This window comes from Carex rostrata, chromosome 2 (genome assembly GCF_964058835.1).
Source record: "Carex rostrata chromosome 2, lpCarRost1.2, whole genome shotgun sequence".
NCBI lineage: Eukaryota > Viridiplantae > Streptophyta > Magnoliopsida > Poales > Cyperaceae > Carex > Carex rostrata.
In genome coordinates this window covers 11628548-11772726 of record NC_135919.1, presented here as the reverse complement: position 1 = coordinate 11772726, position 144179 = coordinate 11628548, and the positions used below count along the sequence as shown (strand labels likewise).

At 33.3% G+C, this 144179-nt stretch overlaps 11 protein-coding genes and 4 long non-coding RNA genes across 26 annotated transcripts; 9 read left to right on the top strand and 6 right to left on the bottom strand.

Annotated features, from left to right (window-relative positions):
- Positions 1-16864: 16864 nt before the first annotated feature.
- On the bottom strand, positions 16865-17161 carry LOC144550583 (uncharacterized). Its single transcript, XR_013510507.1, has 2 exons — positions 17093-17161; positions 16865-16954 (listed from the first exon to the last, which is right to left on the bottom strand). It is a non-coding gene; the product is annotated as an uncharacterized LOC144550583 (long non-coding RNA).
- Positions 17162-29496: 12335 nt separating this feature from the next.
- On the top strand, positions 29497-32041 carry LOC144574995 (protein GRAVITROPIC IN THE LIGHT 1-like). Of its 2 annotated transcripts, XM_078325119.1 has the most exons (3): positions 29573-29779; positions 29876-29992; positions 30641-32041. In XM_078325119.1, the coding sequence occupies exon 3, from the start codon at positions 30670-30672 to the stop codon at positions 31879-31881; it is 1212 nt and encodes a 403-aa protein (XP_078181245.1). In that variant the 5' UTR covers positions 29573-29779; positions 29876-29992; positions 30641-30669; the 3' UTR covers positions 31882-32041. The 2 variants fall into 2 exon arrangements, with proteins under 2 accessions (XP_078181240.1, XP_078181245.1); XM_078325114.1 differs by having other exon boundaries at positions 29497-29992.
- A 289-nt stretch (positions 32042-32330) lies between these two features.
- Positions 32331-33729, bottom strand: LOC144575012 (potassium transporter). Its single transcript, XM_078325129.1, has 3 exons — positions 33374-33729; positions 32947-33010; positions 32331-32587 (listed from the first exon to the last, which is right to left on the bottom strand). Exons 1-3 carry the CDS (start codon positions 33650-33652, stop codon positions 32418-32420), a joined length of 513 nt encoding a protein of 170 aa, XP_078181255.1. The 5' UTR covers positions 33653-33729; the 3' UTR covers positions 32331-32417.
- A 4506-nt stretch (positions 33730-38235) lies between these two features.
- Positions 38236-39291, top strand: LOC144549976 (transcription repressor OFP1-like). The gene has a single exon (XM_078298510.1). The coding sequence runs from the start codon at positions 38258-38260 to the stop codon at positions 39224-39226; it is 969 nt and encodes a 322-aa protein (XP_078154636.1). The 5' UTR covers positions 38236-38257; the 3' UTR covers positions 39227-39291.
- A 1769-nt stretch (positions 39292-41060) lies between these two features.
- LOC144549960 (cyclin-U2-1-like) lies at positions 41061-42103 on the top strand. Its single transcript, XM_078298509.1, has 2 exons — positions 41061-41571; positions 41692-42103. Exons 1-2 carry the CDS (start codon positions 41174-41176, stop codon positions 41963-41965), a joined length of 672 nt encoding a protein of 223 aa, XP_078154635.1. The 5' UTR covers positions 41061-41173; the 3' UTR covers positions 41966-42103.
- Positions 42104-42775: 672 nt separating this feature from the next.
- LOC144574975 (uncharacterized) lies at positions 42776-49349 on the bottom strand. 3 transcript variants are annotated; one of them, XM_078325088.1, is made up of 11 exons: positions 49098-49349; positions 48349-48429; positions 48112-48261; positions 46198-46314; positions 44668-44967; positions 44442-44511; positions 44239-44294; positions 43628-43703; positions 43473-43509; positions 43275-43389; positions 42776-43189 (listed from the first exon to the last, which is right to left on the bottom strand). In XM_078325088.1, the coding sequence occupies exons 5-11, from the start codon at positions 44949-44951 to the stop codon at positions 43018-43020; spliced, it is 810 nt and encodes a 269-aa protein (XP_078181214.1). In that variant the 5' UTR covers positions 44952-44967; positions 46198-46314; positions 48112-48261; positions 48349-48429; positions 49098-49349; the 3' UTR covers positions 42776-43017. The 3 variants fall into 3 exon arrangements, with proteins under 3 accessions (XP_078181214.1, XP_078181228.1, XP_078181220.1); XM_078325102.1 differs by lacking the exons at positions 46198-46314; positions 48112-48261; positions 48349-48429; positions 49098-49349 and adding an exon at positions 46383-46469; XM_078325094.1 differs by lacking the exons at positions 46198-46314; positions 48112-48261; positions 48349-48429; positions 49098-49349 and adding an exon at positions 45129-45148.
- A 2370-nt stretch (positions 49350-51719) lies between these two features.
- Positions 51720-53320, top strand: LOC144547928 (uncharacterized). The gene has a single exon (XM_078296616.1). The coding sequence runs from the start codon at positions 51732-51734 to the stop codon at positions 53115-53117; it is 1386 nt and encodes a 461-aa protein (XP_078152742.1). The 5' UTR covers positions 51720-51731; the 3' UTR covers positions 53118-53320.
- Positions 53321-54612: 1292 nt separating this feature from the next.
- LOC144549938 (uncharacterized) lies at positions 54613-55183 on the bottom strand. Its single transcript, XR_013509997.1, has 2 exons — positions 54970-55183; positions 54613-54938 (listed from the first exon to the last, which is right to left on the bottom strand). It is a non-coding gene; the product is annotated as an uncharacterized LOC144549938 (long non-coding RNA).
- A 4567-nt stretch (positions 55184-59750) lies between these two features.
- LOC144574964 (uncharacterized) lies at positions 59751-61763 on the bottom strand. The gene is made up of 3 exons (XM_078325079.1): positions 61173-61763; positions 60756-61080; positions 59751-60399 (listed from the first exon to the last, which is right to left on the bottom strand). The coding sequence occupies exons 1-3, from the start codon at positions 61685-61687 to the stop codon at positions 60148-60150; spliced, it is 1092 nt and encodes a 363-aa protein (XP_078181205.1). The 5' UTR covers positions 61688-61763; the 3' UTR covers positions 59751-60147.
- Positions 61764-64344: 2581 nt separating this feature from the next.
- Positions 64345-66280, bottom strand: LOC144574957 (expansin-A2-like). The gene is made up of 3 exons (XM_078325068.1): positions 65929-66280; positions 65500-65812; positions 64345-65006 (listed from the first exon to the last, which is right to left on the bottom strand). Exons 1-3 carry the CDS (start codon positions 66071-66073, stop codon positions 64703-64705), a joined length of 762 nt encoding a protein of 253 aa, XP_078181194.1. The 5' UTR covers positions 66074-66280; the 3' UTR covers positions 64345-64702.
- A 35400-nt stretch (positions 66281-101680) lies between these two features.
- On the top strand, positions 101681-123923 carry LTP6 (lipid transfer protein 6). 2 transcript variants are annotated; one of them, XM_078325057.1, is made up of 2 exons: positions 101681-102069; positions 123763-123923. In XM_078325057.1, exons 1-2 carry the CDS (start codon positions 101732-101734, stop codon positions 123770-123772), a joined length of 348 nt encoding a protein of 115 aa, XP_078181183.1. In that variant the 5' UTR covers positions 101681-101731; the 3' UTR covers positions 123773-123923. The 2 variants fall into 2 exon arrangements, with proteins under 2 accessions (XP_078181183.1, XP_078181176.1); XM_078325050.1 differs by lacking the exon at positions 101681-102069 and adding an exon at positions 123219-123607.
- LOC144574932 (uncharacterized) lies at positions 106369-109050 on the top strand. Of its 2 annotated transcripts, none has more exons than XR_013518316.1 (3): positions 106369-106810; positions 107632-108186; positions 108813-109050. It is a non-coding gene; the product is annotated as an uncharacterized LOC144574932 (long non-coding RNA). The 2 variants fall into 2 exon arrangements; XR_013518317.1 differs by lacking the exon at positions 106369-106810 and having other exon boundaries at positions 107340-107979; positions 108080-108186; positions 108813-109024.
- On the top strand, positions 118250-119937 carry LOC144549936 (uncharacterized). Of its 3 annotated transcripts, XR_013509973.1 has the most exons (3): positions 118250-118619; positions 119082-119318; positions 119689-119937. It is a non-coding gene; the product is annotated as an uncharacterized LOC144549936 (long non-coding RNA). The 3 variants fall into 3 exon arrangements; XR_013509984.1 differs by lacking the exon at positions 119689-119937 and having other exon boundaries at positions 119106-119319; XR_013509962.1 differs by lacking the exon at positions 119689-119937 and having other exon boundaries at positions 119082-119319.
- Positions 123924-131317: 7394 nt separating the features above from the next.
- Positions 131318-138437, top strand: LOC144574904 (formin-like protein 11). Of its 3 annotated transcripts, none has more exons than XM_078325013.1 (7): positions 131318-131727; positions 133208-133384; positions 134056-134689; positions 134982-135564; positions 136356-136558; positions 136761-136996; positions 137281-138437. In XM_078325013.1, the coding sequence occupies exons 2-7, from the start codon at positions 133259-133261 to the stop codon at positions 138085-138087; spliced, it is 2589 nt and encodes an 862-aa protein (XP_078181139.1). In that variant the 5' UTR covers positions 131318-131727; positions 133208-133258; the 3' UTR covers positions 138088-138437. The 3 variants fall into 3 exon arrangements, with proteins under 3 accessions (XP_078181139.1, XP_078181147.1, XP_078181131.1); XM_078325021.1 differs by lacking the exon at positions 131318-131727 and adding an exon at positions 132558-132800; XM_078325005.1 differs by lacking the exon at positions 131318-131727 and having other exon boundaries at positions 132730-133384.
- Positions 138438-139947: 1510 nt separating this feature from the next.
- LOC144549919 (F-box protein At2g16300-like) lies at positions 139948-143266 on the top strand. Of its 3 annotated transcripts, none has more exons than XM_078298500.1 (2): positions 139948-141169; positions 143010-143266. In XM_078298500.1, exons 1-2 carry the CDS (start codon positions 140015-140017, stop codon positions 143034-143036), a joined length of 1182 nt encoding a protein of 393 aa, XP_078154626.1. In that variant the 5' UTR covers positions 139948-140014; the 3' UTR covers positions 143037-143266. The 3 variants fall into 3 exon arrangements, with proteins under 3 accessions (XP_078154626.1, XP_078154621.1, XP_078154612.1); XM_078298495.1 differs by lacking the exon at positions 143010-143266 and adding an exon at positions 141692-142028; XM_078298486.1 differs by lacking the exon at positions 143010-143266 and adding an exon at positions 141680-142028.
- Positions 143267-144179: the final 913 nt, after the last annotated feature.

The following is a 144179-nucleotide window of genomic DNA, read 5'->3' as shown; positions in this document are numbered from 1 at the left end:
AATAAATTTTGAAATTTGTGTTATATAACACTGATGTTATATATACTAGCCGGACTCGTTTATACAAGCAAAGTAGTTCATATATATATTTTTGTAACAATTACAGTGTTGCCATTCAAGTCTTCTCCTTTTTATTACTAACAAAATTTAGAAATAATAATTTGAACTCATTCAGTTTGCTTTGATCTTAGAAAAAATAAAGTTACATATATGATGCATGAACACTGAGTAAACAGATATAAAGAGAGGACCACTGTGCAGTTTGTACCAAAAGGTCTCTGGTACTTCCAGTGGTCCATGTTTAGTTTCTTAATTCTCACAATATCCAATCAAGGAAAAATTAAACTGATGCTATCAAAGTCCAAATAAACAAATGCGACTTTGGTCATGGAAATTTAATTTCAGCAGTAGTAGGCTTGGTAAAATTGTAAAGCTGTATATTCTGATGAGGTATCACAGTTTGATCAGTTAATTTATTTATTTTTACATTAGCCCACATACACTCTCTAAATCCTGCTAGTCAGGATCGAACCTAGAAACCCCCACATGGGGGCATATGCCTGAGCCACTGTGCTACACAGTTAATTGATCAGTTAATTGAGAGAGAACAGAGAGGCTGTTTTGGAGGACACATAGGTTAGTGGTGTGTGCAGTTGGTATCAGGCTTAATCCAAGATCGATTGTCGACCAGTACTTTTTTTACATTGAATTTTTTACTTCTTTATACCATGGCTGACTTACACTTTTTTTCTACAATTTTACCATGATTTTTATCTCTGACTAAATGTTGCTTTCAACGGAAAGTGAGGTTTACTAGTACTGGAGACCAATTGACCCCTCCTAGAAAAGAAAAGCCGTTGCTGGTACAGGTCACAATTTGACACATCAAGGGACATTTCATAGGACACACATTATCAAGTAATGATCGTTTGTGTAACTAACAAGTGGTGTCGTACTGGCGTGGCGATTGCTTAATTCAGGACTCACAAGCCTATAAATTTTGCATGGTAGATTTCTGGTAAAGTTTGTTTTATTTGGGCCCATTTAAATACCTATGGGCCATATGCTACACAAAAGATACGAACGTTGTTTGTCTATTGTGATTTTCAAAATTTGTGAAATTAATATTATTATTTTGAATTTTTTTTAATAGTACTATATTTATATTTTGAATACACGTGTTGTTAACTTGTTATTCTAGATTCATATATGAGGACGGATCCACTTACACTTTTTTTTTGTGACACCGAATTATAATCTATATTTTCAAAGTTCAAACAGTTGATCCAAACTGTTTAACATGATGAATATGTTAAAATGTGCTAAAAATTCAAAAAAAATATAAAGTTTGATCTACAATCACATTTTAATATATCTATTATGTTGAACAAGTTTGGATCGACTATTTGAACTTTAAAAACTTCGAAAATCGAAAGTGTAATTTGATGTCACAAAAAAAAAAAGTGTAATTGGATTCTCCTAAGCTCCTCTTCATATATTCAGGTTTTTAAAATATGAAGAAAAACATCTTTTTTTCAAGTACCGAAATAACTGACTGAATACATAAGTTCGGAAAGTTCTTTTTGGCATTTAAAATATTATTTTAGCATTTCCTAACTTTTTGAACACATAAATTCAAAATAACTTATAAATTCATATGTTTAAAAATAACATAGTGTTGTTAATTGTTTCAAAATAAAAAAAATTATTATTAGAGTGAGGATATGTTAATATGCATATTACGGATCAATCCATACTATGAATCCTTATTTCTATTTTTAATGTTCAAACAGTTCATCCAAATCATTAAACATTATCTCTGTATGAAAATATACTTGAAGATCAATTTTTTTATATTTTTATAATTTGTTTACTATTTTTTTAGATAGGTGGAAAATCACTTCTTTCAGATTGTCCATAATTTTTAAATAAAGTGATTTTCTATCTATCTATAAAATAGTACAAAAATCCTAAAATATGTGAAATTTAGTCTCCAATTACATTTTAATACAGGATCATATTTGATGGCTCAGATGAACTGTTTAAATTTTAAAAATAGAAATATAGATCAACGGTACGGATTGATCTGTAATATGCATATTGCCATAGACTTTTTCAAATCATGATAGACAAAATAAATCCAAAGATATGCGAGTGAACAGGCTACGGTAGACCTTACAAGTTGCAACAATAGACAAGCTTTTCCATAACATGATTATAGTTCTATTTATAGCTTACCAGCTATATAGGACAGGTACAAGTTAGCTGGAGGGACCTGTTCCATTTTTCTGTTACTGTAATTCTATTTAAAAGCACAGTATGCGTCATTGTTATTATTAACACAACAAATTCTCAACTCAAAAAAAAAAAAAAAAAAAACACAACAAATTCAAATATTTTACTTGTTTGGACAAATTTGTCCTTGCTTAACTATTCTCTAAAATGTCATATCTTTTTAAAGATTCATTTTCTTTATATATACGGCCATTGCTTATTTATTTTATTTTCATATATAACTAAAACGCCCTGATGAATTCTTCAAGAGAACTTATTCAAAATGCTTCATTTTTTTTTTTTCCAAATTTGAAAAGTACAGACACAGGAATATTATACTGAGAAAATTTTCTCGCAGAAAGAATATTATTTTTTAGTAACTTCACTCTAGCTTAGTTCGATTTGCAATATTGAATATGTTATTCCTTGCATCATATATCATTTTATTTTAATTTACAACTCTTACTTATTAATTATTATGCATTAGATGATTTGTAGAAATTTTATATTGTTGACTTTTGCAAAAAGAAGTACAAACTACAATCGAAATATACTATCATTGTTAAAAAAACCAATTTAAAACTCTATTCGTTGACAATAAACTCGTAGTGAAAAAAAATATTATAAACTAAAATAGTTGTTTGATAAAATGATTTTTTTTTTCCTTTATAAAGAGTAGGTCTTTTATTTTGTTATTTTATTCTTTGAAAAGGAAATGTATTAGATGAAAATTCCAGTTATGAAAATAAATTTTTTTTTTGAAAGAAGTGGCATAGCCACCAATTTTCATTAAAATAAAAATCACAAATTTACACATTATTACTGTTGATTCCTCCATTGGTACCACAAACTAAAACAAAAGGATAACACATTCCTACAAAAGAGATTACCTACCAAATCAACACAATATAACCTAGAGCTATGGCAAATCACAAAACAGCCAACACCGACAAATATAACCTGCAGCAAACAACAATAAAGTAAAATGCAATTACACCCCTACAATATCCAAATTCAACCACAGCACCATCTGCATATCTTCTTCACCATCCAAAGTTGTCCCTTCTCCATTCATAAGGATTGTAACCTGTGAATTTTCCATGGAAAGGGCCTGCGTGGTACCTAATAGGTCCTTCACATCACAAGGCATAATAAGCTTTAATTGATCAATTAAATCGATTTTATGTTGAGATGCCCAAAAGAAAGCAAGTGAAATAATCTTGGAACCTAAAGATTTAATATTCAAAATATTGCCATCATGAAAAACTATCATGTTTCTATCCAACCAAATAGTCCACAATACTGCCCCACTAATTATTTCCACTAGGTTTGCATTCTTTAAATTATTATACAAAGCAATCCAGCTCCAAATAGAATGGGCCACCGGACAAGACACAAAAAGATGGTCAACGGATTCCAACTCAGAACAATATACACATTTTTGGTCTCCTTGCCAACCTCGAATAGCCAAGTTCACCTTAGTGAGAATCCTATTTTGTTTGAGTAACCACAAGAAAATTTTAATTTTTAAGAGAATATTGGTTGTCCAAATGGAATCAAAATCTGTTATATGAACACCTCCAAATTCTAACCATTTGTACATAGAATTCACTGTATAGTTACCATGAGTTGTCCACCTCTAGACAATCTGATCCAAATCAGTACCTAAGCGAAAATTTAAAAAGTGTTCTACCAAAGAACACCATTCACTAAGTGTATTACCATTCAATTGTCGTACAAAACTAATATCTATAACATTATTTTGAAACACACCAGCAACTAATTTATCCTTGTCATAAGCTATAAGAAACAGATTAGGATAAACCTCCGATAAAGGTAACTCACCTGTTCATTTATCCAACCAAAAATGAACTAAAGTACCTGTCCCTATTTTCCAATCAGAACTAAACTTGATAATCGATTTAATGGAAAGAATATCTTTCCAAAGAGCTGATTGTACTCTATAATCACCTGTAAGATAATATTTATCAATTAGAATCTTATTTGTTGATAATCTGTATACAATTTGACTATTCTTAAATTGTGTTTCTTCTGACACTTCTTTCATTCATAATTATTTATCTTTATTTTCTCATTGATTTTGTTCATTAAAATTAACACGTATCTTATTTGATTTCTTATTTGGACTAAAAATAATTTTAACCATATGTATATGATATTAATTTATAATTTGTCTTGATTTTTAGAATAAGATTAAAATATATTATTATATTACAAAATAATATAATATATGACCTTATATATTAAAAAAATGGATAGTTTTTAAAAAAAATAATGTAAACATAAATCCTACAAGAGGTAATTTAAAATTACGTCAAATTAATATGCTAGAAATAATTAATCTTTTTTCTGAATATAAATTAATAAATAAAAGAGTCCATTCCACGACTTCTATCAACATTATTTAAAAAAAAATCATTGCAATAATAATCTTATGCTTTTATTACAGTTTTTTTTTTCAATTAGTATTATTTTGAATTTGTTAAACAAAATGGTAATATAGTAAAATGTATTTTTATACGTCTTACACTAACTAAATATATTCAAACAAAAGAAGACCAAAATACATATTTAACTAGAAATAAAATCGTTGATATATCTGTGTACGTACACGGTACATACAAAGATTAGATACATGGGTTATTTTTTCTTTTGTTGTTGTTCTTTTAAATTAAGTAAAGATTTAACAATGAGGAATATATAATAATAATAAGTAATAAATGTTCTTTGTGTCAGAAGATTCCATAATCTCTGGAACAAAAACGACAATTGACAGATATACATATAGAGACAAAAATGTCTATAAATTAAAAAATTCGAAGTTGTTGTGTCCAAAAAAAAAAATATTAATATCATCACCCATCATCAAGTTAATAAATTTTAATTTTTGCAGTTTGAGATGTCGGTGCCAATTCAGTAATACCGTTGCAGGTTTCCTGCCAAATATAAAAGTAGGAGAAATGAAACAATCAAATCTCAATGGGGAAAATACTTCGCATACCAATTTAAAACTCAGGTCCAAATTGAAAAAATATATAACAATTTTGGAGACCATATGACTTGGAATGTGTTCTGTGTACTAAATGAATTAAAAATTTGAAATTAAAGATAAAGATGTTGGAATACAATTGAAGCATGAAGTAATGAGACATTTGAACCCTCTTCTTTGAAATTATATATCACTTATTATATTTTATGTTTTTTTTTAGATCTGTAATGCATTCAAATTGATTAAATCAATAAAATCAACTCAAATTTTAATCTTTCAAGTGCTCTATCAATTTGATTACATGATATTACTTCAAGTATATGATCTTGACAGCTTCATTAGTGATTTCGTATTAAACTATGCCTTGAGAATATGCAGTCTTGAGGTGTGAGGACGTGAGGTTGAGCCACATGCAAAACTTGTACAGTAGAGAACCGAGAATTGAGAAAATAGTAAGAAATAAACCAGTTCAGTACTTTTGTTGGATAATCCAGCAAGATCGTGTTGCTTGACGAGTGAAGAAAAGGAGAAAATCTTGATATGAAAATTGTTTTGAACCGGTATTTTATTGGTCTGGTTCATTAATTTTTTTTAAATAAAACCTAATCAGTTAACTAGTTTTGACCGGTCTGAGAGCAAAAGTGATTTATTACAGGAACTGACTGAATCGTACAGATAACCGGGTTTGGTCTTTTCCGGTTGAACCACCGGTCCTATTCAGTTCTAATATATAACACTGGGAAGCACACAATAATATAGAAAGAGAAAAAGAACGAAAAAAAAATGAAATAAAAGAAAATAAGATAAATGTACCTTTGAGCAACCAAAAGTTTTTTGCTATCACTAAATAAAAGAAAATTACCAGCAGCTGATTATGGATTACATTTGTATATTAATTAAAACTGCAAAATAAGACACAAAAGTTATTTTTTTGTTAATTTAATAGACCTAAATATTACTATCACTCCCATTGTAGGTTTTAACTAATTCAACCAAATGGAACCAAATAATTTGACTACATTTGATGATGTTTGGATAATCAATATAACACGAGTAACTTTATTAAACAAATCACTAGCGAATAACAAAAGTTGTGCTCACCTACTTCGAGCCATTTGAAAATGCTTTAACCACATATATAGCTATTTTTGAAGCCTCATTGTAAGGAAAACCACAATATAGAAAATTAATGGACAATTTACATCCAGCACATGAATAGAAAGTACTGTAGTTAAAATGAGCCAGTGAAAAGATTCCAAATCTGAAAAGCCAGTACCAGTAAACACCACATGATATAGCTGGAAAAGCATCATACTGAACATTGTTCTCTTTAGCAACTTTCAGGCTATTCATGAAATGTGCCCAGTGTCACTATTCGATAATATTCAAAAAATTTACAAACAAAATCTGATGAGAATGAGACCATATCTTTACTTGTAAGCATTTCTCAAGGAAATATCAGGATACCGATGTCATAAGAAAAGAGGCCAATACCACATCTGTTGAGAAATAGGATCTCAGATTAATAATCATCATAGATCTAGAAATAGAAGGCTAGGATTAAATCAAGGAAGTAAAGGGGCCTCCTTGCATATATTCAACAAATAGGTATACTGTACATAGGTACAAGGTACAAACGGTAACAAAACAGTAGCTTAGATGTTTGTAATATATATAGCAATAGAAACAGTGTAAAGAATTAGAACTGAATGAAATATTTGTTTTCCCAAAATAATCTCTCCTCAAAAATTGCATAAATTCAACATGGTATCAGAGCATCAGTCTCTGTGACCGAAAAAAATATCTTCCAAATTCTTACTAGCAAAACTGGTATATACACAAGCAAAATCAAAACCCATAAATAGAAGTCTAGCACGTCAAAGAGATGGCTTCAGAGGGGCAGCATTCTAAAGAAGCCACCAATACCTCAAAACTCACAAACTCATTGCTCAATGGCCAAAACTACCTCTCATGGGCAAGTGCCGCAAGATTATCTCTTAGTGGAAGAGAGGTTTTATAATTCATCACAAGAGAGTCTAAAAAGCCGGTTCTAAAAAAGAAAGATGAAGAAACTGAGGCCGAAAAAAAGGCAAGAAAACAGTGGCAATCTAAGAATAACAGAGTCATGACATGGATCACGCAATCCATGGAGCCGAGTGTTTCAGAAATGTTCCTTGGCCATGAAACAACTTTCTCATTGTGGGAAGGCATAAAAACGATGTATGACCGACAAAACAACAATTCCCATATTTATCGATTAAAACTAGAAATCCAGCAAAAACAACAAGGGTCAAGGAGTAATATAGAGTACCTCGGTGCTCTTCAAAAAAAATGGCATGAACTTCAAGTTTATCCGCCACCCATACCAGATCCAATAGCCATTCAGAGAGAAGAAGAAGATAAAATCTTCCAATATCTCGCGGGTCTCAATCCAAGCTATGAAGCCGTGAAATCACAACTTCTTTTAACAAGTTCCCTTCCCTTTTTTGCTCAAATTACCACCATGGTGGAGCAAGAAGAAAGCCGACAGCTTGCTATGAGTGGTCCACAAGTCGGTGGCAGAGAGGGACACGAGACTCATAGCTTTGCCACAAAAAACCCCAATTTCGGAAAAAACCCTAACTTCCCAAATTACTCAAACCGATCAAGTATCAAGGGAGATAGGTGCTCTCACTGCAAAAAGGAGGGTCACCAAGCCAAAAAATGTTATTTTCTTCACCCACATCTCAGGCCGAAGTGGTGGGATTCAAAGAGGGGAGGGGGAGCCGTGCAAATGGCGGACTGGAATGAAGGGAAGAAAAGAAAGAAAGGGGCTGAGTCGCGTGGGGGCTATTCTGCTCAAACTGAACCCAACCGGCCAATAAAAATGATTGGTTCAAGTGAACCAGGGTCTAACCCAGATGGCGCTGGAGGGTCAAACGGGTCAGATCCGATGTACCAGCTTTTTGAGCAGTTCTCTGTGTGGTTCTCCAAGAAAAATTCAAACACCACTTGTGGTATTGTCTCTAACTCAAATTATTTAAATTTGTATAATCAAATAATTATAGATAGCGGTGCCACTGATCATATGTTTGGAAATAAAGACTTTCTTACAAATTTTGACATGACAAAAAATAATCAATTTGTATTAGTGGCCAACGGTATGAAAGCACAAATAAATGGTGTAGGAGAAATTGATATTTTTAACAAAAAAATTCATAATGTTCTATATCTTGATACATTCCCTATAAATCTAATTTCCGTAAAAAAACTAACATATGAGTTTAATTGTGACGTATTTTTCTCATATAAAAATGTTATATTTCAAGACCGGGAAACCGGGAGAAAGATTGGGGAAGGTTTTCTTGAAAATGGACACTATCTCTTAAATTTATAAGAATTAAATGTTTGTGCTTCCGCTAAATCTATTAGTCAAGACATTTGGCATAAGAGGCTTGGGCATCCTTCCAACAAGATTTTAAATAGTGCACTAGATTTTTCTTTTTCAAATTGTATCAATTGTGATATATGCAAGTTGGCAAAACAAACAAAGCTTCTTTTTTTCCAATCAAATAACAAAAGTGAAGCATTGTTTGATTTAGTTCACTCCGATGTACGGGGTCCGGCCCCAATTAACTCTTATAATGGATTCAAATATTTTGTTATATTTATTGATGATTTTTCTAGAACTACTTGATTGTATTTATTAAAATCAAAAGATGAGGTTTTCAATTGCTTTCAAGAATTTCTATGTCTCATAGAAAATCAATTTGATGCAAAACTTAAAATTTTTAAATCGGATAATGGAACGGAATTTGTAAACAAAAATTTTACAACTTTTTTTAAAGAAAAATGAATCATACATCAAACTACTTGCATAAACACTCCCGAGCAAAATGGAGTGTCGGAAAGAAAAAATAGACATCTATTGGAAATGACACGTGCATTATTATTTCAAAATAATGTTCCAAAAAAATTTTGGTCGGATGCCATCCTTTGCGCCACTCATTTAATAAATAGATTACCAAGTGTTACTTTACAAAATAAAAGTTCAATGGAAATCCTTTACCAACGAAAAATTAATTTTGATTATTTAAGAGTATTTGGTTGCATATGCTTTGTAAAAATTCAAAGAAAAGATAAATTTGACTATATGTCAACCAAAACCATTTTTTTGGGATATTCCTCATTCAAAAAGGGATATAAGTGTTATGATCCTATAACAAAAAAATTATTTACGTCTAGAGACGTTATATTTTGTGAAGATAAGCCATATTTCAAAACAATGGAAATGAGTGAGACACCACATGCAAGTGACCAATTAGTTACACAAGATAACAACCAAAAGGTTGAGACAAGTGATGTTGAAGAAACAATAGAAAATATTGAAATCAATGACAATGAGATAGAAGAAAATCAAGAAGTTAGACGGTCCTTAAGAACACCAATACCGTCCACTAGACTTAGAGACTATGAGACCTATAGGGTGCAATACCCTATACAAGAATTCATATCATATAAAAATATTTCTTCTTCTTATAATGCATTTCTCACCTCCATTGAGAGAACACTAGAACCAAATAACTACCAAGAAGCCATAATTGATCCGGTATGGTGTGGTGCCATGAAGGAAGAACTAAGAGCTCTTGAAAAAAATGGGACATGGAAAATTGTACAATTACCAAAAAACAAAAAACCCGTTGGTTGCAAATGGGTATACAAAACCAAATATAATAGTGATGGTACCATAGAACAGTACAAGGCTAGATTAGTTGCCAAATGATATACTCAAACATATGGGATAGATTACAATGAAACCTTTGCCCCGGTAGCTAAAATGAATACCGTTAGAATTTTATTTTCTATTGCAATGAATAACAATTGGAATTTGTACCAAATGGATGTAAAAAACGTCTTTCTTCAAGGAACACTTGAAGAAGAGGTATATATGAACCTACCACCCGACCATAAATTGGAAAACAATTCTAATTTAGTTTGTAGGTTAAATAAATTGATTTATGGATTGAAGCAATCTCCATGGACATGGTATGGAAAACTTAGCTCTTATTTAATTTCTTGCAAGTTTAAAATTTGTAGTGCCGATCATTCATTGTTTATTAAAAATGATGGAAAAAATATAACTCTTGTACTAGTATATGTAGATGATATTATAGTTACCGGAAATAACGTAGAAGAAATTAAAAGAGTTAAAAGCCAATTAAAGGAAAAATTTGACATCAAAGACCTTGGATATTTAAAATATTTTCTAGGAATAGAGGTAGCATATTCAAAATTGGGACTTTTCATCTCCCAAAGAAAGTATACTTTAGACCTCTTAAAGGAAACCGGTAAATTAGGATGCAAACCAATTTCTACCCCAATTGATAACCGCCATAAATTAAATAATGAGGATGGTGAACCAATCAAAGACATAAACCAATTTCAAAGGCTAGTTGGAAAGTTAATTTATCTAGCGGTCACCCGTCCGAATATTTCTTTTTCCGTAAGCCAAATTAATAGGTTCATGCACTCACCAAGAACTCCACATCTAGAGGCAATAAATAGAATTTTAAGGTATTTAAAGAAAAATCCCGGCAAGGAAATTTGGATGAAAAACAATAATTCTAATATCATATGTGGCTATTCCGATGCAGATTGAGCCGAAAGTTTTGATAGAAAATCCACTACTGACTTTTGCACATTTGTAGGCGAAAATTTAGTCACATGGAAAAGCAAGAAATAAAATGTTGTGGCACGATCTAGCGTGGAGGTGGAATATCGTGTCATGGCGTCAACCGCATGCAAATTAACTTGGATAAAACATCTACTCAAAGAAATAGGCATTGCTTGTGATCAACCAATGAAGATGTATTGTGATAATAACTCCGCAAGACATATCGCATCGAATCCGGTATTTCACGAGCGAACCAAACATATAGAAGTGGATTGTCACTTTATTAGAGAAAAAGTTCAAGCAAAGGAAATAGAAACACCATACGTTAAGAGTGAAGATCAACTAGCGGATATCCTCACCAAAGGCTTGGACCCGAGTCCATTTGAAAAAATTTCAAGCAAGCTAGGATTGTATGATATATACATTCCAAGCTTGAGGGGGAGTGTTGAGAAATAGGATCTAGGATCTCAGATTAATAATCATCATAGATCTAGAAATAGAAGGCTAGGATTAAATCAAGGAAGTAGAGGGGCCTCCTTGCATATATTCAACAAATAGGTATACTGTACATAGGTACAAGGTACAAACGGTAACAAAACAGTAGCTTAGATGTTTGTAATATATATAGCAATAGAAACAGTGTAAAGAATTAGAACTGAATGAAATATTTGTTTTCCCAAAATAATTTCTCCTCAAAAATTGCATAAATTCAACAACATCCAACCAAAAATCTTCCAGAATTTAGGTACCAATAATTCTAGACCAGAAAACATACTACATCATTATCTAGAGTTACGATTTGACACATAATTGGACTTTAGAAACTATTTAGAATTTCTAATAAACCTTCGAGAGGACAATGGAAAGCCATCCTGCAATGCAAAGCGAAATATTAATATTGCCTGAATTCGGAGACCAACGAATTTTAATTGATTTACAAAATTTACTCCAAAAATACTTATTCAGACAAAGATTAAGAGAAAATTGAACTTACATATCTTCGGCCAACTTTATGTGCAATGCTACCGCTTACAATGGTGCCTATCATTGCTCCAATTGTTAAAATTTAGCCAAATAGAGAGTACTGGCCAAAAAAAGGCTCAAAAAAAAAAATCAACGTGTATTAAAATCTTGATGCATTATATATTCACTTGGAACTCAGCATACTCTCAACATTGGCATATTACCTCAGGTAAAGAGAGGTCAAGACGAAGATCAATTCTAACTTCAGCCAGCGAAGAGTACCCCGCCTGGAAAAAAAAGAAGACAAGTTCATCAGAGGACGAGAAAAAATTTAAATACTAAAAAGAATCGAAGTGAAAATATGAATCCAGAGTCCTCTTAAAAAGAGAAAACACGAATCAAGAGTGGAAGTGCAATCTCTCATTCAAAGAAAAAACACGAATCCAAAATTATCCAATATTTTTTTAATATTCAGATTTTGAAAGGAAGTGCAATCTCTCATTCAAAGAGTATAGTAGTTTTTATCAATAGATCAAAACGAGTGGCCTCACTGGTTCCTACGAATGAAAAGACGGGTGGATTCAAAATTTTCATTCAAGGGACAACAAAAAATAACAAATTGGATTTAAATAGCTAATCATATTCAAACCCACTAACTAATCGAGTACTAGATAAAAAACAATGCTCTCATTTGTAATTTATGGTTTGACTTCAAATTCTATTTACCAATGAGGATTCAAGGAATTTATTCTAATTTTAACCCTAAATATAACTCTAATGACAAATCCCAATTTTTTTTTTTTTTTTTGATAAAAGTGGGTAACCCCCACCTGTTTCATATAGAAAGCAATAGTAGTTCATACAATAATCGATAGAACATAATTCTATCCTCCAAAAAGAAACAGCTTGATTACAGCAATAAAACCTACAACAAAGCAGAACAGAACAGTATTGCTTAATATTTTCAAATATTAAGCATAACATCTAAGAAGAGCAAGTGAAGCAACTAGCTTTCAGTGTGACTGTCAACTGAAAAGCATGAATAGGAACTAGGAGAAGAAGGATCAGAGACAGAGAAACCATCATGTTCAACCCTGTTTCTCAGATAAGTTGAGAGATCCTCGGACCCAAGTCCGCCCTCTGAAGCCTGGTTGCATCCCACGTCGTGGGTATCGGAATCTGACAGTATGATCAAACTGCCTCCCTCGGCCAAAGAAGAAACATCCATAGGCGTAATCAAAGTTAGTTTAAAAAAAGAATTATCTTGCCTAACCTTGCATCAATAAGAAGTAAGTGAGATAATAGAAGTTCCTATACTGGTAAGAGATGGAACAGAAACGTCATGGAAACATAGTCTGTTTCGTGCTAACCAGATAGTCCAGAGGGTAGCAGCACGAATCATTTCAACTAAAAGAGTGTCTTTTAAAGGTATGTAAGCGTCTAATAGCCATAAATCTTGTAAAGTAGTATAATCATAACGAAACCCATTGTGATGAGCTATCCATGACCATATGGCAATAATGAAAGGACACGTAACGAAAAGGTGATCTATAGATTCAAAAGAGCCACAGAAAGGGCAATCTAAGTTACCTTGCCATCCTCTTTTGACTAAATTAGATTTTGTAAGGATACCATCGTTTCTAAGTAACCATAAAAAGATTTTAATTTTGAGAGGTATTTTTTACTTCTAAATTAGATTTTGTAAGGATACCATCGTTTCTAAGTAACCATAAAAAGATTTTAATTTTGAGAGGTATTTTTTACTTCTAAATAGTAGTAAATTGTGTATTTGAGAAGCCTCCATATTCCAACCATAAATAAAGCGAGTGTATAGAATTTCAGAGTGAGAAAAACAAAATTGCAATAAGAACAAAGTTGATTCAAACCAATAAATCTCCATAAAAATTCAAAATCAATGGGAAAACAGTTGCCCCCTGATCCGGTTCTTATTGGGTCCGGTCCTGTGAAGAGTTTAAAGAGACGATGGCACAGAGATAGACCGTAGAAATCAAATAAATAATAGATAAGCTTTTCCCTAACATTATTATAGCTAGTTCCATTTAGAGCTTACCGTTGACGTATAACAGGTACAAACTAGCTAGAGGGAACTGTTTCATTTTGTCTATACTGTAAATCTATTTAAAAGCACAAATTAATCAATTTAACTTTTAGAAGTTTGAGTTGTCGATTTCAATTCTGTAATACTGTACCAGATTTTCCGATCAATAAATAATAGATATGAAACAGTCAAATCTGAAAGGGGAAACTTTTTTTTTTGGTAAACACGCCCGTAGGTTTCCATAGATTTAAATATAACAAACTTACGCAACGTACTGTATGAGAATTATGACATAACAGTATATATCGCCGAAATTTTTATTGATATTTAAAAAAAAATCAAAATTTCAAAATTTACACCCAAATTCAAATTATTTTCAGCCCGTGGGCCTAGAATGTAGCCCATTATACATAGCTCAATAAAGAGAGCTTTTGAAAAGATGACAATCAATCATTACCATGCCAAAAACAGCTCATGAGAGAATTATTAGAAGAAACAGAAGTGCTTGCTTCAAATGCTGGAAAAATCACGGATTTCCTTTCCTACCTACTATTGAAGTAAAGAGGCACGTTGGATATTTGAGCCCAATGATGTAAAGAGACACCCTTAATTGGTTCTATACAAATACCATTAATAAAACCTTAATTTGGAAGAGCCCATAAAAGAATTTAAGAAAAAAAAAAAAAACTCTAGCATGTTTAAGAACTGAAGCGACGACTGATCCGATAGAAATTCGGGTCATTGAGTCACTAGTTAAATCATTGGGCCGAATAGTTGAAACATAATCTATATGAGTAAAGCTAGCGTGTGACATGCTCACCAAGAAAGTTTGGTGAGCATAACTCCAAAAGTATATCGGATCGACGTCAAATGCCAAATTCAAACCGTTGAAATCCATGTACTTCATGAGTGATGCATATACATGCAAAATTTTGAAAGTTTCAAGTTTATTTGCTACACGGTCAAGTGGTCAAAGAAATGAACATTTTATTATAAGTTATTTTATATATTCAATTTTTATTATTTCTTTGACCACTTGACCGTGTAGCAAATAAACTTGAAACTTTCAAAATTTTGCATGTATATGCATCACTCATGAAGTACATGGATTTCAACGGTTTGGATTTGGCATTTGACGTCGATCCGATATACTTTTGGAGTTATGCTCACCAAACTTTCTTGGTGAGCATGTCACACGCTAGCTTTACTCTAATATATATATATATTTATAAGAAATTTAGATATTTGTTCATCATAATTCATAACTTCTTAATTTAGATATTTTCCTATCAAAAATATAAAATGAGTTATTTCTCCATCTAAACTCACTTAATTTATCAATATCCCCATCTCTTAATTAAGTGACTTAAAAATTAATATTAATATTAATAAAATATTCGAATGACATTTGTATCCTTTTTCTTTATCACATAATTTAATAAAACATTGAATGTCTTCTCTCTTGTAGTTCTCTTTGCTTTCAATTCATACAAGTGATGTGATCTCTAACCCGTTCTCTCCTCTCTTAATCCCAGACCTCCGCCTCAGGTGACTCCCTCCATCGTCGCTGCCTGTTCCTCGCACGTCAAGATTACGGATACATCATTGTTACTAATTTTAATAGGAATTTGGAAATGAACCTGCTTGGTATCGAAGCAGCATTCTATTTTATTTTTTATCCAGTCAAAAGGAATTAAATACTCACTCAACTTATATATTAAAAGCCCAAGGGAACAAATTTCATAAGGCCGACATTATCTAATAGGCCCAAAGTACTGCCTCTGCCTGTATATATATGATATTTCGAAAACATCACTAAAACAAGTCCGGATAAAATATATACATAATTATAATTGTACATAAATATCAAAAGGTTTAGATGAATTAAACAAAACAAATAGTGGCAATTTTTGTTTACCCGAACCTTGAGATTTAGTATTATCAGCAAAACAGAAAATATTATGGTGTAATCAGTAATTTCCATATTCCTTGATCTGATTATAGCATATATTTTGCTTTTGTTGATTGATTGCACTTTTGTTTATGTGGGTCTTAATTATATATAGGGTTCCGGTCAGGGGCGGATTAAGAATGTTCGTCTCAGGGAGGGAGATATCAAATCAGGTTTAAATAACTAATCGGGTTTAAACCCATTAATTAATTAGGTACTCGATAAAAAAAACAATGATTTAACTTGTACTTTTCAATACTCTCACTTGTAATTTCTAATTCTCTAAATTTAAAGGGAGGCAAAAGAAATTCAAAGGGAGGCAAAGTCGATTTGGACGTCCAGAGGAGGCAAAAGAAATTCAAAGGGAGGGGAGGCAAAGTCGATTTGGACGTCCCGATCTCCACTACAACTCAAAATTCAGAGGAGACAGCTGCCCTGCCTAGAACTACATGGATCCGCTCCTGGTTCCAATTAAAACTTATGTATAAATACCCCCAAGATCCTGTAGAACAATAGTCTCCAACAGTATCAAGATAAACCATAATTCTTTTCCATTAACTAGTAAGTGCCGGCCACGCGTTGCCGTGGAAACTAAAAAATTATTTTGATCACCTTCTTTAAATGAAAATTTGTGCCATAATGGATACTTCATTAAATTTAATTATCTTACTATGAAATTTTTACACATGAGTGCTTTTTTTTTTCAACAAAGTACGGACAAGAAAGAAAAAAAAATGTAAACTATATAACTTATAGCCCAAAAAAGTACTGAATCTTTCATATATTTCCTACATGAACATTCTCCACAAATGTACTATTTACTTCTTTACAATTTGCCACAGTTCTGATCCAGAATATCTAATATGATATCCAACACAACACATTTTTCCCTCAACAATCCTGATTGGAGCTTTCAGCTTTTCTTTTTCTTTCTTTAATTCCAAAAGAACACCATATAAAGATAATTTACAGAGAGATGAAAATTTTCTACACTATTTAAGAATCTAAAAAATTTCCTATAAAGTTCCTATGAAGCAGGGATATCTGCAAATCAAGGAAAAGACCGTTCTTTAAACTTTCACAATAATTTGAGAATTGTTATTATTATGCAATTTCCCCCTTTTTGTATATGACTAATGCATAGTAATTGAAAAGGAAGAAAAAAAAGACGAAAGGCAATACATCTTAAGGAACTCCATAGGAAAATCAAAACAGTTCTTCCTCTGTGATTGAGGTTATGGTTTATTTGCTACAGAGAAAATAAACAAGCAAAATCAATCAATTAGGTCAAATTAAGTGTATCAATAAAAACACAGAAATTAGCATGAGCTGCAGGATTAATTCTTTTATCTGCTCTTACGCGTGGCCAGACTCTTGAAAATTATCATAAACCCAAAATTGGAACTGAAGTTACTATCTAATAAAAATGGAAATGAAGTTACTTTCTAATGAAAAAATATCAATCCGGACTCCCAAAAACCCAAAATTGGAAATGAAGTCTTACATGTACCCATTTCATACCTGCCATTTTAATTACAAAATCCTAATTGTATCAGACAATTACCATTGATATAGCAATAGAAAGGTTGACAGAAATCAGCATTTCACATATGAATTAAAAGGTGAGCAAGATATTTCTGCCAGAGAAAAGTAAGAGCAGAGAGGGAAGTAAGAATGTCATTTTGAATTACCTCAGTAAATTTACCAGAGAGAATAGTAAGGTGTCGGCTGGAGAAGGTCGTTGACAATAGACCAGAGGTTCTTACAGGGCTCCCCCAAATGCTCACTTCCTCTGTCATTGATTCATACATACATCACACACTTTTGTTTAAAAAAATAAAATAAAAACAAAGATAATAAAATAGAACTAAAGAAAAGGCACTTGCAATGTACTTTTTACAAGCATGGTCTTCTCAATAAACCAAATTCTGATGTTCAGATATTGCAATTGAAGTTAACAAGACTGTTTACAAACTTTACGCTGACAAGATTGATTAAATACGGTGCCAAGTTCTCGAGTCAGTTCAATCACAGTTGCCATTTCAATTTCTTTTTGCACCCAATTAACATTGCATGATTATTTCTATATTAGCAACAATGTATAATTTTCTTTTATCAGCAAGATCAAAAGTACATAATACACAGGAAATGGAAAGAACCACTGTGAAGTTAAAAAAACTTAACCCTAGCCACACATCAACACTATACACATTCACATTCGCATTCATGTTAGATGGAACCAATAATGACATTCAACCCTAAAAATTAGGGCTTGACAATATATAGAACCATTCCGAAGCAGAAAAAGCTAAAAAAAGAGAGTACAAACCCTTCTTTCTCTTCTCAGTAGCCGAGATTTTAGCCTCTTCATGCTTTCTCCTTCACTGCGCGATTTCAGCCTCTTCATTTCTTAGCTCTTCGCGTCGCTCAATACAAGCGCTTCGAACTTTGTGAATAGCCGATGGCGGAGGAGGGAGGTCGAGACAAGAGACAGAGGAGAAAGAACAGGGAGTAGGTCTGATGTGGAGAGGATCGCCAAAATTTCGATCTAGGAGAGGAGAGTCAAAGACGGAGGACGGGAGGAGAAAGAAAACGAGAAGGTTAGGAAAAGGAAAGAAGAAAAAGTGAGTCAGTTAGGGGAAGGAAAGAAGAAAAGAAAAAAGGCGGAGCAGAAAAAACGCGTGGAAAAAGATACCATTTATGTACAGATTTGTATGTGGCGAGTTAGTTTATAACTAATTTTAGACTTGTACACATATAGATACATCAAAAAAATATAAAAAATCTCATATTTAGATCAACGGATAAGATTTGATGAATTTTCTAAATGAAAGGCTCAGATTGCCTCTGGACAGATACACCATTCAGTTCCCTTTATTTCAAGGTGCTATTATAGGAGCTCTGATTTCTTTTCACTCCTTGACTAACAGAACAACAAGAAATTTGAAAAGGAATAAAAATTGGGGTTTGGGGTTTAGAGAGGGAGAACGGTTCGGGATCATATATATATATATATATTTTTTTTTTTTGAAATTCTTGACAGTGGCAGCTAAGTATAATTTTCATTAAAGTTCGAGATTATATCCGAAAAGATCAAGGGAGAAGACCTTCAATGCTAATACTTTTTTTATTCTCTGTTAAAGAAGAATAACAAAGAAGAGTATAACTGTCCTTCTAATGTTTTTTTTAATATTAATATTTCTTTTAAGTGATTTAATTAAGATATGAGGATATTAATAAATTAAGGCCATATTTTCTGTTACGGGATTATACAGGATGTGATTTAACGGGAATGCGAACTCACTTTTGAAAAAGTGAGAACCCACGGATCGGATACGTATGGATTGATTATGGGAATGTGTTGAAATAAATATTCGGTAGTACCGTATAATTTGTTGTGAGAAATATTATTTTCTCACTTATTTAAAAAAAACATAATTATGTATTTTGTAAGTTTTTCATCTACTAGTAAAAAAATAAATTGTATTTAAAATTCACACATATATATGTAATATGTCATTATGAAATTTAAAATAATCATGTAATAGAATTTTCTCATCCATTTGTGTAACCTGTAAAAAATAAATAAATAAATAAAATAATACTATGTCTCGACTTGGGAACTACCGGTTAGACATCGCACAATTGTAAATGAGATAAGAATGGAGTGTTTATATAAGAGGGGTTCAAACAAATTTTTAAAAGGGAGAATTTTATGTATATTTCTCAAAAACTTATAAATTTCGTATTGATCCCTCTAAATTTTGCTCTTATAATGAGCAATAGTATATTTATTCTTTTAAATTTCAAAAACATACAAATTTACTCATTTTACTATACTTTCTATTAAAACTTATTTTAAATTTATAAAATATAGCACAACATCTGTGATTTTGGATGGGTAAGAGCCAAGATCAGTTCTATACATGGTCTAGTGTTAAAGGACATCATCAACTTTGCTCTCTCCATGCCTAAACACTCTCAAACTGCTTTCCTTATCATGTTCAGTGCCTTGTATTGGACCATATGAAAAATTCACAGTGAATATTATTTTCAAAATACTAAGAAAAAATCTTTTTGATCTATTGTGCTAATGGTGGTTTCTCTTATTGGACAGGGAATATTAAAAAGCATATTAGAGAGGTGGTGGTTGCTGATTGGTTGCCCTAGGAGAATGAGGTGGTGCCCCTGCAAATTTGGGATCCAACTGACGACTGTGATGGGAATGCGCTCCAAATGGTGGTGTATAAGCCTACTGGTGATGGAGATGATGCCCCAACCCCATTTGCTGCTTAAATGCTTTCAATAAATTTATAATCTATCTAAAATGTCTATATTAGTTAGCATTGCTAAGACATCTCTTTGCAGTTATTTTGTTGGTTAGCTACGTTTTTTTGCTTGTTTAAACACTAAGAACTGTGATGAACGTGTTGGTACTTTGTTTCTTTAATGAAACGGGTAAAGAAGCCTTTTATCAAAAAAAAAAAAATTTAAAATATGAATTTTATTCATTATTATAAAAAAATATCATGTTAAAGAAAAATATTAGTATCCTAATTGGTTGATGATGACAAATGATTTATATCTCTACTTCTGACGCTTACACAAACATATATTTAAATGTCATTGTGTATGTATCAGAAATAGAGAAATGAACCATTTGTTCTCGAAAACCAACCAATCTGAACTGAATTTTTCTTAAACATGCTACTTTTCTTTTTATTATTATAATAGAAGGTAAATTGAGTTTTAGTAGAAAAGGCAATAAAATGAGTAAATTTGTGAGTTTTGAAAATTTAGAAGGATAAATATGTTATTATGAATTTTAGAGAAAAAAAATACATAATGCTGAAGTTTTTGAGACAATTTTCTCCCAAAAATATTTAGTAAACACAGCATGGCATGGTAATCTTTATGATTTCGTGGAATGCCAAAAGATATGACATTATAATATATCTAAATTTTATGATTTTTCCAAACTTTTTTCTTACTTTTCCTGTTTTTGCGACTTTTCATATTTTCCCACAATCTTATGATCTGGAGTTATGGACCATAATATTTAAAATTAACGATCCAAATTAAGCACAATTCACTACAAAAACACAGATCCTTAAAGCTTGGGAATCCGGATTCCAAATTGTCACTCATTAAATATGTCAACTACAAACTAATAATAATAAAAAAAAATAAGAAAGTTTATTTTTTCTGAATATTCTAGAACCCTTCATATTTTTACACATCAGATGGACCATAAGTACAGTACAATCGCAATATAACATGTTTGTTGGGAATTTATGAAAATGGAAAGCTTGCTGGTGTTTTGGATTGTCTGTGAGTGCTCCATTCATGATAATCTTTTTTTTTAAGTTCAGTCATGATAATCGACTGTTCTTCCAACAAATAAGGAAGATTTCATCTATATCCCTCAGAAATCATGAAATCACAAATTTTCCCTTCAAATTCATAAATTTCATATTTATTCTTCTAAAATTTTGAAACACCATTTTAAGTTTATAAAGTAACTATTTATCTTTTATTAAAAAAATATAGAATATGTAGCATGAGTAAAAGACTTAATTGTTTAATTTGTGGGAGTAAACAGTCCATTTCTCTACTTCTCACGCATAAATAGTAACATTTACGTATACATTTGTAAATGCGTTACAAGTAGGAAAATGAATTATTTGTCCTCGCAATCATATTAATTAGAACACCGACCATTTTTTACACATATTATATATCTTTTATTTTTCTAAAAAAAATATAAAATAAGAACTTCATAAATTCAAAATGAGTTTAAATAGAAAAATACTAAAATGAGTACATATGTGAATTTTTTAAATTTAAAAGAGCAAATACGAAATTATGAACTTTAGAAAGAAAAATATATAATTTCGAAAATTTTGAGGGATATAAATGAAATTCCCACAACCAATAATACATTGGTAGTCACTTTAAAAGTTTAAATGGATTGTGAAAACGAAAGCTCCTATCAGTATTTTCAAAAAGAACAGAAAACGAAAGACACTAAAAAGAAGAATTCGTATCCTCTGCATTAACTCAAAAAGGAATCTTTTGAGTTAATGTATATGGACCGTCAGATTAGCTTTAAGATTCGTGCGGATTAAATCCGCGCTAATATTAAAGAACCCCTACATTATAGCGGAGGCCAGATGGAGTCCGTTTACAATCAGACGGACCAGATACAGTAACTCAAAATATGCTCTTTTGAGTTAATGCAGAGTATGCGGGCTCCTAAAAAGACACTAACCCCATGTGTGAGCCGCTTCCATGTGCTTGGTGAAGTGCACCGACACCAGTGGTCCATTTCGCATGTGTGAGCCGTGACTTTAAACCAAAGACCAGCAGCGATCTGCGCACAAGTGTTGTTAAAAGGGGCTAAAAGGCCAATTTAATAGACCGTTCAGAGTCAGTGGTGGTACTCAAATCGTTACAAATAAATTTGAATCTGACGAAGGCTTTGTAGATTTTTTTAATTAATTAGTTGATTATTTTCAATTATTTTTATTTATTATCAATTATTTTTGTTTGTTTTTTTATTACAGTTTAATGGGCCATTGATTTTTGATAAAATGTATCGTCTCCCCGAATCTAATTCTCGGAAAATCCCCGCTAACTTTTTTTACGCAGTTTTAACTGTATTTTATATTTTAGGCTCAACTAGAAGTGTGAAGTCCAAACAGAATTTGCAGGACACGTGGCAGTCAACTCTCCCATACCAGTAGCTTTTTCATATTTATAAATTTTTTACCCGTTCTATTTCTTTCTTTCGTTAGATTTCTACAAATCAAATCTCACTCTAGTTGTATTATTCAAATCAATATCAGTTTTGCAATTGAAAAAAAAAATAATAATTAATGTCTGGTGCACAAGATTTAGAGATGTTATGTAATAAGGTTTAAAAAATTCAAAATAATTGAAAGTAGCATCTAGATGTAGAATAAAAAAATTGTAAACAAAATTGAATTTTTTTCTAGTGATTTACATTATTCAATGAAACTATCTATAGATGTGATAAGGTTTATAAAATTCAAGAAAATTTATAGTTGATTTTTTTTTTACCGGTTTACAGTATTCAATGAAACTGTCTACAAAGTTATGTGATGAGGTTTATAGAATTCACAATAATTGAAAGTAGCGTCTAGATGCAAATGTAAACAAAAAAAAATTGAATTTTTTTTACCATTTACAGTATTAAATGAAATTGTCTACATAGTTATGTGATCATGTTTACAGAATTCAAAATAATTGAAAGTATCATTTAGATGTAAATTTCAAAAAAAATAAAATAAAATTTTGAAAAAAATTAAAATTTGAATTTTTTGTTTACCGGTTTACAGGATTAAATGAAACTATTTACAGAGTTATGTGATAAGGTTTATAGAATTCAAAATAATTAAAAGTAGTATCTAAAAGGAGATTTGAAAAAAAAATTGAAAAAAAATTCAATTTTTTTTTTACATTTTTAAAAAATTAAAATTTGAAAAAAATTAAAATTTGAATATTTTGTTTACTGGTTTACAGGATTCAATGAAACTATCTACAGAGTTATGTGATAAGGTTTATAGAATTTAAAATAATTGAAAGTAGCATCTAGAAGGATATTTGAAAAAAAAAGTTGAAAAAAAGTTTTGAAAAAAAAAAACTCGAATTTTTTTTTACATATTTATGTTTACAAAATTTTAAAGTAGTCATGGTTTAGTTTTTAGTTTTGAAAAATTGTTAGAGATTTTCTAGATGGTCCTGATCAAAGGTCTAAAAGTGGTTCCAGTCAAAACAATTAAAGTGATTAAAGTGGTGGTTAAAGTGAAAGTTAAAGTGGAAGTTATTGGGGACTACACAGAAATAAAAGTTTTATGTTGATAGAATTTGTTGAATTAGTTTACAGGATTTAGTATTGAAGTTTACAAAATTTAGTAGTGGAGTTTACAGAATTAGTTGAAAATATTCGAGAATTTTTTGAAGATTGGAGTTGAGAGACTGTTAACTGCTTCCTTCATTTTTATTTGGTTGTTTTCTCTTTTGCTAATCACAAGACCTGTATGTCTTTTAGTCGGTTATTTATTGAATCATTATCCTTTATATATTATACAGATTAGTTTGTCAAATTGGCTGGTTTGTCCAATTAATTTCTTACATGCTTTGTCTTTTTTATCTGGACTTTTTCTAATATTAATTTCATGAAACTTAATTGATTAAAACTAAGTTAAAATAAATTTATTTGATAAATCTGATGAGTTAAATTAATCATTTTTAATAAATTATAAATATATGTACGTAACTTTAATGAAAACACGAAAATTGTCCGTAAAATTTTAATTAATTTATCGTATACTGATTAATTACTTGGTAGTACTAAATCTGTTCGAGGAGCGCACAATGTTATTTAAAACACTACTATGCACATTCAGGTTGGGTTTTAAGTTGTAGTAGTTCTAGTTTGTAGTTTGTGTTTCTAGCGAAATAGAAATTTAGTGGTTCGGTGTTTCACTTAATAGGTATTTAAAACACTACTATTCAAAGTTTGTAGTTTGTGTTTCCTTTTGTATTTCAAAAAGTATACATAGTAAATGTATGCATGAACTTTTTATAAAATGTAATTTACAATGTGTTAATATGTGTCTGTTTATATATTTTTTTTTATCAATTTATGCTACATTTATTATCATAAAATCACCAAAACTATCAAACTCTTAAGTATTGTCTTTCAGATGCGCAAAAATCTATATTTGCTAAAACAAACATATACAACCAATGTTATTCATAAAATTCTTGTAAAATACATCTATCACATTCTTTTTTGGGTGTTTGTTCATGTTTTTAAGTAATTTTGGTAACATATATGATCATCAAAACTGACATATTAGCTCTTATTTTACGTCTATTTTCACATGCATTATAATTTATGTAAATAATATTTTTAATTAATTTAAAATGACACAAACATTAATGCTAGTATCAAATTAGTTGATATGTGATGCAATGAATAATTCTATTAGTTTTTACGTTATTTACATTGTATGACTACTACATTCTCCTTAATTTCGACGGAAAAAAAATGAAGCCATGGTGGATTAAAATGTTATTTTTCTTAATGGAGGTTAAATATATGACTGATATAGTACAAATCAGTATTGTAAAAAACGTCCGTTTAGACCGATTAGTCGTTGGCGGTGACTAAAACCGTTATAGATTTTTCAAACTATCGGCCAATTATTTTCTATTATTGCCAATTATTTCCAATTATTCTCGATAAATTGCTTGACAGTATCCTATCCTTCTGACGACCGCATACCGATATACTGTTATTTACATCAATGATACCAGGGGCAGACGCAGGATTTTTGTCAGGGCGGGGCAATAATCAGATGCAAATAGTTTATCGGGTTCAAATCCAATAGCTTATCGGGTACAATTCAACATAACAAAAAAAATACCAATTAATATAATAAAAATCCTAAATTACTTGAAAAAAAATCAACAATTCAACATTTATAGGGAATTTGAAATCAACATTTTGGTTCAAATTGGCAGCCTCTGCCTTTGAATTAAAAAAAAAATATTTTGGTTCAACTAATTTTCGTTATTTGGATTCAGCGCCTATTTGGGCTCCGCTAATTTGTTTCGCTCAGAGTTTATATGGACTCTGTTTCCTCTATTAGAATTCCAGAATGGGCTACAGAGGACAATTTGAATTCCAGGGAGGGGCAGAGGTCCGAAAAGCAGATTTTTAGCACTATTTTTGAAAATCCATCGGGGGTAGCTGACCCCCCTGTGCTACAGTGGATCCCCCCTGAATGATACAAACTAAAAGAATTGTGGACCAAAATAATATGGCAGATCATTGTAAAAACGATAAACGAGTAATACATTCAGAATCAAAATAATATATTTTAAAATTATAAGGATTAAAATGATTAAGAGACTGATAATTGAATTTATATAATCAGAATAAAAGATCTGTGAGGATTGGTTCTTACAACAAAAATAAAGGTTAATTGTAGAAAGCCCACATGCGTGAGGGGTCCAACCACGAGGGACCACGATGTTTGGTAATTGAAAGATTTTATTAGACAATATGTTAATATTTAGAAGCTTCATATTCGTTTGCTAGTATTTTTATTAGACTGTGTCAGTCTGAATATAGTCTCTGTGCTCGAAATAAACTATTAGACAAACCAAATGAATTACTTCATGTTAATATTTAAATTTTAAAGTAATTTGATATTGGTTGATACCATGTGAGGATAAACACAGATAAATGCGTTATTGTGTTTTAATTTTAAGATATTAGGCTTTTTTTTTTTTTTACTTTGTTTCGTAAAAAGAAAGAATATATTAAAATAATAATTTTAAAACATGACAAATTGACAATCGTTTGAATAAATGTAATATTTTATAAAAAAATTAACACGTATAAGGGAAAATTATTTTGTGCATAATAAAAAAATAACATACAAAAATTCTGTTTAGGTAAACATTAGGTAAAAAAATTATTATTTTACATGTTTAGGTAAGCATTAGGTAATTTTTTTATTATTATTTTACATGTTTAGGTAAACAGTCAGGAGATCAAATACACTTTCTTTAAATGAGGAAGAAGCAAAGAATACGAACCGTCCGATCATACTAATAAAAAGAAATATAATTTTACGCTTAAAACTTTGAATGATGTGATGCTATTAAAAGAATTTAAGACACTCAATTTCTTACATATTTATAATTTATATAATTTTGAAATTAAAATAAATTTCTTTTGTAATTATTGGTAGAGGGCTAGAGGCCCATTTATGGATTTTTTTTGATAAACCATAATTAAGAAAATGTTTTTTACTGATCCAGCATGATTGCTTTTTTTTTTTCAAAAACCAGAAGGATCGGAGCGCTCCTCCGGTCTCAAATTTTGCCTTTTCTCAAGACCGGAGGAGCCCTCCGGTCTTAACAATTTTTCATATTTTTCCCCTCTTTGGTTGATAGTGGTGCGGCGAATCGTGCAGCGACTCATTTTTTTTCTTTTTTTTCACCTTTTTTTTTCTCACCAAAAATCAGAACCAAAAACAAGAAGGACCGGAGCGCTCCTCCGGTCTCAAATTTTGCCTTTTCGCAAGACCGGAGGGCTCCTCCGGTCTTAACAATTTCTGACCAATTTTTATTTTTTGGGTGCGTCGGTGCGGCAACTATGCAGCAACTGTGCATTCACGTTTTATTGTCTTTTCTTTTTTGCTATAAATCATCTTCTCTCCCATCAGTCTAACATAAATTCAGAAAACTTAATCTTATAAATTTCTTCTTCTCCGTCATTTTAAGCTGATAATCAAGCTCCACTGAATTATTGTGTTGTTACAGATTGGCCTCTTCTGTGTTGGTAGCTTTCATCTAAATATTGTAGTAAGTTTGTTTTTTCAATTACAGTAGTTATAAGGTTGTAAAATTAAAAATTAGTTACTAAAATGGCTAAATTTAATCGCTTTGGATGGTATGGATTTGATATGTTAGGTTTTACAATGTCAATGAGTTTTGTTTATAATTTGTATGTAGTAGTGTTAAAGTATGGATTTGATCATTCTGTAAAATTGCGAAATAAAAAATTTTAGTATTTTTTGTATATGTTTAGGTTTTAAAGTATTATAGTGTCGAGAAGTCTGTTTTACAGTATGTATGTAGTAGTCTTAAAATTAAAAATGATATCGATGATTGATTGTTAATTTGATGAGTTCAAAAAAAAAATGGTGAAAGAACGGTGGGAGAAGAAGGAAGAAGAAGGAAGAAGAAGAAAATGAAAATGGGGGAGACAGAGACGGAAACAGAAAACACATGACATAAATGCTAAATAAAGTATTAAAAAAAAATTATTAAGACCGGACCAATTTGGACCATTCCTTTAACTTCGCACCAATCTCAAAGCACAAATAATATTGGGCCCCTGCAAAATCCCGAATAGGCATCGGCTGAGAGTAAATCTCAAACCATAAAGTGAAAGGAATCTTTTACGCAGAGTAAATCTCAAACCATAAAGTGGAAGGAATCTTTTACGCAAAACATTAAGACCGGACTGGCCCTCCGGTCTTGGTTAGGAATTTTTGGAGAGACCGGACCGGCCATCCGGTCTTGATTTGTTTATATTTTTTCGGATCTTCTGTAACACCTGCAATTGTAATGGATAAAACAGATTAAAATTTTTGGAGACCGGAGGAGCCCTCCGGTCTTGAGTAAAGAAAAATTTTAAGACCGGAGGAGCGCTCCGGTCCTTCTGATTTTTGGAAAAAAAAAAATAATCATACTGAATCAGTAAAAAATATTTTCTTAATTATAGTTTATCAAAATAATCTCCCATTTATTGTCAATTTCTCTCTCCTAAAAGAAGTGCTCATGCTTCTTTTCCCGCGCTTGCCTCCAATGGTGAGGATCTTTTATGACGTGGGCTCGTGGTGTTAACTATGTGGCTAACTCGGCTATTGTTATATATGGTTTTGAACCTTTTTATTTATAATTTTAGTAATATATATTGATCGGCGTAGTTTATTTTTATTTTAATTTATTCTATCTACGATTGTTTAATCCACATAAAAGTTGTTTATTATATCTAAAAATAATAGTAGCAATATATTATGAAAAATAAACAACTTCCTTAAACATTTGATAGTGTATTTAATCTTAAGTACACATACGTAAGAAAATGAAACGCTAATATGAGAACTAATTTTTGTTCTAGTGGCAAAGGCAATGCTCTCCGTATAGGAGATCGCAGATTCAAAATACAAATAAGAAAATTATTTATAAATATTAAATAGTTTGATGGCTTGACCTCCAACCTTTACTTAAAAAAGAATACATATTTAGTAAATAAGACTTGCTCTTCTCCACTTATGATTGAGGTGAAACATTAAATATATAAAGTTTTGTTGAATATTGTTTAACGAAAGTCTTACAAAATTATCACTATAAGATGATTTAAGATTTATTTAAATGGTATTCTTTAAAACATAGAATTTGTGTTCCCCAGTTACCTAAGAGGCTAAGATATAATAAGTAAATTCAGACAATTTATTTTTAATCTGGTATGAATTTCAAAACAGATCTTTTATATTTTTTATAGTACATTGAATTGAGTTTGATTTAGCTAAAATTAATCTAAATTGTCAATTTTTTATTGTACCCTCTAATAACAAATTCACATTCAGCGCAATACCTAAGATGCAATTAGTAGATTCAGACCGTTCTTTTAACTGACACAAATTTCAAAATAGACCCCTTATAGTTACAATAAATACTGAATTCTTTTGATCCGGCTGAAACTAAATCTAAATTATTCTTTTTTTTTTCTACAATAAATAAATAAGATATCTAAAGAAATAAAAACTCTCCCACAAAAAATAAGAGCATATCATGAACTCAGAACATATCCTACAAAAGAACCCAGAGGAGACATAAAAAAAAAATGTATACAAATAATCCGAGCTACGTTGGAAATAGCAGAAAAAAAAATGTATACAAATAATCCGAGCTACGTTGGAAATAGCAGAGATGGTCAGATTCAAACAATCAATCAAATCGGACCGAGTAATGTAATGTATCATATCAGATTCTGTTTCTCTGGAAACTGGAACTCTGGAACCCGTCGACCTCGAGTAACGCATCAAAATTATTACAAAAATTTATTATGCATTAATCTCCTCTCCCTTTTGTCTTTTTTCCATTAAAATATTATTAGAGAAACCCAAAACCATAACCTTCACTCTCCCATTCTCTCTTCGTTTTATATTCGGGGATCACAAATTAGGGCTTCGCAATTCATCGGTCGGTCGGTTTTGAAAAAGAGCAATAAATTATTGGACGCACGGATCCCACGTCTCTACCACTATCTCTTTTCTTATTAACTTGTTGCAATCCACATGGTTTTGTTTCTTCGCCTTCGCTAATTTTATACTACCTCTACTTGTACAGTTCTAGTACACTTTTGTTGTTCCTCTGCTCCGTTACTAGTCTCTGCTGAAGGTTCGTTGGATGGGGTTTTTGGCCAAGAAAGGCGGCATCTTGGTTCCTTCTGATTCTTCAATCAAGGTACTTCGATTTCAAAACTTATTATGGTATTGATTGAGCCATTGATTTTTCGAAGAAAAGGGTGTTGTTTTGTATATTTTTTTTCCTTTTTCATTTCTGTTTTGTTTACAAATAGGTAAAACTTAGAGCTATAAATATAAAGATCCTCTAGCGTATTATTTGTCAATAATTAGGCTAAAACCAAGAGTTTGATTCTTGGACCACTAGTTTGGAAAATAGTACTCCTAAAATACATGTTGGGATTTATTGAAATAGCGAAAACAAATATTGCCTCTAATTAACATGTACAAATTAGGATGTTATTTTTCTAAAATGGCAAACTATATATAAATGATACTATTTCTGCATAGTATGTTATTTTTAAAATCCCAGCTACTAACTTTGGGTGGTGCTATTTTGGAATATTATATGAAGTTACATCAGTACTTTTTTTCTTTTTCTTTTTCATTTTTTCTCCCTTTTTCTTTTTCCTGTTGCTCTTTGGCACAGCAGATTGCCTGTTTCAAATTAGACAATTGGATTATTCCAAAGGTAAGTTCCTCTTTTGTAAGGTATTAATATAAAACATGCATCTCCTTTGCCACTTTAACTCCTTAGCTGTAACTTTATGTATAGTTATTCTAACTAAAATTTGATTGATTAAAACAGAGAGCTTTCTGAACATTCTCGAAGTCTTAATGGAAACAACTGCACCAAGGGCATCAAAGAGCTCTTTCAATGCCATTTTTCGCATATCGGATCTCTGCAAGGTGATCTCAGTTGGAGCCCCACCAGTTTCTTTGAAACCAAAACCCAATAACCCAAAAGATCCGGCTTTCTCTGAAGAAGAAGCTATCCTTTTGAAATTACTTGATTCTATTTCCTCTCTTAAATTAGCCTATGTTCAACTCCAACAAGCACATATCCCATATGACCCAAAAAAGATAAAAAATTCAGATAAACTCATTACTTCCCAGCTTGAATCTTTGTCTAAATTGGAGAATTTGTACAATGAGAAACTAACCGACAAGCCCAAGAGTGAAACTTCAGTTAGCTTGAAAATTAAAGAGCACGAGAAATTATTGGTTGTTCTGCAAAGTATAGTTCATGATAAAGAATCAGAAAACGAAAGGTTGAGATTGGAGATTCACAAATTGGAAAGAGAAAATTCAGAATTAAATGAGAATATTGAAAAGAATCCTTCTTGCAAGAGGAGATTGAATCTAGTCAACAGGGAACTAACACCGAATTTATTTGCGGAGGCCGTTAGTTTTGCATCGAGATCATTGCATGATTTTACAAAGCCATTGATTAGCCTGATGCGGGTTTCGGGTTGGGACCTTGATTCGGCCGTGAGGTGCATGTACACAGAGACTGTATTTCACGAGAGGTCACACAAGAAATTTGCCTTTGACTCGTATCTCTCTAGAGTAATGCTGTCAGGTGCTCACGAGAAATTCATTTCAATGGATCATTTCGACCGTGTCATGGGTATTTTAGACCCCTTCGAGGTGCTCATAACCGACCCAAACTCTGAGTTCAGCATGTTTTGCCGGGAGAAGTATTTAGATGCAATCCCGAAGGAAATGGAGGATTCTTTTTTCGGCAACTTGGATCACAGGGCCTTTCTAATGAGCGGGGGTCATCCGAGGACCCCGTTTTACGAGGTGTTTGTAAAAATGGCGAGGTGGGTTTGGGCACTGAAGGTGATGTCACTCACTTTCATACCAAAAGCCGAGATATTTTACGTGAGAGAGATGGATCAGTTCAATAATGACTTTATGGAGAGTGTGGTGGACGAGTTGACGCCGAAGAGAGGTCAAACATCGAAAGTTGGGTTTACTGTCATGCCAGGGTTTAAGATAGGTGAAAATGTCATTAGGTGTAGAGTTTATTTGTCAAAGAGCTAAGAAAAGTTGGGGTTTTACTTAATATTAGGTGTTAGATTTAACTATATATTATAGCAGGTTGAACTAACATTATGTATGTATCTCTGTTTTGTTCTTGGATGGATCCAAATGTAGTGTTTACACATCTATAGAAACTCAACTAGTTGTAAATTTGCAACTCTCTCTATGCCTTTTTATTGAAAGCAGTTCTCAACCAATTGTTAGATTCATTTTTCTATAATTTTGTCGTCTGTTTTGAGAGTCCGTAACCTATGAGATAACTGAAGATTTCATTTTATCTAAAGTCGGGGTCATATTTAATTCAGTGTCTATTTGGAATGCACAGAACATTATTATTATTACTTTGAGATTCATGCTGAAAGGATTTTCATTGGTCCAGATTTTTCACGGATTAACTCAAAATTTGAGATATCTCAGGGCCCTGTTTTGATCTAAACTAACTCCAAATCAATCAGAAAATGAACATTTATAGCAACTTCTTTGATCATTCGGTACGAAATGGAAGGAATAACAAATGATTCACTGTGGAGTAGTATCTATCTGGCAAAGAGCTTGGAGAAGAAATTGGTCGATTTGGATTTCTCTACGCATGCCACATGGACATATCGGCCCAATTTATCGACTTGACGTGGCTCGCCTCGAGTGTCTTTTTTGCACACCTTGCATGTCTTGTCGACCCAACCTTCCTCTACGTATTCCCCCTCAACTGTATGGATTGAAATCATAGATTAAGACACTGACTCAAACAAGTTTAACACAAACAACTGAACAAGTTAAGGAAAAATGAAGAGATGAGGTGGAGCATATAGTCTTACTGTGAATTTATACATTATTGATCTAAATTTTGATAATTTTTACAATATTAATTGGGATTTTTGTAAAATTATTTTCTGGCACTAAACCGGCGCCTGAGTAGTGTGGTCAGAAACTTGTACTTGACAAAGGCATATTTACTATGTTAGCAATTCTTTGGTCTCTGTTGTGTAATCAAGGCATTTGAATTTTTATTGTGTTTTGCAGATACCTTGAAAAAATTTAAAAATTAAAATGAGAAGAAGAAGTTACCATCAACATATGACTTGAAGAAATCCTTGTAAGTGCCTCCTATTTTCCTCCGAAGTGCTCCATACTGCAAAACCATTAAGCAAAAATAAATAAATCAAATGAGAATCTGAAATACAAATTCAAGATGTTCATCATGAAAGTATGTGGTCAATATCAAGATGAGTCCGGATCCTCTAAAGTAACTCAAATTTGAGTTTAGATCCGGACCATCCAATTAGAATCCAGACCAATAATGCACGAGCGGGAGCAGAGCCAGACTTATGGGAGTCAATCATATACAATTTTTCTGTAGAGAATGAAGATCGATTTTACAGTATCATAATATTTTATTCTAAATTATATATAAATACAAAAAAATTGAAAACAAAAAATGGTGCTCAATTTAGATGGAGTTACTTTTGGTGATATGAGTTCATATCAAGATTACCTGATCTTTTGTCATCCTGCCTCCATCTTTTGTAGTCTCTCTTGCCTCATATAAAAGCTCGGCATCCTTCTCTGATCTTACCTGAGAGAAATCCAATGCATCTGTCAGAGTTGTGAAGAGTGATTGCTTGGTCTCTCCTTTTTCCGAGCTGTCTTCGCCTTCTTTGCTTGCATATACTTTAATCGAATTCGGTTTAAAGCATGAATTTCTGTTTTTACTTCCAAAACTTGGGGGAAGGTAATTCTGTGAGGAGGACAATGAAAGAACTCTCATTTCCATTCTTACTGTTTACTTTCTTTCTTTTTTTCTCTGAGAAAATGGTTTTGAAAAGGGGGTTAATTATTCCTCCCCTTATATACCCGTTGTTAAATTCGAAAACAATTTGGAGTAAATAAAATTGCGGAGGTATCAGTATGTGCTACGTGGTCAAGGTGGATTTGTGGTGCTTGGAATGTGACGTGGCTTAAGGGAAGCCGATTGAACCAATAGGAAACGCTGGTCCAAATTCCAGAAGGAGAAACGAAGACGAAATATCTTTTCTGGGTTTTCTCTGGCCCAGAAAATTTGGGTAAATATTTTAACAGAGCAGTTTAGCCCTTTACAGCGCATAGCTTATGGAATGAAAACTGCATATATAAGGTCGTCCACTGCATGAAGCTAAAATTACTCTTTTAAAATCTTTACCCGAAATTTTGGAAGCCGAGAGAAACTAGAGGCCTGAAAGAAAGCAATGGTTTCATTGGTAGTTCTCATGACAGGATCCAGTTACTGGTATTATGGGCTTTGGGCCCAATTAGTAATTATGGCTTATGAAATATAAAAGTTCGATAAAATAATCATCCCATCAACATACCATAAAACTTAAGCTAATTGATTATTTATTTGACGCTTATTTTATGATCTTTTTTTTTCTTAATTCTAATCGTGAGATAGTTAGTTGTTAATATGTAATTGATATTATAAAGCGCATAATCCGGTGGTCAGTTAGGTTGTTTGAAAGTACAACATCCATGAAATTGCTCCTTGAATGAGTTCTAATTGTATGAATCGTCAATCTGGCAATTTAATTAGTTGTCGTTGATCGAGCCGTAATGAAGGAATATGCTTTCGATATGTTTTTGCCGTTGAAATCTTGGTTTTCATCTTGAAGGCAGTAATTGGATCGATTTACTGTACTGATCATATTTACGACAGTAAACTGAAAACCAAATTTTTTTATAATAATAAATCTTTAAACTGTCATTATAATCTAGAAGATTAAATTATAAATATATCTTTCTAGGAAATATGAGATTGCCAGTTCTGTCATTCCGTGTATGGCTCTTTTTACCTAGAGCAAGGTAGGTTCGATAGATTTGATGGACTCTGAATCTGACAGATTTGCTTCACGATCCATACATATAATCGGACGGTCTGGATCCAAACCCAAAGTTTGAGTTATCTTAAAGGATCCGGATCCGATCCCAAGCTCCTACCAAGACCCATCAGCACCGACCATGGCAGGCAGCCCTTGGCGCTCAATATATACTTGTGGGACAATTAGTTTTATGCTTTATTTGTTGGACATTTTGTTCATGTTTGTTTTATGCTTAATTTTTTAATGACTCGTGTATGCTCAATTTGTGACATCGATTGGTCGTTTTTTTGTCTGCATTCCCTCAACGATTCAAACAAAACTTAATTCAATTGATTATGCAACGAAAAAGAGCGTAACAAATCATCTCAAGTAACTAGATAAGTATAAATAACATAAAAAAAAATCAAATATGAAACTAAAACGCACGACTAGCTACTAGCTAGGTAGGCCATAAAAAATGTCCAAAAAAGCAAAGACACAGAACTAGAAAGTCCAAACGTAATAAATTCCTCTGGATCCGAAATCTGCTTGCTTGTACCATTTTGATCACACCGCTTCATTTTTTAGTCAAGATGCTAACCAATTATCAAAAATTAATTATACATAAATCAATTATATAAAAATTAATTGACATATTATAATAACACAGTAGTCCAAACTTAACAATCTATTTTTTTTTCGGCTTTTAACAAACAAAATTAACTTTTTTTTAAAAAAAAAAGTTAGTGGTTTTAAATGTCAACTGACAATTTCATTGATAAAAAATATATTTACAATGAGTCAAATGACCGTAATTTCTAGATTGGTTATTTTATTCTCATAAAATTTTCTAAACTAATATAGTATTCTAATCCTCATTTCGTTTCACAATCGCATTTGTTTCATCGATCGCCGCCACACTCTGACGACAATCGGATCTACTTACCGTCATACTTCAATCGAGATGTTGATCACCGCAATACTTTAATTGCTATCTCGCACCACGATCGGATCTGCTTATTCAACCTTCACAACGGCCGAAATAAAAAACAAAGAAATTTTTGTCGTATGGAGGATTGCATGTTTCAAATCCGAAATAAAAATCTGCTGTGAATATTATACGGGTGGTTTCACTCTCAATTTTTTCTAAAAAGGATAAGCTAAATTTAGATTCCACATCAACTCAAAATTTGTTAAAATTATTTCAAACAACGACCTAAATAAAATTAATTCAACATTACACCATGGCACCATTAAAACATTTCTGACTTGACTTTCTAATTTTAATTAATTAACAAAAGCAAATACTTATTTAACAACAATAAGATTTCCGATACCATAATGAACCATTTCAAATTCAATATGACCAAAATTTTCACAACTAAATAATACTTTCTAACTAATTTACAACATTAAACAAATAGTTAACATCAACAATTAATGGAATAGGGTTGGAAAAAAAATTGGGGGGGGGGGGGGGGGTGGTGGTTATTTTATGATAGAATAGGGTGGGAAAAAAATTCAGGACAGAACACAATTATACAATTATTTTAAACACAAGCATATAATTATATAATTTTTTTAAAATAAACATATTTTGGAAAAAAAAAATTGAATTAGCCAATTAGGAATAGACAAGTGCCTTTTCCTATACCCTACTGGCTACGCCTGTACCGTTTTGCTTCATGAAAATAGTTCTTTCGCTACATTTGTAAGAATTTGCAAATTTCAGAAAAGGCTATAATACCAGTCCAAGAACCAAAAATATTTAAAAAAAATGTTGGTTATATATAGAAGTAGTTTCTCCATTTAATGTACATTTTGGAGAAGTGAATTAAACCATAAATCAGCGGCTCAGCGCACGAGGCCATGCATAGAAAATAACTTAGTCAAAGGAGTTCATGTGAAGCATCTACAAGGATTTAGTGTCGTTGAATTATATAGTCTGGCTTGTCTGTTTCACATTTTGTCCCTTTTGTCAGAAACAGAGTGCTTCCCTATCTGTCTCTCTTTATTTCTTGGCTACAGTTTTATATGGTGATTAAACCACACCTAATTTTGTCAATTTAAGAGGTTTGTTTCCTCAGTTGTAATAGGTTAGGAAAAAGAATGTTTTGGTACTTCTATTGTATTTCTTAGTACCTAATCTGTGATTTTTTGAATGTATAAATCAAATAATAATGACTAATTCAACAACATTAATATGTACTGCTGTTTTGTTTAAGATGAATCCCTCTAATCACTTGTACGCACATTATTGTAAAAATGAAACTTATATGGCCGATTACACCTAATGGTAATTAAAAGTAATCACTATAAACATTTTCAGTTTTGTCAAATATCCAGTAAGATACTGGTAAATTGAACTCTCATTGCAATTAAAATCGTTGTACCAGGTGAACATGTTTTCCATGTATCCAGTTTTTGTACTGTAATAAGAACTCACAATGAATACTTGATTAGAAGAAGCTAATAAGTAATAATGCCTAGTTGGCTATTAATTTTAGATGCTTACAGGTTGCATTTTACTGTTTTATATTACGGAGATCACAAAATTTGGAATTATAGATTGATTACACTCATCTGGAAGAACAACAGTGTTTTCTAGCATATTAATTCGTCCGATGCTTTTTAAGTAGAAATAAGGGGTAATGATATTGACTGAGCTATTTTAGCTTCACGCAGCGCACCAGTTATATACCTTCTCATTTTATATTTATTGATCATGCGCTGCGTAATGTAAAAATAGCTCTGTCAATATCTGTATCCGAAATAAGACTGAAAATGAATTTTGGTGACTGATCACCGCAAGTTACCATAGTAATGAGGTCTTCGTTTGCAACTAATTATTGCGCCAAGTCAAGAAAGGCGGTTTGAACTAATCAAGTAGGTGAAGATGCAACTTAAATATGCACCCGACAGGATATTAAAAAACAATTTTCATCTGATGCACGAGTTATCTGCATTTGTACCTAATCTCAATATTCGTCTTTACACGCAATATATATATATATATATTCGTCTTTTTTAGTTTTTTCCTTTTTATATAAACTTTGCGTTCCTTAATTGAAACATAATTGCACTTAATCACCGTAAAGGCAATAACTTGGTTGTTTGTTTGCATCTACGCCCTTGAAAATTTTATAATAATTCGTTGGTGACCATTTTTAGATATTTGACCAAATTAACCCTCTGTCTCTTTGCACTTGCATTCAATGTACTATAACTACTTGAACTTCTGCACCACCATCGGTTACAACTTACACCATTTATTCTAGAGGAGGGAGGGAGATTTGAATTTCTTTGTAATTAGTACTGAGAAGCAAATTTAAACTTCTGTTCCGTTTGTGAAATTAAGCCTTTTGTTGTGAGTTACAGCTTGAATTTGTTCCTTAGTGTAATTATCATTAAAGCTTCCATTTTAAAGCCCTCTCACTATATATATATGTTATAGTAGCTACCCCAATATAAATCCAACTTCCATTCCATTATAGAGAGAGAGAGAGAGAGAGAGAGAGAGAGAGAGAGAGAGATTGAGAAACAGAGAAATGGGGAAGTACAAATTCAGGTTCTCTGACATGGTACCAAATGCATGGTTTTACAAGCTGAGAGATATGGGTAGTCACACTAGAAGAAGAAACCAGAATTATTGGGGTACCAGCACTTCACAATTAGCAAAGAAATCCTTCACATCTCAATCTTCATCACCCAAAATATCCCTTGTTGCAAATAGGGCTTCTTACTACTACTCGACTGCTGTGCTCGAGGCGAAATTGAGCCTAAATTCTCCAGTTCACCTGACAAGGAGACAAGATGTCGATCTTCCCGTGGACCCACCGAGGAAATCTAAAAGAAGGCACCGCAAGGTATTGTTTAAATGCCACAGCCCAAAGCTTGTATCTACACCTTCCTCAATCAGGTGCAATTGCTCTGATGGTATAGATAAGCATGGAATAAACATTACGAAAAATTATGAAACGCATATATTTGATAGTGAAAAGCCGACCGGGTTCGCAGATTTCAGTTCTGATATTACAGATAGGAAAAGATCGACTTCTAAGAGATTGGAGAAGACCAAAAACTCGAGCAACTTGATAGAGCTTGCACTGTCTCCAATTCGAACAAGATCAAATCAGGCATTCAAGGTAAATGATAATTCCTTTTATACAGAAAAAAAGCCTGATTTGAAGACAAAACGATCATCTCCAGCAGTACACCGAATTCGCAAGCGGGTGGTGAGTCCGAGAATTGTGACAAAAAATGCAACTAAAGAAAAAAAATTGAACAATGACAGGAAAGAGAGTCTTGCTGTGATGAAGTACTCGTCTGATCCGCAAAGAGATTTCATGGAGTCGATGATCGAGATGATAATTGCTAACAATATGAGATCATCAAATGATCTAGAAAACCTCCTTGCATGTTACCTTTCTCTCAATTCTGTTAATTACCACAGTGTTATTGTGAAAGTGTTCAAACAAGTTTGGTTAGATCTTAATAGATTGAGAATCATAGAATAGAAATCAAGGTTTGATGTGTTGTAAGCGTTTATGGAAAATAATAAATCCTTGTGTAAGTTCAGTAGAAATTATTACCTTTTTGTTTTCAGAAGAATTACCTTTTCAACTTCTTCTTTTTTGTCTAGTTTTCATATTTTCTCATAAAGGAAACAGTATGTGCGTTAAATGTTCAGAAATGTGTGTATATATTAGGGCTGTTAAAAAAGCTAGTAGTTCGTGATTCACTTGACTTCGATTCAAAAAAATTTCACAATTAACTCGTTCGATTGAAGTTCTCTGAAACAAATCAAACCAATTCGGTTCGAATATTATTCAAACTCAAATTAGATATAGTTTGTTCGAAATTGGTTCGCGAACTATTTAGGTTTAAATCTTAAATTAACACGTACCGTTCAAATTAGAGCAATGCTAGTGGCTCAATGCAAAATCAAGGTTTCATTTCAAATATGTACAAATAGGTACCTGATATGATCAGATAAGATCCAATGTTATGCTTAGTTTAAGCTATCCAATTTTCAAAAAATAACTAAGGGCGATAGAGCTGCCAAAAAAAGGTTCGTAGTTCGTGATTCGATTAACTTCAATTCGAATTTTTTTTCGCAATTAACTCGTTCGATTGAAGTTCGTTCTGAAACAAATCAAGCCAATTCTGTTCGAATCTTCTTCAAACTCAAACTAAGGTAAGTTTGATTTGGTTTGATTCGTTTGCAGCACTACTAATCCTATATATAGGCCGGGCTTTTGTTCTCTGAATTTTGCTGAGTGCCTATCTTTTGTTTACTGGTATGCATATTTCATCGACGCCATATCATGCCTCATTTTTGGTTGAGAGCATTATATTTTTAGCCATCTGATGATGCTAAATCATAACTTAATTCGACTCCACTCGTTTACAACCTACTACAGTGAATAAGCAATCCCATAATACGTAGTTGGTGTTCTCAAATTTGCATATTTAAAATAATGTGTGACTGAGAAATAAATTAATTGCCAGTTCTGTCTCAGTGTCTGATAGCGATGGGTCATGACATTTTCTGTAGGCTCCTTTATACATCTGATTACAAATAATATTCTCTGTTTAAACTATTACTATATAAATCAATAAGCCTTGCTACATTTTTGGCACTTTAATAGTTGATAAAATATCTGTCCCATGTATAACTTAGTTTATGTGCATCAGTGCATGTGAACATAACCTTCGGATGTTCAACTTTGAACATTATTTATTGAATATTATGTGCTTGCATGGCCATTTAATTCGATGTCGGGTTTTTGCAACTTGCCAGATATATAATAATATTCCATATCAATTATAAAAAGTTTGAATTTTATTGCAGAGATGAAGGGTTGATATGAATGTACATGCTTCATGCATGGTATATTGCCTCGATCTGCTAGCAGGACCACAACAAGTACCTATCCTATGCACACAATATATGGACCATGTCTGTCATTCAATTCCTACACTACATGAAATACAATAATGACTTCTGAACTCCTTCAAAAAATTTAAATTATAAACCAAGCTTACAAAAGAGGTTTGTAAAGAGGGAAATAAATCTGGTACATGCTCGCACAAAACCATAATAATAATAATAATGAAGGAGGTACATGCTCGCACAAAACCAATAAATTACAATTAAACGATGAATCAATGAAATACCAAATGGAAGGCGTTGCGTGGGAAAACTTCCCATCAATTTGTCCGCTTTCCTTGATAAAATAATAAAATTAAATTAAATAAAAAATAAAGCTGATGTTTCTTTGCATCTTCTCTTCTTCCCTGTATGCTATGCTATTATGCTATGTCATTGTCACCTCTCATTCATTCATTCATTCTCAACAAACCCTACCCTTAATAGTAATCGACCCATCACTAACCAACCAACGCACTCCATTTTTAAGCCACAATTTCATTCTCCGTTCCTCCCTTCCTCTCTTACTACAATGTCTCCAAAAACACTAAAGTCTGATCTCTACAGCTTTACAAACCAAGAAGACAGAACCGCAACCGCACCACCACTTGTCATCTCAGTTCTCGCCTCTCTCCTGGAGAGAACAATCTCTAGAAATGAAAGAGGAGGAGGCATGGCTACCAATGGTGATTCCAAGGATGTAGTAGTTGCAGTGGCATTTCATAATTGCAGGGTTTTAGACATGAGCATCCAGTCGTTTCTCGAGAGGGTTTTTCGGTATGCACATGTGGCGCCACCAGTGTATGTTGTGGCATATGTCTACATGGATCGCCTTTGTCAATTCAATCAGGGTTTGCACATTGTCTCCACTAATGTGCACCGCCTTCTCACAATCTCTATCATGGTTGCTTCCAAATTTGTAGAGGACTTGTAAGTAATTTCTACTAATTAATTTAGTTTTCTATGCAATCAATGGAACAGTCCTTGATTACTTCTTCCTTCTGTACGAATTACAAATCTAATTTGATTTCTGTTTGAAAAAAATTTCAGGAACTACTGCAATTCATATTTCGCAAAAGCTGGGGGGTTAAGCACAGAAGAAGTGAACAGTTTGGAAATAAAATTTCTATTTTTGATGGGTTTTAGGCTAAATGTTAGCCCAAGTGTTTTTGAGAGTTACTGCTCTCATTTAGAAAGAGAGGTGAGTTTTGGGGGAGGTTACCAAATCGAGAGGTGCCTCAGAAATTACATGTACGGTGTAGAGATAGCATCGAAAGAAAGAGAAAGACCAGAATCCAAAAATCAATTAGCTAGAGTGCTTTAAATCTCTGCTATTGTTAGATTGAGATCCTTGATTAATGGCGAATACCAAGAGGAGGAAAGTGAGATATATCCATTAATGATTGATGATTGATCAGCCCCAATTAGTCCTTAATCAGTGACGGTTGATTTGGGGAAGGAAGATGGAAGATGTAAATGTACAATAATTTATTAACACCAAAGCCAAGCCTCCAATAGATTTTGATGTTCAAGTTCGGTCTGATATCTGCTCAAAGTCAATAGACTTGCTTTAAGATTTGCACGGCCCATTAAGATTTACGGGCGATCTTTAACGTAAATCTTTTGCACGAATTTTAAGTACGCCATTACAACCAAGTGGCACCAAAATAATTTAATCTCAATACTAAAATTTGCAGTTGTCTATTCAGATTGAGAAAAGTAAATAAAACCTTGGTGTTTTGGAGCAGGAATAACAGTCAACTGTTGCCTATTATATAGTGTATTGTCGTTACCAAGATTCAACCACAACTACTTGTCACCAATTTAATGTTCCAGCTGCAATATACTTTATCCACAAATTACATTTTAATTTAGATGGGTTTAGAATATATTTTTTTGAGAGCTTGACAGGGGCTGTCAAGGTTGGGTTGAGAATATATGCGGCAAACATTGAGAAGTTTCAACCGAAATACACTACATAAATAATTAAACAAACAAGCAAACATGATTAATTAGCAAACAATTGACACTGGGATTTGAATAAGCGATTAGAGTTAATTTTGATCATGTTGACCAACGTGTCCGCAAAGAAAAGGTATTCCCAGCAGAAAAAAAAAATACTTAATGAATAAACAAATTATCAAACGTGCCCCCCATGTACTGATACAAATGAGCTAACAACAAAATAAAGTATAAAACTATACACAACTTTCAAAGCATACAGTTCTCTAGTTTATATATATATTATATAACTACAACTGCAAAGACTCAGCCTCCGTATTAATCAAACTAATCCACAAAATACAGAGTTAAAAAATTACCAACAGCCAACTGAACTTGTAAAAAACTAAAAACACTTGAGACAATTTTCTTTATTCAGAGTTCATCGTTAACATTTGGTGCTGCAATACCTTGGTTCAGTGCTACATTTGAACCTGATTTTATAGCAGCTACAATTTTTCTCTGTAATGTCAATACACCAATTCTCTTTGAGACCACATAGAGCACCACCATTGCAAATATGAGAAACCCTAGTACAAGTATAATCCTGCATACACCAAATAAAAAAGTAAAGAAATAACAAAGAAAAAAAAATTTCCTTCTAAACATTAAGACTTGAAGAGAAACTTCACCTGTCAATAACATCCTGACGTTTCATAATAGAAAGCAAGCCACGTGTGCGAGACAGCAAAGATCGGTGGCCTTTGTACTCACTCTCAGCCTTTTTCAATACGTTGCCCGATTCGTCTGAGTTTTGCATAGGAAAACATTGTTAATCATGAAAACCTATCATAGGCAACAAAACACAACTGGCAGGTTTATAAACATACCAAAAGTCGCCAAGGTACTTGCAGTCCGTTCTACCTCCTGAATTAACCCAATGAAAAGAACATGTAGATTAGATAAAATGGAAACTTGAAATATTTTAATTATGATTTAGTGTCAAGATTAACTACTGGGGTAAATTCCTTATTGCTATAACTACCTGAACCATCATTTGACGGGTACGACGTAGGCTCTCAGTAATACTTTCAGCAGCAGATGTCATGCCAGCTTTTGTCCTACCAATAAATAAAGAGTATAAATTTGAGCATCAAGCCTTAACTACAGGTAGCAGATCCAAATAACAGGAATAGTAACTAATTTGGGGCAATTGGGTAATAATTTGATAAATTTGCTTAGCAAGAAACAGACATTTTCTCTGACCACATCACAATAAGCAATGTTGTTATTTGGTGGTACTGATATAGGGTTCAGTGGGTAAAGTTGCTACAGTGACAATTAATTATATCAAGGCGTGTTCTGCATTCAGAATGATCGTGTATCGGATCTGGTGCAATGTGGGGATCATTTGATAACCAATCAAATGCCAATTAAGGAAGACTGTTAATTTCAAAAATTGCTTGATGGATGAAAAATGAGGTTTAAAAGTGCACCAAGTTTGACAAACAGCCTACCTAAATCATAATTAACATGCCCACATATCAATTTTTTTTTTGGTAATGAGTGAGCCATTTGTCGTGGTTGTATAATAAGGTTGTTGTTAATATAAACTATCCTATTAGAAAAAAAAAATAGAGTAAGCAAATAACATACTGTAAATTACGCCTTCGAACAGTAGACTCTTCACCACCTCCCAAAAGAAGCTCTCTCTATACATGATATACAAAAAATAAAATAATTTCCAAGGACATCAAACCATTTAAATGACATCAGGATGTTTAGTACTGAGGCGTACAACTCAATTTAAGGTTGAAACTGTAAAAAGCCTCCTATATTTGAAAATAACAGTTGATTACCTCTTGTTGAGCTGCTTTCTTGATATTTGCCTTGGCCTGAAAATTAGCATTTTTCAACCCCATATGCAACCTACAGTCATTCAAAATTCGATATGTTTAACATATATATATATATATATACGTCAGGTTGGATTGGGCAGCACCAGGGCTAGTTAATTCAGGTCAACCAGCTTTTACCAGATGAAACTTTACGAAGAAAAAACAAGTAGCGAAATAAAGCACATACTTGTGGTACTGTTCCTTCCAAATTTCCACCAAAGCTTGACCAGACTGTACCTCCTCCATGGTCGGCAGCTGTTGCGCGAGCAAATCGAGTCTGAACTGCATTGATCGAAGTGAAGCGAGCCCATCCTGAGCCGCTCCATTCAGTCTAGGCAGTGCATTTGCCTCCTCTGTGCCTCTGCCAAATTTCCCACAATTTTCAATCACTCGGATTGTTTCTTGCAATTGAGAAACGGTTTCATCCCACTCTTTCTTCAGATTTTCTACAGCCACTGAGACCTCATCCATTTGTTGTGTTTATGCACTATTGGAAATAATTTAGAAAATAACTGTCAGTTATTTTCATAGGTAATTATCACATTAATTGATTCCATAGACGGTAATATCATAATTTTTAAGACATACCATCCCAAGCAAATCCAATTTTAAGACATAGCATAAACAATTAGCAATTCGAGACAGTACCAATAGACAGTAGACCTGCTAATGGGCTGCCCAGCTCACTGCAACAGTGAAGAAGGTGCTATGCGCAGTGGCGAAGCTAGGAATTCAATCAAGGGTAGGCAAGCATAACTATATAAATTGTTGTAAATTATTTTTTGCTTTAGACAGTAAGCAAATGGTAAATGATAACCAAGAGTCTAAGCAATTCTAATGCTAACCAAGAGTAGACAATAAAAACCCAATAACCCAATAAGTAGACAGTAACTCAATTCTAATGCTAATTCTAAAAACCCAATAACCCAATTCTAATGCTAATTCTAATGCTAACCAACTGAATTAGCAAAAACCCAATAACCCAATAAGTAGACCGAATCAGACTGAATTAACAAGGGGCTGACAATGGATGATGGGGGAAATATTTATGTTGCAGATGCCATGAACATGGCAATCAGAAAGATCAGTGATTCTGGTAAATGCTAGAATATTATGTGTTGTGTTAGAATTTGATTGTTGTTCTTTCTTCTTCTACTTTCTCATCGAACATTACAAACTTTACTAAGATTCCTGATAAATATCTCCTAGCAAATAGCTGCCAGTGGTATATTAGTAGAAAAGGCTACAATAGGATTATAGGATTCATAACAAAGAAAACACTGTATAGCTAACAAGTTAGCACAACCAATATTTCACACTGCAAATAGTATAGTAAATTATAAATAAGCTATGTAGCAATAGTACACAACACAAGAATGGTATAATATTTTTTTAAAAAGGTATAATAACTAGCATACAATATGCAATTATATAATAGCTGATGCCCAAAAAACTGTTTTGATAAATCCAAAATAGCCTAATGGTCCTTAAATATGGCCAAGTCAGGTCCTGCAATTGTTAACACTTGTCTAAAAGAAACAATATCAATTAAAATAAAAACCCAATAAGTAGACCGAATCAGACTGAATTAACAAGAAATTTCAGAACTGAATCAGATTAAAAATCAATTCTAATCATTTAATTGTGAAATTAACAAGAAATTCATGTCTAAGCAGAACTGAATCAGATTAACAAGAAATTTCGGAATTTGATTTACCGAACAGCAGTAGAGGTGGGCGGCTAGGGTTAGCGGCAGCGGCGGGCACAGGCTGACAGGCAGGCTGGGTGGCTGGCGGAACAGAGGCGCGGCTGGCGTTACACTCTACCTTCGCCACTGCATACCATCCCAAACAAATCCAATTTAAAGACATAGCATAAAAAATTAGCAATTCAAGACAGTACCAATAGATAGTAGACCTGCTAATGGGCTGGTATTAACTCCAACTCTGCCCCGCTCACGGCAACAGTGAAGGAGGTGCAATGCCTAAGGTAGATATTGTATAATTGTTCGGTTTTCCGCTATTTTTTCCATTCCTCTGTGTAAATAGCCCAATATGGGTTCACAATCAATAACATGCGGGAAGCGAAGACGGGCCGAGTCAGGACTGGAGAGAGGCAGCGCCCCAAATAGTGAATAGGCGCAACGAAGGGGAGACAAGGAGAGATGAAGAGATTGCGCGCAGAGCCTCAGAGGGGATGTACTTTAGTTTGTTTTAGATCTGGAAAAGAAAAGAGATGGACTAGGAACTAGGAAGGAGACGAGCTTATCATATTTAGGCTTTACTGGGCTCACTATGACATTTTGGGCTCTCTCCAAATTAAGCTCGGTCCAATTCAGCTTCCAAAAAAGTAAAGTACTCGGGTTACCAAATTTTAATATTTAATGGCCTGTTTTAATCTTCAATTCATGGGGGCCGAGGCGGACCGCTTTTAATTTGCTTCTCTTTGCCTCCTAATTTATAGCATGCAGTTGTACAATAGTTATAAGCAAGCATTATATATATACGAGAAAAGGTTAGGCGACAAAGAAGAATAGGAAGAGGCGGCATGAAGGCAGAGGTTTAAGAAAGGCAAACGGTTTACGGAGAGCATAAACGATACGTGAAGGTGGAGACGTAGGGTTGAAAGCCAAATGATTTTCCTATCCAGTATCAAAGCTCACACAACAATGCTTCGCACAATCAGAATAGAAGGAGAAAATGCATAAAACATGAAGTGGACCAACAGAAGCATAAGGTACAGTAAGATAATGAAAAGCAAGAAAACAGTAGAGGTTCATGAGAAGATACTAAGGAGACATCCTGATTTACATATGGAATTATAATATATCTATCTAACAAACTTCTGACAATCTGTTAACAAAACTAACAAAATGCAACTATCATGATTTCCAAAAAAAAAAAAAAAAAAAAATAATGTCATGACCCATACCATTCTTTTTTATTAAACTATGCAATAAACACAGAATTGAGAAGACATTGAAGGACATGATTGTAGAAGATATGAAATTAATACCATGGTTTCCAAAATGGGAAAAACTAATGTCATGACCCACACTATTATTCTAGTTAAAATGTGCAACAATCACAGAATTGAGAAGACAATGAAGAGCATGATTCTAGAAGATATGAAATTAATACAATGATGCATAACACTTCCATAAATGAGCAGGGAAAGAAAAGTTAAACTGAGAAGGCAACATATATGATTTCTGTATTTTATATGATATGCGAAAACATGAATGAGTTGTGCAGCGAAGGTGAGCTATTAATAGATTTCATAAATCGTACCAAGAGAGGAGAAGCAAGGAGAATTCAGATAGAACATGAAAAACTAATCTTGTAAATATCAACAATTGTTTTTCAGACAGCTTTTAGTGCAACAAAAGATGGCAAGGTGATAATACCAAAAACAGTATAGGAACAGTTTTGGCAAGAAAATAACATATTGTGCTTACCACTAATCTCATACTAATCAAAGTCGGAGTTGCATTTTATGCTAGTCACCACCAAGGGTATATCCAACCCTACTAAAAAATTCTAACAATTCAGAATATGAATCCCATGAATATCAATGTGTTCAACATCATATAACTATCCTAGACCACAAATCAATAGCAATTTGTACTCACCTTCAAATTTTAGCACTTCAAAATCTCACCAACTGCTAACATTTGTCTTGTTATGGCTGAAATATTCTCTCTCCCTTTTAGTAAGTAAATCACTACTAATTCTTCACTTGAGAGGGACCTCAGTTGTCTGTTGTCTAACCTCCTTTCTGCCTGTTTAAATAATAGATAACAATATGGAGAACTTAGAATATAATCACTTGGTTTCTTTTTCCTTTATATGGTTACAAATTATTTCACCTGCAACTGCAAAAGCTTATCAGCATATATTTGTCTGCCTTGCTCTTCATATATAGATTGAGAAATATTGACCTCTACTATCTAGAGAAAGAGGAAAAAAAAAAAAAAGTTAAGATTAATCAAGGATATACAACACCATCTATTAGAAACATGCTGCATGAAGACATGCCATATTGTTTTTTGATAAAATAAATAAAAAAAATATTGTCAATAAAGGTATAACATTTCATCAGACAAGTGGTTTGTGACTGAATTGGTAGCTAGAGGCAAGAACTATACAATAGCTCTAATTGTGCAATGAACAACAATTGACTCTTAATTAAATCTCAAGCCTAATGTCTTAGACTTAGATCGATCTTATAGATAGGATATGCAAGAAAGGTGAAATTGAGAAGGAATTGGATATTCCTGATGACATGATTTGCAAAGGACACATGAGCCTACAACACTCTTACAATTGAGTTGCGCTAGAAAGGTGAACCTTAGAAGGCATTCAATTTTCAACAAATAAGTGGTTCAGACTTCAACCCAATAACACATGGAGCCAATTTTCTCCCAAACCCAGAAATCTATTTTATGAATGAACGAACATATAAATCAAATTTCTGAGAAACGTACAAATCTAATTTTAGCTCAAACTTACAAATATGTTTGAAAGCATACAATCTACAAACCTAGAAAACTAATTACAATGCCAAACGCAGGAATCTAATTTCTGAAAAACCTAAAAATCTTGAAAATCTACCAACCTGATTTTGAGCGCACCGCTGAACTGCTTTCCTCCCTTCTAGCTGGAATATTAGCAAACAAAACGAAAAGAGAGGCCGTCGTAAGGTGGAGCAACTGGCGACGGGTCGGAGACGGGAGAGAAGAGAAGAGACAGAGGAGATGGCGGAAGAGAAGAGAAGAGACAGAGGAGAGGGCAGAAGGAAAAGTTTAGGTTAGGCAAAAGGCGGAGGCGCGGGTTTAGGTCTGGCGGAGGCGGAGGCGAAACGGAGGGTTGAAGGAATGAACGAAGAAGAGGGCTCAGCTAGACGAATTAACGAAAGAAGAAACTCTAACAGATCTGAATCTATCACAATACGTTGGATCGAATTTTAACGGCTGAGAAGATGACACCGAACAGTGCCCAACCCTTCCAACTTTATATATATAAAATAGATAGCAGTGGAATGGAAGTCATATGAAACCAAATTAAGATGAATTGGTGTTACAATTAAAATAGAGAAATTTAGATATATGCCCATCAAAACTTTTTTAATTAGATATTTCCCCATTCAAACTTAAAAATTAGTTATTTACCCATCTAAACTCATTGATTTTATTAATATGCCCATTTCTGATTATTTTCTACTAAAAATTACATATCAATAATAATGAAAAGTTAAATGACTATTTTACCCCCTTCTAAAATTTTATATTTGCCCTCTTCTCTCCGTTTCTCTTCGAGCGTGATGTCATCATGTCTGCAGTCTTTGACTGGGCCCGTCAGTGGGAGGATCAAAACAACAAACGCCATCAATTCTTGGCGTTTCTTTTTATTTCAAAGGGTATGCATTGCCAAAACGAACAAATTCCTCAAGAATTTGAATCTGTTACAATGCTCCCCATTTACTGGGAAGATCAACAAAGCTCATCAGCTAGAGATAAAGCACCATTTCACATTGTGCATAAAATGTTTTCATTCAAGCCTTGCAACAGTCTTCAGAAAAATTACATTTAACAAAAAAATTGAGATCCCAAGTATTTTTTTTTGTTCAGAAAACCTTACTGGTACTCCAATAATCTATGTTTTTGTTTGTCCGGTACACTACTGTTATAGTGCTGGTATCAGAACTGAGTAACTGACGGTTACAGAATTACAGTTATTTAAGAATTATTCCGGGGTTATTTTTTTTCTTGCAAGATACAAATAATTTTCAATGTATATATTTTTTGTACTTTTTTTAGGAGATGAATATTTTCCGGCCTCCCTGGCTCCAGTCATGAATATGTTCTGACCTCATTGAGCCAATTAACAAAAGAGAACAAAAAAATAACCCATCCTAAAAAGGTTGAAAATAAAGCAAATAATAATCACCAAATTAAGAAGACATTCATTCAGCATACATATGAAGGATAATCAAGAAAATATCCAACACTCAATAATGACTAAACATACTTTGATTTACCAGAAAATGAAACATCCATGTGAGAATGCACACAAAGCACTGGTACTAATCGGTACCAATGGCTAGAAAAATTTGTTACTCAATTCCAATCTCTTAGCAAAACTCAATCCCTTGTCAGTGATTATTGACAAACCCTCAATCCAGAACACATTCAATCCAAACTCGAGCTGTTACCAATTCTCTTACAAAAATCGTCATACTTAATATATTTCTATGGCAAATTTTTTATTTGCAGCTAAAAGGTCTTGGTCCATTAATTTTGGACAGAGAAGTTCAGATTACTATCATTTAGTTATGTTTGTGCAAAAGCCAAATCTTTAGAGGCAACACAGCCAATTATTGCCGAACCAAGGAAGCGTCTATTGCTATTTTTTCATCACTGAAACCAAAAAATAAACAAAGACAATATAAAAATTGACCAATACAAGCATCTATTGCATTGGTCAGGAAACATTTGTCACTCCCATGTTTTTGAAGAAGATAACAAGATGGACTTGGATAACCCGATTAAGGATTTCTCTTCTATACTAAATGCTATAAAGAATATTCAGCAAGGCAAGGTTTGTTGCTTGCTTGTCATTAATTAGGAGAGGAAAGGAGAGGAGAGAGAGGAGAGAAGAGAAACAGAGAGGAGAGACGGAGGACTTTTTTTTTAAGGGCAGGCGGAGGACTTGACGATACAAAATTTTAAAAGGGTAAAATCGTCAGTTTAACTTTTAATTATTATTAATCTGTAATTTAAGTACAAAAATTCAGAAATGGGCATATTAATAAATTCAATGGTTTTAGATGGGGAAATAACTAATTTTGAAGTTTGGATGGGGAAATATCTAATTTAAGAAGTTATGATGGGTATATATCTAAATTTCTCATTAAAATAAGTGAGGGAGTAATGGGCACAAAGCAGAGGATCCGGACTCTCAGGCCACTTTTGTCGCCATGTGCTCATTATTGGTCAACCATGCTAAAATTAAGCGTTTATTTGTAACAAAATTCTAACAAGTGCATGTACTACCGAGTACAATTCATCATCCCCAAATTAGTCTCGACTAATCACTACCACACAAACCGTTAACTCACCGTTTTTACACAACTGTCACTAATTGCCTCTACAAATTAATCTCTCCCAACCTTCACATGCTCTTTCATGCACCACTACCTCTCATTGCATTCCTCTCCTTTCTCTCTCTTTCTCCTAACAATTAACAATTAATGGATATAGCTATCAACCAATCCCAGCCTGATCATGACTATGCCTCCATAGATCCCCGACCCAACCCGCCTTCATTGAAGCTCCACATTTGCCGAGTTTGTGGCAAGGGCTTCGCAAGTGGGTGTGTACTCGGAGGCCACATGCGTATCCATGGCATCCAAAAGGATTTGGACATTGAAGAGGAGAAGGATACCTTTACAACGACCGACTCAGCTGACGGATCAGGCCTGTACTCATCTGATCCCGGTGCCGGACTTCCAAAGCTAAAGTATGCACTCCGCACCAATGGGGGTTGCTACAGAAATCACCATGCGATGTTTGGTTCATGGAATCCAATCCTGACTAGTGATCATGACCTCACTAACCAATCATCGAGTGACATCATCAATGATGGTTCCAGATGCCAGAGCAAGCAGTCTTGCATGGACCAGGCCCACTTCAAGCCTGGATACACTTTGACGGAAGATGAAGAAGTTGCACAGAGTTTGGTGATGCTTTCTCGCGAGGAACTAACATATCACAAGCCATGGACACTACCCCTGTTAAAAGAAGTACTGGAGCCATCGTGCCATGTTGAAGCAGCAATTGTGGAGCAAGCAAGGCTAAAGTTACCACTAATGGTACCTCCAATCAGGTTTCGATCCATGGAGCAGATGACGGCTGCTACACCTGTCAAAGACCCAAAACCAGGCTTGGGTTATAGAAAGTTGTTCGAGTGCAAGTCTTGCAACAAAGTTTTCACATCACACCAGGCACTCGGTGGCCACCGCGCCAGCCATAGAAAGGTGAAGGGTTGTTCCTTAGCAAATGGCCTTGCCGAAGATTCGAATAATGATCTATTGTACAGGACTGATGCAACAAATAATATTACTAATGAGATAGACAACTCAATGGCAATTGTATTGTCAAAACACGTACACACCACAACAACTGAGCCTGCAGGGAAGAAGAAAATGAAGATTCATGAGTGCACCATCTGCCACCGCTTGTTCCCCACCGGACAGGCACTTGGTGGCCACAAGCGCTGTCATTGGCTCGTGCAGAACAACAACCAGTCGGCTTACCAAAAACAGGTCACCACTCTTGGCCATGCAGGGATAGTTGCTCCTGTTTTCTCTGGCTCGACTGAGATGCTCAATCTCTTCAAAGACCAGCCAAAGGAACCGCTTACAGTCCAACCGACAATTAGCTCGGCGAACATGTTGGTGCTTGATTTAGGTCTAGTTAATGTGAGTCTGACGAATAATGTGGTCGTCATAGAAGACGAGGTTGATAGCAAGAAGGTGAAGAATGAGAGGAAGAGAAAGCCGAGTGATGATAGATTAGCTGACTTGGGGCCCAATGGTTGGCTTCGGGTTGGGATCGGATCGAATGTGCCAGCTTAGCTAGTGAATTACAATAAATTGATCCATTATACATGGAATTAATTAACGATATATAATTGATCCTTTGTATAATAATTTTATTTTCGTAGAATTTATGAAGGTGCCATATACTTGTAATCGGTATATAAATGAGCAATTTTTGCTTAAGTGTAAAGCCACAAGAAGTGGATACATATATAGCCACTGCGGGATCTCTTGTACCTTATATTTTATTTGAATATCTCATCCCTCTAATCTTTTATCAAACAATTCATTTTTGTGGGATGCATGTACGTACCACGAGGCATGAATGAAGTCATAAAAAATAGAACGCCTGAATTAAAGAACAGTTGGTAAACATTTACAAAGGATCAGGAAATTTTTTTTCTTTTTTTAAAAAAAGAAGAAGAAAAGAAAAAAACTACTCCTGGAGTAATTTACCATTATACAATTATGTACCTCCAATCTCACATGACAAGCTAATCAACAAATTTACCTTGCAGTTGTTTCGGGGAAAACATGGTTGCACATCGTCATTGATAGCTCTAAAAATAGAGTATGGAATGACAAGTACAAATATACCTCCCCTGACTACATTGAAATAAGGTAAAGCAATGTGACAACATAACAAATCTTTGGTTGCTTCTATTTTAAAGTCAGCACTAAAAAGGATCAACCAACTGGCCTGACATGCCAGGAACAAAATAAAATATACAACAGACAAGTCCGGTATAAGGTTCTTGTATTTTGCTCTCAAGATCATACTAATTTTAGATGTTTTGTTTTCCCTCAATGTCAAGACTCACACAAGGAGATGAAGGGACTTGCCACTATCTGGTCTAGATGTTGGTTTAACAGTCAAGTTGATTCCACTAGTACCAGTATAAATTTAGCAAATGTCTTGTCATAAAGCGGCTACAAGACAACAACTATTGATGTTTCGTTATCAAAGAAGATAGTACGCTCATGCAAAAGTTGAAATGAAAACCAGAGAAAACAGCACGCATCGGCACAGGAACAGTAGGTGTCTACTAACAACACTTGAGCTATACATCCTTTGTTTGGCCTGAATCATGGACCAAATATTTGACAAGCACTCAGATGTTATCATTTACAACTCTTGGTTACATCTAATACTGAAACTTTAATATGCATAAACCCTATTCCATGTTTAACATTGCATGTATAAGAAAAAATTGCCTCACTTGTACATACTTTGGGTTGAGTTAAATATTTACTAAATGACACTGATACATAGATTCAGAACAATTGACAATTAAATACAATGAAACTGATGCATATTTTATATATTTTTGGTAAATACAAAAAAAATAGTAGTTTTGTTCTTTCATCGGTACATAGGAACTGGTGATACTACTCAAATTTGTTAGTAGTTGCTAAAAGGGTAGAAAAAATTACAAAATTATCGAAATTCCTTGATGAATACTTTTTGCATGAAATTATCTTATTCTTGTGATCTTCACACTCAAAAAAAGCTCTAAACCTAGATCAAATAATGAAACCATCTTATTCTTGCAATCTCTGCCACATTTGCTTCTGAAATTCTCGTCACCAACCAATTTGATCTCTCACAAGTAGTTCCAATACTCGATGCACTAAACTAATCAGCTAACAGTGCCAGCATGAAACCTAGAAGAGCCTGCTATTTGCTTCGTGAGAACTGCAAAAGGGGCTCAATAATCAACTATGAGCTTGTCCATGTAGAATAAGATGCCGAGGATTGAAATTCGAATTAATAATATCATGCTTTAAGGACTCAAAGAAAGAAAAGTAGAAGAACAAAGATGACTCTTTAGTTAAAATTCTGAACCAATACATAAACTTTTGGGAAAACTGGTTATTTGCCCTAAACTTTTTATGCCAGTCCCTTTTCAAACACTATCTTTTAGTTATTGTTACTATCGCACTTCTCTATTTATCTTTGGTTTAGAAAGCTCGTGAGGACCAGCATATGTAAGTGTAAGAATTTAACCAAATTTTTCATTTTCTAAGCTTTGGTACTTAAGTTCCTAGAACTTCAATTTAGATCAACTCTTTCTACAGTTTCTACAAAGAAAGACCAATGGTTTGTTTTCGAGATGGTTAATTGATACAGTTCACTAGGGTCATCTTGGATTGTGCAATCATACAGTGATTATTGTATAAATTAAATGATATTTAGTATGTCAAAGTCTATACAAGAAGGATGATGTCATTTGTACATAGAAGTAAAAATAGATAAGTGTAAAAGAAAGTGTAATAGAAAATTTTAAGATAAAATAGTTGGATAATATTCCTTAATTTAGTTTTTAGTTTTTAGTGTGATCAATAGTACGCTTCTTGTATGAAAATTGAAATTTACTTTGATTATTTTGGTTTGGTGACAATTTAATTTAATTACTTTCGTTTTATTTTTTAAAATCAAATATATATGTTTGAATAGTTAAAAATTAAAAATGTTGTTAGATTACAAAATTAATTTTGTATCATTATCGTAACTAGGTAAAAAAAAATGAAATATTTTGTTAGATTTTTGTACATTATTTGTAGATAGGGAAAATAATTTACTGACCTAAAAGATAATGGACTATTTAAACGCAATGTTTTTTTTTCTAATTTGAGAAAATATTAAAAAATAAAATCTGAAACAGTAGATGAAACATTTTAAGTTTTAAACTATTTAAATATACTTTTGATGAGGGGCTGAGATCTACTGAGTGGATGACTGAGATTTTATCTGGATAAATAGAGCTTTGGATTCGAAAAATTTCAACGTAGTATTATAGTAGTCCTAATAAGGATTACTACAATGGAATTCACATTCTCCTGATAAGGGAATTCACATCCTCCCGAATTCCATTCCTTACCCCCTCTGGTACCGGACTCACTACAATACTGTCACCCGTCCCGGGGCGGTTACTTTTACACATAATGATCTACTTTAGATTCGTTTCAGATTAAAACTGACGACTCAAATCTCATTCTACTCGGTCATGTATTACACAACCCCAAAACATCCCATTAACAGATTCTAATTAATTACTGCTTTTTTATTCTTCGGCTTTATAAATTTTCTATGAAATTAGCTTTATTGTTCAACTTAAATTCCTAATCTTAACAAAATAATTAAAAAGTTTTAAATTTAATTTTTTTAATATTATATATTTAATCTAATTGTGTTACCGTCTTCCTCTTCAATCATCAATCATTAATGGGTATCTCTCACTTTCCTCCTCTTGGTATTCGCCATTAATCAAGGATCTCAATCTAACAATAGCAGAGATTTAAAGCACTCTGGCTAATTGATTTTTGGATTCTGGTCTTTCTCGTTCTTTCGATGCTATCTCTACACCGCAGTACCGCACATGTAATTTCTGAGGTACCTCTCGATTTGGTAACCTCTCCCAAAACTCACCTCTTTCTAAATGAGAGCAGTAACTCTCAAAAACACTTGGGTTAACAATTAGCCTAAAACCCATTAAAAATAGAAATTTTATTTCCAAACTGTTCAATTCTTCTGTGCTTAACCCCCCAACTTTTGCGAAATATGAATTGCAGTAGTTCCTAAATTTTTTTTCAAACAAGCCTGTTTTGCTAAAGAAGAGGGTTCCGGACTACAATTTTTTTGTTTCATAATTTTCCACTATTTCTCTATATGCTAATACTTGAAATTCTAAAAGTTCAAACATTGAATCAGAATTCTGATTTTGGTCTTCTTCACGAGCAATTCGTCCACATAAAATTTTACAAATATTTAGTTTGTTTTGCTCTGAGTTGAGATGCGTAGAGATCAATGCAGCATAATTTATGCATTCCAATCTTTGGTACATTCATTTTCAGCGATATGATTTGTGCAAAACCAACTAAAAATTTATAAAATTTTACATGGATGCATCACTTGTGAAGAGGAACGAAATCAATACCTTTAGATATGTCATTGGATTTCTTGGACTTGAAATAGTTTTGTAAATGAGTGGTTGTGGCAACTGGTGGCACTGACAATTTAGTCTTGTTTGTTGATTCTTTTTTTTGGGGGGTTTCTGAACTGTGTTTGCTCTGGCAATATACATATCCAACAATTAGTAGTAGAATTTTTTGGTATCTTTTGTCTACTTGTTTCTGTTATACTGTGCATCTTGGAGGAAATTGAATTTAACTCTCAATGACATATAACCGCACATTGTGGGCTAAACTTATAGTTGGATTAGATTATTAGTTTGAGTCATATTGCACACTAAAATTGGGAGCTAATTTATTAAAAGGTGGTGGTGTTGCAGAGGTGAGTTTTATGAAAATATGATATTGGCATAATGGCTGAATTTGAAGCTGTGCGAAAAGCTCTACTATAATAAAAAGGATCCAATGCCTTCAAATTTGATCTCTACTATGCCACAGACATCAGCACAGCAAATTGTTCTCAAAAGTAAATGGTGGAAATTTTTTGTGCACTGATTTGTTAGCCTTCTTCTTGATGCCTGCCAAAACTTGTCCAAATCTTTTGATATACTATGGCCACGTGGAAAGTAATCGAAATCAGATTTGGGCATTTGGATTTAGGATTCTTATGATTTATTTGTTTATTTATTTTTAATAGCGGCGTGATGAGTCATGAGAGGCAATGGATCTTTCCTTTATTCAAACTCAAACTGGATATAGTTCGTAAAAAATTGGTTCGCGAACTATTTATGTTCAAATCTCAAATTAACATAAACCGTTCAAATTAGAGCAATGCCAGTGGCTCAGTTTTTCAAAAAATAACTAAGGGCGATAGAGCTGCCAAAAAAAGGTTCGTAGTTCGTGACTCGATTGACTTCGATTCAAATTTTTTTTGCAATTAACTCATTCGATTGAAGTTCGTTCTGAAACAAATCAAACTAGTTCAGTTCGAATCTTATTCAAACTCAAACTAAGGTAAGTTTGATTTGGTTTGATTCGTTTGCAGCACTACTAATCCTATATATAGGCCGGGCTTTTGTTCTCTGAATTTTGCTGAGTGCCTATCTTTTGTTTACTGGTATGCATATTTCATCGACGCCATATCATGCCTCATTTTTGGTTGAGAGCATTATATTTTTAGCCATCTGATAATGCTAAATCATAACTTAATTCGATTCCACTCGTTTACAACCTACTACAGTGAATAAGCAATCCCATAATACGTAGTTGGTGTTCTCAAATTTGCATATTTAAAATAATGTGACTGAGAAATAAATTAATTGCCAGTTCTGTCTCAGTGTCTGATAGCGATGGGTCATGACATTTTCTGTAGGCTCCTTTATACATCTGATTACAAATAATATTCTCTGTTTAAACTATTACTATATAAATCAATAAGCCTTGCTACATTTTTGGCACTTTAATAGTTGATAAAATATCTGTCCCATGTATAACTTAGTTTATGTGCATCAGTGCATGTGAACATAACCTTCGGATGTTCAACTTTGAACATTATTTATTGAATATTATGTGCTTGCATGGCCATTTAATTCGATGTCGGGTTTTTGCAACTTGCCAGATATATAATAATATTCCATATCAATTATAAAAAGTTTGAAATTTTTTTATTTTGAAATAATTTTTTGCAACTTGAATTTTTAATTATCCTTTTGTTTCTTTGCCAACTCAAGAAAAGACATTCAAACGAGTCAATTTTTAAGGGCTGATCTGCAACTTTTATTTTGGAAAAACGGTCTTAAATAATGTTTGTTTTCTTCTATTTTTTATGACGCCATATTTTTTTAAAATTTATAAAGCGAAAACGCACGGACAATGAAGCGACATATGAATCTTAAAACGGATTGAGCGGTAGAGAAATCCATCATACTTAAATTTGAGTTCGATAGACGTCGGACGCAACCCGTTTTCCTCCGTGTTAAGCTCTAATTAGGAATATACAAATAATTCAATTTCTAATAATCCGTCTAATCCGATTGATTTGTCTACTCCGTTCAACCCGACTTGAATTATAATGAATTAAATTGATTAGGTAGGATTGGAAATTAGCCAACCCCTTAAATATATAATAATTACAATATTTTGAAAAGTAAAATATACCGATTAGAATTCAAGCTAACTCAAATAACATTAAATCTATATGTATTTTAAGGTTAGAACTTTGCCGAAACTTTATTTGTTAGCATTTCAAAAAAATAAAAATTCAAAGTTAGCATAACATTAAAAAAATCTCAGAACTTAGCAGGAACAGGAATAGAGACCTAGTCTATGCATTGCTGAAACTTGGCACACAAAATAGATCTGCGCATCTTTCATCCAAAAAAACAAAGAAAAAAGCGATGAATTCATAATCATTTGAAAAGATGAATTTAGAATCATATCAGACCATACAATCAAACTCTGAAGCACAAGCCCTATGTTACATAGGCTATGTACACTCAATCCTCCTCACATCAAGACTTCTCAAGCTAAATCACGAGTACTCCTTTTCGCAAGACTCGTTCTAAAATAAAATAAAAATCAAACCATACTCCCGCATCCCTTCTCTAATTAAAATAGATTATTTCTTCACATGTTAAATTTATGTTCTAAATAGATAAGTCCTCTCATCAAAACTAATACTAATACGAAATCTACATGTAAAAACATGAGTTCTCTTTGCACACATATGAAAGCCACACAAATCAAAACAAAGAAAAAAGAGATGAATTCATAATCATTTGAAAAAGAGGTGAATTCACAATCATATGAAAGCCATACATACAATCAAACTCTCTTCTCAAGCACAAGCCCTATGTACACTCAATCATCCTTACATCAATACTTCGCAATCAAAATCAAAAGAATCACAAGCACTCCTTTCAAAAGGCTCGTTCTAAAGTAAAAACAAATCAAACCATATTCCTGCATCCCTTCTCTTTTGTCTATGTCAAAATATCCATATATATACACTTAATCAATCAAATCAATATTTTCAAAACAAAACTCCTATACAAAAAGCCCATTCCCAAATGATCTATTCGACATTGTATACTGTGTTACTCTTTCCTTTTTAATTTTGTTTATCACTATGCCTTCTATTTTTCTGAGATAGAGACTAAGAAAACTTGGAACCAATCCAAAACCAAAGGAACTTAAAGAAATATATAGCACCAGCTAAAATCAAAACCTGATGCTTTATAAAGATTGTATTTTGTTGCAGAGTTTTATCTCTGAAACTTGTACCAGTTTTGTCAATTGTATCTTCAGTCATGTAAAAGAACTCCATAGAATAGAACGAGTTTGGATCTTCGCTCAGCTCATACAACACCTCTGCTACTGCGCTCTTATACTCTCCACTGGACCAATTCTGAATAAAGTAAAGAGAATAAGTAAATTGGAGTTACTCGAGCAACAATATAGTATGTATTTAGTAAGATACAGTATAAGCACAGAGTTGATTTTTCAGAGCTTTTAGAAATGAATAAAGCAATATAAAAAGCACCTAATGCCAAGGGAATGAAAAATACATCAATCTTAACTGGTAGGAACCATCTGAACCAGCACTTCCCAATTCATACCATACCAGTGCCAATATATGACAGTTATATTAGAGGCTCTTACACTATTAATACTGGTAAAAAGAATGGTACAAACATGTAGATACTTATACTGTGCTAGAGCAGTACAAAATCAAATTCCAATACTAATTGTTACTGCAATTACCTGGAGTTGTTTTCCAACAGTAACAAGTGCAGATCCAGCAGGTGTCTTACAAAAGTTTGACCCATCTCGGGTGCAGAGACGAAACTCTTGGTCATGGGGAGCGGCATGAAGACAAATAGCATATGACATAGGCTGCTCAGCATCTCCCAGCTCATCCCATGTCAGGTATGACTGGTTCACATTGAATTTCGTTAAACAAAGCACAGAGGGGGGTTTATTTAAAATCAATGCAGAAATCCTCGCCTTCTTGGCATTGCTACAGAGAACTTCAGTAACCATGGCTGCTATCTTCTCCATTTCACTTGCAATTCTCTCCATTTTCTCTCTGTAGAGATTTATTCAACAAACACATAATAATATACATAACTTGAACTTTGTACATGATCGGAAAACGTGACAAGTGAAAAGAAAAGGTACCTAAACATCTGATAAGATTGCGGATCTGGAAAGGCTGATGAAAGAACCCGGTCCATCTCAGGGCTTACCGGATGATACCAATAGAACTCCTCTTCAACCACATCTCTTCTACGAAACCACTTCGAGAGGATATCCCTCTTCATATCCTCTGACAAGCAGAACACCTTCGTCGCTACCTCAATCGTGGATCTCACCTCTTGCAAAGACATCGACGTGGATCCGACCCGAAAGGCGCCTGAGTCTCTAACAGCGGCCACGACCCTTCCTGCGGCCACAATGTCTCCTTCTCTGAGCGAGCTGAAGCTGATATCATCAGAAATCGGTGAGGGTTCACGAGGAGAGGAGAAGTGGGATCGTGGGAGCGTCAGATCGGGTACCCTAAGCGAGACCTCCAAGAAATCGGTGAGGACCCGATCATCAATTGCGGCGGAGCGGTTACCCTTGCCCGTCTTGATTGGCGTCGGCGGGGGCGCACGGAATCGCGACCTCCGGTGTCGCGGAGTCGTCGCTGGCATCTCTCGTAACGGTCTTCGATCCGCTCCTCTCCGATTTTAATGGGACGGAGAGTGAAGTGGAAGGAGGCCGTTGGAAATCTTTTGGCTGTTTGCGTAATTGCGTGGGTAAAGGGAAGAATAATAGGAATCCTTATCCCCTGAAGTAACGCAATATTCGGGCTTCGAGTTTTCACCGTCTGATTACATGTTCGGTCCAGATTTAATTTAATCCTGCTTGAATGTGTAATCAGACGGTGGAAACTACACTCAAATATTGCGTTACTTCTGAGGATATGGATATGGAAACTAAACTCAAATATTGCGTTACTTCTGAGGATATGGATTCAGAATAATAGTACGTGAATGTGGAATGTTGGGTTGGAGCGATCTTGATCATTGGATTAGGATTCAAAGGGTATTTGAACGGTTAGGATGTACATTGAGTAATTAAGAATTGGGAAAGTGGAGAGAAAGGCGGCGACACGATGGGAACACGACGCGCTGTGGTTTGTTGAATCTTAAACTCCGGATAATGTTAGTTGGTCGGATATTATGCGGCACATGTGATGTTTGCAAACAAGTATTTTTGGGCTGTTATTGGATGTTATCGAAGCCCATTTTTATGCTTCGTCAATAATTATATAATGGGCTGGGCTAACAAGCATAGTTGGGCCGTCATTGGAGAAAATTCATGAAGACAAGTGCTGGATTTTATTTTTATAATTCGGCATAACATTTTCATTTTCATAATGTTATAAAGTTATTTCTTGTATAAATTATAGTAAGAACCATCGCTACCTACAATGGTTCCTTTGAAAAATACGAGAACTATAAAATTGGAAGCTACGATTCCTTCTCTTTATTGTTTTCATCCCGTTCAACAATGTCCAAATAAATAGAAATTAGATGAGAAAAACGTGAGAATTAGAAAAGTAAATTTCACCAGATGGAAGAGTAAAACGCAAAACTGAAGTGTGGAATTCCCACTGAACAATATTGGCCGATCCTGGTTATTGTGAACAAACTTGGTATTCTTCAATTTAGATAACTAAAACAATGCGCCAGGTGCAATTGAGGCAATTCAAGAAGCAAGAAAGACCTTGACAGCCCCTGTCAAGCTCTCAAAAAAAAAAAAAAAGAAGCAAGAAAGATTTTTTTCCACCCATTTGGTTTGGAAATTGAGGAACTTTATATTTGGTCTTTTTTTTTCTAACAAATGTTAAAATAACTTGTATTTCCTTTGAAATTTTAAATAAAATGTTCTTTTGGGTCATATTTTTACTCTCCTCTTTCATTTACTTTATTTTTCTTTGAAACCGTAATCACATTCCTTCATAATTATTGGAAGAGAAAAAAAAGGAAAATTAATCTCTTGCACCTCTTATTTATATATATATATATATATATATATATATTTTGATAAAAGGCGTTTGCCCGTTTCATTAAAAAAACATCAGGTTCCTTACAAAATTACACACATGCTCAACATACGCAATAAGAAATGCAAAACGAAAACTGGCATCATGGTCCCAAATATCTATATATCTTCCTGCCAAATACACCAAAACAGATAACCAAAGAGTAAACTAGCAAGCTAAATATATATGTAATTAGTCAGTCCATAGCACTGGTCTCCGCAGAAGCAGCATCCTCCGTGTGAGACTGGTACAACACCATCTGTGTGTCTTCCGGATCCCAAATCCTGAGTGGTATTTCTTCAATCTCAGTAGGCAGCCATGCTGGTATCAACTTAGTTATATTAGGTCCATTTTTTCCAATTTTATTTAATAATTCAAATTCCGAATCAAATATTTAGAAATAAATGTAATAGCTTTGAAAAAGTGAGTAACGCAGAAATTTTTTTGCTTGTCCGGCACCTCATTGACGGATTTTTTTTTTCTTTTTTTCTTTTTCCATGATTTCATATTTCTTTTACTAAGAAGACTGATAATATCACAATTTTTACAAAAATCTGTTAAAAAAAATAAATTAATTTTACCAATTCCCCAAAAGAATGTGTCCTGAAAATAAAAAAAAATCTAAAACAATTTGCTGGAGTTAGGGGTCCACGTGGAATGGGTATTATTATTGATATTGACATTCATATTTTGTAACTATTCACGAAGTATTATTTATTTTGGTACTAGATAAAAACAAATTATGCAAATACATATATAGATAACGGATAATCTCTTATAAAGATGCAAATATTGAATTATCCGAATTTTATAAATCTATCTCAAATCCTTGTTTTTTTAGTTGAATTAATTTCATTATTTTTATACTTATTATCATTGTGAATATCATTTATTATAGGAATAATTTTTAATCCATTGATAATTTTAAAAATTATATCATTATTCTGTAATATTTATTTTTATTATAATTTACATATTTTTGTAATAACATTTGTCAATCATTTAATCTATCTTAATATTTAAATTTATATTTGTAAATTATTTGCTTTCTATCCGTATATTTTATATATATATTTTTTAATTTTAACATTTAACAAATATTCACAAAAATTTATATGCATACATGTATTCGTTCAATTAAAAGTAGACATGTATATGATTTTAGCACTTTCAGGTACACACCCCTAGTTGGAAGCATATCAATAGTAAAATGAAAATTAGATGATAAATCTTCAAATCTTCAAATCTTCAAACCAAATACAATACAAACCTCTCAAACATATAGCATTACAGCAAAACAATGCAAATTTAAGCCCCACAAAAGTTACCTCATCAATTTTGATGAGAACTGGGGGTTACGTACCAAACCAAATAAATACTACCATGACTCAAGAGTTTCTCAGCCATGGCAATTTACCTACAAAGACTCCGTACCAAGCAAAGTCTAAGCCTATCCTTACATTGCCATCTCAATTATAAATACGAGATGGGCTTTAGCGGGTGCTCTTTAACAAAGCAACCTCAGCATAGCCTTCATATCTCTTCCCACTATAAATATTTACTAAAAATATACTAAAACATTTAATTGGACTGAAAATTGTCCAATTTGTGACACAATCTAAAATTGGCCTCCTGTGAAGGTCTGCCCGAACTGCCACCCGGCCGGTACGGCATTGTTGCTTGTGACGGTACGGCCATCGCTGGCGGTGACCTGGAATGAGAGGCTCTGGCTGTCAAGGTACGAGTTGCTCTGCCAGTTTTGCCCCCAGTTCCTAGACATTGCTTGCCAGGAAGTGCTCGATCCCTTGATCGAAGCAGCCTTTACGTCTCCGGCACCGGCCACGTTGGTGATCAGAACTAGGTTGAAGTAAGAGTGCCCATTGATGGTGAACCTGATCCCACCTTTCTTCACACAAGGAACTCTGCATTTAAGTGCAATTTGACAAAATTAGTTGAAAATCAACAAAAATAAGGAAAATTTTCAATTAGATTCTTTCTGGGCTTGTGGGCCCACTTAACTAAACATGATATCCAACTATCCAAGTACAGCGTAATGACCCGTGAACTGAACTGGTCCATGTCTACATGTTAGACACTGACATACACCGCATCTCGCGTGGGCCTTACAATCAATTTATTTATTTTTTATAAACAAAATTCCAAGTTAATTGTTATTTGTTAAGTCCTATTCCAGAAATGGACGAAATTAGCTCCTTTATGGAACTCCAGTAAATATATTCTGCAGAGAAATAGTTTTGTTGTGTCCAGTTTAAAAATAAATATTATAATTTTCGTCTCTTTAATAGCATCAACTTATTTGTTTTCCTTTTTTTATTTGAAAACTAAAGGTGAGCAAAAATGTCTATTAAATACTTTTCAGTTTTCATGTATGTAAATGAGGAAAAATGGTCCTACCTTCTGAAGGCCACTGGCACAATACCAGCCCGGTACTGAGCGATCTGCAAGAAAGCTGGTTCTGCCATGTCAAAATGCGGGCGGGGAGGGTTGCACCAGCCACCATTGTCACTTGGTAAATCGTAGTTTGGCGGGCAGAAGTTGGTTGCGGTCACCATGATGGAGCCGGGAAGGCACCATTGCTTGTCATTGTCGCACTTGAGCTCGTAGCAAGAGCCGCAGCTGGCACCGTCGTTAAAGAGCGCTGTGCTGAGCGCTGCCGTGTCTGTGCCATATCCTTGGCTGTAGAGGTTTCCATAGCCACATGCCCCACCTACACATACACACAAAAAATGTTGCTCAGTTTTTTTCGAAGTACCATTTCAAGATCATCAAAAACTGTTATCAAAATTTATAATATGTGTATAATTTGTTGTATATAGTATATACCCATTGTGCCAGATGCATCACTGCCACCATAGAATGTGGCGTGTGCGCTTTCCCAGTTGCCATAGTCGCCGAAGGCCTGTTTGGCCAGGATGCAAAGTGCATTTAGTAAGAAGAAACTTGAGAGTGAGAATTTGGGGATTGCCATTTGGAGAGGAATATTGTAGAGGATTGGATTGGTCTTTAATTTTTGGTTAGACAGTTGAGATGGTTGCTTGGTGGTGAAGAGGAAAAGGAGAAAGTGGATGGGTATTTATAGAAGGGTTTGGGGGCTAAATGAATATTTAATGGTAGGGAAAGGGGCAAGTTGGCGGTTATCACGTCCAGACCAGCCATGGCCATATGCTCCAAACAGGGGGGGGGGGGGGGGGGGGGGGGGGGAAGAGAGAGAGCAGTTAATACTTCAAATCAGAGCTGCACATGGAAATGTTCGGTTGGGAGTACCGACCACCATGCCACAGTTTTGAGGGCCCACCACTATCTACTTTAAACATATGATCATCTCCATTTTTTAGAACTGGTTAGATCCATTTTTGTATGTTCCATAGATTATTCAAGTACAATAGGTAATTCATTCTTGCAAGCAAATCTATACGTGAAAGAAATGTATAACCTTGAAAATTGACTTCACTCCGAAAGCATTTAATATAAAATAAATTTGGCAACATGTGAGGTCAAGATAAATGGAATTGTTGATCTTATTAGCTGAAATGTTTGGTTCTATGACAAAATAAGAAATAGTGTTTGAGTAGTAAAAGTTAGATAGTTATACACGAATAGGACTTCGTTTGGCAACCGTTGAAATAACATAATATCATACAATTTTAATAAAATAGTTGTTGCTAAACGCATAATTTTATTTTTTAGAATGTTTGGAATAGCATTAGAATAGGCTAAGTCGCTAGTATGGCAAATAGGTTGAATAGTGAATTGGCGATGTACGGAATAACAATTATAATTATTATATGAGATGGACTATTGTTCAAGAGCAATATTATTTTAATATTATATCATATTATTGTTATTATTTATCTTGTATTATTCTATAAATATCAGTAATATTATTATTATCAGTATTTATTTGAGTAGTATTATATTTAAATTAATATTAATATTTTTTTTTGTTTCATTAATATAGTGATTATCGTCATTATTATATTTTTAATAATTAGAAATTATTATTACTACTATTTTTTATATTATTTTATACAAATTAACTTTTCACTATTCAAACTAAAATTTCAGCAAGAACATTTAATTATTCCAATCCTTGGAGTTTGTACCATTGAAAATAATATTCACAACTATCTTATTCTTTACAAACGACTACTATCTCATATTAAAACCATGATAATACAGAATAATGTTTTCCCTATAAGATCAAACCACATTGTTACAAAATTATATAGCAAAAATGTTAGAGATAAATCAATCTCCAAACGGGTGAAAAAGCATGCATGATTCATTAATGATGTGTTGTTTGCTGAGAGCGGCGCGTGCAGTAGTTCTCTCTGCGACAGTGTCTCTCTAGGCAAAGGAGGGAGCTCTCTTTCTGTCTTGCTCTCTGTCTCTTCTCTCTCTAGACCATAGGCGCACATGTGCTTCTTCAATTCTTATTGGCATTTCTTAACTGTCTCGCGAGTATCAGTTTCTCTGTTGCAATTTTGATGTCGGATGGATCACAAGTCAATAAAAATCCAGACACAAAAGATTGTATTAATTATGGTATTACTATCATTTAAGAAGATTTGAAAATCAAGAATATCGGTAATATCTTCAAAATATTTAGATATCTTTGCTCTTTTATTATTATTAAAATAAAAAATTTCATATGGTTGTTTTTTCAAAATAAAATCCTTACCAAAGATGTGTTAACCAAAAAATGATGATAAGGAGACTCACATTGCCAATTTTGCAACTGTGACATGGAAACAACATTGCATTTCTTTCTTAAATATCTTTATATTCCTAAGATTTGGTTCTGGATGGAAAAATTCAAATTTTTTATGGCGATTGGACTTCACTAGAAAACATACATACAACAATTGGCTCAATCTATGTCTCTCAAAAAAAAGGGAGGCCATGTTAATAGAAGTAGGTGCTATATGCTCGTATATATAGAAAATAAGAAACTCTATTTGTTTTGAAAATTTCCATGTCCCTACAATTCGAAATATAATTTTACTAATTTGCTCCTTGTTGGATTATTGGATAGGCACAAACAAGAGGGTGGACTATGCGGTATGCAAGTACTGAACCCCCGTGGACTTGGACATGATCCCATTCAATCACTCCCCCCCCCCCCCCCCCCCCCCCCCCCCCCCCCCCCCCTTCGCTTGCTATTGAGATGCCCCGTGGTACCACTTTACAAGTGTTGGTATAGACCCTCATGGTCACATGATGAGTTCAATTCACACATGCCTTGCTGGCTGTTATGTCCTAAAGGGTTGTTTCCCTAAATTCTTTACTGGCACACTATGTTAGTGCCTTCTGATATTTTGCTTGATATAATGGATCAGTTACTGTCATGCCTTATCTAGTTGCTTGGCATGTTTTTAGTTGTTGGTTGTGGTTTTAGGATGGTTGTACTTGAGTTTTGCCTAGGGTTAATAAGGTAAAACTTACACGCTGAAACCTTAATACTGCTCCTCTTGGAGTTCAGTGTTTAGTTGAGGATGTCGGAACAGATACTGAGAGAGACCTATCATGGTACGTAAGGGCTTTTATTGGAAAGTTTTTTTTTATGTTTCTTTTCATTAAAACTTTTGTATTCTGGATTTTATTCTCAATGGAAGGGCTTCTGCCTATTTTTCCAAAAAAAGTTAGATCTCTATTTCTTTCTAAAAAAAATATGATTACTATCTTTCTTTGTTAGTAATATTGTAAATTTGCAATGTTATTTAAGGATTGAAATATCATATTATAGAAGATAATAATTTTTTAAAATTTAGATTTATTGAATGTAGACATAATCCTACACAATATAAGGGCCCTTTATTATCTTATAATGCACTCCAATTTTAGTATTAGTAATAAGCTCTAATTTTAATTTAAGAGCTTGATATTTTCTCATCCTGTATATTTTATATATTGTGTCTTATTTCTACCGAAATTTTTAAATATACCATAACCTCAAAAAAGATCAACCAAATCACTACGTTTTCTGAAAATTTTGAATTTTGACACGACCGCATTCTTTAGATGCGACCACTTTTCTATAGGCTGCATCTAGGAAATTTGGCCACCTTTTTTATTTTCTTGCGGCAGTTCAATCTGAACAAAAAGGGGGGGGGGGGGTGTGGACGCATCTAGGGGATGAGGCCCGAAAAAAGGTGGCCGCACCTACAGGATGCGGCCGTGTTAAAATTCGAATTTTTCAGAAATCGTGGATGTTTGGTTTATCTTTTTTGGGAGTATGATATATTTAAAAATTTTGGTTATTTCTATCCTTTCAAGTTTTAAATATGTGAGGCATCGTTATCAAATTCTTTAGAAAAAATATATTACAATTAATGAAAAAAATACCAGTGCAAATTTATAGCAATAAAGGAGAACCAGTTATTGGCAAAGACAATGAAAAGTTTTCATGTAAAAAATCACAAATTCAAATTTGAAGAACTTTTTTTTGTAAATATTAAATAATTAGATAACTTGATCTCATCTATTTATAACAAAGAAAATTATAGCAACAGACTAGTAACAAGGAGTCGGTAACATGATTGCAACAGAAGATCCGGGTTACATGTGCCGTTCTAACTAGCACGTATAGGAGTTGCTCCATTGTAGCGTAGGTGGCCTGGTGCTTGATACAATGGATTCACATCCTCTCAGGTTACCGGACTGAGTACAATTGAATTTGACGGTCCAAAATTGTTCATTTTTGCTTGGCACAAATAATACTGCTCTCCTGCGCCATCCATTTTTATTAATACCCTTAAAAAAAGATTTTTACAAATCTACCCCCAATTTCAATTTTTTTTAAAAAAATGCCCCAACCGCCCAGCAGAGGGGCGGTCCATACTCAGAGCTGACCGCCCGGGGTAAGGGCGGTCCTCTATTTTTTATTTTTTCTTTTTTTAGAGATGATCTTAATATTTTCATTTGTGAAGTTTTAGTTTTTTTTGTTTATGATGTATGCCAAAAAATAAAACATTTGATATATTTATGAGTGATTTCGTAACTCTTTATAGCTTTGATTTGATTTGCTAGTTGGATATCACAAATCTAAATATAACACTAATTAAGAACTTGACCTTGATTCTTAATAATTTATTTTATTCAAATATACACAAGGAAATATGGTTAGATTGCCTCAATGTAGGGTTGTAAATGAGCTGAGTTTGAGCGAGTTACCCCCAACTCGAACTCGGCTCGTTTAATAAACAAGCAAGCCAACTCGAGCTGAGATGATAATAACGAGTTGTAGAGCCAACTCGAACTCAACTCGTTATCAACTCGAGTTGGCTCACAACTCGTTTAACCAATGATAGTATTACAACACAAGTTCAAACATATTTTGAACGAATCTCAAAGCACAAATAACAGTCTAGAGATTCGAGTTTGATTATTTTGGGATTTATTGTGACCAATACTATGTAACTTTATGTAACTCGAATTATAAATGAGCGAGTTGGGGCCAACTCGAGTTATAAATGAGCCGAGTTGTAAATGAGTGAGTTAAAGCGAGCTGTAAATGGCTGTTTAAAGTTTTTCCGAAAGCTGAACTTTGGAAATTCATAACTAACTGTAGAAAAATCTAAATAAATTGAAATTTGTGTCAATTTTGTGTATTTTTGAATGTTCTACATGCAGGTGTAATCACTTTTGCAGTTTGGCCCTGTATTAGTCTAGACTTTCTGATTTACCAGCAGAGGTCAAATTTGATGTTTTTATTGCATTGCACTATACCAGTGGCCTTAGTGCTTGGCTGCTAAGTTTGGACTTAGTACCATATCAGAGGTTAGTCTAGGGTGCTTTATGCATGGACAAAGAACTAATTTGAGGTTTGGACATATTTTAGTAGCTCTAAATTACTGTTTTAGTGCCAGAAATATAGAGAAGAAGATCAACAAGCTGTCAGTGCTTGAAAATTTAAGAATCAAGCTTAATTAGTGTTATCTTTAGACTTGTGATATCCAATAGGCAAACCAAATCAAAGTATAAAGAGTTACGACATTACTCATAAATATATCAAATGTTTTATTTTTTGGTATACATCCTAAACAAAACAAAAAAACTAAAACTTCACAAATGAAAATATTAAGACCATCTCTAAAAGAAAAAAAATTAAAAAATAGAGGACTGCCTGGCCTCAGTGGATCGCCCCTGCCCTGGGCGGTCAGCTCTGAGTATGGACCGCCCCCCTGCTGGGTGGTTGGGGCATTTAAAAAAAAAATTGAAATCGGGGGGTAGATTTGTAAAAATTCTTTTTTTTTAAGGGTATTAATAAAAATGGCCGGAGAAAGAACCAGCTGAAAGTAAATCTGGGCCGTCCGTTTCAATTGTGTTGAATCAGGTACCTCCCAGATACGGATCCGATACAATGGTAGTATGATAGTATCTCTCAGGAGAATTAAAAATATTGACATGATCAATGCAACTGTTATTCAACTCGGTTTATTATTTCGATCTGAGGACTGTTTTTCAACATTTAGAAATTAAATATTGCTTGTTGAACATAAAATAGGGGTCAACTTTTCTTCTCATATTTTTTAAAAATCTTTTTCAAAGTCAAAACTCACAAGTTTTCACACATTCACGTGCAGAAATCAGCTAATTCTTCAAATTATTTGCCCAAGAGAATAAATTTATTGAAGAACATGATTACCATATTATTCTTGAAGAACATGATTATCATTATATGGTAGTTGAATGTGTGAAAGCTCTGATTACTTGGGATGCGTGCATTTTTTTTTTTTTTTTTGACAATATAGTAATAAATAATGTTGTCCAAAATCAATGTTAAGGATATAAAATACTAAATCGCAAACCAATCACAAATGATGACAAATCTCACATCTTACAATTACAAGCTTAATATATTACCTATAAAATATTAATGTTGAAGAAAAAGAGCATTGTCAAAGTACTTCATATTTTAGTTTTTTTTTTTTTTTCAAATATCAAATTTATTTGACTAGACCCCTTTTTGCTGACATTAGTTTGGACTGATACGTTGTTTATTTTTACATTTTAACAAATTTACTATAGTATATTATATATACATTTTTTGGAAACAGAATTTTACGATAGAGCATTTTATTTATTTAATTTTTAAATGGATAACGGAGCATTTTATTATCCGTTCCGAGTCTCTTGGCGAAATTCCGGGGGCTGTTGTTATCATTATTTAAAGATATTGATATATATGATATAACGGATATTAATTAAGCTAATTAATATATATATTCTTAGGGAAGGATTCCAAAAGTTTTTTTTTTTTTTGAGAAAAAATGAGGGTCTAGATTCCAAAAGTTTTATTGTGCTGATTATTATATGTGTACAGACTCACATGAATCATGATCGGATTGGCTAATTAGGTTTCGACAAAAACATGTCACGTTATAGAGCGCCATCTAACTGTTTTTCGGCTGTTTTGCTTATCTCGTGATATAACAAATCTAATCAATAAAGTCTCAAAAGTCATGCCTTCAAAGTAATTTTAGCTAGAAGATCAATACTTATTATTAACATATAATAACAATATAACATACATGTTTATAATTTTCGAAAAAAAAATATAATTTTTTAAATTTCAATATTCATAGAGGACGTTGTCTTTTGTCACAAGATCAAAAAATTTGTTCTTAATAACATGTAAATTATTATCAATTGAAACTCTAAGACCCCATTTTATACTATCATTTTTTTTAACTAGAATATAGTTAAAAAAATATTAATCTTGCAAAAAAAATATTTCACTCCATCAGGAAAAAACTGTATGGTATTTAATAGATAATTTTAGAGGAAGAAGATATTGAATAATAAAAAATACCTTAAAATAAAAATAAAAGAGAGTAAAATTTTACATGATATATTTTTGTTAAAAAAAAAGGAAGTTGTAAACCGGGTAACGCCCCAAGATTCTAAACAATTGGCTTGTCAGTTGTCACAATTTGTCTCACTAACATTTATTATGAACAATCACATCACCTCCTGAACTGCTCAATTGGAGTCAATAATCCATTCGAATGCTAATTAATCTCACCTATAATTAATCTCACCTATAATTAATTGTCAATTTTTAAAAAATGACCAACATATCCTTAAATGTTATAGTGTTATTATTTTAAAACTGAAAATTTTCTAATTGAGAAATAAACTAAAAAATTTCTAATAAATAGAAAATTGAGTAACATACTGAAAAAGCAAATTATTGATTCTTTTTTTCTATTTATGTATTCAATTTTGTGCACTGTGATATTTGTATGGAAAAAATATAATTTGATAAACAAACAAGATTTATGAAAAAAGTAAATATATATAATTAGATTCGAAGTTAATATTGAAAGTATATAGTAAAACTCATAAATGAAATGCAATGAATAGTAAAATTGACTTGAGTTCATTTTACAGAAAGATACAATGATGTCCTTAAGATACAGTGATAATGAAAAGTAGAATTATAGGTCAAACTAGATTTTATTTGAGAGATGAAGAAGGGGGGCGGATTCTCACATATTAAAATATTTAGGGGTTGATCTTCACAAACAAAATATTGTGAAACTATTTTTTCACAAGTAAAAAGCTTAGAAATATCACATGACATTACCAAAAATCAAGGTTCTAAATAGCGTTTATCGCGTCATAGCGGGAAGCCGGAAAAAAAAGCTATAGCGAATAGCGTCACTATAACGAAAGCTATGCCACATAGCATTTTTTTATTTTTATAAAAATTATATCATATATTTGTACTAAATATCAACATTATCTAAGTCTCATATAACAATAAATAACATCAAATTGATTAAAAAATTATAATATTCATATTGAACCAATACAAAGTCCAAATTGTGACTCAAAATATCCATAATAATACTAATATCATAAACTATCGATCTTTTTCTATTCAAAATATATTCAGCATTATGACATGATCTATCTTTTTTCTATTTAAATTTCAAAATAACCTAGACATCATGACATAATTAATTTTCTTAATCTATTCAAAATATTCAAACTACCACATAGTAAGTATCATTTTGTTACTTCAAGAAATATCTTAATATATTTAATCTGAGCCTTTATTTAAAACCCATATAAATTGAAAAAAAAAGGCTCATGTTGCATAGCGCGCTGTAGCTTCCTTATTTGATTTCGTTTGATGGATCTCTCATTTAGTAATTAATAGTTTACTATAAAACTTAGTACGTCAATTGCAAAAAAAAAAATCACGGTTAAAATCCAATATGAGCTTTTATTTAAAACCCATATAAATTGAAAAGAAAAAAGCTCATGTTGCATAGCGCGCGCTATTTGCATTACACGCTATGCGCTATAGTGGACCGCTATTACCGCTATAGCGCCCGTAACTTAAATAGCGCGTTTTGATACCATAGCGTAGCGTTTAGGGTCCAAAAACGCTATAGCGCGCTATTTAGAACACTACCAAAAATAAAGGCTTAGAAATATCACATGACATTACCAAAATATTAAGAGATGGATCCGTACCTATTATTTGTTTGCTAAGGCTAGAACTAGAGATGGATCCCAAACATTATTATTATTTTTTTAAAACCTCCCAAACATTATCATCAGAACTGTCAAAGAGCAAAATATAACAAAACTGACCATTAAGAAATAAGCAAAGAAAAAGAAATGATGTTATTCACAGATCCAGTAACATAATATGTTTTGTGTTGAGAGAAAATATTAGATCCAGTAACATAATATCTTAATTAAAATGTAATTGATAATTTTAATATATCAGTCCCACCTAATATTCCAACGTTAGGAACAGCCCTACGTGCGTTTGTTCAGATCTGTTTATCTTATTAATATGTACATTTAGCCTTATGTTTTCCCTCCATTTTTTACCTAACAAAAAAATAAATGGCGAGGGATTCTACATGTCACATTAATTGCGAAAATATTTAGTTTATTTACAAAGACAGGTCAAATTTCACTTAAAATGGTATTGGCTTGAATTATCTCATTAAGCTTAATTTATTTATTAAACTTGAATCTTCTCATTAAGCTCCTTTTGAGATAATGGTAGCGGCTACCATTTAATAGGCGGATCTTACTCTTCTACAGAGAAAACGAAATCTCCAGACAGGAATGCGTGGTACGATCGCATCTCCATATGCTCGTAATTTATTTATTATTATTATTTTTTTTTTGTTGTTGTTGCAAGTTTTCAGCTTTTATCTTTGACTTAATGAAGATCTTGTGGTGAAAATTAAGTAAATTAAATTTGCCATCTCATCCGCTTTAATAGATCGCTTATTTTGTGGAAACGAAGAAAAAAAATGTTGGGGAAAATTTGATCTCTCCTTGATTATCGCTTATACTTCGAAACACGACTAATACTATACATTGATTAAAATAATAATGTATCGAGATAATGAGTTCCGATCGTAACTAACAAAACAGATATTGGATAAGTGATTTAACATTTACTACTAGCTTGTATGTTAAATAGGGATAGAGTAATTAACAATACTGTTTTGATTTCATACAACATATGAACAATAAAATCAAAATGAAATAATAATAATAATTCATGAGTTGCATGAAACCAGTGTTGTAAAAAACAAACGGCCGATTAGTCTTTGGCAGTGATCAAACCGTTATAGATATTTCCGACTAATCGATCGATTATTTTCGATAACCGATTATTTTCAATTATTCCTGATTAATCACTTAGTGGTATCCTGCCTGCCCGTCCGATCACCGCATACTGTTATTTACAACACTGTATGAAACTAAAACAAAGTTGTCAATTTCTTTATCTTAAATAGATCGTGGCTTCTCTACATTTTTTTCTTTTCTTACAGTGGTATAATGTTTATAAGATAGATTATTGTTGCAGGTGAAAACAACCAGATTATGATAAGAGCAAACTCCATAAATATATATGATTATGTTAAAAGCATGATTATACAGCCAATCACCTCTGATCAGAGCGAAGCAAGATTAATCATCTCTGCGCCGACAAGACGCTACTTGGTCCACTTGTAGGTTTCTAACTAGTTGCATTATATCATGAATTAATTAAAGAATTTGGTATCTTATAAATTCAAGTTATAGAACCCACACGATGCTGCGGTGCACATGGAAATCCGGAGTTAGCGGCCATTATTCTCCAATCTCTTTTTGGACTTATGCTAATTTCCATTTAAAACACTGTTTTTAACTTTTTATCGAAAGTACAAGAAGAAAAAAAATACTCTGTTTTCTCTGTCTTTTCCCCTGTTTCCAAACAGAGTTATGGATCTAAAAATATGTATGTTACTTGATTACTTTGATATCTGAACAATATTGACACGTCATTTGATTCCAAGAACAGACAAACCACGCATAATAGATGGTCAAGTTGTTAATACACGGTGTATTATGCATCATAATGAATGTTAGCAAGAATACTGTTAAGTGTATTATAGATTGGCGTGTTGCACATAAAGAAAACAAATGTGTGACACTCGACCTAATATAAATGTAATTTTTATTTTGACCTTGATTGTTAATCGCATAATTGATGTGAAGTACAAATGACAATACTGACTAGTATGGAAATATTGGTGTAGTGAGCATATACATTATGATGAGTATGCAACATTTCTTTCAGTGAGCATATACATTATTATGTGAAGAAAAATACTCTGGTAGTATGCGTATTACGAATCGATCGGGGCTATTGATCAATATCTATATTTTCAATCTCAACCATTAAACATAATCATCTCCGTGTGAAAATATACTTGGAGATGAAATTTTTAATTTTTTTACTGTTTTTTAGATAAATAAAGTTGCTAATTTAAGATGGTCTAATTTTTTTTTAAATTAAGTGATTTTCTATCTATTTAAAAAAATAATAAAACTCTAAAAAGATATAAATTTTGATATGCATGATAAATTTTATATAGAGATTATATTAAGCATTCAGATCAATTATTTAAACTTTAAAAATTACCAACCGCTTAATAATATGCATATTATCATAGCATAGCCTCGTTCTTTCATTTATGTTAGACAGGGAGAGCATATATGATAGGAGATTCTTACACCCATAATATGTAAGGATTTAATTGATTAGATAAGATACCGACAAAGCAATAGTGTGTTAATTGAGATACCCATGTGGGAAGCACAACGAAATGGATTATGTAATCTGCTAATGATGGAGCCATCTTTGGCCCCTGATCCCCTCAAATTGTGATTGAATGGATCCTACAAATTAAAGAAGGGAACATCTTTCCTACCACAATTAAAGAGCTCTATCTCATCTCTACGTATTAGAGGCTAACTAGAGTTTATAGTACTACTTCAATCATTGCTTTTGACTGAACAAAAGGAATAATGCAAATTAGTGATTACATTACATACATGCATTAACCAAACGGTTGGGTTTAATTTAGACTACGGGCAATTTGGCAAAAAAAAAAACCACACACAAACAGTTGATATTTTTTTCAAAGTTTTTTAGACAAAATCTTATTCAAAATATTTACATTCAGAACCATTTATATTTATTAAGTTCTAAATCTGTCCGCACCAATTATAATACATATTGAACAACTTAGGACCGACTTTAAATAAAATTTGTTTAGAGTTCTTTCAACAAAATCCAATTCCAAAACACAGACATTTATCTTCTAATGCAAATTTCAAAGCATGTTGTTCTTTAATTATGAAAGATGATGGATATTTTCAAAGAGTTCTACATTTTGCTAAACTTTTATGATGCGGGTGCAAGAGCGGATGTTTCAGATTTAATGGCTGCAAATGTATACAATTTTCGATATAGTCCGCACTTTTTATTGCTTTAATTTTGACAATGACTTTTAATTAGGCCACATCCAAATTATATATTCATCACTTGCACTAACTATTCTCGGTAAATATATAAAAAGTTAGTGGATGTGATATTCCATGAGGTAAGTCCCCCCATGATGGCATGATGTTATCACAAAGTGACCCGCCACACATGGATCTTGTTGATCACCCTGACACATGACTCGAGTAAAGGTAGATATGTCATGTAAGTCACCGCGAAGCTGTTCGGTAGAACTAAGTTGGCGTTCATTAGAATCGGATTAAGAGTAGTTTTAAGGGGATAAGAAAGTCTTAAGGATACTTAATTCAAAGATAAATGATATCTTAAGAATTTGGGTAAGAGATACTTAAGTTTAGAAATTCGGATAAAATGAGCAAAACTTAATTTTCACTAAGAAAATGTTGTTCAGACAGATTAAACTTCTAACGAGTCTAAAAGAAGCTTGAGGAGTGTTGTTAAGGAGCACCCACCAAATGATGTAATCATAGGAGTGATCTGCCGCATAGTTATTTGCCATAAAGATTCATGGTATGTTTGCAAAATGACACGCTACACATGATCGAGGACGGATTTAGAATTTTGAGAAAATTTCCATTGAAATCATCAAAACTTTTAAAATAGCCAATTTACTCATCAAAACATGAAAATATTCTATTTACCCATTCAAACTGAACTTGTTTTCTTTTATCTCCACCTCTTCATAAATATATTATTTGTCTTTTATTAAAAACCAAGTTGACTAATTTATTCCCGTCTTCTTCTCTGATATCTTTCATGTGCTAATTGATTTGACTATTTCAATCGGAGAGCAGTATTGCCAGGGGCAGATCTAAGTATATGTCAGGGGGTGCTAAGCCACCCTATGATTTTGAAATTCTTAATTATGTGTATTAAAATTTAATTAAACTCTTTGAGTTTTTTGGACTTTTATATAGTCTAGCACCCCTCATAAATGTACAAATATGTACTAGTAGTCTAGTGGTTTAAGTTCTAGGTAGTATGTGTAAAGTCATGGGTTCAATTTCCACTAATCACATTTTTTATCTTTTTTTTACATATTATATTTTATAAATTAACCCCCTTTATTCAAATTTTCTAGTTCTGCTCCTGAGTCTTGCTTATTGTTTAGCCTATAACCAACCTGTCGGCATACATAATGGCAGTGGATATTATTGCAATGATTCTGGGGTGAGCGTTATGGCTATATCCCTCTCTGATCTTTTATAGTGTTTTGACTACTTTTTTAAAGTGAATTGGGTAAGACTATCAAATAGAATTTTAACTAAACGATTGAGACAATGATATTCTGAAATGAGATAGAACCTTGCTTCTGAAAGGGAACCGCTCAAGCCTAGTCTCTAGTTGATCTTTGTAGTCAACGAAGAAGGTCGTAGAGTACAGTAATTAGTGCTTGGAGTCAAAGGCTACTTGAAGATTAACTTTCTTTTGTCATTTTGCCCATTGATCATTAACGAAGGAAGAAGCTTTTGAAATTATACCAAACGAAGTAGCACTATGCAATTTCTTTGATTTTTCTTCAACCCAACACACACACACACACACCCAGCACTCTTTTTCTTGGCAGAGAAAGGATGGTAGACAAGAAAAAAGGTTGTCTACTCTTTGTTTTGTTTCTTCTATTGAGTTTTTCTTTGGCAAATTTAAAGTTAGATTAATTGTTTTCTTCTCTCGTCTTCACGAGTTCTCTCCAATTAAAATAGTTGAATTAATTAGATGAGAGAAGAAGACACGGGTAAATTAGTCAACTTGATTTTTAATAAAAGACAAATAATATATTTATGAAGAGATGGGGATAAAACAAGTTCAGTTTGAATGGGTAAATAGGATATTTTTATAGAGTAAGGCTTGGGTGCTATGGATAGCATAGAGGGCTACAGTGCAACGGCTGAATATTCGAGTTTTCAAAATTCTAACGGTTGATTTGAACCGTTCATCTTGTTCTCCATATTAATATGTGTTTGGAGACCAAATTTTATATTTTTTGAAAATTTTTTACTATTTTTTTAGATAGGTAGAAAATCAAATATCTAAATGGTGCAGAATTTTTTAGATCAAGTAATTTTCTATTTAGCTAAAAAATAGTAAACAAATTTCAAAAAAATATAAAATTTGGTCTCCAAACAAATATTAATATGGAGAACAAGATGAACGGTTTGGATCAACCGTTAAGATTTTGAAAACTCAAATATTGAGCCGTAGCACCGTAGTCCTCTATGCTATCCATAGCAACCAAGCCTTGCTCATTTTTATATTTTGATGGGTAAATTGGCTATTTCAAAAGTTTTCATGGGTACACCGGAAATTTTCCCTAGAATTTTTGACATAAGGGCGAGATAGTATTGAATCAGATTTAAATAGCTAATTGGATTCAAATCCATTAGTTAATTCTAATTAATACTTTGATTGACAAATTTGAAAAAACTTTACTTAATTTGTAAATAAAATTATAAAGAATTTAAGTAAATTAGGACTTTTAAGTTTTTCAGAGGGGGTCAAAATTATTTTCAACAGTGGACAAAATTTTACGAACTTGTATATTTTTTACAAAATTTCAAAACTCAGAAGTCAATTGTCTCATCCTCATCCTGAGCTCACTTGAATCCACCCGGCACATGATAACCATAAAAGTACAACACTAAGGGCATGTTCAGCTGATTAGGAATAAATTGAAATTAGTGGGATAACACTAAGGGCATGTTCGGCTGACTAGGAATAAATACTAAAGGCATGTTTAGCTAACTAGGAATAAATTGGAGTTAGTGGAACAACACTAAGAGCATATTAATTAGATAGACCAAATTTCCAAAGACTTCATTTTTTTTTACCGATCACAATCCCTCTTCCTCTATCTCCCAACCGATGAATTTTTAATTAGATATTTCTATCTTTTCTTCATTATGTCTTAACAATCAAAGACCAATATATAAACACTTCTCCTTCAATTAAATTTTCACTTGTGGGACTAAGTGATGACCTTAAAATCCGGACAACAACAACACTTTTTTATTTTTTACAAATTAAATTGGGATGTTATTTTATTATTAATTATAACAAAAGAAATACTTATTTAGCAGCCCACTTTTGTTCAATTTCTTTGTAAAGTCCATTTTAACAAATTCAATTCCACAGAAATAATATAACAATTTTCTTGTTATTTTATAAAGTAAATGTTTCTTTTCAGCACATTTTATTATTTCTCAATTAAGATCAAAGGAAGATACATTCTAGTTTAATTAAAATTTCTATCCTTTGTATTCTTCTCATTCCTCTTTGTTATTTCTTAAGTTAATTGGAGTGTCTGCCAGTAAACATGATCTACTCTTGAATTCACCTTTGTTTTTTTTAATTATCAATTATAATTTTGAAAGAGATTTATAAATATAAAATAATCTTCTTTGTCTAATTATTTATTTGTGATGGCAGTTATTTTGGATATTCACTATTTAAAAATGTTCCTTTTTCTATTGTATTAATTAATGATTAAAATCATGTCTCTATAACATCCGAATTCAGACAATACTTAATGTTGTTATATTATTATTTAATTGCGTTTAATTTTATTATTATTAATTATGTATTAGATTAAATATTTGAGAAAGAGAAATAATTTTTTATAACTAATTCCACGATACAGCCGAAATTAAGCAAAATGGAAATTTTGTATTAATCACCACTATGATCAATTTGTTAATTTAAATTTAAATATTTGCTTGATGATTTAATTAAGCAAAATGAAAATATTGTTATGTTATGTTATGTTTAATTGATTTAATTTAATTTAATTAAAAAATACTCTATGATACCAAGTATTTTAGAAAGAAAATATAATTTTCCACAATTATTCTCACGGTATAATCAAACACTCATTTAGTACATTCTCATAATTATTACCGTTCATACTTATGAGTATGGATTCCCGCAAATAAAAAAAGTGAGTTTATGAATCCGTCAAATCTCATCCCGCATAATTCCGTGACAGACAAACCGGCTCTAAACCCACCACTGTATAGCTAACACAAATAATTCAGAAAACCTTTCTGACAGTCATGTCGTCCAAAATGTCGGCCGGCTTCACGATGCAAGAAAAAGCACTAAGAAAGTATACAGAGAGGGAGCCAATTTTTTTTAAAAATACCCATTAAAAAATTAATTTAATAAAAATAACCAGATCTGAACTGAAATTTTAAAACTACCCAAATCACAGATTTTTTCTGCGACCCAGAATTTTTATTCCGGACCGCGGAAAAAATTTGCGCCTCGAAAAAAAAATTTTATTTTTTATTTTTTATTCCGGGAGCGGATTTTTTCCGCGGCCTAGATTTTTTTATTTTTTTTTAGAGTTTGGAGAAAGGAAATATTGTTTTTTTGGCCCAACTTTGCACCTCTGGTTAACATATCAAAATACCTTCAAAAATCATGAAAATTTACCGACATGCATTCTTGACTTCATAAAATAAGACTGTGAAGTTTCATACAAAATCTCAAAACAGATCGTGAGATATCGACTCTCAAAAATTGCCTGAACTGCTGAAGGAGTGCTTCTGAGCCCAACTTTGCACCTCTCATTAACATATCAAAACACCTTCAAAAATCATGAAAATTTACCGAAATTCATTTTTGACTTTATAAAACAAGACCGTGAAGTTTCATACAAAATCTCAAAACAGATCGTGAGATATCGGCTCTCAAAAATTGCACAAACTGCTGAAGGAGTGCTTCTGAGCCCAATTTTGCACCTCTGGTTAACATATCAAAACACCTTCAAAAATCATGAAAATTTACCGACATGCATTCTTGACTTCATAGAATAATACTGTGAAGTTTCATACAAAATCTCAAAACAAATCGTGAGATATCGGCTCTCAAAAATTGCCCGAACTGCTGAAGGAGTGCATCTGAGCCCAAATTTGCACCTCTGATTAACATATCAAAACACATTCAAAAATCATGAAAATTTACCGACATGCATTCTTGACTTCATAAAATAAGGCTGTGAAGTTTCATACAAAATCTCAAATGTTACGATCTGTTTTGAAATTTTGTATGAAACTTCACAGTCTTATTCTATGAAGTCAAGAATGCATATCGCTAAATTTTCATGATTTTTGAAGGTGTTGATATGGTAATCAGAGGTGCAAAGTTGGGCTCAGATGCACTCCTTCAGCAGTTCGGGCAATTTTTGAGAGCCGATATCTCACGATCTGTTTTGAGATTTTGTATGAAACTTCATAGTCTTATTCTATGAAGTCAAGAATGCATGTCGGTAAATTTTCATGATTTTTGAAGGTGTTTTGATATAACCAGAGGTGCAAAGTTGGACAAAAAATCTAAAAAAATAATATTTTCCAAACTCCAAACTCTAAAAAATAAAAAAAATAAAAAAAGTCTGGGCCGCGGAAAATATCCGCGCTCGGAATAAAAAATTAAAATTTTTTTTTTTTTGGGCGCGAATTTTTTCCGCGGGCCGAAATAAAAATTCCGGAGCGCGGAAAAAATGTGCGGCCTGGACATTTTTAAAATTTCACTGAAAAACTGATTATTTTTAATAAATTATTTTTTTTTTGGGTATTTTTAAAAAAATCGGGAGAGGGAGAGGTGTGAGTATTTTTTTTTAAATGCACTTATCATGAGACGATACTTTTACAATACAAAGGAGAAAAAGAATCAGAATTCTTCCAAGACACTCAATCATATCTAAAGGTCTTTTGGGCTAGGGGGGAGGGTCATTTTTCTGTGTTCAGTGCTGTTTATATGTGCGCCCCCCCCTCCTAAATGGATCGATGTGGATCCAGATACAATGTTCAATAACATATTCTTAATAATTTGGATCTAAATAGATAAAATACTCATAATTTGATTGCGAACATACGGATTAGATTTGAAAACAAGTAGATAAATACTTTTATTTCTATTTTTAAAGTTCAAATAATCGATCTGAGTTGTTAAATATGATTTTCAAATAAAATATTCTTATAGACCAAATTTTATATTTTTAGAACTTTTTACTATTTTCCAGATAAGTAGAAATTTATTTAATTTGAAAATTCTGAACCATCCAAAAATATTAAATTTTTACGAATTTAATAAATAGTCAAAAATAATCTAAAAAGAGTAAATACAGTTTCATAGGAATATCTTGTTTAACAGTTGTAAAATTGTTTGAATTTTGATAATAGAGATATGAATCCATAGTACAGATCAATTCTTAATATCTATATTATCATAGCCTCATTAATTAATGATACTTTCTAAATCCTACATACTAATTTTACTAGTTTCGATTCAGATAATATTTTCACCGATAAAACTCGTGTTTAAGGAAATGCAATTGTCTAAGGGCTTTCAAAAAATAAACAAGATAAAATAAAAAAATTAAATTAAAAAAAAAAGAGTTTCGTTCGGAGAGATATTGCGGCCCAGGAAAAACCATGTCTATGTTTTTATTATGTTGTAATTTGTGTCCTGGCAAGTACTTAGATTGTAATGGACAGTGTTTGGACTGGCCAATTTAGTGGTCTATCTTAGACAATAACACAAATATGGGCACATGGAGCTAGTATATATTATCAGTTTTAATAATACAAGAATTTGTCTCTTTGTTAGTTACTGTATATTGAAGTTTAGGCAATTTTACAATGTATACTTGATTTATTTGGATCGTATGTAAAGAGATTAGGGATTATATAGTTATTAATTATTTTAGAAGGATGAATTACATAGAGTTCAAATTGTGACACTCATTTAGGGGTGGCAACGAACCGAACCGAACCGAACCGAACTTACCCTAGGTTTGAGTTTGGTTTGAATTAATTTCGAACCGAACCTAGTTTGATTCGTTTCGAATCGAACCCATTTCGAACCGAACCCATTTCGAACTACACATTTTTCGAATCGAATCACGAACTAAATTATTTTTTAGCAGTCCTAGTTATACCGGCAGTTTATACATTAATTTTTTTCTCGTGGGACAATTCACATGGCTTCCTTTTACCGGTATGAACTATGAAATGAGTGTTTTTAAGCTGAAAAATTGTTCATGAAAAAATACATCAGAGACGGCTTTCCTGATATGAACTATGAGAGACGACCGAAGAGAGAGGAGAGACAGTCATCTAGGCCGGAGAGAGGAGTGACAGCCGGAGAGACAGCCAGTCGCCGAGAGCGTCGGCAAGATTTTAGAGCTAGAGGGAGAGTGAGTTAGGGAGAGGTGGAGAGAGAACTAGGTTTGAGATTTGAGAACGAGGGAGTGTCAGCTAAGTTAAATTATGACTCTCTATCTTGGATTTTAATTTCATCAGGTAAATGGACGGCCGATGTTATTATGAGATTCGAACCATAAAAATGATCGAACCCATTTTGATCGAACCAGGCTAGGTTTGGGTTTAGGTTTGGTTTGAATTAATTCCGAACCGAACTTGGTTTGGTTTGGTTCGTTTCAATTCGAACCCATTTCGAATCGAATTAAACTCGAATCAAACCCGAATCAAACCCGAATCGAATCACGAACCTCGAATTTTTTTGCCAGCCCTACACTCATTGTATCGTAATTACAGAAAAGTAGCTAAAAGTTTAAAAGTTTTATTATGATAGTTTACAAAAAAAATATATTAAAAAATGAGTAAGGCTACCATACATTGCAATGCATATGCATTTTTGTGCATTGGACTATAAATCACTGGATTCAAAGTCCAAATAACCGATCAAAACTGTTCATCTTGTTCTCCATATTAATATGTGTTTGAAGACCAAATTTTATATTTTTTTAATTTTTTTTACTATTTATTAAGCCACTTTGAAAATTGCTGATCCAACGGTGCCTTTTGATTTTACTGTTACCGTTGGATCAGCAATTTTCAAAGTGGCTTAATAAATAGTAAAAAAATTCCAAAAAATGTAAAATTTGGTCTCCAAATACATATTAATATGGAGAACAAGATAAACGATTTGGATTGGTTATTTGGACTTTGAATCCGGTGATTTATAGTCCAATGCACAAAAATGTCTGTGCATTGCAATGTATGGTAGCCCTACTCTTAAAAAATAATATTTTATCTAATTAAAATATAGTGAGAATGACTAATTAAGTACATGTTTTGATCTGTGCAGGATTTCATCAGCATTTGATTCAGAAATGAATTTTTAGAAAACTATAGACAAGAAAATATGTTGGAATAAGTATAAAATTGTATATGAGAGTACATTGGTTGTGTTGCGGGAACAATTATAGAATTATTGTCCTTTGTAGTTAAAATATATTTGCTATTAAAACAAAATTAAATAATGAAGAAGAATGATGTAAATTTTGATAAAATTACAAAGAATGATATAAGACTAATTGACTTTAGAGGAGGGATCCACTTACAACATTTGTAAGTTACAACTAGAGGTGCTACTTTTACCCGATTATCCGGATCCGATCCGGAACCGACCCGGATCCGATTAATTTGGATAGGGTATGGTTTAAAAAATATAACCGATTAAATTATGGGTATGGGTACAAAATTAATAATTTAATATCCGACTCGGATCCGAACCGGAACCGATACTGTAATGGGTAGGATATGGGTATCATTTAATTATCCGACCCATAACCGGACCCGACCCGATACCCGTATAAATACCCGATAAAATATATATTAATAACTCTGCATCAAGTTTTTGTGTTAGATAATATATTTCAGCTGAGCTATAATTTGATAAAACTTAACCAAATTTATGCTACTGTTTTACACTACCCTTTAATTACATCCTTAACTAGCCCTTTAATTACTCCCTTTAATTTTTGTTCTATATTATACACATGTGACACATGACACATGATTGTCAAATTTATTCTTCCATAACCAGCTTATTTTATACATTTTTTCTTCTATTACATTCAATTCATAGATTTTTTTGAATTATAGAAAAGGAAATCATCATCTCTAATATTTTACTTTCTAAAAATTATATCTCCTCCATCCTCCTGAATTCAAAAGCTATTAACAAAAACTGAATTCAATATTTTTTGTTACACCATGAGTACTCCAAACAACCAACAACCAACTAATAATTTAGAGTTATTATTTTTATTTTGCTATGTAGCATGATATATTTTATTATTTATAAACATGATTAATAGTATAATTTTTATTTTGCAGTAGTTTTTAATTTATATTGTAATGATTTATTATATGAGATGTTTAAGGAATTATAATTATATTTAAATGTAAATAATTTCTCGAATACTTTGGAGTTGTGACCTATACCCGCTCTGGATCCGGAACCGCCCCGTATCCGAACCGGACCCGATAATCCACAAACAAGTTACGTGTATCTATCTACCCGGAACCGAAAGACTGGACCCGAAATATCTACGGGTAGATAGGTATCCGGATCCAGACCCGACCCGATTTGAAACAAATAAGTATATGGATCGAAATTTGGACCCGAACACTTTTAGGGTCCGGGTCCAAATATAATAGTACCCGGATCCGACCCGACCCGATAGCACCTCTAGTTACAACATCTTACAACAATTCGGTTTCATAATTTTTAAAGTCCAAACAGTCGATCCAACCCGTTCAACATGATATCTATATTAAAATGTGTTTGGAGATCAAATTTTACATTTTTATGAATTTTTTTTATCATTTATTAAGTATTTTACAAAATTGTTGTTTTTAATTCTGGACCACTGAAAAACAACAGTTTTGTAAAATACTTTATAAATAGTAAAAAAAATATAAAATTTGTTCTCCAAGCACATTTTAATATAGATATCATGTTGAACGGTTTGGATTGACTGTTTAAACTTTGAAAATCATAAAACTAAATTGTTGTAAGATGTTGTAACTTACAAATATTGTAAGTGGATCCCTCCTCTTGACTTTATATTAGAAAAAATCGATGTCATGGTGTTTTAATAAAACCCAAAGAAAGAACTTATATAAATTCCATTACACTAGTTATTTTTTATTTTTTCTTAAAAATATTTATTACTAAAATGAAATTCTTAAATTTACAAATGAAATGCTAAAGTCTGAACTTATTTTTTTTTTTTAGGAATAAAGTCTGAACTTATTGATTGACAAATAAAGCAATGCAATTATAATTAGGGGGGGGGGGGGGGGGGGGGGGGGGGGGGGGGGGGGGTGCGGAGGAGGGGAGAACGCAAACAAAACATAAGTCCGGTTTAATTATTTTGTTCCCATGAAAATTATGATTTTGTATATGGAAAACAAAAATCACACCCAATAAATGTCCATCCCATGGTTTATGAATATTGAATAAATGTCCATCCCATGGTTTATGAATATTGAATAATAATTCTCTAGCACAAGAAATCTCATCTATTTCTACTAAATCACAATAGATCAAATGCCGATTCTAATTTTTAATTTTTTTAATAATAAAAAAAAATGTAGGAAACTGCCCTTTCGAAGGGACAAGATTGAAAGAAACGAGGCAAACAAATCAGGTAATATGTTACATCAATCTTTGCATGTTATGGTAGAAAATCATATACTTTTGTTAATTTCTTCCGCCCTTTTCTGACTTTTACTTCGTACTTTAAAGTTTAAACAGAGATAATTTATGCAGTGGTTTGACAACTGATTGTATTTGGAAACTTTTGATCCTATGAATGCGGTATAGACTCCTAGTTCATGTACATGATTTAATGATTTAATTTTTAAAAAAGAATACTAGGCACGAGCCTAATATTTTGCTCTTAATTTTTTTTTCTTTTGAGTAAAGCTATGGTGTTATGTGCTCATCAAAAGAATTTGGTGAGCACAACTTCAGAAGTATATCGGATTGACTTCAAATGTCAAATTCAAACTGTTGAAATTCATGTACTTCATGAGTGATGCATGTTCATGCAAAATTTTGAAAGTTTCGAGTTTATTTTCTACAAAATTAAACGGTAAAAAAAATAATAAAAATTGAATATATAAAACAACTTATAAATTTAATTTGAAAAGATTTATTTCTTTGACCGCTTGATCTTTTAACAAATAAACTCAAAACTTTCAAAATTTTGTATATACATGTATCACTCATAAAGTACATGAATTTTAACGGTTTGAATTTGACATTTGAAATCAATCTGATATACTTTTAAAATTGTACTCACTAAACTCTTTTGATAAACACATGACATTCTAAGTTTGCTCTTTTTTTTACTCAAACGGACTTTGATGTGATGCGCCGCCGTAATCCAAATGAAAACTATACCAAATTTAATCATTGATTTGTCTTGAAATCAAAGTCAAGGCATTTTTATATTTAACACACTGCGGAGTGGAGGGATAACTTTGGCTTTGTTATTGTTGAATTCTATATGGATTTTGCACGTTAGTTGTTGTTGGCATTTGCTTAATATCGGTGTAGGTATTTGCTTAATTCTTTGGTTTGACTTTCATGCTAATGAAATTCGGTGATATGACCACTTCTTTCAGAAAAATATTTAACACACTGCGCCAATAGTCATTAGTCAAGGTATCATTTATTGAGAAATATTAATTACAACACAGCATTTATATTTTTATATGAGGACGGCAAGTAATGATATCAACGAAATTTGATCATTTTAGCCGTTTATTCGATCGGTACCAATATATTTAATTTTTTTTGTTAGTGGATATAGATATGAAAATATTTGTTTCTTCTGTTAGCTTATTAGATAAAAAGTTAATATATAAATTAATTAATACATAGAGTATTGTCTTTATCACTAGTTAAAAAAACTGATTTTCTAAAAAGAAAAATTATATATTGATTGTATATAAATATAAATTTAATTATTTATTTCATATAGTTTCTAACCATCAATTTAAATTTCTAAGATAGGTAGATAATAAAGTTAATTTTTAATAATATTTACTTAATCTACTAGATAATATATACTGTATCTTCTCGGTACAATAATAACGTCATATAATATTAAAGTCAATCCTTATTTAGTGATTTGCGTTTCAAAATTATTGGATGACAAATGCATGATTTTTGTTATTAGCAAGGCGTAACATTTTGCTATTATTGTCCGTCTTATTATTTTCATTAACGAATTGAACAAGAGATACTAGATGCATAAGTATTTTGAATTTACTTGTTTTGATAAAGAACAATTAGTTAAAATATTGTATATTTTTATTTTTATTTTTTCAACAGTAAAATATATGAGATACTAGAAATTGAAAAAATGAGCACATGTATGTATTAAAGAAAGTTATATCTATCCGCAAAATCAATTTTCTTTTTTCGCAAGATCATGTATTTATACATTCGTGTATACAAAAATTTAGTCTTGTGGAGTTGAAGATATCATAATTATCATATTTATTTATTTTGGAACACAATATAATGAGCTGCATACGCTGCGGTTACTCTTCTAAGACCACAGAAGATCGGAACAGCCTAATATCAAAAGCCCCACACAATCTGAGACTGGATCCTTGACCACCAAAATATGGTTTTGCTGTTGCTGTCACCGCAAAAGACTACCCATGTGGAGGTGGGCCAGGCCCATGGCAATTTCTCAAAACAGTTAACAATTCCGTGGCCCAACAGCAATGTACTATTGCTATTGGTTGGTTTGTGGTACCCACTCAGAGGAGAGAGGATTAGGTCCTCAGTTTAGTTAGGCCTCCATCCAAAATTTAATTACTACTTGACCGTTGCAACTTCATTGTTTCCTTTCCTTTTCTCATTTATTCCTCCCTTCTTCATTTTCTTCTTCTTCATGTGCGCCTCTTTGTCTCTAAACAAACCTATCATTTTCTCGTAGCTTTGGTATCTTGTTAACTTTTCTTTATTGTTTATATGTTTCATTTTTTTAGTGAGGATATGGTGCTATACTGCTATGTATAATGTATATTGATCAACACTATGAATCAACATTTTCATTGTGAAAGTTTAAATAGTACATATGAACTGTACAACATGATTTCTATATGAAAATATAATTGTAAATCAAATTTCACATTTTTTTTAAAATTTACTATATTTTAGGTAGGTAGACAATCACTTGATATAAAAGATTCTAATGCATTCAAAAGTATTGAGTTTCTATCTATTCAAAAATAATTCTTTAAAAAATATAAAATTTAGTCTACAAATATATTTTCATATTAAAATCATATTGAACAGTTTATATAGACTGTTTACATTTTGGTACAAAGATATTAGTTAATAATGTGGACCATTATGCAAGATGCATGATATACCATAGCCTCACTCTTCAGTTTTTTAATTTATTTTTTTGTATGTTCGTATATAGAAATGAAGTTTCTACTCCAAACTCGCATGATTTTTTTTATAATTTATTGTAATATATCTCATAGAAGTTAACAAGTTTCAATTTAAAAAGATAATGGTATGATCAACAAAATTGACACACAATTTAGAGTGAGGCTATGGTACTATGGATAGTACGAATTGGTCTGTACAATGAATTGGATTGATATTTCTATTTTTTAAAGTCTAGGCAGGCGATATGTACGTGTAAATTAAATTTTTATATTTAAAAAAAAAATTGTACTATTTTTTTTTAGAAAGGTAAAAGATCATGTTATCTAAAGATTCTACACTATATAAAATTAGTCATTTTTATAAATATCTAAAAAGTAGTAAAACAAAATTCTTAAAAAAGAATATAAGATTTAATTGTCACGCCCTGGCGGCCGGGCCGAGCACGCGACATGACAGAATGACACCCTCGCATCCATCTGCCATCCTGTTAACCTACGTCGCAACAGAAATAACCAGAAACAATACAGAATCGGCTACAAAGCCAAGTAACCAGTTATTTAACGACATAACTCTCTATAATTGTTAATAACTGTAAACAATCATTTCAATAGAATTGGATTAATAAAAATAAAAATAAAAATCAAAGAATGAGGTGGCACTCTTGCTTGCCACGCGGCATAACCCCATAATTCATCTCCTTTGATCCCCGTAGACCCTAAAAGGGTTGTTCTCTCTCTCATTTTGTATTCACGAGAGAAAATCAAATGAAACCGAAAATGGAAAAGAAAAGAGGAAAAAAAGCGAAAATTGGAGAAATTGAAAAGAAATGTTTTAATAAACTAATATTTGATTTTATATCCGATTGTAATTCTGACTATGTCGCATTGATTCTAAATAGTCCTTGCAACTCGAATTGGATTTCTGAATTAATCGCTATCAGGTAATCAGACTTCTATATAATCTATGTTTTTCGATTTGTATGGTTGATTGGGTACTGAATTGGGTAATCGGATTATGATAGTATATTTAACTGGAATATGAGGTATAGATACTGAAATTGTTTTTAATGGACTGGAATATTGGGAATCGCCTGTTTCAGGGATTCCAACTGGAATAGAACTGTTATTATTGAAAATCTAGACCCAACTGATATTGCCAGTTAAATATGCATACTTAATTTGATTTTTAATTGTGTGGATTAATATTGAAATGATTGTTTGCTATTTCTGTTTATTTCTGTTGCAACGTAGGTTGACAGGACGGCAGATGGATGTGAGGGTGTCGTTCTGTCGCGTCGTGAGCCCGGTCCGGCCGCCGGAGTGTGACATAATGATATTAGAGCATTCGTTTCTCGGACTATATTTGGGTCCAAGTTTTAATTGTTATCAGTTTTCTATCTGAATTGAATTGAATTCTGAAATTATCAATTCGTTATACCTATCATTTGCAGTACCGTTTGATTATCATTTGATATACTTATTTGTCTAATATGAATTTAAATATAAACAAATGTATGAAAAGTAAGTTGGTTCGATTCAAGTTGATTATCTTCTCTGATTGGTTTGTACCTAATACATTCGAGTTAATTATCGTTTGTTTTGTCCCGATTGATTTGAGTATCATCCATTTGAATTTTGGGAACAAAATTTTTTTTAAGAAGGAAAATTTGTAACACCCGGTAATTTTTACCAATATTCTAAAATTTATTTTGGACTTATTTGTAATATTGAAAAATGCAAAGGTTCAAATGTAAATATAAAAAAAGACCAAAATTGTCACGACCCTGCCGCCGGACCAAAGATCGTGACAAGAGAGGCACCCATTCATCCATTCATCATCCCGTCAACCTACGTCGCAACAAAAAGAAATAACAAAAACAATAATGAGTCAGCTACAAAGCTCAGTAACCGGTTATTAAACGACGCTCTTCTCTATAATTGGCTTAAATTAAACAACCATTCAAACATGCTATATTAATCCACACAAATTAACATCAAATTATGCTTGCATATTTAACGATGATAGCACCTGGTCTAGGTTATCAGTAAAACAAGTCATACAGTATTCACATTTTTTGAATGTCTGCCACAGACAATTTCGACATTCACAGTACACACAATCTCATCAGTTCAATAAAATTTGAACCTCAAACCCACTATCCCGTTAAATATGTCCTCATAATCCAGTACCCAGTTCAAAACATCCAATTTAACCATACAAATTAAAAACACAGATTATAGAGAAGTATGGTTACCTGATAAGCGTTCAATTCAGAAATCCAATTCGAGATGCAATAGTTCTTCAGAATCAACGCGACGTAGTGAGAATTCGAATCATATATTAAATCAAATAATAGTCAATATCATTTTTTTTTATCAAATATTTCTCTTTTTCTCTCTCTCATTTCTTCTTTCCGGTTGTGGGTTTCTTTTTTCTTTTTCCTTTTTTTATCTCCTGAATCAATTAGAGGAGACACAGTTACGGATCAAATGAAAAGGATTAGGAGATAGGGGATTAATGCATGAAAGCCACGTTGGCCTTTTTTTGTTTTTGTTTTTTTTTTTATATATACATTTTATATATTAACCTTTAAGTTTTCTCATTTCACAAATAAGTCCAAAATAATTAATATAGTATACTACTGGGTGTTACATTAATCTACAATTACATTTTTATATAGAGATCATATTAAATGTTTAAAATCAGAATTTTGAATATAAAAATATTAATTCATAGTATGAACTAATCAACATAGCCTCACTCCACAATTTATGTGATTACCATTATTTAATAATTGAGGAATTATTATTAAATGATCTGCGGCGGATTAAAAGTAGCTTAAATTATTATATAACCAATAAATTTTAAAATAAGTGTATAAGAGTCGGACCTCCGTCTTTACATATTAAGAGATCATTCATTTATGCAATAAAATTAGTTTATCGATATATGCCTATATGAAGTACATGCCTACGTTAGGTTCCTCGCCGGGACAACATTTCAAAGAGACAATCTATGCCATGCATGTGCAATCCGTGCCTATCATTTTCTAATTTATTTAATAAACGCAATGTTCAACCCAAAAAGCACCACATATCTGTTTGAGTGAGTATATGGTACTATGCATATCACGGGTTGTTACAGTGCTATGGCTCTATATTTGAGTTTTCAAATCTTAACGGTCGATCCGAATCGTTCATCTTGTTCTCCATATTAATATGTGTTTGGAGACCAAATTTTACATTTTTTGAAATTTTTTTACTATTTTTTTAGATTTATTGAAAATCACTGTTTTTGGATGGTCCAGAATTTTCAGATCAAGTGATTTTCTAAATATCTAAAAAAATAGTAGAAAATTTTCAAAAAAATGTAAAATTTAGTCTCCAAACACATATTAATATGGAGAACAAGATGAACGGTTCGGATCGACCGTTAAGATTTGAAAACTCAAATATAGAGCCATAGCACTGTAACAACCCGTGATATGCATAGTACCATATACTCACTCTATCTGTTTTGTTCACAACCTAGCTAGACATGACATGATAATAGTGGCACTGTGGCAGAGCTAAGAAAGTTTTAGTGGGATCAATTGACCCCACTGAATTTTTCAAGAAGTACTTTTAAATTATATTAATTTCTGAATTTATTAAACAAAATGTCCTTTTATTTGACATCATTATTGCATGGAAAGTTTAGCTTCACCGCTGCACGATGATGACATGCTTTTATTTCGTTAGGTTGGTTGACAAATTTAACCCATCTGGAAATTCGAGTCTAAAACTCTGTGATATTTCGATTGATGCAGTGAGACAAATTGAAACAATAGTTCTGTCAGTAACCCTGCGTTTTATCACAGTGACAAATAAATTATTCGAGTTCAATTCGGCAAGGTTAAAAATTCATAATTCGGGATTAATTCGGGTATAATTAAAAAATGATTCAGAATTATCCGAATCAAAGATCTTAGTCCTGTAAGAGAGCAAAAAAAAAATGTTATGAGAAAAATTGGAGAAAAGTTCGTGAATAATTCGAAAAATTCGGGAAAAAATTATAAAATTCGCGAATTATTCGGATTTAATTCGGTCAAAGTTCTGTCAATCGAATAATTTGACATTTGGTTCAGCGTTACAAAAAAAACGAATTATTCAGATTTAATTAACGAATCTTGTGACTGTACTTTTTATTTGTTCTTTTCATATGGATCGCCACAGTCCATTATATGTCATGTTAAATATTTCAAATCAAAATTTTGAATACAAAAATATTAATTCAAAGTATAGATCAATAAACATAGCCTCACTTCACAATTTATGTACCTACCATTATTTAATAATTGAGGAATTATTATTAAATGATCTGTGGCGGATTATTAAAAGGAGCTTAAATTATTATATAACCAGTTAATATTAAAATAAGTGTATCAGAGTCGAGCCTCCGTCAACCTCAGAATTTGCTGAAGTTGCATATAAAGAGATCATTCATTTGTGCAATAAAATTAGTTTATCGACCTTCGTTACTATAATGGATATGCTAATTCTAATTGAGTTTTTTTTTTCTTGGTTGTCAACGTTATTAAATTCATTAGAAAGACAATTTTTTTGGGAAACGAACAAAATAGCAAAGAAAAAAGAATATATATAGTCAATGCACCATAGCCCATAACTCAACGAGTTAGGCTATGATGCAATGCATAGTCATGCTTGTACATTGAATTATAAATAGTTGGATTTGAAGTTTAAATAGTTGATTTAAAGGGCCCAACGTGTTCTCCATATTAAAATGTACTTGGAGAAAAAAATTATTTTTGGAAATTTTTATTATTTTTTAGAATTTTTAAAAATTGTTGTTTTCTAAAAATTTTTGGACCATAGAAAAACAGTGATTTTCAATTTTTTAAAAATAACAACTATTTTAAAATATTCTAAAAAATATCAAATAATTTTCAAAAAATATAAATTTTGATCTCCAAGTACATTGTAATATAGATATCAAATTGAACGGTTTCAATTGGTTGTTTCAAAACTAAAACTAACGATTTATAGTTCAATTTATAAGAGAGACTATACATTACAATGCACTATAGCACATAGTCCAACACAGGGCTACAAACGAATCAAACTGAATCAAACTTACCCCAATTTGAGTTTGGTTTGAATTAATTTCGAATCGAATTTTTACAAACTCAATTTGGAATCTTTTATGAACTTTTTTACGACAAGGAAGAGTGATCATAGTCGATGAAAGTGAGGTGAAAGTCGTCTAGGATTTTAGAATTGAGAGCAAAGGTTACGACTTATGAGTTATGACTTATGGCTGGGCACCCTTATGTTTTAACTTTTAAGTCATAAGTGAAAATCAACGGTTCACGTTATTTTGAGATTCAAACTATAATAGTTTGTGAACCTATTTCGAACGAACCAGATCCAGTTTGAATTTGGTTTGAATTAATTTTGAACTATTTCGAATTGAACTTTTTACGAACTTTTTTGAATTAGACTCAAATTGAATCACGAACTACGAATTTTTGTGTAGCCCTAGTCCAACACGAAATCACATCCTTTCCAATGCCTGATAAGGAAATCTTTTACAATTACTAGATCTGGACTGTTCTTTTTAACTTGGCACGATCTCAAAGCTATATGAAGTACATGCATACTTTTCTTGAGGAAAAGAAGTACATGTAGGGGTGCAAACGGATTGGATATTATCTGACCGTATCTGAATCCATATCCGAAAATTTGATACGTATATCCGATATCCGAATATCCGTGCGAATAAAGGTACCGATATGATTTTAAATTTCAATTATCTGTATCCGAATAGTAGATATATACAATATAGTTTAATATATATTATGAAAAAATTAATGTTATTTACTATTATAAAATGCGGATATCCATATCTAATTAATATCTGATCCGTATCTATATCCATCTAATATCAGATCTGTATCCGTATCTGAAAAATAAAAACGAATACAAATATGATTTTATCAGTATCTGATCCGTTTGCCCCCCCTAAGTACATGCATACGTTAGGTTCCTCGCCGCGATACCATTTCAAAGAGACAACAATCTATGCCACGCATGTGCAATCCCTACCTACCATTTGCTAATTTATTTAATAAATGCATTGTTCAACCCAAAAAGCACCACATATCTGTTTTGTTCACAACCTAGCTAGACATGACATGATAATAGTGGCACTGTGGCAGAGCTAAGAAAGTTTTAGTGGGATTAATTGACCCCACTGAATTTTTCAAAAAGTCCTTTTAAATTATATTAATTTCTGAATTTATTAAACAAATATTTTAAACGTCCTTTTATTTGACATCATTGCATGGAAAGTTTGAGCTTCACCTTCACCGCTGCATGATGGTGACATGCTTTTCGGCCATTTTTATTAATATCCTTAAAAAAAACTAAATTTTAAAAATAATCCTACATTTAATTTTTTATTAAAAATACCCCAACCGTCAGGCCCACGGGCGGCCCAAAATACAAGCGGAGCGCCCGTGACTGGGGCGCCCCATGGCCCTTTTTTATTTTTTTATTTTATTTTTATTATAGAGATCTTAGTATTTTGATTTGAATAATTTTATGAAAAAAAAGTTTTCTTATTTAGAGTGTATGTCAAAAAATAAAATATTTGATATATTTATGAAGTGATGTCGTAAATTTTTATAACTTTGATTTTTATTTTTTTTGGTGAACTTTGATTTTATTTGTCAGTTGGATATCACAAGTCTAAATATAACACTAATAAAGACTTGGCTTTTATTACGGTTTTTATAATATTATGTATAATATACACATACACATACACATACACATACACATACACATACACATACACATACACATACACATACACATATACATATACATATACAAAGCTACATATATACACATACTATTTTAGTAGCTCTAAAGTCTAAACTACTATTTTGAATAAAGGCCAAGTCCTTAATTAGTGTTATATTTAGACTTGTGATATTCAACTAACAAATAATATTAGTATACATATACACATACATTTTTGCTTTGGTCCATACTACAATTATAATTTGATATTAGTTAGTAACAAAAAAAGGTAGAAGATTTCAATTCATGCAACATATATACATATTGCCTTTTGTACACATGCAATCCCATGTGATAAAACATAACATATACTCCTCTGGATCCAATACAATGTTTGTATAAAAGTTATGTCCTTACTACTCAAATTGCCAAAATGCTTGGTTATGATCTAGTTTGGACCGAAATTTCATACAAACTAAGGCGTATTAGATCCAACATATCAAAAAAAGAGTATGCATGTGATCCATGACATGATGTCTCTTGGTTAAAGATCTCCAACATATTGTATCTCCAAATGACATTCATCAACATATATGTGCATATATAATAAAAAATAAAAATTCTCAGTTAAAATTTTCGTTCAAAATTATATGAAAATATCTATACATAAAGTTAATTGAATCTGTATAACTTTTATACGAACCACTGAAAATCAATTTCGTAAAAAAAATTTATTGCATATTATATGAATTTACGACATCACTTCATAAATATATCGAAATGTTTTATTTTTTGGCATACACTCTAAACAAGAAAATTTTTTCTTCACAAAATTATTTAAATCAAAATACTAGTATATGTATATGTGTATATGTGTGTATGTGTGTATGTGTATATGTGTATATTATACATATATTATAAAAACCATAATAAAGGCCAAGTCCTTATTAGTATATGTATATGTGTATGTGTATGTGTATGTGTATACTTATACTCTATTTTAGACATGTCTTCAAAATTTGTATACTTATACTCTATTTTATATAAAATTTAGAGTAAAAATATTATAGGTAGTGTAAATTGACCCACATTCGTAGCAAATTTTGTTTATACGATTGACTCCCATAACTTGAAAGTCTGATTTTATCCCTGAGTAGAACGAATCGACTGTTTCTCTTGGGTGGGGCTTTTGTCAAAGGACTTTGAATAAAGTCATATCTAAAACCGACCTTAAACCGATCCGATCAGTATCAAATTTACGGAATTGTTTAAATTTATTACCTCAACACAAATCGAATAATTGAGACTCAACTTCTAATAAAATATGTACAAAGCCCAATTAAAAAAAAAAACAAAACAAAAAAAGCTACTACAAAACATCAAGTAATAATTCATCTAGGCCCAGTAAAGATATTTTCTTAGCCCATATAAACATTTAGGCCTTCTTTTCTCTTTTACTTCCTAAAGTTTAGCAGGACGAATCATTTTGGGCTCAACCAGGCTTTATACTTTAACCAAGAGAGAAAATTTCTAAATACTGTAGCCTGTAGCTATCCCAAAAGCTATAAATTTCTAACCTTGCGCCAGTGCAGGTCCATTATGAAAAAATATAACACGGGCCACCTTTACCAAATTAATACTGTACCCGTGCAAGGTACTTAGGATATCATCTGATATTCTCATTCAAAAGTTATTGTAGAAAAATGTAAACCCAATTAATTAATACTGGTAGATGCAGACATGCAGTTATTGACTTCTATCTTCACTTCCTACCAAGGACGGCAATTAATTTTTGAAGACATGTCTTCTGACTCCAAGTACCTGCCTTGGGAAGTCATATTAATAGCGTTTCATTCCCGGAAAAAAAAAATGTTTCTTGTTTTTCAAGCTAGATTGGGTCACAGAAAGGGTTAAATTCTCAGGTCCGGATTCTGAAGTAGTTGATAATAAGTTTAGATCCAGACCGTCAAATTAGAATCCGGACCAGTTTAATACTCTGCCAAAACAGATCGGACGGTCTGGATCTAAACTCAAAATTTGAATTTATTTAGGTGATATGAATTCTTAAATTCTCCGTCCACTAAATGATTCTTTATAGTCTTGGTTCTCAAAAGGACGAAGCTAGAAAATTGCTGTCCAATTAGCCTCATAAATGGGTGCAAGGAATCTTCTCGAAAATATTGGCAACAAGATTGCTTGCGGTCAACCTGTATATTGGTAGATGAATAACAAATGGTTAGGAAATTACTAACACGTTAAAATATTTTGGACCTAAATTGATAATTAATTTAATGAATTAAATATGAATAAATTTTTATTGGACTATAGACCCGAAATCTAATCTCTGCTCTGAATCTGATATGATCTGATTCAATGTATCTGAATAAGAATTTTTGAGCCTGTATCTGAATAAGAATTTTTGAAGAGGCTCAAACGAAATGGTGCAAATGAATAGGCTCAACAAGCTGGTGTATGTATATTTCATTTTTGGTTGGCCTCTTTAATCATAATTTGTATCTATTCAGAAACTGCGAGAGAGAAAGAAAGAGAAACAAAAGGGGATGTCAGTTCGGTCTAGCATTTCAATTGACGGTTGTTTTCAAATCTGTTTGTGTGGATTGATGACTTAAATTGAGACTACTACTTTTAAATATTTATAAACCTTAATTTCAACTTACGTTCATATTACAAGTGCATAATCTTACAGTGTAGTATTGATTGGGGTATCGATCCACACGAATAGTGTATTAAGTTTAAACAAATTTTACTAGGCTAGTTTTGAGGGTTTTATAAAAGATGTGGTGGTGACAAATGCAATCAGGGTATTATATCTAGAAAAGATTAAACAATAGATATAAAGTGTCTAGGGTTAATGTTTCCTATGCTTCTTAATCATGCAAAATATAAGTTTCGAAATTTATCTATGTTGCAAACGACACTGTCATTGCCGCGTGCGGTATAGACTGTCCTCGAGTACCCGCGTACAACACTATCACTACTGTCACAGTGAACCGAGTGTTTATTTATGCGATTTGAAAGGTTTTTCGATCTTTCGATCGACTTTTGGGCTACCAAGACTAAAGTATTTTAGGTGTGAAAGTATATTTTTTTTCCTATATTACCCCGTACTTGAAATATCCCAAAGACCCCACCTAAACTAGGTGCTTTCTAATGTTGTTCCAACTAAGTGTAGTTGAAACAAACTTAGTCGATGTTGCAATTTATGTTATCTTGTCAAAGGAGCTCACTGGATTCTAACTTTAGTCTTTGAACAGCTGTCAAGCCTCGTTAACCTAAGTGTTAGTACTTACATGTTTATCCTTCTCACACAAGGATACAACGACTAGACATGATATGTGGAGATCATTAACATGTTAAAGTGCAAAAAAAAAAACTCAAATCATAATGCAAAACAAAACATAAATATATATTAAAACATAATTAAGAATTCAAGTACAACCTTGCTGCTAATTCTCTATACACTGTACTCGAAGAACCTGCTGCTAATTGGTGTCATATTGTCATTCAATTTCACATGCTCACTGTAACTCGCCACCCATAGTTAATTAAATCTACCAAACAACTACTACGCCCATTAATCATTTTTTTTATTGCCACAACCACCCCTGTGCAGCTGTGCCCCCACTTCTTTTTTTCTATTTAAACATGACTACACATGTAACCTCTCACTATCTCACACACTCAAACACATCACTGATCGAGTCACACTCTCACTCACACACTAACAATGAAACCCACCAGTCTCCTAGCATTAGCTCTCATCCTTGCCCTTGCCACAACCCCAATCCTTACAAGTGCAGCCGTGACATGTTCCGATGTGTACACTGATCTGATGCCGTGTTTAGGATACGTGCAAGGAGGGCCAATGCAGAGCTCATGCTGCAGCGGTATTCGAGACCTGCTGTCTGCTGCTAGCACAAAGGCCGATCGCCAGACTGCATGCAGATGCATCACGAGTGTTGCATCTAGTGCCGGGGGGTCCTACACCAGCCGTGCCATGGGAATCCCTAGCCAGTGCCACATCTCTATGCCCTATAAGATGGACCCCAACACCGATTGCGCAAAGTAATTATTCATTTTATCTAAATTATTTTTGTTGAAAAATTATATTACTAATTAGATGAAGATAATACTAATAAAGAAAAATTGAAATCTTCACTTTTGCGTTCAATTTTATCTCATTTTCTTATGATTTAATTTTTTTTTTGGCTTTGCAGGATTAAATGATATTGAAGACTATTAATGAGGATGGTTTTAGAGCACGGGATTGAAGACGGACGAGAAATTTTTATTTAAATAAGTAATATTGTACTTGTACTGGGGTTACCGTACCGATTAAAAGCAGAGAATTTTTGGACTTCCTACGTGATCATGTGCAATGTAACTCTTGGATAATGAAATCTTGTTTCTTATCATGTGCAATATTGTTCAAATGTTTGTTCGTTTGTTAAAAACAAATAAAAGGCCCCCCCTCAAAAAAAAAAAGAAAAAAAAAGGAGAAAGTAATGAAGTACTCGAAGTATGGTTTAGAGAGAGACTGAAATTTAGGACTATGTACAATTACATAATTTTTTATAAATATAAGTACATCTTTATAATTTTTATGTTAAAAAACACTCGTATTTAATACAAAAAGTTTGTGCAATGAAAATTATGAAACACTAGATGCTTTGTTGCGGCGTTGCCGCAACTGGATGCCTCTTGATGAACTGGGGAGGTACAATTTGTTCTCCGAATTTGTTGTATTCATTCGGAGTTTCGGACATGTATATATAGAAATTGAAATATAAGTTGGGGAAGAAAATAGCACAGGGAACTTGTAGAAGAAACAACGACTGTTGGTTTTGTAAATACAATATATAATAATTACATTATCACAGAAATGATGTTGGAGAAAGCAATTATCTTTCCAAGCTTGAACGGAATAACGATACAATAAACTACTATCAGATTAATAAAATCACAAATGTATGTACAAGACCCACTGATACATACTAGTAAGGCTTACAAATGCGAATCATAAGAAAAAGATAAATGGCTGGTATTGCAGCTGGAGCCGACTACTTGGGTACCAAAAACTAAACAATAGACCGTACATGTCTCATTGTAGACCTAGTCTGTAAATTGCCTTTCTTTGAAGCCCTCTCGAGGGGAAATTTTTTATTGGTAGTAATTAATAGAAAAGAAGAGAAAGAAACAGAAAGAGTATAGTTTTTTTATATGGTCAGTAAGATCGGTACTGTTCATATCGACATAAACTTTTTTTTTTTGCAAAGTTTGGATCGGTACTGTTCATACCGATCCTAACTTTTTTTTTTAAGTTGCAAAAGAAAAGAAAAAAAAAAGGAAGAAGAAGAAATTAGGATCGGTATGAACAGTACCGATCTTACTACTCATATAAAAAATGTTGTACTTTTTCTGTTTCTCTCTCTTTTTTTCTATTAATTATTACCAATAAAAAATTCCCCTCTAGAGGTGGATCACCACTTTGAAACACTTTTTATAATTTGAAATCATAATATATTTCATATCAATTTGATGATTTTTAAAAATAAGGAACAACTCATAAATAAGATAATTAAAATGTAAGCTTACTGGAGCTGTGCAACACTCCTCCTTTGCCAAAATTTCTTCTTCTTCGACATGCTTATAATCTCATCTAAAAATACCAAAGAAAGTGAAAAATAAATATATATAAAACTGAAATCAATCAAAAAGTCTAAATCTAGGCGATATCCTAAATTCTCCCGCAGTTATATTGTACACATGCCTACTATACAATGTTCACTCCGGCCATTTTTATTAATATCCCTAAAAAAATGAAAATTTTAAAAATAACCATGTGTACCATTTTTTTTTATTTCTGCCCTGACCGCCAGACCCTGGGGCGCCCCATAAGGCTAGTGAGGCGCCAGCCCCCCGGGCGCCCCACGGTTCTTCTATTTTTTTTTAGAGATCTTAGTATTTTGATTTAAATAATTTTGTGAAGAAAATTTTTTCTTGTTTAGAGTGTATGCCAAAAAATAAGACAATAGTTGTATTTTTATGAAATAATGTCGTAACTCTTTATAACTATGATTTTTATTTTTTATTTTTTTTGTGAACTTTGATTTTATTTGTCAGTTGGATATCACAAGTCTAAATATAATACTAATTAAGGACTTCGCTTTTATTCAAAAAAATTTAAATTTTAACAACTTGTTGATCTTTTTTTTTTCAATTTTTATAATATATGTATAATATATACACATTTACACATATACACATACACATATATACACATACACACACATACACATATATACACATATATACACATACACACACATACACATATACACACACACATACACATATACATCTACACATATACACATATACATATATACATATATACATATATACATGAGATGGGCTAATGTGCTTTCGGTAGCATATGAGCCGAAAAACACACGGTCCAAATTTGAAATTTCAAAATCCAAACGGTCGATCCGAACCGTTCATCTTCTTCTCCATATTAATATCTGCTTGGAGACCAAATTTTACAATTTTCTGAATTTTTTTACTATTTATTAAGGCACTTTGAAAATCGCTAATCCAACGGTTTTACTGTTTTGTGCAGCCACCGTTGGATCAACAATTTTGTAAAATACTTAATAAATAGTAAAAAAAATTCAGAAAAATGTAAAATTTGGTCTCCAAGCAGATATTAATATGGAGAATAAGATGAACGGTTCGGATTGACCGTTTGGATTTTGAAATTTCAAATTTGGACCGTGTGTATTTCGGCCCATATGCTACCGAAAGCATATTAGCCTATCTCTATATACATATATACATATATACAATTTTTTTTATAATATATGTATATATGTATAAATATGTACATATACATATATATACATGTACATATATACATGTAGAGTAAGGCTATGCTACTTCATGAATTAAACGGGGCATTTTAATTCGTGCTCATATCTCTAGTTTCGAAGTCCAAATATCCGATCTAAACCGTTAGATGTTTAATCTATATTAAAATATGCTTGGAGACCAAATTTTACATTTTTTTTTAATTTTTTTACTATATTATTAAGATGGTTTGAAAATCACTGTTTTTTAATACCTACCGTCGAACGAAACTTAAACTGGATTTTTGAGGCACTAAACGACATTTTTTTGAAATTCTGATGCTTCCGATACGACGATGCTTGGTGTACCACCAAGGCAAAATCAGATCCGTCTCGTCCTCCCCTTTCCGAAAAGTGCTCATACGCGTAAATCCGACTTTCCTAGCCAAAGTTATGGCTGTTTAAAGTTTTTTCGAAAATTAAACTTTGAAAATTCATAACTAACTGTAGAAAAATCCAAATAAGTTGAAATTTATATCAATTCTGTGTATTTTTGAATGCTCTACATGCTGGTGCAATCACTTTTGCATTTTAGTCCCTGTATCAATCCCCACTACTTTATTAGAGGAATATTGACGAGGAGACTATTGGAGGACTGAAAAGAGAGGATCATCATATCAAGTTACGCATGAAAATATTAATATCTTTCTTTGCAAGTATTAATCTCTTATTTCTCAAGTATTTATACCTATGAAAGTTGACGCATAAACTAATGCAGTGACTGAAAAAGAATGCCATAAAATTAGTGGAAACCATAATATAACATTCTTCTAATTGATTCGATCCTTTTGAGTTTATATTGCATATCAACTATTGTCTATGGTTAATGATTTTGGTATGCATATAAATTTTAAGGAATCAAATCAATAATTTAGTTCTTTAAAATATACTTCAAATCAACTATTGTCTTTTTTTTGGCATACACTCTAAACAATAAAAAATTTTCTTCACAAAATTATTTAAATCAAAATACTAAGATCTCAAAAAAAAAAAAAAAAAAAAAATAGAAGAACCGTGGGGCGCCCGGGGGGCTGGCGCCTCACTAGCCTTATGGGGCGCCCCAGGGTCTGGCGGTCAGGGCAGAAATAAATAAAAAATGATACACAGGATTATTTTTAAAATTTTCATTTTTTTTAGGGATATTAATAAAAATGGCCGTGTTCTCTCTGGTATAAAAGTCTTTACCTCAACAAATAAGCTTAAACTGTGGCAATATCTCATTTATAATTCTTAAAATAAGAGAAATCTATATATAGATATAATCTGGAATGTCCGGTTAATGTAGATAAACAGTATCATCTACAGTACCATCTCAATTTTCTTCCGTTGGATTTGATTTCGGCAGTTGGTGATCTATTCACTATTACTCACTTCGATCACTGACGCATGTCTTTTATTATCGATATTTTCTCTTCCTTTCACTTTTTGCTTCTCTGGAAAGTTCACCGCTCTCCATCTCCCTTTTCCCTCTCTCCTACCTCCTCTCCGACCGTGACAACTGCACCATCGCCCCTTACCCTCTCTTTAAATTTTTTACCACTGCCGAGTGTTCTCCACCGAAGTGAAGAAAATGAAAGAAGAGAAAGAAGCTTCTAACCAGCGATTTTCCCACTCTGAATGTTCTCTACAGTTCTCACGATGCCTTCGACCAGCAATGCCTTTTTGCCCTTTCCGACCTCCAATGCCGCATTCGCCGCCTTGTCGACCTCATCTACCATCGACCACTTCATTCTCTTCAAGCTGAGCTCCTCTACCGACCTCTCCAAGCTGAGCTCCTCTCTCGGCGCGCTCTCTTCCCTCCCTGCTTTCTACCACCTCTCCGTCGATACCATCCTCCGCCTCCGCCTCCGCTTCACCGGCACCTCCGAGATCACCTTCACTCACCTCCTCCACAACGGGTACTCTCTCTCTATAATTTTTTTGAACCATTTTTAAGTTCAACCTATTGTGGTTGCAGTTTTCATAATTTACATCTTTAACTTTTTCAGTATATTAGCAATTTAGCACCAACTTTTCTGGTTTTCTGCTCCAATTCATCAATGCTTGTTACTGGCACTCATTAATATCTAATAATGATTGATAGTAAATTTCAGTACTTACTTTCAGTTAACATATTGCAGTCAATTCCCAATCTGTCTTTTTCTTTATATATTAGGTCTAAATTTCCAATTTGGGATCAATCAAAATTTGATTCATAATCTATATATTAGGGTCTTTATAAATTCCCAATTTTGTCAGTTTCCAACCTAGGCAATTTGATTTTGTCAATATATATTATCTATTTTTTATTTGAAGGTCTAAATTTGTTGAGATCAATCAAAATAGAAGAACTACCTAAGAAATTTGATTCATACTGTACCCATAGTTTACATATATGGCTTGGTATCAAGACATACCAGCTGGTAACCTTTAGGTCCAAAATGTGGTAGTTGGTTTTTGCTTTTTTCTAAAGAATGAAAAATTTATATAGCTAACCTATAGTTGCACTGGCTAGATATTTGGTAACCAACAGTGGACTCTTTTATCAAATCCTGAACTAATAAAATGAAATGAAATGCGCCACAAATGACTTAGTTAGAATAAAGTATTGCAATTTCTGATATAGGATTGATCAGGTATAATTGCCGGTAAATCCACTCAGTAGAGCTACTGTCTTTTGACAAAATATATTTCTGTATCCAAAAATTTCTATTGCTAAACGGAGGTCTTCCTTGCCTAGCCATTGGGGACCAAGTATTCTATAAGCCGGATCACAGCTGTGTAAAAGCATCATGATTTTTTGCCTACTGAGAGTGAGGTCAGCTGATACAATTGAGCTGGGACCGAGCCGAGTAGGACCGGTGAAGCATCAGCCATAGATCAATATACGTCTGGCAGCTGATCGCTTGAGAGATAATAGAGGAACCGAGGCTTGGCAAAACCTGAGCAACGATCAATCGATCTTGACGATGCCATGTGTTGCAACAAGGATTCGTGACAATTGCCACTGAGATATCAATAACAATGGTTGTTGGTGGTGCTGTGGTGCCATCGCGAAAGGATAAGAACCCATGTCCACGAATTACAGGTAACACTTGAGATTTCCATAACAAAAGGTTTGATTCATCTAACTTGAGGTTAATTGAATAGTGACATTGGATTGGATTAATTACTTGAGAAATAGGCAGGAGTTGAATTTGAATCTGGAATAGGAATGCAAGGGTACAGTGGAGAAGCAACCATAGTTTTTTGCGATTTTGATTTTGGATGCTGATCAGGTTTTGTGCAAATACTGGTAAGAACAAAAAGGTAATTGTTGATTCAGGTTTTGATTTTGGTTGTGATGCTCTGTGTGACCTTTTTTGTTGATGCTGGTTTTGATTTTGATTTGCTGAATTTTCCGGCTATTGGTATCTGATGCTTACTGATTTTGTTCTCTTTGATTGTCATGGATTTTTCTCATTTTCTGATAAACAACCTTGCTGATTTTTGCTAAAGCTTTTCTGGTACTGTTAAAAAGTACTTCCTGTGTCATATTTTGCAGCTGTTAAACATAAAAAAAAATTACTTCCTGTGTAATGTTTTGCAGCAAATACCAACTAATGTTTAGTGCATAATACCAATAAAAAAATTGCACTGATCACTTTATGACAGCAAGGTTTTTCTTGCATGAACAAATACCGAACGGTGTGTTGCATAACATAGCACACATATTTACAGGTTATGCTGAAATATAAAACAATGCTTTTCTAAAATTTGGTTCAGTGCTAATTTACTGTTGAGGAATTCTCATTTTAAAATTTTATTTTGTATATCATTACAGGAAAACAAATTTACACACTATATGTCCTTATCACCAAATTAGATGTTCAAACACTACTACACATGCAAACAAACTAACACGACTCTTTATTTCCACAGCAGTGAAGAGGGTGGACTAAAAGAGAAGATACAATAGCGGCACTGTATCTGCACAAACTTTTTGAAATATTTTGTTGATTGTAAATAATTCTTTGTTCAGTCTCTCTATGAAAAGAACACTTAACAGTTGTTTTGTTAAAACAGAAAACTACGCTTCGCAGTATTGTAATGAAGGGATAGCTCTCTCGCTATCATAGCGTAAATTAGTTGAACAATCTAATGCTACTTGGATCAAATACTCTTCCTTCACATTTTTGTAATATTCCTATAAAACCTTTTAATATTTAGTGTATGCAACTACTACATATAAACGTTATATATATTGTTCCATTCACTCCAAAGTAGTTGCTGAAGCAACGCGAGGCACCCATCTAGTAAACCTAAATAGAGGAAGTAGAAAATATAGTTAGATGAAGTATTTAGGAATGTTTAGTTGAAAAAAGTGGACCAAGAGTCAGCAAGAGCATTAGTATCAACTGTTGGAGGTTTAGTAGTCATCTATACAATAATAACAATAGTACAAAATAAGTATCAGTTGCAAACATTTTCTAGAGGGAAAAAAAATTGAACTGCTAATTCACTTGGAAGAGAAATGAAAAAAAAGAGAGTTACTGATAGTGAAAAAGTAAAATACTAATTTCATTGAGGAAGAAACAAAAGTAAAGGGAAAAAAATGTAGTATTTACCTATGTACTAGAAGAGACCAGTAACACCTCAGCTGACAATAGGCTTAACAATTGATGGAACATGAATTGAACAAAGAAATATGAAAAATTTAGTTTGCAGGTCTCAATTTCTAGATCAATGTTATAGAAGAGCTTGGACCCTAAAATTGGTAGAACAGAAAATGAACATTTTAACTTGACAGCTACTGTCAAGATTAAAAAGGGAAAAAATGAACATCTTTTTATCAACAAAATAAAGGGAATATATGGAGAAGTCAAAATTTTGCTAAACTATACAAGCTTATATATTTTAAGGTGTCCTCCCCTCGACATTCTAGAGCCTAACATATGCAGCATCGAATGTGTATCAGTCTTGGTTTGCATTTTGATTCGCTAGTACCCATACAAGACGACTGAAGAAAAGAATTGTACTGGTACCTACTGGTACACCGTACCAGATGGCAAAATTTGGGTGCTATCAAGATGCCAACTGGAATACAAGTTGAGGAAATTACCTCCCAATCTCGCAGGTACTAAGCTCCATCTTCTATCATTGTACAGTCAAATTATCCTACAAATTACATAACATTAGAGAAGAATCAAAGGGAGCAGTTATAAATTGGAAGAATATATGCATTGGTGTAATTAAATGGAAATTAATCAGTAAAAAGGTAGAGGGAAAATTAACTAAAAAGTGAAGAAGAAAATAAGTGTTAATTGAGTAAGACGAATGCACTGCTTAAAGTGGAGAAATCTCAAGAGCAATTTTTAGAGATAGATGGAAATAACATAAGAATAACTCTTGATGAACTACTTTAATGAAATAGCACGGTGCGAAGAATGCAGTGGAATAAGAAAATTAGTAAAAAAGAATTTAATATATGAACAAAGTATAGTAAAGTGGAATTCTAAATCTGGAGACAGAGGAGTGGTATCCCCTTTCCTCTTTTTTTGGGGAATTGTAAATTGTTCCTTTTGGAACTTTTCATGTCCCAATCTTTCGAACGGGAGGAATTTACCTTAGTAAGAGTTGAGAAGGTGATTTTCTTCGGTTTCACTCCTTTTGTTTGGTTGCTCTGGATTTGCTTAATTCTGTACCTCCTCTTGGAAGAAGTTGAAAAAATAAGAAGAAATTAGCAGGACGCACAAATGAGCTATGAAATTTGAAGAGATGAAAATTGAGGTGACTATAGACATTGATAAATGCTGAAATGAGTAGGGAAAATGTGGTAGAAAAGTTGAAGAAAGCTTACCGAATGAGCGAAGCAATGACCAATGAGGAAGAGCGAACGGCGTCAATCTCTTCAGTCGGGGAAGAGATTACCGAAGGAGGAAGCGAGGACAAGAACTGAACGGGGAAGTGAGTACGATGTCTCCAAAGGAGCAAATGCACGGAGAAAACAGGTGGAGATCGTAGTGGAGGCGACGAGTAACACGTGTGCAGGGGGGCACGCGGCCATCGCACGGGAGTGAGAAATCTGGAAATGACATGTAACCAAAAATGAGGAAATAACAAAGAGATTTAGAGGGAGTTTGCTTAAGCTAAGATGATATGAGACATTTATTTCGCATCAGACGGTAGAGAGTCGGCGTGTTACTGTTCATTGATGATGTTATGACTCATGACCCATCCAAAATTAAGGTATCTATTCATAGATATATAATCTGGGATGGAAATGTTACTGATGAACAGTATCATCTACAGTACCACTCTAATTTTCCACCGTTTGATCTGTTTCTGGCGGTTGGTGATTTACTGCTGTCTTTTGCAAAAAAAAAAAGAATTACCGCTGTAATAGATTACCCAGTGACAGATGGAAATGATATTCTCTGCGGAGTTTTTTCGTGCGGAGCTTTTAATCTGGTCCGTTCATTTCGGATCGAACGGATCGGATTAAAAGTTCCGTAAATTTTGAGAATTTTTTTTTTTTAAATTTGGGCAAGATCTGATCTGGTCTGTTCGATTCGAAACGAACGGATCAGATTAAAAGCTCCGCACGGAAAAACTCCGCAGAGGATACGCTTCCGTGACAGGTGGGCTCCTTTTCCATCGCTGTAGATAGATTATCCAGATTTTTACAAAGAAGCTAGCTTCTACCGTGTTATTCTTCTTCATCTTCGTTCTTAAAAGAGAAATTTAGATATATACCCATCATAACTTCATCAATTAGATATTTACCCATCAAAACTTTAAATTTAGTTATTTCCCTATTCAAACTCATTCAATTTATTTATATCCCCATTTAGTTATTTAATCAAATAACACCACTAATTATACTAATAAAAAAAATAAAATGACATTTTTGCCCTTGTCTCTTCATTCTCTTTGCTAATAATCAGGCCTCCTCTTCTTCCTCATTACTCGTTTCTTTGGTTCTTATGAAAAAATAGCTTTTAAGAACTACGTGCTTCAGGATGGACAAGTGAAATCCTCAAGTATCGGCTCTTCGAGCAAAGAAGGGCAAATGTAACAATGAACATAATTGTTAATGAAAGAAACAAAAACTGATTCAAATATTTGGATTTTTACTTTTTTTTTCTTTCGTAATTTCATTTAAACTCATGGTATTCTGTAGATGTTGAGAATTACCAGGATACTCCATCAAAGATTCATGATTGGACCAATTAAGAATTTTGGTGTGGGCCCAGTTAAACCATTTTTTTCTATGCAGCTTAAGTTTTTCAAAGAGACAAAATCCGAGCAAAGCTAGAAATGATAGCAATTCTTCTAGAACGTTAGAATCAAATTTAACCGCAGAAGGCACTCATTCAGTACCAAATTAATGTCATTATACTGACAAGTACCAGTGTGGGTTTGAAGTACCGGTGTGGGCTTGGTTGTTGCCTCTATACCAGTGGCTTTTTTGATAGGCACGAGTGGAATTGCGAAGGATGCATCAGGAATATTTTGTTTTTACTTTTTTTTTTTAGGAGAAAACCCGTAGGTATATATATTAAAACATCGTAAACCTTACATGAAAATTTAAAATTGAAAAGTAAAGAAGCTGGTAAAGTAAACTACTTGAAACAACCTTAAAGGTGCTAAACCTAATTCCTACATTATTGAACCAGAATTAAATTAACTTAACTACCGCCCTTTCCTATCTGTGAATTATTGGAAAGGCTGGGGGGTCCTTGGTAAGTTTTCACCTCCCCTCTGACAAGCTGATATCCTTTACCAGCGCTTGTTTCGTTGCTCAAATCCCTCCCTGTTGACTCGCCTTGGCATGATAGAACCCTATGAATGTGTTGGGTTTTCTCATGTTCCCTAATTTCCTTTATTCATACAGAAAATATCGGGCATCCAGCTGTTCTTCTAAAGTTGGCCCTTCTGTAAACTCTCCTCTGTGCTTCAAATTGTGAGGTTGTTGAGTACCTCTTGCCCAATTCGCAACCCGGTGAGGCCCGCCTATTGCTTCCCTTGGCACATACCGGATTTCCATGACCTCCTGCATTGTTTGCAACCATCTTGCACATTCTGCAACTGTTTCGGCGGCTTTCCAAGATGGTAAATCATGTACCGAATTGTTATTCACCGCCCGTACCAGTGTTTGGCAATCCGAGAATAGATGAATCTTCGTAGAGTTTCTATCTGTGTTTAGTTCTCTATATAGCCAAATTGCATAGAGAAGTGCCAGACTTTCAGCATGTAATGGATCTTCCGCTTGCATGTGACCATACCCCACTTGTTGTACCAATCCATCCCTGTACAATACCGCTCCCCATCCTGCCTTTTTACTAATTTCCCATGAACCATCCACAGTAAGTACATCAGTGTTATGGGGAATTCGAGTAATTTTGTGTGTGATGCGGCCCGGTAGTATTTTTTCACTTAGGTTGGTGTTGTTTGGTCGTTCCAGGTACTTTGCCTTTGCCTGTATCGCAGCTGGGGTTGGTTTCGTGCCTCGGAAGATAATTTCATTTCTCGCTTTCCAAATTTCCCAAATCAGATTGCAAATTACTCTCGTATGTTTCTCCTCCATGTTGTCTGTGAGTTCATGTAGTGCTTTTGTGAAGTCTATTGGTAGATTGGTTACTCTAAGTGCTAATTCAGAAGTAAACCATGTGATGCGCGGCAATGAGCAGAAAAATATGGTGTGATTCAGGGATTCAATTTCATGCCCACAAATTGGACATGTAGGATCAATTGATTGGATTCTGCGATGTAGGTTAGCTTGAGTAGCTATACCTCCATGTACCGCTTTCCATAAGAACATTTTTACCCTTGGTATGATCCCTTTCCAGGCCCAAATTTTCTCCCATGCTGCTAATTGTAGCGGGTCAAAGGTTGCATGTGTTTGTGACTTTCTTAGGCATTTGTATCCTTCCTTGGTTGAGTACTTGCCTATTTTGCTTGGTATCCAAATTAGTGTATCAGGTACCAGTGGATGAATTTTTGGATGTTTGACCGATTGGGTTATACTCAGTGCTGCTTGGGGCCCCAGCATCTGCGTAATTTCCCCCCTTCTCCATGCCCCTGTGACTTGATCGTATAGGTCCGCTACCTTCAATTCCTTCTGTTCATTTGATCTAATTCTTTGGGTCTCCCATCCAATAAACCAAGGTTGATTCAGTGCCCCTATTTTCGATCCATCCCCAACTTGCCACATTATTTGTTCTCTAAAAAATTCCTTGAGGCTTTGTATTGTTTTCCACAGTGAACTCGAGTCTCTCAAATTTTTTATATCCCAAAAACCACCTCTCGGGAAATATTTAGCTTTGACTACCTTTACCCATATTCTATCTTCATCAGCCGCAATTTGCCACGCTATTTTGAGTAGTAGTGATTTGTTGAAAGCCTTCATATCCTTTATCCCTAGTCCCCCGTTTTCTTTATCATCACATATCTTATCCCATGCAATAAATGAGATGTAATTTTCTTGACTCAATTTACCCCAAAGGAATCTTCTTAACAGCCTATTTATTTCCTGGATTGTGTGTGCTGGCAGAGAGGCCACTGTCATGTAATATACTGGTATGGACACTAGAACCGCTTTGAGTAACGCTACTCTTCCCGCAAAAGATAACATTCACACCTTCCAACCTGCCAGCTTCCCATGCAATTTATCCAGAAGTAGGTCATGAGTGATGTCCCTTTGGTTGTTTGACTGTGAGACTACAACCCCCAGATATTTTTCACTAGCCTCTGCTTGTCTTGCTCCCAATACAGTGAAGAGCCTGTTTCTGCACTGTTCATCGCACCTTGCACTGCACCACATAGTCGATTTTTGCGGGTTAATTTGCAAGCCCGATACCACAGCAAATTCCTCAAGGATTGATTGTAGTTGTCTGACTTCGGCTACTGTTGCTTTTCCCATGATCATAAGGTCGTCTGCATAAAGGGTATGTGTGAGTGGGGGTGCTGTTCTAGCTAGTGAAATTCCTTTAATGTTTTGTCGGGTCAGATGTAGTTGGAATTGCTTGGAGAGGAATTCCATTGCTAGAATGAAGATGTACGGAGATAAAGGACAGCCTTGTCGTAGGCCCCTCGATGGTGTGATGAAACCTTGACCACTTCCATTTACCAATACCGTAACCTGACTAGTTGCCATGCAATTTTTAATAATTTGAATGAGGCAGTCAGGCATGTTGACTTTTTTCATTGCCCTTATTACAAAAGGCCATTCAACCGTGTCGAAAGCCTTGCTTATATCCGCTTTAAGCATGAAAGATTCTTCTTTGTATCCCTGTGATTGGAAAGAATGGAGTATTTCTCTGACCAGAATGGTGTTGTCTGAGATGTGTCTGTTTTTTATGAAAGCTGTTTGCGTGTTGGAGATTATGTGTCTGTTTTTGACTGTCGGTGTTTTTAGCTCAGATGGGTCTATCACCTTCTTTGGTACCACTAAGTCTGATCTGTAGCTCCAGACTCCCTTGTTGGTCACCTTGCGCATCTCTTCCTCACTTGCGAATTGCACTAGGAAAATATTCCTGGACACATTTGTGAATTCTGTGTTTGGGTGTGTCATCCATGCTTTACGCATTGTTGAAACAAAATTCGTGTCTATGACTGATCTTTCACTCACAATTCTTATTAGTAAGCAATTGTCCCAGTTTTTTTGTGTTATCCCTCCTTCCTCTAGCTGCACTGGATTGCTACTAGATGCCCCTGGGGATAATTTGGCGAACTGGGCTAAAAATTCCTCATCATCCATTTGATATTCGGTTTCCTGTGGTTTATCTCTGTTTGTTTTGGGTTGGCTCTGGTTGTGTTTGGTTTCTGTGGGGTTGGTATGAATATGTGAGCTATGTCCTTGATATATATTCGCGGCCTGGTGATGATTATTATTTTTTGTGGGCTCATAAATGGGCTTTGAATGGAGAGGAAATTTGGTTGTTGGGGGTCTGCTTTCGTGAAAAGGTGCAGTAATTAGAGCTGAGATTGTATGCTCTCCCACTTGGAAACACAAAAGATTACTTTTTTTATTTTTGATATCAGTCAGGTCTTTTTCCTTTAATGGGCCCCCTTGCTTCAAAAGATATTTTCCAAATGGTATTTGTATCTCTCCCACGTGAAAGATCTGTTCCCCATCTTTGGGCAGTGTGTAAGCCTTCTTTGGTTCCCTTTCTTGGAATGTTTTTGTGTGACAGTTGTTGTAGAGATCGTTGGTTATAGTGTGCCTTGCAGTTTGGATGTCTCCCAGCATTAAACCAACCTCCATTTTGTCCTTACATGGCATGGTGTACTGTGTTTCCCTAGGCTCTGCCACCTTTCCTTTGAGAGGATTTCGTTCAGTCAATCCCAAAAGTTCTTTAGAGATTGGTAGGTTTTTGGGAAGTTGTGGACCGAGCAGATTAGGTTCAGTTTTTTCTCTGGTGGTGCATGGTTCATGGTGGTGGTGGTGAACCGACGCCGTGGTTGAGCTGACTGGGTAGTTGTGCAAAGTTTCCCCTTCTATCGCATCCTCTGAGAAGTATGACGACGATGGCGGCGGGGTTGGCGAGTGCGGTGTGTTGAAAAAAACCTGTATTTTTTCATGTGCCGCTATGAGAGCTAATCTTGGGAAATCTGGGTTCATGGCCAACTGCCTTTGTTCTTGTCCCGTGAGTTTTGCTTCATCTGGAACCCAACGGTTATACTCCCACCCCAAGACTTGAATAATCATCTGCTTCCATCTCTTCCCATATGGCAATGATGAAGAGTATGGTATTCTTTTAGGATCAATACATGTCATGTCTAGAAGTAGCTGTGTACGGTCTGTGCCGAAGATATACTGCTCCTCAATGTGTACGACTTCACCAAATTCTGATACTGCTTGGTGAATAAAGGATTGGTGCCAAAAATCCAGTGAGAATTTTTCAATCTTCAGGCGTACTAGGAAGCACTTGGGTTCAAATCCAGAGTCTTCATCAACATCCCATTGATGGAATGACCATTCCGTATGGAAGCCCCAATGGTTCCCTGCCTCTATCACCTCATCTTGGTTTAATTCTGGAGTTAGCTCTACCAAAAACGTGTTTGGTGAGTGTTTGAGGGATGGGAAATCGAGATATCGTTTGAGGTAACGCTGTGCCAGATAGTATTGAACATCCTTTATAGTTCCTCCTCCATTTTCATTATCTCCATGTGCTATCACCATTATGGAACGGTTGAGCTTTCCAGATAGATGTCGATGTATATCATTCCTGCGGAAGTATATACAGCCTCTTTGGACTTGTTCAGTACACAGTGGGAAGACACGCATCATGGTTGTTTAAGGATAGAAAAGTAAGAGTTTAGGTTGGCAGTGTTGAAGGTAGTAAGAGAAAGGGGGGTGAATTTTGATTGTAGTGAGAGAAAGGTTGAGTAACAGTAGAAAGGTTTGAATCAGAGTAGAGTTTGTATAGTAAAACAAGAATTTAATAACGGTGTAGGTAGGAGTTCATAAATGCATGTCCTTCTGTTTGCGCCAGTATTAAGGTAAATGCTTGCATTCAATGGAAGGGCTTTGTAGGGTACTGTTCCCTTAGAGAAACGATATTAGATGTATGAGTAGTAGGGTTGAGGTTCGTGTTAGATTTACTGATGTTCAGTTTCGTGAAGGTTCAGATGCTGTGTAGGTGGTTGGGTGTTGGTAGTGCGGAGGTGTTCTAGTCCCATCAATTGCCCTCACCATTGTTGGTACCCAGCGGTGCTTTCATTTTTAATCAGAATCAATTCATTCATTCATCTGCTGCTGTGACCGGTGGATTTATATTTTGTTTTTACCGTTCTCGTGTTGTATGTGCATATGTAATACTCTAGATTTGAAGTTTTGGACTCTACACGCATATACATATTTTGATTTGCTTTCTATGCCGTATGCATTTTGACAATTTGACATGCATATAGGTTTTATCTCATGTAACTGATATAATGTTGCAACCATGCTTTATATAAAATCCTAGCAACATTTTCTTGGAAGTCCTTTTTATGCACAAAAGAAGAAGAAGAAGAAACGAGTAATGGGGAAAGAAGAAGAGGGCTGATTATTACCAAAGAGAATGAAGGGACAAGGGCAAAAATGTCATTTTATTTTTTTATTAGTATTAATTAGTGCTTTTAATTGATTAAATCACTCAATGGGGATATAAATAAAATGAAGAAGTTTGAATGGGCAAATAACTAAATTTAAAGTTTTAATGGGTAAATAACTGATTGATGAAGTTATGATGGGTATATATCCAAATTTCTCTTCTTAAAAATAAAAAGTGAGTAACTATCTTAACTCTTCTTCATTCATGCACTTTCTCCTCAGGAAAATTGTTTGCGCGTTCTCCTGGATCACTCTAAAAGGTTCGTTCTTCCTCTCCAACTGGCGCGACCGACTACACTCTGTCACGATGTCTACTCTCTAAGACGCGATCATTCTCTACCCAATAAGATTTTCGACCACCGCCAGGTCGAGGTAACATTTCAAACTGATTTCATTTACGTTTTTCACTGCTCTAGATTTCTTATATGGTTCTAAAAAAATGTTTGATTTCACATTATATTCGATTTTAGCGTTAGAGTTTAGAGTTGTTTCAAGTTTTTAACTTTGCGATTTTAATGATGGACAAGAGATGGCCAATTTTAGAGTTCAGGGTAGCTCCTCCAAAGAAGGCATATTACCTTCCTGGTAGATGAGGAATTGAGGATATTGTGAAAGTGGTGGTTTGACTGGTGATGGGGCCGGCAGAGGTGAGATTTGTTATCACTTATTTATATGAGTGATGACAATTTTTTATTGAAATATTTGTCATGATATTTGCTGTTACTTAGGTATACCAACCTCGAAAATTTATTATTTAAATTCGAAATACAGTAATTCAGTACTGACAATATAGTTGCAGGAAATTATCTTCTGCAAGTGAATATATGTATTAATTTTCGCATTTCAACAAGTAATTAAAGTTTGATAAGGATGCCAAACTATATTTTTTTAACTAACATTTAAAGTATTAAACATAAATATATTAGCTTAGTCAGAGTTGGCAAGAAAGTTGAAAATCGCAAATTAAAGTGGGATTGAGGTTTTCAATTCTGAATTCAATTTATTTAACCATAATTCACAAGGTTAGGTGATATTTGGTACCAGTATTTGCAACCTGACGGTATTGTAAATCTTGGATTAGAATTTACAAATAGTTTTGTTAAAATCAGGCAGCTGATGTGCCTTCTCAACAGTGTTAGCAATTGAGGAGATAAATCAAATAAAAATCAAGGGCTGATTTCTTTCTCAGAGCAACAATTAGTCAATTTCAACACCAGTGAAAACTATGGATGCAATGGAGGTTTCATGGATTATGTACTTGAATATATCAAGAAGAATATTGGCATTGCCACAGAGAAAAAAAAAATTCATATCTGGCTTAGCAATGATCATGCAACAATTCCTTGGTATGTAACTATATATGTACCAAGTTCTTTATTTTTTTCAACTAATATTTCATTCAGATTAAACCAGTCTGTGGTACAGGTGCAGGTACATGTTCATGGTAGGTCAAGCTTTTTACATTGTTTTGTTGGCTTTCATCACTTTAAATGGTGCTTAATATATTGATTGTTATTAAGGATTAATTGTTAGGAGAGACAAAAATATCTTCTTGACATGCAGTTGTGATTTCAGTAGTGTTCTCACTACTAAGGGTATGGTTGGGCACAATTCACGCATGATTATATATGCACAAATCTTGATTACAATGGTAACTGGCATTAAATTGAGATATCATAATTAATTGAAGGTAATATTTTATTTTATTTTCTCTAGAAATATCTCAGGTGGTGATAGATGATGGGTATCAGGGAGGGTGTACCTAGAAATAATTAAAATACTTCACTAAAGGCTGCAGCGAACAGATGTGATGTATATTGGGGCTCATATAGTTCCCTGTGTACTTTGAGATACGAGCTTTTACCAAGCTTGAAGAATATAGGATGCTTCATTTAATTGGGTCTTCGTATAGCCCTGATTAAATGAAACTATTTAATATGTGTGTTTGAAGCTAGATTATTAGTACCTACCAAGTCCAGTATTAAGCCTCCACATGTTTCATACATTTAACACTGACAAGGCACAATGTCAGAAGCCCTTTTCTGAATTTATTGAAGAAAAGAAAAAAAGATTCTTAAAGGGGTTATCTAGAAGACAAAATATGTTTTATTGTATAATGAGAAATGATTATTATCACTTTCAAGTATTGCATTGGGATGTATTCTTTCGATACCAGACTGTACCATTCCTTTTGTACATTAGATTTTTCTCTTCTTGATTTAGCATGGATCGTAGTATCTTAATTTTATCTAAGTGAACTCCATGAGATGTGTATAATTTTCACAGTTTTCTCGAGATGATGCAAGAGAATATCTCACATGTTTTGCCTCAATATTTCTATCTCAAATAGTAATTATTTAATATTTTGATTGTTTACTTAATTAGGTATCTTATCGGGAGGGCTATCTTGAAAGAATCTTCTTAAGCTCAGCTTCACTTAGAGTTATAGATTTTATCATAAGCTGGATATATGATGTTGTATTAAGAACATATTTCAATCTTCTGACGATTGGCAAGTATTACTTTTGCATAATTCTTACAAGAATCCTGGAATATCATGGGATATAAAATCCCCTTGGGTTGGTACTTAACAATACTTGACCAAATGGATCTAAACAGTCATCGCCGAAGCATAGTGAGGCACTCTAGTTTATAATAACTCCGGACTAGAAAAGCACATCTGAAAATGTGATGATGGGTCCAATTAATTAATAATTATTTATTACATTAATTAATTAGTTATAATGCAAGTAGGGAAGGAAATACGTGACACGCTGTAACGTAATGTGACAAATATGTCGTGATATGCTGATGTGACTTGACATGACTGGCTTTTTTTTTCATGTAACTTGACGTGATCAAAATGGTGGCGAATGTCACGTGTAGTCATGCCGTGACATACATTAATCACGTCAATCTTTTTTTATATATTTTAATTTAAATTGTTAAAAATTCAGAAAAAAAACATAAAAAATATGAAAAATTATAAAATAAGTAAATAATATTATTTTTTTTTTTTAAAAAGACTGCTCGACATCTGATATTACTTTAAGAATTTAAATTATAAATATTCATTAGACTATACGAAAATAAAAAACCGGTACTATATGAATACCAGTATTATTGAACCTACACTAAAAAGAAACTTAGATATTCTATACGTATCAAAAAAGTTGAATGCTCTATGTTTCATACCGTGACGTGACAGATTCGCATACCGTGACGTGTAATTTTTGCTCGAATGCAGTCACATCACGCGACATTCCGAAAATTTTATGTTCTACTGGTATTTCAACTTCTACCAGTTGTTTTTCATGTTATTTTAATTGTTTTTCATATTCTATTATTTGTTTTTGACGTTATACTAGTTTTTTACATACTATTCTTGTGTTTTTATTTTTTACTAGTTATTTTTTTATCTTCTTTTAATTGTTTTTTTTATCTTGTACTGATTGTCTTTTATGTTAAGCTTAGTGTTTTTCACGTTTTACTGGTTGTATTTCATCTACTACTTGTTGTATTTTATATTTTTTTAGTTATTTTTCATGTTATACTAGTTGTATTTTATCTTCTTATATTTATCTTTTATTTTTTACTGATTGTATTTCATGTTCTAATTGATTTTAACTTTGTTATCTATACAAATGAGAATTAGATTTATTAAATTGACCTTAAACTACAAATTCCCTATCCTATAAATTTTGTGCAGGAAATTCTCAGCACAAATATCGTTCGTTTGCCAGTAACTTCGTGCATATATCTAAAATCCCCTCTATAAAATTACGAATCTGTAATTATGAATCGGTCCCGAAGAGAATGAGTCATCGTGTTCCAGTCATCATGGGCAATTACTAATTATTTTGGACAATAACTAATTATTTCGGTCAATGACTAATTATTTCGGTCCATAACTAATTATTTTGATCAATAACTATTTTTTGGACAATTACTAATTATTTTGGACAATAACTAATTATTTTGGTCAATGACTAATTATTATGGTTAATGACTAATTTTTTTGGGCAATAACTAATTATTTTGGACAATAACTAGTTATTTTGGTCAATGACTAATTATTTCGGTCCATAACTAATTATTTTGGTCAATAACTAGCTTTGGTACATATCAAAATCATACATTCTAAACCCTAAATTCTAAACCCTACTCCTAATTCTGCACCCACTCCTATTCTTATTCCTAATATAAACTAAAAATTGAAATTAGAAAAGAAGAAGAAAATTATCTGATTCGAAGAGATTGAGAACCAAATGGAATTGTGATAAAAAATGAAACTAGCGGCCACTATTTATAGGGTTGAGGGGTGGCCACATCCCCTAGAAGCGGCCATGGCCGCAGCCCATAAAAGCAGCCCAAAAAAGTGACCGATTTCTGTAGATGCGGCCATGTCATTTTTATAATTTTGATGAAAAAATGGTGTTTTAGTTTATTATTTTTTGAAGAATGGTATATTTAAAAATTTCGAGTAGGAGTATCTACGAAACCTTTTTATTTGTGTATTGATTTGCATCATATTTGATAAAACAGTTATGAGTAAGAAATTATTCGTGAATTAACTTAACGTGTACGAGTATGAGTAAAATTTTTTTTATCTTATATAAGATAATTGATAAATATAAAATTATGTATGATAATGCTTTAATTTGTACATAAATAGAACAATATATTTTTATTTTTATAATTAGATTGATTTATATGGTGTATATTATTGTTTTTTTTTTCTTAAGATCAGTGGCTAGCGTTTTTTTATTGGAATAATAAAATATGAATAGGACTAATTTTATACCGGTATGAATATGAAAATATTTCTATATGATCTGTGCCGTATTCATTCATTGACGTCACTCCTAACTAAAGGACTTAATTACTGAGCCAATGGATTTCACTATACTAAGAGAAACATGAGTACTTTTTTTTCTGTTGTACTGCTGATACCATCATGATGGCATCATATCATACCATAAATAGTTAAGCTCCAATAAATTTGCTTGCTTTGTGAGGACCTGAGAACATCTATACTCGAAGAACCTGCTGCTAATTGGTGTTATACTGTCATTCAATTTCGCATGCTCACATTAACTCGCCACCCATAATTAAATCTACCAAACAACTACTACATTGTCCATTAATTCATTTTTTTTTATTGCCACAACCACCCCGGTGTAGCTGTGCCCCCACTTCTTTTTTCTATTTAAACATGACTACACATGTTACCTCTCACTATCTCGATCACACACTCAAACACACCACTGAGTAACACTCTCACTCACACACTAACAATGAAACCCACCAGTCTCCTAGCATTAGCTCTCATCCTTGCCCTTGCCACAACCCCAATCCTTACAAGTGCAGCCGTGACATGTTCCGATGTGTACACTGATCTGATGCCGTGTTTAGGATACGTGCAAGGAGGGCCAATGCAGAGCTCATGCTGCAGCGGTATTCGAGACCTGATGTCTGCTGCTAGCACAAAGGCCGATCGACAGACTGCATGCAGATGCATCAAGAGTGTTGCATCTAGCGCCGGGGGGTCCTACACCAGCCGTGCCATGGGAATCCCTAGCCAGTGCCACGTCTCTATGCCCTATAAGATGGACCCCAACACCGATTGCGCAAAGTAATTATTCATTTTTGTTATCTAAATTATTTTTGTTGAAAAATTATATTACTAATTACATGAAGATAATACTAATAAAGAAAAATTGAAATCTTCACTTTTGCGTTCAATTTTGTCTCTTTTTCTTATGATTGAATTTTTTTTTGGTTGTGCAGGATAAACTGATATTGGAGACTATTTTAATGAGTGTGGTTTTAGAGCACGGGATTGAAGACGGACGAGAAATTGTTATTTAAATAAGTAATATTGTACTTGTACTGGGGTCGTTACCGTACCGATTAAAAGCAGAGAATATTTGAACTTCAATTTGATATAATTATTTAGATTGTTCATCTGATGTGTTAATTGCTAATATAATTGTTTGGATCTACCACAGTTTCTAAATTAGCAAATTTGCTTTAAAAGAAAACGTTTTTTTACTCTGGCTAATTAATTGGTTGAATTCTTTCTTTCCGTATCTGTTGCACTCTCTCTCTCTCTTAATTGCAATTTATAATTAATTTTGAAGATGGAGTGATTTAGAAATTATGATTGTTAAACTTAGTAACGTATCCTAAGGTATGTTTGGATGACACAGGAATAGCGTTAATTCAGGAATAACTGTTATTTCTGGTAAGTTATTCTCAACACAACACATTTGGATGAAAAAAAAATATTATTTTCAACAAAGAAATAATTCGAATTAGCTGATATTTTGTTATTTTTATGAAATATTGAATTAGCGGCTCTTTCATACTAAAAAATAGTTGCTATTCCGAGCTATTTTTTGATTCATTCAAACGCAAATGGAGATGCTCATAATGCAGGTGTCCTTCCTGGATTATTTTATTTTCATTCTTTAATACAAAGTCCTGTCGGCAGGATTTCGTGGTGTATAAAGTTGTCTGTAGCGAAGTACAGATGTGTCATGTGAACTGTGAAGCCAGAATGATTTATGTCGAATGATCATTCTCTGAACTTAAAAAGTTTACATAGGTAAAATTTCCAGAATCAAATGCTCCGATTTTCCTCCAACAGTTTTAAATAATGGTGCAAATGAATATAAATTAAAGTTTTGCCTCAAGTTCTTGTTATAAAATTTCTACTATATAATTTTATAATATTGTATGTACTTGTAATACTTTATTTTTAATGAAATACCTATTAAAAAAATTTGTAAGCGGCGCTAGTTTTCAGCTTCTTCTCCGACAGAGATGATGTGGAACAGGTTGCCAAGGATTTTATGGATCTGATCGACAAAAATAAGGAAAGAAAGCCGAAGAAATTTAAAAGCTTTCTGTTTAGGCAACAAGAATTATCTTGTAGGTAAAATTAATTTTCCGAAAACTAGTGTTATGATCACTAAAAGTTTCTCGCGGGCCGTAAGAATTTTCGGAGGACTCAACAAATAAAGGGACGCGAATTCCCTGTTTGATTATCTCGAATTCTCGATAGTTATCTGTACTTTTTTATAACCTTTATAAAGAATGTTTGGATCATTGGATGTACCTTTTCATATTATCTAAAGAATTAAAAATATATAAAAATATTTTTCTCTATAAAAGCGATTATTCTCGCTATAAATGAGATTAATATATTACAAAAATTGACTAGTTTAATAGAGTCATAATCAAACTGGACTGAAGATTTGAACTTCTTTTTGAACAAATTAAGATATTTACTTTTACCCATCTGATAGATGCAAAAGGAAACACTAATAAGTACAGATGGTACAATAAATAGTTCATAAAATTAAGTAGAGCCCAAACAAAGTCATGTGATGCGTGGGCCCTTATTCTACACCTTAGCTTAGCTAACTATTTAATTACTCTTCTCACCGACAATCAAACATTCCAACGCCATTTATATGTTTCTGTCATGATTTTTTTTAGAACGCTTCTTTTTCTATTGGTGTAGATATTGGTAGAGCTTGATTTTAGTATCAATTAATGGGTCAATAACAAAGAATTAAATAGTGTTTATTGGGTCATATATAACGAAATGGTAGAAAGAAAACAATACTATAGCTATATTGTGCCGCTATAATGTCAATAGCACTATAGTTTTTTTTATGATCCGAAAACACTATAGTATCACTATAGCACGCTATTTAGAACTCCTAACAGTACAAAACAAACAAACACCAGCGGCTAATAAGAGCCCAAAACACAAACGGAAAGGAGAAACAAAAGAATTGAAGTAATTATAAACCTGGATACTAGTAAGGGATTTGGTGTCCTTTGATAAGTCCATATAATTTATATGATATAAACAATTAGGTGAATTCATCCCCAGCATCTTCAAATTCACAAAAAAAAGGGTAAAATAAGATGAAACAAAAGGAAAGAAAAATACATTAGTTTTTCAGAGATGTAGATGAAAATTCTGGCTCAGAAGTTATATAATTTTTAAGCAAATTAAGACCTTTTGTAAGGGTATAAAGAGAAACAAGAGAGAAATAACAAAAAAAAAGTCCTCTTGCACAACTGTCGATCTACAAAGGATAATATAAAACAGGAAAAAAGTGATCAACAGATAGTATGCCTCAAGTAGAAATGAAAGCCTCTATTTTTTTTTTGGAAAACCCAAAAAGAAGAAGATTTGTACAAGTTTTTAATACACCACACAATTTTCCAAAATTTTAGAACCAAAAGAAGAAAGCTAGACATAATAATTGAAGACACGTGTGAGACTCAAGTGCATTTCTTCAGGTTCAAATCTATCCTTGATTCCATTCTTAGGTGCTTTCTAATTTTAGAATTAACGAGGAATTTGCGCAATACTTTGCAAAAGTTAGTATTTGCTTTTGGACATTTACAAATATATATATGTATATATAATTTTGATTCTCCTCCACCCCCTCCAAAACCGCACTTAATTGCAAAATTCACTAAAACATTGCTTTTACTAGAAAAACAGACTTGAAAAGGAAATTTTCTTGAATCATCAATTTCAATAATACAGGGACTTAACAATCCAACCAGTTAGCATAGTTGGCTGGTTCAACAACCCATATAAATCCTCCAGTGATTTAACTGGACACGGCAACATATAAAATTAGAAGTTAAAATACTAAAATATACTAATTGATGAGAACTTGGATTCAATCATATAAATCCTTAAATTGTGCGAATAGGTAATTGGCCAGAACTTAGATTCAACTATACTACTAATTAATGAGAACTCTGATTCAATTAGATTAAACCCTTAAATGGTGCAAATAGGTAGTTGGCCAGAACTTGGATTCAATTTTAGGTACAGGATTTGGGAATCTCGGATCTGTTCTCATCAATTCACATTTTCGCATTCTTTCTCACTAATTCTCTAAAAAAACAGCAGTAGATATTATACCATCTAAGGGATCTGTGTAAGCTGATGCAAAGTAGAAGAGGAGAATGACATTTGCATAGAAGCCGGTGCAACAAATCAAATTTTATCCATGCTAAAAATCAGAATTCTAGTAGTGATGCTCCTTCCATATTGGCTTAAAAAAAAAGTATACTATAAAAAGTTACGTAGATGTCTTCTTTGATTTGTAGGGAAAGAAATACTCGTCGTTTTTTCTAGTGTTGATATTTAATCCTGAAGACTAAATTGCTAGGTTGAAGGTACATATTTAATCCACCACTTGAAGCTGATTGGAGAGGATATAGAGAGGTGAATGAAATATGGAAGCTGCTCAAGGAAAATGAGTTTGATTGTAGGTAGGGGTGTTCATCGGTTCGGTTTGGTTTTAAAAATAGAACTGAAACGAACTGATTTAGCATTACAATCGAATCGAATTGAATCAAAGTTTTATTTCAGTTTGTTCGGTTCAAACCGAAATATATTAATTTTTTATTTAAAGCAATTGATTTATAATAAACCGAAATACATTAAGAAATAAACCAGAGTATTAAGAAATAAATTGAGATATTAAGAAATAAACCAAACTATTTAAAGCAATTGATTAAGAAATAAACCAGGGTAGTCCGAACTAAATTCATAATATATAAAAGTTCGGTCAATCCAATTATTTCAGATTTGAAATTTTTTTAACTGAATCGAACCGAAATTATAATTCGGTTTTAAAACGCAAACCAAACCGAACCATTAAACTGAAAAACCGAACCGTTTGATCTAAACTAATTCAGTTCTATTCAAAACCGACTAAACCGGACCCAATGAACTAATTAGGGACATCTCACAATGCTAAAATGGACTGGCTGATAGTCTAGCCAAGGAAGGTAGCTCTCTGACTGAAGAGTATACTGGCTTTACATTTCCTACTGTTAAATTTTAGATAGTTGAATACAACCAGTGTAGTAGCTACGATATCATATGTAACATGCTTATACTGTACTCTCTGTTGTGATTGGAAATAAAGATCTAGGGGCAAGTGTTGAGAGTTCGATTCCCCCTCACGAACCTTGGTAGCTACTACCAAGTTTTCAAAAAAAAAAAAAAGACCTAGGGGCAAGAAAGTTTGCAAAAAAAAAAAAAAAGAAGAAGAAGGTGCATATCTATAATTAGTGTGAAAATTCATGCACAAAGGGAAACTTAAGGATTAGATTATGAAATCGCAATTAGTTAAATAAATTATTTAGAGGTATTTACAAAATTTAATTATGAAATTAAGTATCATTACACTCTAACCCGCTATGTATCTCCATTCCATTATTATGCACGTAGGGTGTCCGATCCGCCAACGGCTGCGATTGAAAGATGAAATTTAAGATTTAATCTCAACCCTCTAATTATATAATTTGTCTTCTTTTGATTAAATGCATCTGAATTATGTGTAGAAGTCTAGATTCAACTAAAAACATACTCACCACACATACTGCCACACAATGCATTACAATTAAAATTAAATAAATTCTGAAATTGAGCTATATAATTTGTTTCCTTATTTCATTCATTCCTTATTTCTCCCTCTCCAATTTAGTGTTATAATAATATTTTCTTATTTCTTTCATTCATTATTTCTCTTCTATGTTGTTATAGCTATTGCCATAAGAATTCTAGAAATATTATCAATTTTGTTTTTATATAGATCTACACATATCACAATGAAAATCAATTGAAAATCTTAGAAGCACAAATCAACGGAACAGGAAGAAGGGAAAAAAAACAAAATTGGAAAAGTCGCCAAAAATATGAAATCATTGGTATTTAAAATACCAATGTATTTTTAATTTCAGATTTTCTCGTTCAGTTTGCTTATGGCATGGGTATTATATCTAATCAACTATATCAGCCTATTAGGTATTCTATTTTGTACAAATTAATTTAAAATTGGAAAGCTGTTATTTCAAATCATTGGTACTTAAAATACAGAATCATCACATCATCAAATTATTATAAGAAATCACAAAAAAATACAAAATCATATAATTCTATTCAGAGATCATGTCCCTCAATTTTTGAATAATTATTAATTTTATTGAATGATTTTTTTCAAAACAAAATTTCTCTTATAGTGTGTCCCGTTGCAACGCACGGGCATGATACTAGTTTTTGCATAAAACATACATGCATCATATCAAAACTAGCACTATAACACGTTGTAATATTTAGAATCTACAAAAGAAGAAAAGCTGAAATATGGCAGAGACGAAATATGGAAGGAGATCATATCTTGGTGGTGCGCAAATATGGCAGCAGGCAGTAGGAAATATATTTGTTTCCTTATATTTGTGGTAATTATAGCAGACCCAAATATGACAATTATGGCAGAAGGAAATATATTTGGTGGTGTGCAATTATGGCAAAAGGTAGCAGGGGCAATATTTGTTTTCTTATATTCTTTATATTTGATGTAAAATATAGAAATGAATAGGCTAGAAAGGGAAGGAAATAAAAGGCATATTATGGCTGACTACCAATCCCATTATCTATATAAGGCTCATGCCTTCTCATGTAAGGATATACAAAAAAAATATATATATATATATTGGATAAAATAAAAACAAAGGGAAGGGAGATTCATGAGAGTGCTTGTGTTTGTGTTCTTGTTATGCAATTCTAATAATTTTAACACATCACATACATTATCAATAATATAACATAACATTGCACAACTTATTCATTCATCAAAATAATATAAGTCTAAACAAATGACAATGGCAAGCATGACCAGTAACACATCCACCGTCATGCTTGTTTAATGTATCAATTATTCAAAACAATAACATAAAAACTATAAAATAACCAGTGGCGTGCATTCTTTGGTATGTGCATGTGGTTCAAAGTCACAGACCAGAACAATAAAACCAAAACACAAAACAAAGGAACAAAATATTACAGATAATTAAAATGATGTGTGCAGTGCATTCTTTGGTATTAGCATGTGCTAATAAAATGCAATTAATCGAACATTACTGCTTCATACAGCCCATATTATATTTACTAGAATTAATTCAATACATAGTAGGTACAGGAATTAGCAACTGACCAAAGACATGTTTTTCCTGATCAGGCACTAATTTTCTTGAGCCATACAGAAACAGGACCTCAATTTCAACTTTAAACTACAACATTTGACTTAACACTGCATTTTTTAACTACAATATTTATGTACAGATACTAATTTCTAAACCATTACATAAATATATAATTTCTAAACCAAATAAAAAGATAGATCAATGAAACGACATTACTAACTAAAATCTTTTTATCCTATTTTAAATAAAAGTCTAGCCTATCAATTTTTATTTAATTGTCTATAAAGAATTTTCATCCCGGTTTCAAACCTACGACCACCCACACAAAAAATACTGGCATTCGTTACTAAATCAAATGCTGATTCTTGAAAAAAATTTAATCTTTTTTTTGACAAAGAAAAAGAGTCTAGCCCTTATTTCATTAATCATGGAGTTACAAAGGATACGTAACTAAATAAGAGAAACAATTTTGAAAAAGGATCTAGCCCTTATTTCAAATATCTTTACCTTGATAAAAGCATTTCCTTTATCCGATATTTTTATCTAATCCACGATGTCCGAGGAACTCCAATCCATGCTTATATCGGCTGTTACACTGGCTGGACACCACTATCTCCACCCCGATTCCCTCAAATTTGCATTTGAACTCATCACATTCAGGTTATAGAGAGTCATATCGGAGACAACCATGATTTTTTGTATGTCAGGCGCTCCGGCACCAGTACAAGGAGGTGGCGCTCCGAGATTTTTGTCGGAGATCACGTAAAAATAATAATTGGGATCTTAATGTAGAGAATAAAAGAATTAATCACTTTGAGACATCCATAAGAAAAACGATCGGAGGTGGGCAGATTTTAGGAAAAAATAAAAGAAAAGAGAGATCGCAAAGGCTCTGGCAACGAATAAGAGTTTTTTTTTTTTTGTCCAGCATGGCTTCTAGAAAGCAACTATTTAATATTTTTTTTAAATTAGAAATCACTATACATCCGTAAAAACTAAAATAGAAATTGACATATTAAATTACTAATCAGGATAATTTTTTAATTGTAGATGGTCTAAGACTCTAAGGATCTCCTATTTTATAATAATTTTAAAATAAAAATAAAAATTGTCACATTAAATTAGAAATTAACTAAGAACTTCTATTTTTATAATATTTTTTAATTTGTTTTTCCGCTCTTTCTTGCACAAAAACTTAGGTTCGAAAAAAACCCCCCTTGTTCCTTATCTAAATCAACGAATCTGATATGCTCCTGAATCTAACGCCACACGAAGCTTTGGGCCGGGACTTTCTATCTTTTGACATCTTTAATATGTATTACTTCGTTATTTCTTTTTGTGAATTCTCTCTTTTTTTTCTTCTGAATTTCGTCCAATTTTTTTTTATTTCTTTTAGTTTATGGATTTCATCAAATTTGTTGGTTTCTTTTAATATTTGGATTTTGTTCAAATTTTTTTAGTTTCTGGATTTTAGTACTTCACAATGCTGATATCTATTTTTGTCCAAATTTCTCAAATTCAATTTAGTTAATTTTCTATTTTTTAATATTTTTTTAATCAGCTTGTTTTTCTTCGTTGCACCTAAAACCTAGGTTCGAAAAAAACTCCTCCTCCTTCTGGCCTTAATCGACGAATCTCCGGGGGTATGCTCGTGAATCTAACGCCACTCAAAGCTTCGCACCAAGACGCTCTATCTTTTGACATCCATATTGATAGGTATTCTTCCATTACTTCTCTTCGTGGATTCTCTAATAGCATGTTTATTTCAGAATTTCGTCCATTTTTGTTTTTCTTTTAATTTTTGGATTTCATCCAAATTTCTTTAGTTTGTGAAATTTAGATACTTCACAATGAATCTGTTTTCTTTATTTGTCCAAATTTCTCAATTTATGTTAGTTTCCATCCTTTTTAATAATTTCATCTACTGATTTGGTCTTTTCTTAATGACAGTTAATTAAATTTTTTGGTATTAGACATCTCTGGTATCATATTTGATAATTACTAAATTTACTTGGAGCTTATAAATAAGTTAATGGATGGTTAATTTAGTTCAAGAGGGCACTGGTACCAACAAAAACATGATTTACTTTTATAACAATAATCTGGCACATTTTCAGGAATACTGGTACCAACATACTGGATTACTGGTACGCTATTTTTTAAGAAATATACTTTTGTGAGTTGAAAAAATATACATAGTGGCACGTTTACATGGAGCTTACTTCGAGTTTTCTGAATTGTCAATTGTTCTTAATTAAAAAATATGCTTAATGGCACGTTAATATAGTGCAAATTTAGCTTATTTTTCTAAATTGTCAATTCAAGATAGAGTTCTTATATTTGTGGATTAAGAATATATTAAAAAGAACAAAAAAAAATTATCAGCAGCACTCATATTATGTATAATAATATGAAGGACAATATGGTCTTTATAATAATTTTAATTAACACTTATCCTATATTCTTAATCCTTTATACTTGTCAAACATGAGAGTAGAGTTTTTTTTATTTTTTTATTGAAACATGAGATTAGAGTTGCACCTAGGTGATCCAAGCCCATCACTGTTTCGTTTGGGCTTTTCGCCATTGACAGCCCATCCTTCAAAATTTTCAGCGATATCTCAATTTGCGCGATTCGATCCACCGTAACTTTATTCGGCGGGTCGATTCTCCATTTTCTTATTTATTTTACGATTCTTTCTTCTTATTTTTTTTGGTTCGCTATTTTTCGCTAAATTTCCCTAAATTTCGCCTCCCCCAGTTGAAAATCTGACTTGAATTTCCTACAGGTATTTGATTTTTTTTTTTTCCCCTCGAGGTGCAAATGCACGATCAAATTTTGGTTTTGTTATGAAATTTTTCCTCGGTGTTGTTATTATTGTTACTATCTATAGTGTGTTTTGATTTTGTTTGATGGATCTGAGAATTTCTCAACCGGAACTAAATACCGCACGAGAGTTTTTCAATCTCTCCATCTTCCACTTGGGTGAATTCCAGCCAAGTTGGTTAATGCAGAATTGCTATAGGGGTGACTCAATTATTTTTGGTTTAAATAAAATACTGATATGGTAATTCCCATTTGTCCTATTATGTATTATTTATTGGAAATTTGCGAAAATTTTATGTAATTCTGGCTATTAAACTTGTTATTGGTAATGTATAATGGTAAGAATCTGACTTTTCTTGTGCTTATCAGCGCGACAGAGTTGTCCATCCTGTTACAGGGATGTGACAGAATGCGATTGAAATGGAGATGAAAAGAGATACAATGGTTTGGCGAAGAGATGGTATCTCAATTGCATTGGTTTTGTGCATGATTGCTTTAAGTTTGATTGGTTCGCTTGGGCAACTATCTGAAGTAGATGGAAAGGAGGTAAGAGTTAATCAAATTCCGAATCTACATCGAAATCTTTTCTACAAATATTGCATTAATTGTGTTTACACCAGAATTGCATCATCTAATCATACTGTGATTATCATCCATCATCTATTTTGATAGTTCTTGTTTTTTTCAGTTTTTTATTGCTAGGGCTGGAACCATGCAGTTCATACTGTGCTTATCATTCATCACCTTGAGGAGCCTATATGAACTGCATTGTTCCAGCCCTAGCAAAGCCCTACCAGTAATTCTAGTTTACTGCCCCCATTTTATGTCTAATCTGGTGCAAAGTACCTCTTGACTCTTGATCCTGCATTCTCTGAAAGTTCGTTCATACCCCCTCCTGCCTCAAAAAAAAAAAAAAACAGAGAGAGAGAGAAGCCTGGTGGACTATGACTGTTGGAATTTTGAATTGTTTATTACCAACTCGTTGCTGTATGTTTCGTGTCATTTTGGCATTTTCACAGAACCTCAGAAAAAATAATGGAAAAGAAATTTGCAGTCACAAACTGTACCAGTTTTACTCATCAGAATTTCTATCCAAGAAAGATATTAAAAGTTAATATAACCAACAGAGTCATGACCCAAGTTTTCTTTATTTTGTTAATTTTACTTTCTCTTAAAAAAGAAATTTCAGTTTTGTAGTCTGAAGTAACATTTAATAGGTGGAAAAGCTGTGGCGAAGTTGTGGCTTCAACCCAAGAGAAATAAGAGAGCAGCTATCCAGTTCTAATGTCACACCTAAGGAACTTGACCTTGCTCTCCAGAACTGTCTCATTGACCGACACAACCCACCAATACACATCCCCGTAACACGCCACACAAAATATCTCCCTGCCCCTTATTCAGACCATTTTATTGCTCTGAGGCACCAATTAGTGGCTAAGCGAAAGGCCCAGGCTTCAGCTCACGAAATTAGGCAGAGAGCTGGTCCCACTGCCAGGTCACCCAGTCCAGGTCCGGCACCGGTGCCTTCTCCCTCAGATGCACCTACACTTCCACTTTCAATTCCCATTCCAGCTCCTCCACCAGCTAGGGTTTTACCATTACCTATAAAAACTTTCTCACCTCCCCCGAAGGCTGTTCATCATGCACAGGTTGTTAAAAATAAAAAACCACAACAAGAGCACAGCAATAACTTCTTGTTGATCGAGGCTGTTATGTTCTCAGTTCTGGGGACATCATTATTGGCGTTTATCCTTTTTTGCTGCTATAGATGTAAGAAAAAACGGGATTTCCATGCATACATCCAGAGGGATGACCGACCACTTCTGAGCTTGAGATTAAGTGATTTTTCAGGTAACAACAAATAAACAAAAATAATACCTATGCCTTACCTAGAGCTAATTAAAAAAACCTTAAAACCCTAAAAAATTATTGATATGTGAAATTGTGCCGGTACCCTTTTGGTGCCTAGTGGTTTGTACAGCTACCATTGCCTGGAATGGCCTTTTTCAGGTACTACGATGAAGTTTAAATGATACAAAAATATCAAGAACTATGAAAGTGTTGCTTTGTTAAGCAGCATGTATTTCAGAACTCCGTATATAAATCTTTTGGTAAAATGATGATCAATTATTTATTAAATTAGGGTCGTCTCGTACTTCTTGCTCAAGTCCTATTGATATCAATAAGCTTGGTGCTCTTAAGTCAGATTCAGGCCACCACCAAAATGGATTTCATCATATCCAGTCGCAGCATGGTCGCATGTCCTCCTTGAAACTAAGCAATGCCACTGCTAACACTATGCCATTAGAAACTGTAGAGATCAAAATGACTGAACTGACCCCCAGCAAAGGCCCCCCATCAGCTGCACCTCCACCACTGCCACCACCCTTGCCACAGAAAACCATGCCCGGCCCTCCACCTCCTCCTCCTAATGGCCCACGGCCTCCAGTTGGCAGTAGGCCGGGTCCACCACCTCCACCAGCCAGTGGTGGGTCGGGCCCGCCACCCCCACCGCCGCCAGGTGGAAACAAGCCGGGCGGCCCACCTCGACCGCCAGGGCCACCTGTCCCATCAAAGGCGCGGCCCCCGCCACTTAAGGCTGCACCAGGCACGGCTTTTAATGGAGGGGGGCAGAAGCCTAAGCTGAAGCCGTTCTTCTGGGATAAGATCTCAGCAAATACCGAGCAAGCCGTGGTTTGGAACCAAATCAAATCTGGCTCTTTCCAGTAAGCTTCTGCCATATTCTTTTGACTGTTGTCTTAATTACTAGTATTTCATTTTACTCCAGGATGTTAAATTGTTCCAGTTAGGTAGTTGTTACCAATATTAGATGCTTTTCACATAGGTAAGTGAGCTTGTATGGAAATACCCTAGTTCAATCCTCAAATAGTCAAGCATAGTTTCCAAAATGAAATCTCTGGTGTTAAATCTATTGCATGCCAAGAAAGTTATCAGCTAATCTCCTGATTAAGTTGGTAATCTTGCCTGAATTTATGAGAACGTTATTGTCCCTACTCTGATTAAGTTTCCAAATATCTGAATTTTAGCATAAATATTATCCTTAAAATGTGCAGTGTTTTTTTCAGACCTTATTGGCATTTTGAAAAATAAAGGGCAAAGTGGTTGCTTACACCTTCAGGTCTTCAAAATCAAATTATCTAATGTATTGTATGCATGTTACCTTGCTGTCATAATATGGCCGTTGCATTTATTAGAAGTTAAAAACTGAGTTCAAACAGGCAAACAACACCTTGCAATAAAACTTTTCTGTGGAACACCCATATATAGCATGCCCTTATTGTTAGTTTACCGAATTTGCTTCTTTCATAATTTCTTCGAAAGTATATTAGCTTCTCATTTTATACATTTGAGTTTGCCTCTTATATTATGTCTATCTACTTGTATAGCGATTATCTTATCACCTTTTTACCATCTTGAAAGTAGAAAGGACAAGGTGGACATTTTCGTACCTTATAACACTAGTCTAAGTAGAAAAACTTGTTAAAATTGAAAACAGATTTAGTGAGGAGATGATAGAGAATCTCTTTGGGTACCAAGCGAATGATAAGAGCAAGGCTACTGGCATGAATGGAGCTGGCAAATCTGACCTCCAGTCCCCATGTGTCAGGCTACTAGAAAGCAAGAAGTCCCAAAACCTCGCCATCTCTCTCAAGGCCTTAAACGTCAAGATTGAGGATGTGATCACTGCTGTAAATGAAGGTGACTTTAGATTTGTTCTATTAATTTTTTTTATTTTACAAAATTCTCATATACCTGCTCCATCTCTATGATGATCCTCTAAATTTGTGCAGTATGTTTTGTTTGGGAACCCACCTTTGTAAAAAGTTCTAAGGTCCTGCTTGCTTAATTACAAAACAATATAGACTTAAACATTGGTGTAAATTAAGTTCTTTCAAAATAGGAAATGAGCTTCCTTCTGAGTTGATAGAGACATTGCTCAAGATGTGGCCAACTACGCAAGAGGAGAATAAGTTGTTGTTGTATAGTGGGGACCTTGCTCTTTTGGGCCCCGCTGAGCAGTTTTTAATTGAGTTGATAAAGGTCCATCATGTTTATGACAGACTTGATTGCTTGTATTTCATGTCTTCCTTACAAGAGGAGTTAACCACATGCAGAGAAGCTTTCTCCACTTTAGAGGTACCTACTATTACGTTTGGACCCATTGCATTGTATACTGAAACAACTGGTGCTGGAAAATTAAAAGATGGTTGCATTTATTAGCATTGTTATATTTTTCTATGAAGAGATCAAGGTGCTTTAAATGATATGTTATATTTTTTTGTATAGAATTTTTAAACCTGTTTGTGTTTATTTTATTTCTTTATTCTCCATTTGCAATATTATATTTATATATTTGCCAAATAATCTCCTCTTTCAATTTTCAGATAGTGTAATATCATTTCTCTTCATGTGTGGTACAGGTAGCTTGCAGTGAGCTTAAGGACAGCCGAATCTTCAAAAAGATTCTAGAAGCTGTTATAAAGATTGGGAATTTTATTAATAAAGACACCAATCGTGGTGGGGCTGTGGCAATCAAGCTTGACAACTTGTTAAAACTCCGTGACTTAAAGGCCAAAGATGGAAAAACTACTCTTCTCCATGTTGTTTTACAAGAAATTATCCGTTCAGAAGGGAAACGTGTGGCATCCCAAAACTCTAACCCTAGCGGTGAATCTGATGAAGATTACTATGAGGCCCTTGGTCTAAAAGTCATCTCTGGCATTGGTAATGAGCTTGAAAACGTAAAAAAATCAGCCGGACTAGACATGGATGTCATAACTAGCACTGTGGAGCACCTAGGTAAAAAATTAGAGGTTATTAAAAGAGTTCTGGAAACCAATATAAAAGAGATACAAGGAGAGTGTGGATTTCGAAATGTGTTGGAGTATTTTGTGAACCAGTCCGAAGAGGAGGTAAAATTCTTGTCACAGGAGAAGAAACGGGTTTGGGATTTGGTTGAAGAGACAGCCAAATCTTTTTATCCCAGCACAAAAAAGGATGAGGGTTTGAGATTGTTTGTGGTGGTGCGGGATTTTCTGTGGATGTGGGATAAGGCATGCAAGGATGTGAAAGAGGCAGCAGCGGCGGCTGCGAGGCCATCTAGACCTAAACGGGCAGGGTCACTAGGAGAAGGTTCCGGGTCAATGGTACGTGACCCAAGGCAGCATCTGATTCCAGCAATCAAGAGTCAGCAGGTAGATGACTCTAGTTCTGATGAAGAGAGTTAGAACAGTTTTTAGAAGGTACATGACATGAATACTAACCGCTTTCTTTGTTATGTTCTTTCTTGGGCTAATTTTATTGCCTGAGGTCTGTACAAGGAGCTAAGGAGGTGAGCATGTTGGAATAAGGATGAGAGTTGTTGCTACAACAATAAAGTGAGTTCAATTCATTCAATTCAAGGGAAGAGATGTAAAAATTAGATCAGCTATTCTTTTGTTACTTAGGCTCCAGGAATAAAAAAAAAAATGTAGTGAGGAATTAATTTTAATTGCATTATTTTCTCTCAGTGCGCATAAATCTGCTACTCATTGTACATACTTTACTGATCAAAACAAGTCCTTGTAGGATTTTCCTTTATCCAGTGGCAACTTGGTTGAATATTGGAAATTAGTAGATTTATTATAAGCTGACTATTGTTTGATATAAGATAACCAGTTTAATAACAGTCAGTTTCTGTATTGAATTATAAATTCATTGCTCACGAAACTACATTGATAATGATAGCAGCGTTAAATTACTCTCTTTTAATTACTTCACCACAAGATTATTAAAACAAAATCAATTTGATGGCGTTCCTTTGATCCGAGGTGAAACATTTTATTTAGGCCGTCCAACTGATCTGATCTAAACAGTTCGATTAAGATCGGGTGGCTTATGGCCAATTTAATTTTCCATAGCTAGATGACCTCTCTGCATGGTCTCATGCTCCTAATATGACATGTCCGGTAGTTGTTTAGTTTTGCTTTCATAAATTGGTGGTCTCCATGACCAAAGCTCTTGTTCAAAATGACACGACTTTTAATTGGTAACTGAAAATTCGGTCAGCTGATGAGCCCATGACCAGATTTTACAAATGCTGCAACAACAACTGCGGCCACGATTGGCGTGAGGACAGACCTCACATTTTGCTTTGGTGACAATTATATCATATAGTCTTAAGTTTTTCTTTTCTTTTCCTTTTTAACTTATCCATGATCTGGTAAATTGGATATATATAGAGAGAGAGAGAGCAAGTACTGGATTTCTTTGTTCTTCACTTATCCATCTATTAATTTGTTAAATTAACTTGTGTATTAGATGGTTAGATTAATGATGGTTTTAATTATGTTACCCTCTCATGGACATGATATATCATGGTGCCTATCTTTCCTTTTTATAATGATAAACTGGTTTAATATTTTTTTAATTCGTTTTCTTTCTTAACATTAATCAAAATTCTGATGTATGTTTCCTTAGTTCTCTAATCACTGGAACTTGGCCTCATTTGATTTACGATGTATGTTAGCGAATAATATAAATGATTACATGAAGCAAAGAAATGACACATCAATCTATTAATTCCCATATGTTAACCAGTGTCCAAGAAATTATAGATGATGATGCATTTTGTCAAAATGTTTATGTTTTATTATAAATATGTGCTTTTTTGAGCAATCTTTTTTATTTGTCTTGTCATTTAAACTAGTGTGTTTCTCCTGTACAAGATTTTGAATTAAGTAATTTAAATAAATATTATTTATATAGCTACTCGACCAATAGCTGTGGACACTTATAAAGTATGCATTTTCGTAGCGCATGATATTAAATAATAAAATTGTTTAGTTTGAGTTTCAAACTCAAATTTAGTTACAAATAATATTTTATATAATACTTACATTTAGAAACTAAACTAGTAAATATTGTAGATTATGGAGCTGAATCGTATTTGAAGCAAGTCAAAATATGCTGCCTCAAGGATAGTGTAATGCATTACTTTATATATGTTGGCAATTAGCCAATTATAATGTAACGTTGTTTATATGATAATTCTTTTTTTTTACAGCGTCATATATTTTATGGATGCATGCAAGTTTTCCAGTCGAAAGTCGAAACCCTCCGCCTCAAACTCTTATTACTGAGTCTGAGTGAAAACAAAACCCTGGCGGGCTGGCAATGGCATCCCGATCTAAGGAGCCTCTCTTTCGAGCTCCAAGAACGGGTTCAGTTCAGGTAGATTGGTCCGATCTTCCTCCTGATCTGCTCCTAACAATCTCCAAGAGGCTCCTTGACATCTTCGATTTCATCTATTTTCGCGCCGTTTGCAAGAAATGGCGCACCGCCACCTCAATCTCCGACTTGCCCCCTCAAATCCCTTGGCTTCTTGAAGAGAGAAGCAATGTTAAGTTTGGTGGCAGCGAAGATCTGCGTTTTTATTCCCTATTCTCTGATAAAATCCGAAACATTCATTGCCCACCCTCTCGTGGAAAGTATCTTTGGGGGCCTCCTTCACATGGTTATCTCTACGCTACCAACCTAGATATTATCAATCCCACACATTCTCTTCTCAACCCGCTCACCAAAGATGAGGTGATGATTACTTTGGAGACCTTCGGCTATCGTACTTCACTGCTCTGTATGGGTCCAGATCCAATGGGAAGTGACCATTATTTGGCTTTCGAGAATGGTTATTTTCCTAATACAATTGGATTTTGTCAACCACGCAATTGCAATTTGGAGTGGGATTATGTTGAATTTCCCCATCCGATTAACTACCTGGGCCATGGATGCTTCAAGGGGATGTACTATATGCATGAATCTGGTACAGGCAATACCCTGGTTGTTGACATTGCTTCTGGTGACACTTGTTTCTCAGTACCACCACCTCCTGAGACTCTTAACAGTTCTAGTTCTGACTATGTGTACTTTGTTGAGTCAGCGGAGAAGATTTTGAGAGTTGTTAAACAACAACAACAACTAAATCTACTTGGCTTGCCTGTGTCTAACACTACTACTTCCTTCGATATATATCAGCTTGAGCTTGATGATGTTGGAGATGAAAAACACAAAAAAGAGTATCGATGGGTAAAGACCAGTAGCATTGGTAACCAAATATTGTTCCTGGACGGGCGCAATGGTATCTCTATCACTGCTAGTGAGACTACCCACATAATGGGAAACTGTATCTATTACATACAAAGATGCTTTGATGATATTGTCCAGTTGAGTTGTGATGTGTACAAGTACAACATAGAGGATGGTCGGACAGAAAAGGTCCCTTCACCTTTTAAGGAAGGATACTCCTGGTTTGTGCCGCGTGTTGTTAGCAAAGTAAGTATCGCCATCCATGCCTAATTTTCTTTTACTAATGATTGATTGAATACTTGTCCTTATGGGTGTTAAAGCGATATTGTTTTGCTTCTTTGCATTGGACATCATCTTATTTTGACTAGGCTATGGTTAAATTGAAGAGTTTCCTGCTTCCTTAGCAGAACATGTGATCTGAAATATTAGTTTCAAGTCTTATGAATATTCAATGTTTGTAATCTAGTTAGTACTGTTTACCTCAAAATTTGGAGAATTCATCGTGCTGTAATTTTAGTACTTGTGTTATTTAAAAAAGCCAAAAGTGAAGTATCCTTTAGAACTATCTTGTGGTTACAGCAATGGCATCACAATTTCATAAAAGGCGTGACTTTTTGCATACCCTCCTACTCCTTAGTACATAATGAATATAGTGTCTCCTGAACTTAGTTAGTATCATATCTTCCTTGTCCTTATATGGATAATTCTTATTTCAAACTTTCTCTAGTTGTACCTAGTAATGTGAATAATTTTCAGTTTCATCTTCAGAATGGTTCAGAGGTAGCTGAGGAAGAACAGGCTGAGGAAGAGGAAGAGGTGACAGAGGGTACACCCCCTCTCCTTACACTTGGGCAATATATGTCTGACATGAGTCCAATCCCATGAGGCTCCTATAAAAACTTTCTATATTCCTCTGTTTTTACTATAGCTTTGTTATGTTATTTTGATGATCTAGCAGTAGCTCTTTTGTAGTAGGGTCTGATGATTACTATGTTTGTAGTAGGGGTGATGAATTGTAGTAGCTCTGTTGTGTGTTGCTTTTTTTTTTTTGCATACTGTAGTTTGTAAAAACATTTCATATGCGATTGGTACTGTTTAAACTATATATATAGTAGGGTTTAAACTATATATTACTACGAACACCAATGAGTTTTATGGATTTCTAATGAAATCGGTGGTTATCCCACTTTGCTTAAAATATATATATAGTAGGGTTGAAATGCACCATTAGTTTTGTACCTAGCCATACCCTCACTGCCTCACATCTCTATCTCCCTTTTAAAAGTTCAAACGGTCGATTCAAACTGCTCAACATGATTTCCATATTAAAATGTGCTTAGAGACCAAATTTTATATTTTTTTGAACTTTTACTACTATTTGTTTAGATAGGTACAAAATTACTGGATGGTGGTTTTGTAGAGTAAAAAGTTTCCACAAAAATATAAAATTTGGTTAATAAGCACATTTTAATATGGAGATCATGTTGAACGGTTCAGATCGACTGTTTGAACTTTGAGAACCGAGAGAGATGTAGAGGGCATGGTTGGGGCACAAAACCAATAATACATTTTAACACTACACATATCATGATAATATGAACGGTTCCCATTTCATGATGCACATTTAGATTAGTTGATTTTCACCAGTATCGTTCATATTTTTCTATAACAAGTTCTCTCTTAAGATTGCATTTAATACTAGAAGTTCAGTTTATTATGACTCCATGACATTAAAATATGATTTTTCCAATGTATTACCATTCACTATGCCATAGCTCAATTTTTATTTACTTTTACACAATGATGAAAGCAAGCCAAAAAGATGTTAATCTAACCTGTAACCCAGTCAAAATATATGGTTAGTAGTTTTTTTTTATGTCTTCTTTTGAAAGGAATACTAAGAGGTACTTGTAAATTACTGACAAGTACTTGGAAGCTGAATTTGGTTTCAAATGCTACTCTGGATTCTTTTAATGCCCAACAGCTATGTAACATTTACTGATTCATGCTTTTGTTAAGAATGGAGTTCAGTCCACATTGTTTGTTTTTCTTTTTGAACTTAATTTTTTCACCTTTGTTTATGCAGACAATTTGCAATGAGGACAACTTCTAGCTACTGGAATCGTAGAATGCTCAACAGAACATGCAGATATTCTGAAACCAAGGAAATTGTTGTATCTAGCATGTTGTTGGAATTGTGTGATGTGTGCAAAGTCTTCAACAGTTTTTTTAGTTTAGGCTTGTCAACATGTGCTTTGTTTTTCATTTAGTTTAAATGTATGCCTGGATAGAAACTTGTCATAGAGCATAATGTGTAATAGTAAATCAGAAACAGAGTCAATTGGCATGCTTGATCCATTATGAATTTTCTCAAATTAATTTGAGGAAAAGGCGCCAATGAAGGATCATATGACCAAGTATTATGCCAGAATGCCAGGTTTGCAAAATATTGCTAAGATTTCCGAACTATTGTAATCCTCCCAGTTCTTACACGTGGCTTGGCATGGCATCTCACAGAATTGCTAGACATCAATTTGATAAAAGGCGCTTGCACTGACAGTGGGACAGGAATAGCACTGAGATAGTGTTGTAATGCATGATATAATTAGGATCCTTATTAGTTAAAGGCTTAATTGTTACTCTGTAACTCCGAGAAGTTAGGCATTTTTCAAAAATAAAAATATAAATAAATCGCAAATTAGTTTGGTACATCTTTTATTGTGATTGCGGGGTCCAACAAGCTAACTTTTTGCTCTTTGCAAAATTTGAATTCGGCTCACTGATTTTTTATTTAATATTGATCTTAGCTACTCCGGGCCTCCAGCCCATTCTTAATTACATTAAAAAAGAACGATTTTCTTTTTGTGTGCTTTAGGTGGTCTTTGTCACACTTTGCGCCGTTTATGTGGCCTTCTTTGATTCTTTTTCATGCTAGCATGTCTTTGTATCTTTGTTACTTGGCTGATTGGCTCCACTAAAAAAAAAAAAAAAAAATATTTGTTACTTGGTCGTTTAGACTCTCCCTCTAGCTAGCTTGTCTTTTCTCTACTTGAATGAGTAGCCTCATACCAATTGTGCCTGAACTAAAAAAGGGTCATTGATGAGAATGAAGACAAAACAAAAATTCAGATTTTCTGTGGCAATACAAAGGGCAATGATGAGAACTTGAGAAGCAGAGCTGACATAACACTGTTACTACTGTGCTCTACAGTATCAACCTCTTACAAAGATACTAGAATAGGATCAATTGATGCTC

Bases quoted from the DNA above. Each gene is read 5' to 3' on its own strand.
- LOC144574995 (XM_078325114.1), top strand. From the start codon at position 30,670: ATGGAAACAACTGCACCAAGGGCATCAAAGAGCTCTTTCAATGCCATT.
- LOC144575012 (XM_078325129.1), bottom strand. From the start codon at position 33,652: ATGGAAATGAGAGTTCTTTCATTGTCCTCCTCACAGAATTACCTTCCC. The intron at 33,011-33,373 runs GTAATCTTGATA...ATGGTTTTGCAG, and splicing joins GCAGGATGACAAAAGATCAG to TATGGAGCACTTCGGAGGAA. The intron at 32,588-32,946 runs GTAACTTCTTCT...CAATCCATACAG, and splicing joins CTTCAAGTCATATGTTGATG to TTGAGGGGGAATACGTAGAG.
- LOC144549976 (XM_078298510.1), top strand. From the start codon at position 38,258: ATGGGGAAGTACAAATTCAGGTTCTCTGACATGGTACCAAATGCATGG.
- LOC144549960 (XM_078298509.1), top strand. From the start codon at position 41,174: ATGTCTCCAAAAACACTAAAGTCTGATCTCTACAGCTTTACAAACCAA. The intron at 41,572-41,691 runs GTAAGTAATTTC...AAAAAATTTCAG, and splicing joins TCCAAATTTGTAGAGGACTT to GAACTACTGCAATTCATATT.
- LOC144574975 (XM_078325088.1), bottom strand. From the start codon at position 44,951: ATGGATGAGGTCTCAGTGGCTGTAGAAAATCTGAAGAAAGAGTGGGAT. The intron at 44,295-44,441 runs GTAATCAACTGT...TATCATGTATAG, and splicing joins AGAAAGCAGCTCAACAAGAG to AGAGAGCTTCTTTTGGGAGG. The intron at 43,390-43,472 runs GTATGTTTATAA...TGCAAAACTCAG, and splicing joins AAGTACCTTGGCGACTTTTG to ACGAATCGGGCAACGTATTG.
- LOC144547928 (XM_078296616.1), top strand. From the start codon at position 51,732: ATGGATATAGCTATCAACCAATCCCAGCCTGATCATGACTATGCCTCC.
- LOC144574964 (XM_078325079.1), bottom strand. From the start codon at position 61,687: ATGCCAGCGACGACTCCGCGACACCGGAGGTCGCGATTCCGTGCGCCC. The intron at 61,081-61,172 runs GTACCTTTTCTT...AAATCTCTACAG, and splicing joins CAATCTTATCAGATGTTTAG to AGAGAAAATGGAGAGAATTG. The intron at 60,400-60,755 runs GTAATTGCAGTA...TACTTTATTCAG, and splicing joins CTGTTGGAAAACAACTCCAG to AATTGGTCCAGTGGAGAGTA.
- LOC144574957 (XM_078325068.1), bottom strand. From the start codon at position 66,073: ATGGCAATCCCCAAATTCTCACTCTCAAGTTTCTTCTTACTAAATGCA. The intron at 65,813-65,928 runs GTATATACTATA...GTGTATGTGTAG, and splicing joins TGATGCATCTGGCACAATGG to GTGGGGCATGTGGCTATGGA. The intron at 65,007-65,499 runs GTAGGACCATTT...ACTTAAATGCAG, and splicing joins GTGCCAGTGGCCTTCAGAAG to AGTTCCTTGTGTGAAGAAAG.
- LTP6 (XM_078325057.1), top strand. From the start codon at position 101,732: ATGAAACCCACCAGTCTCCTAGCATTAGCTCTCATCCTTGCCCTTGCC.
- LOC144574904 (XM_078325013.1), top strand. From the start codon at position 133,259: ATGGAGATGAAAAGAGATACAATGGTTTGGCGAAGAGATGGTATCTCA. The intron at 133,385-134,055 runs GTAAGAGTTAAT...AACATTTAATAG, and splicing joins CTGAAGTAGATGGAAAGGAG to GTGGAAAAGCTGTGGCGAAG. The intron at 136,559-136,760 runs GTGACTTTAGAT...CTTTCAAAATAG, and splicing joins GATCACTGCTGTAAATGAAG to GAAATGAGCTTCCTTCTGAG.
- LOC144549919 (XM_078298486.1), top strand. From the start codon at position 140,015: ATGGCATCCCGATCTAAGGAGCCTCTCTTTCGAGCTCCAAGAACGGGT. The intron at 141,170-141,679 runs GTAAGTATCGCC...AATAATTTTCAG, and splicing joins TGCCGCGTGTTGTTAGCAAA to TTTCATCTTCAGAATGGTTC.